The sequence below is a fragment of the Poeciliopsis prolifica genome, unplaced genomic scaffold (assembly GCF_027474105.1).
Source record: "Poeciliopsis prolifica strain line A6 unplaced genomic scaffold, Auburn_PproV2 SCAFFOLD003, whole genome shotgun sequence".
Lineage (NCBI taxonomy): Eukaryota > Metazoa > Chordata > Actinopteri > Cyprinodontiformes > Poeciliidae > Poeciliopsis > Poeciliopsis prolifica.
The window spans coordinates 7772514-7916083 of NW_026562378.1; the positions used below are offsets into that span (position 1 = coordinate 7772514).

Sequence of the window (143570 nt, forward strand, 5' to 3'; positions counted from 1 at the left end):
TCGGCGGCAGAGGTTGGGGGCAGATTAGCGCTCCGAGAGAAAAACGCACCAAGAGGAGAGAAAGTGACTCCTTGGCACGGAAAGACGCCGTGCTACCTTGTTGCTCAATGCTGAGTCACCCTCTGACATTTCGGGACGGTTATCCGCATGTATAACCACAGCAAAAAAAAAAGAAAAAAAAAAGAAGCATAATCACTGCAGGATTTATCTTTGCTATTGTGGCACTAATTAGAAACAAATGAGCTTTGTTGTTGAACTGCATACTCATACATTTTTCCTGAATATAAAGTTTGGGAGGTGGAATGGGTGGGGGGGTTGATCTGCTTAAAAACCGAGAACACAAAATCACGGCAGCTTTATAATGAGTATGAAAACCAGCTGTGATGTCTCCGGCTTGTGCGGGAAGCTGTTTGCAGGGTCACTGAGGTGAGCCGGGATCAGATGTGCCGGGTCAGGGTCAAAGCTGCATTTGGGCCTTATCGCCCCGGTTCTCCGAGGGCGCAGCGCTCTGCGATCCTGCTGTGTACCTGCTCTGTAGCCGCAGTGGGAGTTTTCACGTTTCACAACAATCCACGGGCACATTTAGTCTCACAGGTTTGGGACAAACAACACGCGCGCTTTGCACATGCTTCACCTAACCTACAAACTCTGGATTTCTTGATACAAGCGTTCTCAAAGATCACCCCCCTGATTAACGAGAGCAGAGACACAAGATTCATCCTGATATCTCCAAATGCTGCAAGTTATAACAACAACAACAACAACAACAAAAGAACCCTCACACAAACCATCTACACACGCCGCTCTTCTCATCACGAAACCTGACAAGTTAACAGCTCAATGAGTTTATTTTGCGCTTAAAGTTTGCGCTTTGACTAAATCACTCAGTGATTAACACTGAAGAATGTGTGGCAGAATGCGGTTGTGTTCTTGGGCAGAGCAGCAGCAGAACAAGCTGCATTCCTCAGCTTGAACGCTTGGGAGAGCCCGACTGCTCTCTCTCTCTCTCTCTCTCTCTCTCTCTCTCTCTCTCTCTCTCTCTCTCTCTCTCTCTCTCTCTCTCTCAATCACTCTTGCTTGTACGCTGCGGTTTCATTTGCTTGTTTTGACAAGAGTATTAGCTTACAAGATCCCACCTTTTAAGTGTGGGAGCGTTTGGAAATAAACAGAGGCGGCATCATGAGAAATGAACGCAACAGCAGCAGCAACAGCAGCAGGCAGGAAGTGATGCTGACAGATGCTCTAATCTGTTGTTCAAGTCCCCGAGGTGAAAAGCAGAATCAGTTAATCCGGCTAATGAGGCAAAAATAATGCTTGGAGCTGGAGCCAAAAAGTTCTCCATCAACCCCCTTTCTTTTCTTTTTTTTTTTCAGAAGCAAGACGGTAAAAAAAAAAAAAAAAAAAGTGAGACGAGGCCAAGAAAAAGCGTCGATCTGTCTACGGCGTAACGAGCATCTTATTGGACATCTGCGGCCGCTCCGTTTGGGTGGTCGAGCCGTCCTGCTCTCCTACTGAGGTGCGCAAACAAAGAGAAGTGTCGGAAAATCCAATCAGGGTTCGGAGATAATGTGTTTTTGTCTGCGTAAACACATGACCTTTTCTTTTTCTTCCTTCTTTTTATAGCAGACATTCACCAAACAACTTATCGGCTCTGCTGCCATCTCAAACGGCCCGAAAAAGGCCCGGGCTGCGTTCACATTGGACCCCGAGATGGATTCCCGCAGCGTCCGCTTGTGACACGTGGGGAATGGAGAACATGGACAAGCAAGACAGAAGTACTTGTTCAGAAAAGTGACAGGACAACACGTGCAGAAAGTGAAAATCTGGGCTGTGTGTGTGCGTGTGTGTGTGAAGGCGTAGCAAGATGAAAACATGCGTGTGGAAATCTGCTGTTTGGCTCTCAGCACCGTGCCAACACTGTGACAGATTGCTGAAAGACAGGGCGGTGCAAATAAAACACTAATGACACTATAATGGCTCATTAGCTTATGATGTGGGCAGCATTGTGTGCACGCATGTAAAGACGTGAGTACGCCCAGAGAGAGAGAGTGTGTGTGTGTGAGAGAGAGAAGAGAAGGAGAGGGTTGAAATGTCTGCAGTAGGAGTGTGTTCCCAGGCTAACCTGACTAGGTGAGACTCTCTGGCACCAGCCTTGCAATGCAGCCTGGGGGGAGCCGTACAGTGCTGTAACCTACAAACTTAGGTATGCAGACGCGCGCACACACACACACACACACACACACACACACACACACACACACACACACACACACACACACACACACACACACACACCTACACACACACACACACCACACACACACAGACACGCACACACACCTACACACACGCACTCACTCCTATTTATTAAAAGCCCCGGGCCGTTCAGGTTGTGCTTTTCTTCTTTTCATATCTTGTCCGACGGTTTCTTTCCAAAAGCACAACATGGCAATTACTCAGAATACTGTTTTTTACATTCTGTAAGTGCATGTTTCACAATCTGCAAATAACACGCTGGCGATGCGCTACGTGACACCTCACTCTTGGAAGTCTGTGGGAAAGCCGAGACCCTTCTGTGTCGCTCCCCCGTTACGGCGGTGTGACGCCTTTAACACTCCGGTTTAAAGGTAACCCTCCTGCTTGCTGTAGTGAGTCACGGGGTCAGGTCTCTTCATGTGTTTGACATTATTAGCAGAGCTACCATGTAATCCAGACTCAATCCTCGAGCCAATGAGACTTTATTGGGGGTAAAGGGTGATGGTTATGGAAGCTATTAGACAATAATGGAATAAACTCCATCCCTCGACATATTCGGCCCCAGGAGCATTGCCCTGCTGCACTGAAGCTCTTCATCAGCCAGTATTTAGGCAGAATTGGGTAGCTTTCACTTAAAAGTCCACGTTCAGAGCTATGATTCTATGTCTACCATCTCAAAGAGTGTTTTCCCAGGGTTAATGTGAGGGAAAGACTCGCTGAACTTGTCCCACATATTGCCATATTATGACCACAGAGTTCAATTGATTTAATCGGGGGCTTTTTATTTGATGGACCTACACAAAGCAGTGCATGTATCATAGAGTCGAACCAAAACAATGCAGAGGTTCCCCAAATCAATGCTTTGTGTGACCACCTTTCACTTCAATGATAGCGGTATGTCTTAGTCTCCACTAGCTTTACAGATTGACAGGCAGAGATTATTATTTTTTATTTATTATTATTATTGTTTTCACCAATTCTTCTTTGCAAAATAGCTAAAGCTCAGTCAGATTTAAAGGAAAATGTTTGTGCCCAGCAACGTTCACATTTTGTCATGGATTCTTTATGATATTTAATTAGGTCATTTAGAGACATTAATATTCTATGAAAAAGTCCATTTTCTAATGTGGTTGCCCTTCTTTTCTTCACCATCTTTGACTGGTTTCTGAAAAAAAAAAACATATCTGCATCCTGATGCTGCCACTGCCATGTGTCACCATGTGAACACATGTAGTGGCTGCCTGCTAAGAGTGTTTTGGATGCGATAGTTACATTTGGGACTACAAGTTAATTTTCTGTCTCACCTTGATGAGAGCACTTTCTTCCACAAGTGTCTTTCCTTCAAATATTGCTCCCCTCTTCCACAAAGACCAGATTTTAGTCTTCCTGAGGCTGTTTGTTGACTAATGTTCTCTAACATCTGAGAGGTTCAGAGAACAGCTGGATTCATTCTGACATTAAATCCCTCATTGGTGGGATTTGTTAGTCAACCCTATTTAGAGACATCAGAACCAAAACAGGTCATATAAGCATGCCACACTTGAGATTGTTCTCTATTTTCTTCCCCCTAAAAAAATATATTTCAAAGCATTTCTAATTTAAGTTCCACTTAACAAATATGCACAATTTTGTGTTGGTAAAGTCCAAATAAATTACATTCAAGTTTGTGGCTGTCGCATGACAAGACGCGGAAAACTTCAAGGGCCTCAACTGCTTCTGCAAGACACTGTGTAAAGCTAGATGAAAAAGATATAGTTGCCTTTTCCATTTTATAATTTGCACTTGGTGCATATTGAGCTTACATTTAAGTGGAAAGTTGTGTGACTTTTGTACAAAGAGAGCAAAGTGGGCATGTTTTCAGTCGACCATCACTGCAACAAATTACTCCATAAAAGAACAAAAAACAAGTTGCATTCCTGCTGACGGCAAAGTCGCATCAGAGATACTTAAAAGACCCGATTATGATGAATCATATGTCTCCCGATGTAAGAGTGTTATTATCCGTCATTACCATCAAAGATGGCGCACTGATGATTGTTTGTTAAGAGACCATAATTACAAAGGAAGCGACCCAAAAGGCTTTGAAATGTCTTAGACAATATGATTGTTTTGAAAAGCCAGCAAAGGTTGCCTGCACTCACTCGGTCTGCTTCAAATATTCCGATTTGTGTCCCGTTTCTTCCTGTCAATGTGACAAAAGGGGAAAAAAAAAAAAAAAGATCACAAAATGCCTGTTGTTGTTTCATATTATCCGCAAAGAAAAGTGACAACGATGAGAGCTAGAGAGTTCAGTCTAACCTGCGCCGGTCAGTAGGAGTCTGTGGTGGGGCGTATTTTATTTCCTGAGAATGTAGCACGGAGGCTAAGCTCCTCATTCTACTGGAACGTGTTTTCCTTTCTCCCTGTTTGGACGCACAGCAGACAAGTGGAGGTTATGACAACACCCGATGAGGAGCCAAAAGACTTATCCAACAAGTAATTAGGAGCGGGGTCAAGTTGAGAGAACTAAGCCCCCTAATTCCTGCTTCAATGCCATGGGTGAGGTAAAGCCCGACTCCAGGTCCTTTACCTCCTGGACAAAAAAACCCAAACTAAAACACAACAAGAGCAGAGAGGAAATGCGGTGAGTTTTGAAGTAGGGTAGAGGTTTTGGCATGATTTGATTCTAGGCTTCCCCTGAAAGCTAATTACCTCATTAAACTCACTGTACATGACTGCTTGTTCTTCTATTATCAAGCACTTTTTCCTCTTTTATTGTTTTTTTCCCCCATGTTCTTGTGAAGAGTAGGAAAATAGGGAGACATTTTGTTATTCCTTAGAATTTAATATAATTAAGAATAAACTTGAAAGACAAAACCCCTACATCTGTTTTTGCTTTTATTATTGTTATTAGTTTCAAACAGTCCTCAGTAACAAGTTATTTTAAAATTGATCTAGTAAAAAAGAACCCAACTTAACAAATAAAATGCATTATTTCACATAAAGTTTTTACCCATACGTGTATCAGATAGTTCCTGGAATCATAAAGTGGCTTTCACTCAAGGTAACAGGAAGCTGCCAACACTTTTACTATGAAGTTATTGTACGCACCAATGTTTGTATTTTTAGAATTTTGGTGAAAAAAATCAAAGTATAATTTATTTCTTTGGCTTCAGGTTAGTTTACTAATTTGAGCTGCTTTGCCATTTTGTTCCTTCCTACTTTCCACTTGTGTACTTGCACATAAACCATTTTGTGCAGATACACAAAATGGTAGATGAAACCTGGCGAACCGGTTTTTGTACTCAAGTATTTTCACAAATTCAAGAGATAAGTGGTCTTTAAAATCTATTATGTAGTTTAATTCAGTTGATTCGAAAACGTTTTTTATTCTGCTCCTATTGAATGTGGTTCAGTGCTCCCTTCTGGTGGCTGTCGCTTTTAAAATATGACAGATTGTGACCAAAGATCTGTAATAACTCTAATTTGTTAAAGTAAAAGACTGACTTCTCCTTGGTCCAAATTTACTTTTCATTGATTGTCCAAAATGTAAAATCTTTGAAAAATAAGCCAGTCGATGCTTTGAGTGGCTCGAAGGTGAAACATGCACACCATATATGGAGTCTATTATCCTCAACGCTGCTGTTCTCAGTTTCATTTCCTCAGCCATTTATTGCATGTCTTCTTTCTCACTCTGTCTTCTTGTCAAGCCACTAATGAATTAAGGTAACAAAAGAACAAGAAATCTAGTCTTTTGTAAATGCAATCTCCTGTATGAAATCGCGATGAGTTGAAGTAACCAGCTCTTGGTTTCCTCAATTAACTCCCCACAACTGAATAATATAATATTTACAAAAAAAACCCAAAACCAACCAAAAAAACACAATCTTGATTATAAGTAGTCTGCCTGTAATAAACTGTATATTTGTGATGTTATTATTGGTGTTTCAACTATTTTGCGTTCTCTGTTTTATGTCAGCATAAACCAAAACATAATATTTCAAAACATAAAGGATTTATCTGTGGTAAATGCATTACTTATAGATCAGTAAAGAAGCAACTTGAAACACATTTTACTTTAAGAGAACAATCCAACAATGTTTTATTTATTTATTATTATTGTATTTCTTATCTTTCTTTCTTTTTTTGAGGACCAAGCTCCAAATCCAGTGTACTTTACTGTGTGTAGTGCATCATTGTGGCATATCATGTTAAAATTTCCGATCTATGCATTTGTTTGGAATCATAAAGTGGCTTTATGATTCCAATAATTGCAAGTACCTACTATGATGTACCAGGTACGTATGATCAACTTGTTATAATCTCTTGAACTGTCTTTTTGTTTTTAAGTGTTCGTAACGATTGGCTGGTGATGTAAAAACCTCTATTTACACTTTAGGCTAAATGTTCCTTTTGATGGTGGCATTGCAGAATGTGCAGCCTCTCTGTGAGAATAAGGACTTTATGTGAGCCCTGCTGAAAAAAAGAAGAAGAAAAAAAAAACGCCCATCATGTTTTCAAAGCCACAGCAGGCCTGTGCAATTGACCTTCTCCTGGGCTTTCATGTGGCACAGTCCTAAGCCTCACCTCAAACCCACAACATGCTCCTAAATCAGCTGCTTGGGACAGACGCAGCAACATTTATTATACCTGAAGCGGCTCAAGGGTCAGCAGTGTGACTTGCAAATTTACCGTACACAGCGTTGTTGTCCTACACCTTCATTTATTTATTTATTTTTTTATGGTCGTGATTTTCTTTCTAAAATTTATTCGATCTGTTTATGTATCAGATTGAAACAATGAAAAAGCAACCGAAACACCATTCTTGTCAATAAAAATGTGTCAAAATGTTTGCAGTCTTAGTTAACAAATTCTGAGCGTGAGGGCCGGACTCGGTGTTTTTTTGGGCCGTGCCCTGTGCCTGGCCGCGGTGGCGGAGGATGTCGTGGAGAGAGCTCCGATCAGCCGTCTCGGCGATGGATTAGACCGGACTCGGAGGCCCTGCAGAAAGAAAAATGGGAAATAGTCTTCTGTCTCATAAAAAGCCATTAAAGTTTATTGATGAGACTAATGTGTCTGTTTAAAGTAAATTAGAAGGAGGGGTGGGAGACGCCATGCTTTGGGGGAGAGGGTGATGAAAGGTTTGCATTAATGAACATGGTGGATGAACTTCTGTTTTCCATTTGGACAAACCGCTTCCTCTCAGCTCATTGCACTAAAACCACAAACGCACACAAACACACATGCATTTAGTACCTGCTTACAAATACTGTATATTCTGCAAACTGACAATCTCTCTGCAAAACACTCAGACACAGACTCTCGACCCTCCCTCACAGCAACATACACATGTAAGTCATATACTAACCAGAGTAGGCCTGGCGCCTGGGGAAAGCAGCCTTAAATTGCCCCAAAGAAACCAAATCCACTTTATCAAACTGCCAGATGTCAGTACCAATCCTCCTCCTGAGGACTCTGCTTTCACCAGGCAGTACCACAGAGGGAGCACTGATTCTCCTGAAGGGAAAAGAGAAACGGGGGAGAAAGAGATAGCAAAAAAAGGAGAATCTTTAGTTTTTTTGGTACATTCGTCATCTTTCATTAGATTTTTCTTTCTTATTTCACAACCAACCTCTTTTAAAAATGGCACCTTATAACTGCAAAAATGTTGTTTTTGTGCAGCCAAGCTTTCAAAAAACAATATAAGCTCTATGTACCTTTACTCCCAAAGCCGCATTCGGTGTCTTAGATTTATTTTATCCCAGCATCTGAAAACCCAACCCCAAAGCTGAAGCCAAAATGACTTTCAACTGTGCATACTTGAGATGACGGTTTTTGTGCCGCACAGTATTTTTCAGTCAAAGTGTAGTCTGTCTTTATTTGCAGTTCAAAAGAATGGAGCTTGACAATTTTGAATACGGCGACTTTTTCATTTGTAGCTACATGAATAATAAGTGCAAGAAGCCTGCAGCACTTTTGTGCTGTTTCTACATTTTTGGGGGAACCTGCTTAAGAAGGAGCCATGACAGAGCAACAAACAACATATGAATGATTTTCAAGAAGTTGAATATAGATTAAAGGTTGACTTATTGAACTGGGCTTGATGGAGCAGGCACCAATCACCCCTTCCCCTGCACATGGGCCTTGTGGTGTTCGGTGGCTGGTCTTGCTCCTCCAAAATTTTTTAACTTGGCTTCTTTCACTCAAAACAGACCATTTGGACGATGGTCTCATACAGGCATTTACTGTATATAATCCATTCTTTAGGGTGATATAAAAATCACACGGCTGCTCGGCTTGTGCACGCTCAACATGAACTTCTTATGGTGCAACTCTTACTGAGCCGCTAACTTTGCTTAGCATTAGCATTTGGTTTTAATGGAATCTGGACTGCATTTGATCACCTGTTGCTCATTATACAAAACGATGAGTGTGATCAGCCCTGAACTGGACGTTGTTACGCTAAAAAGGGAAGAAGTACAACTCAGTTTGATTTTTTAAAAATCTTTGGCTTCCCCTTAAATGTGACTAACATTTCTTCACGACTCTCTTGTGATTGTCATGCATCGTTTTGTGTCTTAATATGACTGTATCTTAACGCCACCTACCCTCTTTTGCCATCCCGCTGCCAATGAGGGCTCCACTCTTCCCCCACTGGACTTTGCCGCCTGCTGCCCGTTTTGGGTTGTAGTCAAGGTAGCCCCAGTAGACAAGACTCGACCTGCGTCAGGTGCATGGCAGCCAGGAGGGTAACCCAGACTTCTGATTGCAGCAAGGTTTTCTTAACCATGTGCCCAGATATCCTTGAGAGCTTTAAAGCAAGAAGACTTTACTGAATTGTTTAAGGCACATAATCAGATGTTTCCTGACGACCTCCCTTCAATTTCTACTGGAAAGAGATCCCAGGGAAGACCCAAATTATGCTGGAGGTCCTTCTGGCCTGGAAAGAAAGAAAGAAAAAAACTTGGGAGAGGGATTTCTTAATTTTGTTTCCTGGACATATTTCCAAGGCCGAAAAGCAAAAGACAATGAAAGGAGGGATTGAAGGATGTTTTTTTCCCCAACTGAATGTAAATTAGAGTGACCTTCCAACCTCAAAAATATGAGATTGGAAGGTTCTTCACCGAGAACCGGATACCAAATGTTGGTTTACTTTGATTGCTGTTATAGCAATAAAGATTTTTCCTTTCATAATTGTGAGGATATTAATCATTTCTAAAATTCTAGTTTTGATAAAAAGAAGGGAAAAAAGCTGAAAATATATATATTTTTTAAATTTACGCTGCAACCTTGATGCCTGTCTCCATTCATACATAACACAAGTACATGTACAGAAATACATTTTTGTTTGAATAAAGATATTTTTATATCTGAATTGTCCACTGTAGACTTTTAGACATTTCAATTAACTGATAATTTAAAAATTAATAGTGTTTTAAACAAGTCCTACTTGGATCGCAGCCACCAGAGCTAATTTCAATACTCACACGCTCATGCATGCAGTTCTAAAATCTCATCTTTTTTCTGACCTAAGCTCACAATCAGTTTTCTTTTCTTTTTTTACTTGTAAATAGTAAACTGGACATTTCTTCTTGATAGGCAGACAAAACGTTTGGCCCGTTTAAAACTTGTTTCAATTGACTTGGACTACTTGGCAAGGTCACATGTGTTTCATGCACGACGCCGTGTTTTGTTTTTGCAATCTAAATAAGGCGTGTGCGAAAATAAATTTTCCAAAAAGGTACATTTGTGTTCATGGCAATGTGACCGTGGTTGCTTTGAGACGCCAAGCAAAGCAAAAACACTTTTCAAAGTCCAACAGCTCCCGTTAGGGCTCCAGCGCCTTGCTCGGATTGAACAGGAAGTGAGAGGTAATTTGCCGTGAGCTCTGTCCAGCTTCAGAGCGCCCAGACATCGTGTCGTCCAATTAGAAGTGGAGTCACATGCTCACAGAGACGTGGAGCCAGAGGGTCACAAAGTTGAAACAGATTCCTGCCATCCCCAGACAGATGTTGATTCAGTTCCTGGTAATCTGTTTGCTAAAAATCATTCGTTCCCCATTTTCAGGCTTTTTTTTTTTCGTTTTTATAATTATTATTATTTAGAATCCACGTGTTTTATATAAATCTGAACAATCAGCCGCAAGCGGGACTGCCAGAGAAAAAGACGAATATCGTTTTGAAAGCAAAATACTTTGTCATGGGTACTTTGAGAAATGGAAATGGGAAATGGGGACATGCAATAAGAACAATATGGTTTGAATCAAGTCGGCCTTATTTTACCATTATGTCACTAATTGCATTTCTTGCTTTTCTATTCTGAAAATAGATGTTTTCTTCAGTGGGAGAGAGACATTTTAACGCATTTTCATGCCATAATTAATTAGTTCCACTTAATAGCTTGGAAAAGGCCCCTGATTATATTAAAAACATGCTATCTTTTCCCATCACATCCAGACACAGTCAATTACTGATTGGTCTTCTCTGAGGAATCAAGGGTTTATAATGTTACATAGCTAAAATTCAGCTGAAGGTTACCATCTTTTGTTTGTTTCGGAGAAATGCTACGTTTGTTTAAATATGACACAATTTGGCAAGGCTAACCACTTTTCATACTTTGTTTTGGAAATGCTACTAATATTTCTCGTCTTTACGATGGGTGCTTTCAAAGACGTCATGCTACTTAAAGATGAAAAACAGGAAAATAAAATTTTACTTGATTCTGGTTTTTCTTCCCTTGTCCTACCTCCGATTTCTGATGTGCAACTTAGATCTGACAATTCATTACTTCTCAATACAGGGAAGCACTGAGAGTGCTCTTTTGTTAGGCTATGAAAAGAAAATATGTGTAAAAAATGCTACTAAAAATTTCTTACCCAGTTTAATCCACATTCAAATTGTAATTCAGAGACCCACTGAATGCTTAAAGACTGGGACAACTTCTATTAGCAATGCAGGCCAATAGAAATGTACAGTATTTCCCAGCATTCTTCAATCATCATAGGAACACTTACTTTAGTACTGCCGCGATTGCTGACTGGTTTAGTACGAAAAGTGGAAATAAGTCTAAATAGCAACTTCTTTAGAAGAATCTTTAACCTGGCACTTTTTCTTTTTTTCACCTAGAAGTAGTAACTTCTTCCGAATGTCGATGTGGTTAATGTCGATATTTCAGTCATCTTCTGATACAAACTGAGTTTTTAACTGATGGAGAAACAGCCGAACAAAACAAGTATTTGGAGTTGTTTAGCCGAGGCCTTAATCCACATCAGTCAGTCCTGGAGGATGGATCTGATGGCCTCGGCCGGAGAGGACTGCTGCCACCCTGAAACAGCTTCAGTTTCTGAAACAAAAGTGGTTTATGCAAATGGCCTGGGTCCATAAGCTGGTTTATAATTTTTATATTAACTGCTTACAGATATTTTGTAGCACATCCACCTGTGACGTCAGCAGTGGAGAAATTGGCAGCACAATAAAAAGAAAAGGCGTGAACGTCTTTCATTCTGAAGTGATAAATCCCTTTTGACACAAATGTTGACACTTGATTGACTCGTTTTTTGTTTTTTTGGGGGGGGAGTTTTTTTCAATGTCACCTTTCAAGAGTTTGGTACTTTTGCGTTGGCTTCAGCTTTCTGGCCTGCAGGCCCCTGGTCAAACTTATCCGCTGTGTGAGTGCCAAGCTGCCCGACTGCCGCCTGTGGCTTCCACAGAGGGGGATGTGGGAGGGGAATGACACACAATCGCACAGAGACTCTTAACTACTCTGACAACAACAGTTGATTCATGCAATTTTCCCATCGTACACAGGAAGCGGCTTCTCAGGATTCCCATATTCCCAGGATGCCACGGGTAACATGGTGTTTCCTTACCACCTCTTCATCTTCATCTTTATTCCCCTTCTCCCCCTTGTTTGTTTGTTTCCCTGATGTTTTTATTTAAGGCATCAAAAGACACCCCCCACTTGCTCCCTCCCTTGCGACATCCCCTCAAAGCCCCAGAGCAGTCAGAATGATTTGTAAACTTCAAAAGACTAAGAGCCCCAGCCTGGTCTCCTCTGCTCATTTAGGTAATTCAATAAGCCAGGGGGGACAAGCGCAGCGGCACACTGCTTCCCCTCCTGCCCTCTGTACCCTCGCTCTTCCGAATGGAGCCTCTGTGGACTATCTAGCACACATGTCAGTCTGTAATGGAGAAAGACTCTGCTATAAGAAAGGATCCTGTAAAGGAATACTTCATGCCATATTTGTTTAAAAAAAGAAAGAGAGGGAAAAAAAAAATCTAATTTAAGTGTGTTTAGATTAGCAGCCAAGTGGTCCTGAATCCTGCTTCCTTTGCCTTCGTCTCTCGTTTGATTCACGTCGAAAGCAGCATGCGTGATCGTTCGTTCCCCCCGAAGCGCTTTCGTTCTTACATCACGACAAAAGAATGTGAATTAGGCCCCGCATTAATGTCTGTGTTTGATCTGACAACCTTATGAAGCAGAAGTGGTCCGACAGAGAGACCCTGGGGAACTCCTCTGTGTTGCTGTCACATCTCTGCCTCTCTTCGGCAAACGCTTTATCAGGCAGATCAGTGAGTGTGTGTGTGTGTGTGTATGTGTGTAGGGGTGTGTGTGTGTGTGTGTGTGTGTGTGTGTGGGTGTGACGGCTCAACGAGGCACCGGTGCCATTAACGAAATCAGCCCCCCGACGACTTTCCTCTGCTTGTCGAGACATAGGTGGCGGCAGGTTTATGCAGGCAGCGCCACAATGGGACCAAGCCTGTAAATGCTGGGAGGGCATAAATCTCTATCTTTATCAAAACCACACAGAGACATTGGTGGCCACTCCCCACTGTGGGCTCCCTGTAACCGTCAAATCTGCATCTGATAAGCTTGCCCACTCCATTTGGCTGGTCCACATCATAGACGGTTCATTCTGCCGGACAAAGCTTGGGAGAGAAAATAAAAAGAAAAGAGCATGCTTAAAAACCAACACACTCTGAAACAAGCCACAGAAAATGATTTGAAATTGCATGACATGTTGCAGCTCATGTTAAAACACAAATCACAGTCTTTAGACCTCAGTGAATCAGTTTATTGTAAATAGCAATTAAAGAAATTGGTAGCGAAAGGTGGAGGCTGCCATGGTTGAAACAGTGTGCCTTTTGTCTTTAAGAGATTATTTGGGGGAAAAAAAGAGTGACACCTTGATCTGCAGAATATTGCCTCAGTTTTTAAATCGTTCCACATCTTTTACTGTGATATCATTTCATTACATCTTTTCATTACATCGTTTCAATTGTCGGATTTGTGAAGGATGTATCTAAAAGTTGTTCTGTAAACACTTGAGCTCTGCCGCTTCCCCAGAGTTGCCTTGTGTTTTAGTGCAATGCCAAGCCTCGGTAGGCCACACTCTTTCTATCTCCAGATGTCCAAAGCTTGAATAAGTTTAAACCCTGGTTTAAACTTATTCTCTCCGTTTTCCCTGATCATCTTATTTTCCCGCTTAGTCCTAACTAATGCTCTCTGACAAAAAAGGCTCTGGCCTTTACAGAACACGTATTTTTATGAGAACAAAATAAACACAGATTGACCCTGTTTATGTATTAGATTATGTCTTGCACAGGATTTGATTTATGTCAGAGTACAAGGGGCTGAATGCAACAGCAAAGATCACTTTTTATTTCCTACATTTGATCCCAATTCAAGGGATATGCATGTGTTTGGATAAAGAAAAACAGAATGACACAATGTTGTATCTCCAGGCTTTATTATTATCTAAAAGGGGTCTCCATAAATCCAATCCAGTCCGTCCGTCCGTTTCCATATCGACAACTGTACAAAATATCCTTGCATGAAATTACTATCAACTCTTGCCATTTAAGCAAAATAGGCGAATGCTCCTTCGGTGTATTGAAAAGTCAGTCATTTTCACATCAGAAATGTGCAGGAATCTAGACTTTACAATTATGCTGCACTTTATGTTGGATAGCACATAAATTTACATTAAAATTCCTTGACATTTGCAGCTGAACTGTGTTAAAAGTGTGTGAAGGTTCACATGGTATGAATGCTTTTGCGGTCTCCCTGGCTTGCTGTCTCTGCCTCTTTCTCTCTCTCTGTGCCTGAGTCCACCTTCTAAGGAGGCAGTAAATGGCCCGTTTTATCTCTTCTCTGTCAGCCATGACTGCAAGAGCACCAGATAGCAATCTAGAGGGGGGAAAAAATGGAATAAAAACAATATAATCACCCCCACAATTCTTTTTGCAGTTGTTCAAAAACCGTTCAAAGCAAAGTGTGATTGAGATGAAATTGCAGAGCTTCGTCCGGAGGAAGGAAATGTTGACTTTGCCTCTTCTTCCTCATCAACGCTCGAGCGCATACGGGCCGTGCGGCCTGCTGGAGCCGCCCACATGGCCACAGTCAAGCAGGCTGGCACTGGACAGGTTTTCTCCACAGAGAAAGTAGCTTTCGCAAAATATTTAGATTGCGCTGTTCAAATATTTGTAGTGCCCGACACAGTTGCTGCCACCCAGAGCTGGCGAGTCGAAGACTGCCTGTAATTGATTTAATTATCAGTAATTACCCAATGGTTTTGTATACTCTCTGAAGTCCCATAGCAGTGGAAGAGGGGTGGGCTGAAGGGTGTGGAGGGTGGGGTGGGGCCTGGAGGGTGGAGTGGGGCTTGGGGGGGGCGTCAAAGTTAATGATGTGTTTCCATCTTAATTAATGCTGTGGTAAAGCTCAGCCATACAAACACATGTAGACGTAATTTTGTGGCGACTGGTACAGATCGGCACTGAGGGTGGCGGTCTTTCACGGGGTGACATGAATGAAAGGACCAATGCCACATCTTTTGTAGCCGGACTAAACACCAAGTATAAAACAAAGAAACAAAAACAAAAAGAAGACACATATCTAATATGCGTGGGCCCTTTGCATTCACGCAAACTCCTGAGCTTGGGGTTGCTGGGGGTTGTGTCAGTGGGAGGGGTCGGGGGTAGCTATTAAAAGTTTCGAGTTCTAGCCTGTAAATGTCATGTTTGGTCAAAGATTTCCGTTTTTGCCTTCTAATTGGTGTCGGGGGGATTTGGGGTTTTGAAAGGAGAGAATGAAAAAAAAAGCAAGTGAGGAAAGCGCGGCGGGGAGGGCGCGGGACTGGTGGCGGCGGTAGTGCAGTGGGGGCTGAAGGCCGGGTGGGGTGCTTAAGCTCATAAAACTGCAGAGTTGCATTGAACCCAAACGGAGTTTTAATAGTTCCAGCTTCAGGAAAGCACGACTCGGGTCACTGAGACTGGAAAACGGGGTTGCGCTAGAATAATAATTCCCCACTTTGATTTGACAGCACAAGAAAAATATTGTGTCAACACATAAAAGGGGGTACTGGTGATCATAAACTACATTTACTGTTCAGGACCGTTGAGCGGGAGGTGTTGCTGACATGAGAACGTCAGTGTGGGAATGAAGAAAAGCTGGGTCAGGTTTTAGATCTGTGGAGAAGTATAAAGAAGAAGTCTTCAACTATTCAACAGACTCCTTATGTTGGAGCTTCAAAGGTGACAGTGAGCTGTTGTCATAACTCCCACTTGTGAATCTGAAGGCATTTCTCTCTCACACTGTGTGCACAAACACCCCCACGTCTCCCATGGCTCTCCTCTCTTGCCCCTCTCCACCCCCCAGCTGGGTCTCGCTCTCGACAGTGAGTGGGTTACTCCACTGTTTACAATATTTCAAATTCCCTCTCAAGTGTTTGGTTTGGCAGGTTGTTCGGCCTTTTCCCTTGCAATTACAGGCTTGCTGGGTTTCTCAAATGGGGCTTTTGAAGAAATAACACTTTTCTCCCTAAGCTTAAAGGTGGTGGTGTCGGGTTGGGGGTGAGGGGAGTTTGGCCAGCAGCTCACACAGTCAATCACACAGACTGAGCCTGAGCACTGTCTGACGCACTTGGCTACTAAAATATCCTAGAGTCTCGCATGAGTGGAGACATAGATGTACACGCGCACTTTATGCCTCTCAGTTTGGTTGGTTTTCAACTGAGTTGCAGAAATGTATAGATTTGATGTGAAAACTGTGAAATGCTTTTAATTTTGTAGCCAAAAAAAAAAAAAAAAAAAAACAACCAAAAACTAGCATTGTGCCATGCAGACTTTTATTTCCACTTGCACTTTTAGTGTGAGAATGAAAATATAAAAACATTATGTAAGCTTTACACAATGTGCATTTTCATTCCACAGCCACTGCAAATTGTCCAGCTGATATTTTCCATCATAGGAAAGCCTCCTCCTTTTTCTTTTGACATTTTTGCTACTATAAATTTGTAGAATCGTAGAAAGTTTTGAAAAGCAGCTGGTGGAAATAAGTGCCCAGAAGAGGAACGGGTGTAACAATACTTGCTGATCATAAGACATGACAAGACATCAGTTTTAATGCAACGAGATGACATGGAGTTTTTACAATGCTTCAGTAAAAGATGTCATATACTTGTATTTACTGTAAAAACATTAAAAACAGGACCTAATGCCAAAAAGACATAATAAAGGTTTTCTGCGTTTGGAGTAATAAATGTTTAATATGTTTGTTTCAAGGATTCTTTGAGAGTTTTGTTTTTAAGTTCAGATCTGAGGAGATCATTTGTTCAAAATGTGAGCAATAGGTGATGAAATGCAGTCCAGATTTTTCAAAAACAGATGCGAACTTTATCCTGGGTAGCAGCTTAACTAGTTGTACTTTTCTCATAGTGTTTACGAACCCTCACATCTTGTTTGTCGCTTTATCAACATTTCTTCATTCTCCCAGAGACCCCAAAATAATGTCATATAAAAAATTTGTTGTAAACTCTGTCGGTTTACAGGGTAATACATATTTCTTCTGTTTCTGTTTTAACTTCAACATTTCAGGTGATCAAAATGAATCCTAAAATAAAACAAAGATAACCAAAGCGAATACAGAAATAAGATTTTACTTCGTGATTTATAATTCATCAAGCAAAAAAGCTGTCCAAACCGAACTGGTCTGATATGAAAACATATTTGCCACGGTGTCATTAACCACGTCCTGCCTTTGTGCAGTTGCCTCAACCAGACTACTGCCCGATCCGTTCGATCAATAAAATCTTGAATTTACTAAAAAATAAATAAAACAATCAAGTGGACTACAAGGATCTTTAAAAGTAAAACATAATGAAGAAATTCACTGACAAATATCGGCCCAGAAATCCTCACAAAATCATTTTTAAGGTTTTGAAACTTCAGCTAAACATCATTATTAGACACAGAGTGTCATGTCCACGAGGCGGTGCTGTGAGTGTGTTGTCGTCTACCCTCTTTCCTGCAGGGCGTGTCGGACAGGAGTGGCCAGCTGGAGCTCGTCTATCCATCAGGAGGAGCAGTTAAATAGAAGCCGGATCCTGATAGCGCTGCCAGATGGTTCTACGCTTCCAGTGAGTCCTCGTTCCTGGTCTAAGAGTCCTCGGTCTGAAGTAATCCTCGTCCCTGGTCTGCAAGAGGGTCTGATTTGGCTTCTCGTCTAGCTCCACACGGCTCCTGCTCACAGCCGTTCCCCATCTCCTGCCTGGCTCCGTTTCTTGTCCTTCCGCCTTCGTTGCTGAATCACCCCGCTCTACGCGCTCGCCTGCCTGTCCACCCATCTTCCCCCTGTGGATGCTCCGGCTCTCCCTCCCGGGACCTCCCGCCGCCCCCACCGCCTCCTACAAGCAAACCCCCAACGGGTCCTTACCCGCTGCCTGCTGCTGCTCCGTCCACCTGTCTGCCCCCCCCGCTGCTGGTCACAAATAAATTCGAACTTACCTTTTGCTGGTGTGGCGTTTGTAGTTGTTTCTGCTCTAGAGTCTAGCTAACAAATGTCAGAACCATCTGGCCAGGTTGACTCTGCAGCGCAACTACGAAATGCATTAACAGAGCAAGGAGTTCTGTTAGGCCGCCATAACAACGCGCTTCAGGCTATGCAGCAGCAGCAGTCTGAGCTAACGCAGAGCCTCTCCGAACTGTCACAGCAGCTGAAGGAGATAAGCGCTAAAATCGAGCCGTCTGCTGCAAGAACCAGTACTCCTGCCGCCTCGCCAGCTCCCAGCACTACTTCCCCTTCATCCAGCTTCCGCGAGGTTGTTTCCCCTCCACCGGAGCCGTTTTCCGGGGAGCAGGGTAAGTGCAGGGGTTTCCTGCTCCAGTGCGCTCTGGTTTTTGGCCGATCGCCTCAATCCTTCCGCGATGACGCCAGTAAGATTTCATATGTCATTGGTCTTTTAAGGGGCAAGGCCCTGAAATGGGCTGAGGCTGTAATTAACGAGTCAAGCATGCATCTTTACTCGTATGATGACTTTATTGAGTCCTTCAAGCAGGTTTTGATATGGCAGCCAGTAGGAGGACGCTAGTAAGAGACTTTGGGAGTTACGACAGGGTAACCGGCCTGTTTTTGAACTCGTAGTGGAGTTCCGCATTCTGGCTGCTGAGACGGGGTGGAATAGTGCGGCTCTTAAAGGAGCTTTCCGCAACGCTCTCTCCGAGAGGATGAAAGATGAACTCTCTTACCGGGACGAATCTAAGACTCTCGAGGAGCTAATTAATCTAGCAGTCCGTATTGATAACCGAATACGGGAGAGGTCCAGACAACGATCCGGGACCTCCGCAGTCCCGTCTAGGGCCGAGGTTCCCAGAGTCACATCTCCGACCCCGAATCCTCCTCCGTCCCCATTACCACCGCCTGAACCTATGGAGATTGGTCGGGCCCGGCTCACTCCCGAGGAGCGTCAACGGAGGAGAGACGCCGGATGCTGCTTGTACTGCGGGTTCCCGCCCACTTCATCGCCAACTGCCCTGTTCGCCCAAAAGCCGGGGCCCGTCAGTAAGCGTGGGGTACTGGCGGGCAAACTCACCACCAAACCTCATGTGAGTATCCCTTCCCTTCTTTGTATCCGTCGAGAGACGCACCCCATACTAGCATTTATTGATTCAGGGGCCGAGCAAAACCTAATCAGTCCAGAGGTTGTTAAGGAGTATGACATCCCGATCCACACTCTCTCTGCCCCCATTCCAGTGTCGGCGTTGGACGGAGGCCCATTAACTACCATAACCTGCCGCACTGACCCACTCTCGTTAGTGGTTTCAGGAAATCACCATGAACAGATTTCATTTTTTGTATTTCCGACCAAGTCCGCCCCCCTGGTTCTTGGTTACCCTTGGTTACAGACTCACAACCCGCACATTAACTGGTCCACTGGTCTCATTGAGTCGTGGAGCGAACACATAGTTGCTGTTTACAATCTGCCGTCCCCAGGGGCCCCCCAGTCCTACTGCAGAACCTGAACCCCCAGACTTATCATCAGTTTCCCACCGAGTATCATGATCTTAAGAGAGTTTTCAATAAAACATTAGCTCTATCTCTCCCTGCACACCGCCCTTATGATTGTGCCATTGAATTACTCCCTGGAGCCCCCCTGCCTTCAGGCAGACTTTACAATCTGTCAAGACCGAACATGAAGCCATGGAGAGATACATTTCTGAGTCTGTTTCCGCGGGCATAATCCGTCCATCCTCTTCCCCTATGGGGGCGGGGTTTTTCTTTGTCCAAAAGAAAGACAAGTCACTCCGTCCCTGCATTGATTATCGGGGCTTAATCAAATTACCGTCAAGAACAAATACTCTCTCCCTCTCATCTCTTCATCCTTTGAGTCAGTCCAAAGGGCCACCATTTTCTCCAAATTAGATCTGCGCAATGCTTACCACTTAGTGCGAATAAGAGAGGGAGACGAATGGAAGACTGCTTTCAAGACCCACATCGGACATTATGAATACTTGGTTATGCCTTTTGGACTTTGCAACGCTCCAGCAGTTTTTCCAGGCCCTAGTAAATGATGTCCTTCGGGATTACTTGAATGTTTTTGTGTTTGTCTATTTGGATGACATTCTAATCTTCTCCAACAGTCTCACCGAACACCGGACCCACGTAAGGAAGGTTCTTCAACGTTTACTGGAGAACAACCTGTTTGTGAAAGCAGAGAATGTGAGTTTCATAAACCATCCTTGACCTTTCTGGGTTTGTGTTTGAGGGAGGACAGGTGAGGCCCAGCCCTGAGAAGATCAGGTCCAGTGGCCAGTCCCAACTTCCAGGAAGCAGCTGCAGCGCTTCCTAGGTTTCTCGAACTTCTACAGGCGGTTCATCAGAGGCTTCAGTTTGGTGGCTGCCCCCCTCACGGCTCTTACCTCTATCAAGAGACCTTTTTCCTGGACCCAAGAAGCTGACCGGGGCCTTCTCAGAGCTCAAGAAGAGTTTGTTAATGCACCCATTCTGATTCACCACCCATCTACTCAGTTTGTATTAGAGGTGGATGCATCCGACACCGGGGTAGGGGCTGTTCTGTCCCAACGTTCTCACCTCGATAATAAGCTTCACCCGTGCGCCTTTTTCTCTAAACGTTTCACTCCTCCCGAACGCAATTATAACATTGGCGACAAGGAGCTCCTAGCCATCAAATTGGCTTTGGAGGAATGGCGACACTGGCTTGAAGGCACAGAGCAGCCCATCCTGGTCTGGACAGACCATAAGAACTTAGCCTACCTGCAGTCTGCTAAGCGCCTGAACCCTAGACAGGCCCGCTGGACGCTGTTCTTTTCCCGTTTCAACCTGACTATCACATACCGCCCCGGGTCCAAAAATTCCAAACCAGACGCCCTCTCCAGACAGCATTCCCCTGACAGCTTGGACGACTCCTCCAAGAGTATCCTCCCGCCCACCTGTATGGTCGGTTCCATCACATGGGAGCTGGAGAGTTCCCTCAAAGCTGCCCAAGCAGGTGAACCGGACCCTGGAGGAGGTCCCCCAATCGAACCTTTGTCCCCACCTCTGTGCGAGGTCAAGTGATCCATTGGGGTCACGCATCAAGGTTTTCCTGTCACTCTGGGTTAGCCGCACTATTGGACTCCTCCGACGCTATTTCTGGTGGCCATCCCTTAACCAGGATGTGCAAGAATATGTCAGGGCCTGCAGCACATGTGCTAGGGGTAAATCGTCCTACCGTCCCCCTGCCGGCCTGCTTCAGCCTCTCGAAGTCCCTTCACGTCCCTGGTCTCACATTGCCTGGACTTCATCACTGGTCTTCCCCCCTCCCATAATAATCAGTGATTCTCACCATCATTGACAGGTTCTCCAAGGCATGCCACCTAGTGGCATTGGCCAAGCTCCCGTCGGCCCCAAGACAGCCAGACTCCTTTTGCAGCATGTCTTCCGCCTGCACGGCATCCCATCTGAGATTGTCTCTGATAGAGGGCCTCAGTTTGTCTCACATGTGTGGAAGGATTTTTGCTCCGCGCTAGGGGCCAAGCCCTGTCTATCTTCTGGCTTCCACCCTCAGACCAACGGGCAATGTGAGAGACTTAATCAGGAGTTGGAGAATACCCTGCGTGTGTTTGTGCATCTAATCCTGGTTCTTGGAGCACCCACCTACCTTGGGTGGAGTATGCACACAACACACATGTCTCGGCGCTACAGGCTTTTCCCCATTGAAGCCTCTATTGGCTACCAGCCACCTCTCCTACCATCCGCTTTTCCAGAATCAGCCACCCCTTCTGTTAAAAACTCACCTCAGAAGGTGTCAGAGAGTGTGGAGGCAAACTAAAGCTGCCCTGCAACGTACCTCCTTTCAGAATAAAAGGATAGCAACAGACGACGTATGCCAGCTCCCCAGTACACCCCTGGTCAAGAGGTTTGGCTCTCTTCAAAGGATTTTCCCCTTAAGTCCACCTCTAAGAAACTGTCTCCTAGGTTCCTTGCCCTTTTACCATCTTTCGGTCATTAGCCCCTCTACAGTGCGCCTCAAACTCCCTTCTCACCTCCGGGTTCACCCGGTTTTTCATGTTTCTCAGATCAAGCCTGTTTTTTCCAGTCCCTTGTGCCCTCCTCCGGACCCCCCTCCGCCCCTCCCGGCTAGGGATGGTCATCCTGCCTTTTCTGTCCAGCGCATTCTGGCGGTCCGCCCTCGTGGACGTGGCCGTCAATATCTGGTGGACTGGGAGGGGTATGGCCCAGAACATCGGTCCTGGATTCCCCGTTCCTTTATTTTGGACCCTGATCTCATCTCTTCGTTTGAGAGGTCTCTGCTTCTACCTCTAGTTTGTCCGCAAGAGGCGTCCATTAAGGGGGAGGTACTGTCATGTCCACGAGGCGGTGCTGTGAGTGTGTTGTCGTCTACCCTCTTTCCTGCAGGGCGTGTCGAGGAGTGGCCAGCTGGAGCTCGTCTATCCATCAGGAGGAGCAGTTAAATAGAAGCCGGATCCTGATAGCGCTGCCAGATGGTTCTACGCTTCCAGTGAGTCCTCGTTCCTGGTCTAAGAGTCCTCGGTCTGAAGTAATCCTCGTCCCTGGTCTGCAAGAGGGTCTGATTTGGCTTCTCGTCTAGCTCCACACGGCTCCTGCTCACAGCCGTTCCCCATCTCTGCCTGGCTCCGTTTCTGTCCTTCCGCCTTCGTGCTGAATCACCCGCTCTACGCGCTCGCCTGCCTGTCCACCCATCTTCCCCTGTGGATGCTCCGGCTCTCCCTCCCGGACCTCCCGCCGCCCCACCCCTCCTACAAGCAAACCCCAACGGGTCCTTACCCGCTGCCTGCTGCTGCTCCGTCCACCTGTCTGCCCCCCCCCGCTGCTGGTCACAAATAAATTCGAACTTACCTTTTGCTGGTGTGGCTTTGTAGTTTTTCTGCTCTAGAGTCTAGCTAACAAACATGTCACAGAGAAACATGGAGCAGTGGTGGGAGTCGGCTTACCAAAACAACTCCATCATCAATGACTCATCTGAAGCACCGCTGACCTCAACAATGAACGCACGAACACGGAGAGTTTCTTCCGCTCCCATTGACGGCCATCCTCTGTTGAGGCCGGATTAAAAATTCCTCCGCCACATTCTTCCATGTGAAATACTGAATGCCAAGCAAATGCTTGATGGCCGCCAAGAATAACGAGCTGTTTAACGGTCAGTTATAATTTAAAATAATGAAAAGAATTACTTGAAAATGGGATTCTGTATTTATACAGTAAATTTCTGTTTAATATTCAGACTTGTTTTATGATCTGAAACATTCAAATGCCAAGAAAAAGGAGCAAATCTCTTTTCATGCCCGTGTAGAAAGAACAATTTTATTTTATTTTTTTTTATTATTACCGTTGCCGTTGACACACGGTGACAAATGTAAAATATTCACCATTTTAGATCGGGGTAAGAAAAACAGCTCTGACCATCAGATCAGGAAATTTATGCCTCACATGAAAACTGGAGCTCAAACTTGTAAATAGTGTTAATTTTGCAGTTTTGAAAAACTGGCTTTAATTTTTAAGGCGACTTGTTTGGTTTCATTTTGGAAGCCGATTAAGAGGGAAACTGCACTGTTTCAAGCAGGCTTGCACCGGCTCATGCACAGACATGGATCAACCAGAGATAAACAATCCACATTCATCCCATAGCGGTCAGTATTTCTTAATGTTTAAAGCTTGCAGTGAGCCTCATGTTCTTACCTTCTGCTTAAGTTAGAACCAATGAGACAAAGAGGAGAAAGTGAGACGAGCGCTCAGAAATAGATGTTACCGTTTTATTCATTTCAAGTTGAAGACAATGAGTCCGCCGGAGAGATTCAAGCACAAACAGTAGGTCGTTGCCACATGACTTTTTAGTAATGATGTTAGATGTAATTACACAACTGCTCTGCTAAACTTTCTCTGTGAAGATTATGATGCCCAGTTCAGATGAAAGGCTCGATAACATCAACTTCTTTGGCCTTGCATTGCATTGGGTAAAGGAAGGAGGGGGGGTGAGTTCCTTACCCCAAGGCTAAGAATCTGCCCCCTCCCTCCTTCCCTCTCTACGCCCCTTCCACCCGCACAAGGGAGTTACAAATCCCATTTACTCTGACTGGAGCCAGGAGTTGGCTTGAAAAGGCCGGGGACAAAAAGCGATTTTCCACGGAACAAAACCATTACAATGGTCCCACTTTGATCTGGGCCCTCCCCGCCTCCACCTTCTCCAGTCCTACCAGTGCCAATTGAACTTTGTCACCACGCAACTGTCATCCACGAAGGGAGAACCCTTCCACTCTGAATGAAGCGATCCGCAGCAATTTACTCCAGACAGCGCTTTGAAGTGTCAGTGAGAAGTCAGGCTGTCGGACCGCGCCTCTCTCCCTGTCACCTTGGTCCTTTTTCTGTCCTTCTCCCCGCAAATTGAAATGGCCAGTGAGACAGCGCGGACACTCCAGAGGGGGCAGCCACAGAAAAGAGGGAGCATTAAATGTCCGGCGTTGCAGTTTTCTCCCTCCTTCCTTCCCTCCCATCTGAGTAACAGAGGCATGCAGTGCTGGCATGTGGATAATAAGCCATGGGGCCCTGCAACATCAAAAGCTTGGAGAGCCCCTAAGAATACAAATGTGAGGCCTAATGGTACACTTCATTAATGTCCTCACCATCAAAGCCCACTTTACTGACTTGGGAGATTGACTAATTTACACATTGTGGGAAATTGCTCCCAGCCATGCGTAAAACTGCCAGGCATTTATATGGAAAGACTCGGAGGCGGGAGGATGGAGGGGAGGAGGTAAGTGGAAGGGACAGCCTGGGTTTTCTTCTGTGCTTTCTTCATCTGTTGGAAGTGGCTGGAGGCCAAAAAGCGCCGTCACACATTCAATCTCCGTGCCTTTGTTTCTGACCTGGGATAATCATTTAAGGCATTTAAACGTGCAACCGTAGCGTTCTCCCTCCTCTCTGACTCATCCTCGTCTCCTCTTTCATCACAGGCACTGCCTTGTTTTAGTCATGTTTTCATAAAGCCTTTACAAAATGTTTATGTCTCTCTGGCGGTGTGATAATAAGGGCCTCAGGTTTGATGTCAAATGGAGCAGGAGCCGAAAAGCTTGTTAGCTTCGTCTAGCAATAAAATTTGGATCGTGAGAGAAAAAAAATCGTGTTTCAGTCAAAAAAGCTGTTCAAACTACAGATCTGATCAGGGCAGTGACCTCTTTGACAGTCTACGATTTTTAGGATGTATTTCTGCAGCTTTTCTGACCTTAGTTAAAACAAATAGCAATTTTAAAATTGGGATTTTATTTATCAAGGGGGAGAAAGAAACACCAGTGCAAATAGTAAATGCCTCCTAGATCTAAAAACTAATACGTGGTGTCTTCCTGAGCATCAAGGACTCCCATCAAACAATCACACGCTCCATTTTGGAAAATTGGTTTCAGCCGCGTCGGAGGGATTTTCAACATGACTGGACCGTTTGAAGTCATAAGAATTGCATGTAAGGCAAATTCACTCGCTACCCCCAAAACCTGCACAAAATGTGAGAATGAAGCCATTTCAAGGTGAATTTGGTACAATTCTGTATCACCAGCAGAATTCACGGTTCCATCAATAATGGCAGCACCACCTCATGTAAGACTGAGTTCAAGGAAACTCAGTGCATTTTGTAATACAAGCAAGTGACAAAAACGTTTTTTTTTTTATTTCATTTTTGTCTCGTCAGTCCACAGAATATTTGTCCAGAGATCTTTCTGGTCACCAGTGGACTTGGCCATGGCTTGATTTCTCTCAAGACAATTTTGTTTCTTATTGTTGAACACAGACGCTTAAAAACTGCATTTCTTATTTACCTTGTTTATCTTTGCCTCTTGTTAAAATTAGGTAGGTAATTTAAAACATCGAGGGTGATAAAAATGTAGTGAACCTGAAATGAACACAATTGATTCCAACAGGGTTGCATAATTTTTGAATCTGTGTGTATTAATTTCACAGCATCTGGATTTGATTCAATTCAAAGTTCTTAAAAACTTAAAAATCCAGTATTTTTAAGAGTCTTTGTTGCCATATCAGGCCAGAACTGTAAATTTCTCACAATGTTAAACGGATCCACTGACGAATCCAGGGAAATCCCTCTCTTTGAATTAATTTTAACAATCACACACTCATACCCACAAAAGCTCCTATTACTGTCATCAGCACTTATTACAAGCCGTAGCTGCATGCAGCCCGGTGTGTTTTACAGCCACGTTAACCGTGCTGCGGGGATTTAAATGACAGCTTGAGATATTTTTTGCAGCAGCTGAGCACAAGCTCTAGCACGAGCGTGCACCTTTTTGCGCGCGTGTCTCACAGGGATCTGGAGGGAGTTAACGCCTGGTTTCAGGCCCTGACACCTTTGATACAGAGCAAGTCTTTCAGCGGGAAAATTAGGCGGTTTTAATTTGTCTTTTTGAAACAGTGTAGCGGGCCGCAGACACCGATGCCAATTGCTGCTGCTCTGAAACACTGAGCAGAATGTGAAAAGTGTGTTGAGTGTCTGTATATGTAAGCACAGCTTTGACATAAGTAAATACACGAGGTTGGGTGGAACACCTGTTTATGTTGGAGACTGAAGGGGCTGACAGACATTATAAAGGAGTTTTCAGCTTTTTCCATGTAGCAAGAAAGTAGCAACATTTTGTTTTTTTTTAAATAAGCTGAACTAGCAAAAAGTGTTGTGAGCCACTGGACTGTGAGCTGTTGGCAGGAAAAGGATAGCTCAATGTGTCTCATTTGTAATCTGCACAAAGTTTTGAAGCTGGCCCGGCCTGAACCAGTGCGCATGTCGGTTGCTGACTGGTCAACAGAGACGGCTTGAATATCGTGACTAATTCGACCAATTAAACTGTCACAGGTCTTTTTTTTTCTTTTTTCCAATAGGCTGCTCATCCATAATGCTGTCCTCTGTTGCCTTGGTCTTTGACGTAGATGCGCTCCGTTCACAGTGGAGCGGAGGAGAGTGCAGCCTGCGACGGCTTGGCTGGGCTCAGTCACAGATCAGGACGACTCTTCAGATTCTGAACCATCAGGTCAGTTTGGGACGTCATGGTTCGATCATGTTGGTGATTACTCGATTTGCTGGCAATGAACAATTTTCATGAGGTCATATTTACAACAGTTCAATAACAATGTCACATAAACTAAACCAGGTTGAGCTCCTTCAGTGGCCTACCAAGCAGGAAGTGCTGTTGTTACGTAATATAAGAAGCAGTAACAGGCCTTCAACAGGAGTGGCGCTCTGCATGGTGGCCTTCTGAAAAATCCAAAATAAAACTAAAAAACAATGAAACAAAGAAACAACAAACAGATCAAATTAATATCTTCTAGTCACAGAACACAGATTTCCAAAATCTCAACCTGTGTTTTAAAGGATAACTTTTCCGAGCTGAATCATCCAGCTCAGATTGGATCGCTCTAAATAATTTAGATTTTCAAAATACAAATAATCAAAATCTCCTTTCTAAGCATATGATAATTCGAGATAAGTCTGAGAAAGTGCAATAAACCAACTTTTGATCATAAAGGGGCTTCTGGCTTCAGTAGACTTCTTACAGTGCTGCTAATAAATATAAATATATTCTTATTTGGAAACACAAGATGACTTGTTGTCTTGACACAGAAAGACATGAAAATGCTTTCATAAACACAGTTTAATGTCCCCACTGATTTAAACAAGTAGTACTTAGTCTTATGGCTTCTCCGCTCAGAGCCTTTCAAAGTCACTGAGGACCAGCATCAATAACCAAGCAATGGAGACATTTCTGGGTGGACCTGACATCAATGGAGTGAGCAGAGTCAGGTCTTGTGAAGCTCAAAGGGAGCGCTTGAATTCACCTTTTGTTTGTCCCTAAACTAGACGCTGGGGAGACCACGCCAATCTGGTCAGCAGATCTCAAAGAGAGGGAGAGCCACACTTGGATTTAAGTAATGCGCTGCTCCTTGTTGAACAAATTCACCATTGTGACTCGTTAGCCTGATACTATCCACATACCTGCTTTTGGGGAATGCCTGTGAAAGGACTGCTCTGGAGTCTCTGCCAAGAGGAGCGATGGGAGTGCTGAGGAAAGAGGAGGGGTCCAACCTAATGGGTCACAAATTCACATAGAGAGGAGCCACATCTGCATTTTATCAACGGGGCCCAGATAGTGTTACAGGGGGACGATTGTCTGCAGATTGGCCATTGGTCCTTCTAAAGTGGTAAATTGTTGAGCAAAAGCAGAGCTGCGTGCAAGATGACGTAGCATGATGCCGACTGCCTTTCACTCAAGCCACGAGGTGAGCACTGCTAAGAAAAGGCCCCGATAAACGTGGGAGATGCTTCAAATCTCTCCAAGTTGGGCACCTTCATATTTTCCTTGGAACTTCTCCATCTGTGATTATGTTTGATGCTCCAAATTTTGATAATTCACTCATGTCTCGTTCACGTGAGTTTCCCTCTTTTTTTTTTATTTACTCTTTCCGACATCAAACATATCAGCGGTAATTTGGCGGAAAGCCTTTATCTGCTCAGACATGCTCTCTTCCCATGGCTGACCCAGAACATCGTCTGACACGTCGTCCCCACAGGGAGCTGTGGACGTGGGGGCCTGGCGTGGCCTGACAGCACAACAAGCCCCACGAGGCGGCGGCGGCCCCGTCGGGACCCCCTTGTCTCTTCCCTCCGCTTCTTCTCCCCTTCTTTTCTCCCTTTCATCTGCAGTCTATCGCTGGCTCCGAGCCGCTCTCATCCGGGAATACGGCGAACGAGGGGTGGGAGGCCGCAGACGGAGCGGATATGGGAAAAAGCAGAGTAAACATTTCAAAGGCCGGGGATTTTCATGTTAGCTTTAAAGACCCTCTTTAATATTAAAACAGCCTGCAAATTAGATGAAGGCAAATGTGCGCCGTTTGCACGACAGCGACATGCATGATAAGGGTTTTCTATCATCGATGGGTCGCAGCTGAATGCGTTTTAGTAAAATAATTGAAGCACACAAGAAGAAACTTTGTCTTGAGGGATAAATTGATTGATCATTGGAGACTCTGACTGGCACTATTTATTCATTGTGACTTGGATAAAATGTTGCCTTTGATCTATCTGCTGTCGTACTTTCATAGCTTCTTGCCAGGCAGCTCACATCAAGCCCATGCAGCTCTGTGGAAGCAGCTGCCTCAAAAGTGACTAGACAAAGTTCTTGAATTGGTCTTCAAAGGGCAGGCCAATAAAGACGTTCAGACAAATCTCTCCGCTTTATCTTGATTGTCAGAGTAAATGAGAGGGAGACCCATTCCACTTTGTGATCACCCATTTTCACTGTAATTTCGTTTATGGGATGGGGATAAACAAATTAGAGCTGATGGGCGGGATAAGACGTACACGTACTGACACAGATACAACTTTTGCACTTGCTTACCACGAACTGTCGTCATTAGGGACCTCAGAGTGGTTTGAGGGTTGCACTTTTTGACGACTTGTAATTACATTTTTCTTTCGATTGTTTAAACACGAAATACTTAGTAGTTGTGGTTGTGGAGGGAATTTGACATTTTCTTTCTATCTTCTGTACAAATTCAATTCTGACCTGTGTGGTGGGAATTTGCATACGGATCTTTGAAATTTTCCTACAGATTTCTGATTGGATTTTGGTCTGGACTTTGACTAGGCCAGTTTACATGGCTGGCTAAACTGCTGAAACTCTTTTGAAGCTCAGGGTTGTTTTTGTTTGTGCTCTCTATTTAACTCCATCCATCTTCGTGCCAACTCCTTTCAGTTTTCCTCCTGCAAATGAGAATATTTGACCGCATGATGCTTCCAGCATTATGTTCTTATTGTGAAGTTATTGTGTTCAGTGTGACTTACAATGCTGGTTTTCTTTGGCTCATGACATATTGTAAAGTGGTAGCAAGACATTTTATGCAAGCAAGACTTTGCATTAAAGATGCTTTTTGTTCACTAATTTCCTCTGAGGAAATCGTGAGGCCATCAGAGAACTGACATGTTGATAAATATTATGTGTCATTTGCACCGTACTGATCTTTGGGCAGACTTATGAATTATAAATTATGAATTACCACAGATTTATAAAGGCTGATTTCTATATTCAGGTATTTTCTGCTTTAAATTTGCTTAAGCACACGCATATTAGTATTTGCTGTTTCCCTTTAGAAATTGTGCTACATCAACATTTTAAAGAATGACATATTCAACCCAGATTACTCAGAAAACATCACATTGCTGCAAAACAATAAGAATAAAAAAATGCACTAATTTTATTGTTTATTGCAGTTTTGGTTCAACATATTTAATCATATTTTTTTAATGCATTTAAATCTTATTTAATTATCCACCTGGAATTATTAATAATAATAATACATACATCTTTTGTAAAATTGTCAGAACACATTTTACAGATTTAACTTAAATGCATATAATTACAAATGAAACAAGTGAATGTCTTTTGATTCACCAATCAAAAGACATATTCCAGGCAGTTCAAAGTACTTTACTGCACAAAAGCATAATACAGTCACCGATTGGAAAACGAGCAATAGACTTTACATTTTTGTCATCGTTGGCATCATCATCATGAATTACATTTGACTGGGTGTAACTTATTGCATTCATGTTCGCAGAACAAACGGCTCTCCTCTGATTTCCTCGACCTCCTACAAGCTCCTTCCTTCACTGATTACGCAGATTCCGACCAACACCGCAAAGACCTCCGTCTGCACATCTTGCCGTTTTATTGTCCATTTTCTCTCACGTGCGGCTGCACTCTCTGCCTGGAAGCCGCCTTATCGCCAGACTCTCATGCACCCCCCAGACTCCACTAATCAAGACAAACTCCAGCCCTCATCTCCTCCCAAAACCCACCCTATCATATCCTCCTCTCATTCCTTCCCCCAATCTCTGCCTCTGACCCAGAACTCTTTCCCTCCCCTCCTGGCTGCTGGGCCGCACAGGGTCCCACTGTAATTGGTTTAGACATAATTTACTGCCCACTTGGTAATGTAGCATTTCAGCATCTGATAAAAATCATATCAAGTCGCAGCGCTGGCCGCCACGGCTTGAAAGGGTCTCATTGTAATCATTTAGATACCAGGAGAGGTTCCTGCTCTCTTTCACTCAGCTTCGCTCTGTTACTCCCCCAGTAACAGCAGTACAGCCTCTGTACTGCTGTCCCATCCATGAGGACTTAAATATAAATCAGTGTATTCACTTTTATGCATATTTCACCCACATGTAAACTCCTTGATGACATTTCCCTACTTATTTCTTCACTTTCTTTTTTTTTTTGTTTTTTTTCTTACTGCAAACAATTTTTCAGAGTCAGGACAAAATGTCGAAACGATAATTGTGGCTGCTGTGACTTCTTAGAGTAATAATGTTCTTGTTTCCCTTTTTTCTTTGGAGACAGGGCAGGACGAAGAAATTAAACTTGCCTCTTGAAGGAGAAAATACCTAAAAAAGAACAAAAATGGAGAAATTGTTAAAAGTTTTTATGAAAACTGCTGCAGTGTTTTGCAAAAATAAATAAATATATATAAATAAATAAATAAAAACACTTCAAAGTGTTCTCATTTTATGATATTGCAACCTCAAACTTCAATGTATTTTATTGGGATTTTATTAAATAAACTTACAAAAAAGTCTAAAATTGTGAAGTTTGAGGTAAAATATACATTATTTACAACATTTTTTACAAATAGAAATCTCTAAAAATGTCTACCAAACAGGCTATATAATTCAATCACTGCATGAATATCCTGGTTTGTTAGAAATCATTAAGGACCAATCAATGTAATGAAGATGAAGGAACACAGTAGACGGGTCAGGGGGAAAGTTGTGGACAAGTTTCACGTCAGTGTTTTTTGTGCTTGTTGTGTTTAAGTCGATTGTTTATCCCCTCTGTGAATGATCCCACCCACACAGAGCTGCTATGCAGTTATAATAAAAAACAAAATCCTGAGCCATTTAGAGTCGAGTTCAACTCCTTCGAATATGTATCAGTGGAGAAGTTATTCAAAACTTTGGTATAAACCTGCATGAAACTTGTCCACAACTTTCCCCCTGACCTGTCTACTGTGTTCCTTCATCTTCATTACATTGATTACATACATTGTTAGACAACACTGTTGTTTTCAACGACTAAAGCTACCAATCTGCTCAGTCCTTGTGGTAAGTTTTTGCAAAAAGGCGGAGTCGTTTTAGTGTGACCACCAGTGACTGGAAGTCTTCTGACGTCATGTTTTGAGCCTGACTTGGAACGTTTGCATCCTCAATGAAGTAGGTTCTAAAAAGTAGTCGGTCCTACATATGTGTTGAGCTACACTGTAGTTTGTTTCTTGTAATCCGACGAATCAAGAAAAGATGTAAGAGGAACAATGACTGCACACACACACACACACCTCGTGCCTCCTTCAGGACTGGAACAGACACATAAAGTATCAAAAATGAACACTAAGTTATAATATGTTGGAATTAAGAACTGTAGAAGAAACAATCCCATGCAATGTTTTGTTATTGCGTCTTAGTAAATTCTGCATTCATAGTAACCCAGACTGCTCCAGTTAAAAAGCTAACAGGATATTGAGATAATTAGCAGGATGCGTAAGGATATGAACTTTGGGTTCAATTGCATGTGAAAAGACTTTTCTTCCAGGCTTATGAGAGCGGAAAGGAAACTTATGAACCAGCTAATCCAATGATAACACTGATTGCCTCTTAGCTTGCAGATTTTCAAACTATATATTTATATATGTATACATATATTTAAGCCCATAGCATGATTTAGAAGACTGATATTTGGACACTGCACTGTGAACTGGTGATGTAGTCTTATCAGTAAATTAAAATTTATTGAACACATAGAGATTTTTCTGCTGTGTTTTACCCAATAATCCTTCTTATAAAAGCTAATTTTAAAATAACCTAATACTGTTTTCCCTTTCAGAAGGAGTGATTAGGATCAAAATTTCCACCCACCCACCGAGCTGAAAGAGGGTGGAAAAAAAATCCTCTTCGCCTGGCGGTGGTATTTGAGATGGAAATTTAGTGGAGCCGATTCCTGTTTCCAGGACCTGCAGTGGATCCCTATAAGTGCACAATTTGCCATGTGTTTTATGAGCGGCACTAAATCTGGGTTTTATCAGTGTTAGGGAAAATTCCAGGGGCTCTCCTTGGGTGTCATTAACATTCGGAGCGACAGCCAAGAAGGTCTGTCCACTTCCTTCAAAGCTCATCTGCCGCCTGCCTGAACACAGAAAGGAAGAAACGCAGAACAAAAGATAAGTATCTAAACATGTTCTTTGTGCAGAGAACATTTTAGATAAAGTAGGAAAGTGACCAGGTTGCAATCACAGCCTCACCACTACACTACTACCACTACTAGGTTCTTTATAATAAAATCAGCTGAGCTGAAGCAATTATTCATTTTGATTTAACATTTTTAAACAATAAACACTGTTTTTATGAAGTTTCATGATATGCTTTTTCTTATCCTTTTGGAAATAATCTCTGTTAGTAGCTAATTTCTCAGATAATTAACATTTGTTGTCAAATTTAACTGGAAAGCAAACAAATCTGTTAAAGATGAAAGTATAAGAAGAAATTAAAGGGTGCTGTAACCTGATTTAATTTGGTTCGGTGTCACCATTTAGTCTTTTGAGTTTCCAATAACAATCCTTGTGAATCAGATTAGCAGTTCAGCTGTCCTGATAGGGCCTTATCAAATTGTGTCATATTTGCAAAGCATCTTGTTCCACAGTGGGGTCAGTCAAGAGAAAGCTGAGGAGGGAAGGAACGAAGAAGACGTTTATCGATAATTGGAGAAAGCAAGTGGTGTTGCAAGAACTGTACATTTTCCCAAAAATTTGGAAAAGAAGAGGTGGGGGCTGGTCAGGAAAGAGCGATGCTGTCCTGCATGGACGAGTCGTGTTATAAGTACAACAACAATCTCCCCTATTTCACCATATTTCCAAGAGCAGCTAGCAGGCTTGTCAGACAGAAGCCTTTTCATTCGCAGAGAGCATCCAGAACTAGCAGAAATGTTCCACAACAGTGTGAAATAATGTAGGAACCCAGACTTGAAGTTTTTGAACACAATTTGAAAGGTTTGGCATCACCAAAAGAACAACATGACCACTGTTCAGTTTGGACAGAATTGTGCCGTAAAACTACTTTTCTCCAGATGAATTTGAGTTGTTTTTTTTTTTTTGTTTTTTTGTTTTTTGTCAAGTTAGAGCAAATGCTGTGTGCTTTCTTCTGATGACTTTATGACAGGAAAATGTTTGTTTTTGTAAAGACTTTGCAAAAATGCAGAACTAAATCTGACCGAGGACAAGAGGAGTTCTGATAATCTGATAGATTTTGAGAACAAGGCAAAGTAGAAATATTTCCAAGCCAAGATGTGGGATGATGATGTACTGATTTTGGGAATCGGGTTCGTGAGAAGTCAGGAAGACATGACCTTTTTGTGTGTCTTTTATTACAGAGGTCCAACACGGGACATGACATCGCCAAACTGTTTCACCAGCGGGTTAGAAAAGAGCCACTTCCTGTTCAACACACCACACTCAGTCAGTCCCAGCACTTCTCTATCTGCTCTGTTTACAGACATCAACCCCTTAAAAGAGTTTTAAATCATTTTTATTTTGTCCATTTTTCAACATAAACTAGCAATATAATGAGTCACTAGAGGATTTATGCAAGCTAATTATAATACAATCTGTAAAATTTGATGCGAAAATAAGACGTTTTGCTTTGTACAATAGTGAATGTTTTAGAAATTTTGATTTTTTTAGACAGGAATGTAAAATAAAACACCAGAAAACTGAAAAAAAGTCTGGTTATCTATTTTGAAAGTGTGTAAAAGTTCTTCTTTGGGAAGAACCAGTGAACAGGTTGACAATGATTGTGCTGTTTTCTTAGCGTCCTCAGGGGAGCAAGTGCAAAGAAGATGACTGGTTTTTCTTGATAAATGCAGAGCCGAGGTTTAGTTCTATCCTAATTGTCTTTCAAAATATTCCCTATTTGCTTTGGTTTTTCTTTTTTCCTTTGCAATTCTGCGCGACCTGAGGGGCACAAACAGGTGGGGAATATTAGACCATCATGTAAGACTCTAATTGAGTAGCTTTGCCTTCACTCACTGCTAAACAAAGTGCCTTACTGGAAGAATAACCACAAACCACCAACCAGTCCATGATCCAACCATTTAGGTTGTTTGGATGCATCAGTGTCCACCAGGCTGCATGAGCGCCAGCTTGAATCGGCTAAATCAGGCGTCAGCTGAGGTTAACCTTCTCGTCTGTTTGGTGTGCCTGTGAGCCGTCAAAATTCTGAAACTCTCCACCACCGCAGGGCCGCCATCCAGGGGTGAGCCATTAGTACTCATTGTGAGAAGTGAGTTTTTAAGTGCTCGCTAAATCAAAGGCAGGCTTATGTTTTCTGAGGAGGAAGGACTTGGGAGTAAATAGGTGGTTTTCCTGCTCATTCCAAAGTAAATAAGATAGAAAACTGCTTCCATCTACTTCGGAGCTCAGCCGTCTGGGTTCTATTTACACCGCCAGCTATTAGCCATCTCGCACCATCACATTTATGCCCGTGTGCACAGATGAAAGGTATTTGTACGCATGGAGAAAAACCTTGAGAGAGGCCAAGTCTTGTTTAGCTGAAATAATAGAAAAGAGATTATCGATGCATGTGGTTGTCTGCTTAAATGCCCAACCTCTGACTTGATAGTTTTAACAACTTAATAGCTTGTACAAAAGGGCAAAAGTGAGGCCCATTATTCTGGGAAAAATGCAATCTGCTCATAGGACTGGAAACAATTTCACAAGCCGAGCTGCAAGTTAAATGTTTTTTTTTTTCTTTTTTTTATGGCTTGGGCTCGTTTATAACAGCTCTTAGAAATCAGGTGTCATTGGCAAACAAAGTAATTACATTTTAATCCCAACTAATGTGTTTCAAAACTGTGTAATGAAACAATTAATACGCAGTGCCGCCTCCAACCTCCCACGCCCGCAGGCGATGGAAAGCTGCCAAACCTTCGCGATGCTCGGCACCCTAAATGAAAACACCAATGAAACTGTATATCCGTCGGCGAGGCGGCGCTGACATCATCGCTTCGCCTGTGTACCGCTGACTCTCTTCACACAAGAGCGTGCACTTGATAAGACTTGTGGCCACTTAAGAGGCTTTCTAGTGGTTTTCATCAAGTGTCAGTTCTTTGGCTTTGTTATAATAAAGTCCCCCTCCTTTAGCTGTCACTGATCCACAGAGGTCCCCTCATCTACCGAAATTCGCCCTAATGTCAAGCCATGAGGGATTAACTTCAGGGCAATAACACGCAATTAGATTTATTTCCCCTCTCTTAAGCCTATTAGGCCACAGCTGAGCAGTCGGTGGTCATGCTTTAGCTGAATTTAATTGTGTTTCTTATGCCCAATGAGCTGTGTACCGCGGGGGGTGGGAGGGATGAACAGATCCTTGTTTCGCAGGAATATACACCTTTAAAGAGTTCACAAGTGGACGAGGTGATCGAGGCTCTGAGGCAGTGCTGTGCTGCCAGCATGGGAGAGGTGGGGACTCTGTGAACTGCAAAGTGAAACTGACACCACCTCTAATCGTTTCACTTTATATGCCTTTCACGGACTCACTAATCCTGTTACGCAAAGATAAAGATGTGTCTTCCCCTCTGAGCCCCTGTGCTGCTCTGACAAAGGCCGTTTTTTTTTTTTTTTTTTGCCTTTGTAGATGCATAGCTTCGTCCTTTCTTTGCCGGTCAAAGGGTAGAATAGAAAGGAGAAAACATAGATGCAAAAGTGCTGCTTTTGGTATCAAATGTAAGAAATGTCCTTTTTTCAGCAATGACTGGTGACCCGAAAGTGGGAAGTTGTCTCTAACATGAATAATTACTGACTGTTCAGGACTAGAAACATTTTTTCCCCCAAACAGGACACAGTAAAATCAACACTCTTTGGTGTGGAAATTGTTACTGAGCAAAGAACAGGAGACCTTTCAAGATGTTTTATTTTAAAAGGAAAGTTTATTCCCTGTACTACATCTAGAGACTGATGTGGTTCTTTCAGGCTGCAGGAGCGTGAGAGAGAGCAAAACCACAGTAGAAAACAGGAAGGCTGAAGGGGAATACTGTTTTATTCTTGATCTTTCAGTCAGATATGAGAATTGAAAATTTTGGCAGCCCTCTGGATAACTTTCTCACGCATGGTACCAGGTCGACTTGGCTTCTAACATAAATAACTACTGCTAAGATATATATAAAAAATGTCTTAACTACAACTCATATATTCTTTTTTAAAGTCCATAAAAAAAAAATCCAAAAGAACTATAAATTCCGGTTAGCCAAAGCTTCACACAAAGACAAGGTTTAAAAAATCGACAATAAAAATCATACTAGATTGATAATTTGTTTACTTGTTCAATTTTGATGCAGATGAGAAACAAATTTACGACTTAAGAAATTATTCACAAAAGGATCTAAATGTGTTCAGATGCATATTTATAGTAAAAAAGAAATAACAGGAAAACTTCAAGAAAACATGGTTCGCTGTTATTGCTTTCACCAACCTTGTCCAATGCTCAACTTTAAAACGGTGCATTGAGATGGGCATGACTAATGACAGTCTCACGCAGAGCTTTGTTTGGTCAGAGTTAATAGTCTCCCAGGCTTCGGCGCAACCTTTCGCTCAGTTTCTGATTGTGCCATTGTCTCTCTCTGCCTTTGGTATGGTCCTCAATAAACTGAATGCAGCTCAGTCACACAGCAGTGCAGTGCATCGGAACAGCTTGTGAGCAGCCACACAAACTGATTTACTGGTGCCGAGATGCTAATTCGCTCACTTTCTTTATCTGGGCGTGAATATAAATCTACAGCTGTAAAAGTACAGAAGCTTTAAGTCTGTAGCTGAGGTTAGACGTGGATGCCCTTCCATTGAAGCCCGTTTTATCTCAATCTTTGAGCTTTGGTTTCCGTCTGAGCTAGACTTAGTCAAAAGTAGCTATTCAGGGGTTGAAGTCATATTCACTAGGGTTAAAAATAAATTGAATAAGGCACAAATTGCATCGTATTCCAGGTTAGAAATATCCCTTTCTGTACAATGATTGAAGAGAAAGTCAGTTGAAGTGCACACCAGAAAAATTTATGTATTTGGCCTAGTGTGGCGATGTAGACGAAAAATATGTGACAAAAATACTTTTTCCCCAAAGAAACATTTAAAAAGTACAGCATTTTTTGTAGTTACCTTTTTTTACTCTAATGCCCTCAAATGAAGCCGGCTGGTGATAGAGTCCATCTGAGTGAAGCTTACTCTCAGCTGATCTGTGAAGGGCTTACGTGTTTGTCGGAGAGCTTCAATGAACAAACAGCATCATGAAGGCCAAAGGACACAGCAGTCAGGTCAGGGAGAAAGATTTGGAGAAGTAAAAGCAAAGATAGCTTACAAAACAATATCCAAAGCTTTAAATATGTCACGCAGCTCTGGTCATGCCAGTATTCTACAAATAGAAAGAGTATGGAGGAGAGATCCCCTGCTCAGGAGGGAAGGGTCTCCACAAACCTGGACTTCAGTGAGGACAAATCCACTATTCAAAGTAAGTCATAAGAACTCCAGCTTAAAGTTTGTCATTCAGATCCTTCTAAAGGTTTTATGTGCTTGAAAAGGGTGGCAGATACACCTCTATGGGGCGAGTGGCTGACCTGCCAGTTCTGTAGACAGATGCGGGGAAAAAGGAGGATCGTCGAGCCACCCAGTTTGGAAACTTGTTTATTGAGTTTCCTTGCTTTGTCCAGAACCAAGCAAGTCTCTGTGATCCCTGTGTACAGTCCATGACACCAAGTCTGAGAAGACCCAACAAATTGCTGTCATTAAAAGTAGATCGCTCCACCCACAATGAGACCAGCGAGCACTCAGAGACCCATCAAGCCTCACGCTATCCAATCAGAACAAAAACAAACATGGTGAGCAGCGAGCCCTCGTTAGGCCATCATCTCCCCCAGACCCTCGCTTTAGTTTAAAACACTGCCTGATGACTGAACAAACAAACCCTCAACATCTTCACTGTTTGGTGTTTGGGGTTCTCGGGGCCAGATTAGTAATCATATCTCTGTCCTGTTATTCTATGTCTCAGCAGAGGGGAGGAGGTGTGAGACGGCGGGATCCAGCTAAAGGTAAGGAGAGGGGCCAGTGGGCTTTCACTGAAAACATAATTGGCATGGCCCCAGTGACACTGTCCATCAGATTGTGCTGAGCCTCTGTGTGCATTCGCGGGGCCCCTGCAAGGTTTCATTAAACAAGGAGCAGAGGCCTCCGAGGAGATGTTTGTGCAGCCTCAGCGGCTCCACCACACAGCAAGGAGCGCAGCTTCGTAAACGTAGCCTCACTCAGAAACAATTAGCCTGGGAACTGTATCTAATAAGTAGCCTAAATGTTTTCTCAAGCGCTCGAATGTGTCTCTGCTTTAAGGTCTCAATTTAAAAAAAGCTGATTTTTGAAACTGTTTGTGATTATTTCAGGGAAAATATTGTATGTCAGCCCTATCAACGTCAGCTAGCATAACTTGCAATAATATCACTTAAGAAGGATTATCACCCACATGTCTTTGCACAATTGTTTTCATTCAGCCACATAAGAAGATAACTTTTATCTTCATGACACTGCAACTCAACTCAACCGGGGTGAAGTCCAGACTTTGACTAGGTCACTGGTAAACCCTAATTTTTGAAAGCTGGACTTTCAAAAGTCCATCAAATTAAATTGATTATTTTTTTTCTGCTAGTGAGGAGAATGCATAGTTTCATTAGTTATAAAAACATTGACCATGTCCTTAAAAAGTGCACAAACTTCACAGTCTTTCTTTTACTGTCTGTCTCAAATGTGATTTAATATAACATTTTGTAAGGTTATATTCAGTCAACATAATGTTTTTGGTCAGTGAAGAAGACACTGACCGAACATGTCTTTTTTTGCACTTGAGTTAGCTGGTAAAAAGAATTAAATACATTTCAATTTTACAACCTTAAGTTTTCATCGCCAATAGAGTAACCCTTTCCCTAACCCCTGACATTATCCGTAACATGTCTGGAAGGCAAAACGTGTTACTAACAGTATTTTTGCTCTGATAAACTACTTTCTCATGATAAGAAGGAACACTTATCAAATCAACTGAACACCATGGTGACTTGCTGCATGAACTTTTGGATAGATAACGGGTTTCCTAATGATACCGACTGAGCTAGTTTGTCACGAGTCACAACTTCAAAAGCCAATCCTTTTGTGAAACATCTGTACCTTTTGTAACCAAATAAGCATGTCTCCGAACATGTTTGTAATAGTTCGCAGCAATAGCCAACAAATCACTGGCGTCCAAACCAAATGCACAACGGTTACGCTATGACACAAAAAACATGAACCGAGATCCTGCTCTGCATAAAAGAGCCAAACCTGAAGTCATGGGCCTCAGCAAAGATAATCATCAGAGATATTGAACAGGAGGATAGAAGAATAATATGAACTCTAAAACCCAGAGGAATCTGTGCAGCCTTATAAGGTCTTCGGTGATGGAGAGAGGGCAGAGAGGGCAAGAGAGCCAACAAAACACCGGACAGTACCAGCTCGTCCATGCATGGGAAAAACCTCACTCTCTTGAATGTGGAACTAATGAGTTTAATAAATAAAATCACATCCAAAAGAGATTCCATCATAAGTACCTCACTTGGGTCCCAAAGCCTGGGTTGAATAAGTCAAGGTACAGCCAACGTTTCATCCTCAGAAGAAAGGGGGAAAAAAGACGTTAATATTTTCTCTTAAGTTACCCTTAATTCCAGCTTTCAAGTGGCTCTTAATATTTTCCACTAAGCCATCCAATCCTGTCCCCCAACACTGCAGTTAACAGCCGCATTCATCTCTAAATAGCACACTTGTAGCTCTCAGTATGCTCATCTGTCCATCAGATGAAATTTAATAATCATATTTGTGTAACTTGCCCTTATAATTCCCATGCAGACACATTCAACAGAAGCTAAATATACACCACTTCAGCTGGCTCCACAAGTCTACTTGTGTCTGCTAGCAATTAGTAAAGCAGGTTTGTGCGACTCCATTGTTTGGACTGCCGGCCTCTCGCGGAGATAATGAGCCTTAATCGTTGAGTGACACCATAATTGCCAAGGTGTATGGTGACACGACAACAGACGCAATTACCCTACTTTTGACATCAATGCTCTCATTAAATGATGTCATTGAAATGTGATGCTTTGGATACACACCCAGCCACCCTGCCTACTATGCGCGCGCACACACACCTATTACGCTGACTGTGTATGGGGTTTATTGGTATAAAAGTACTTGCCTGCCTGGGAATCCAAAAGTAATTTTTCATTATGTGTTTTTTTTTTTTTTGTGCTTGTTTATTTTTGTTCAACAGCCAGTGTTTTAGATAGATCAGTTTTGCTAAAGTCACCATTAGCACGTTTAGTTTTAAAAGTGTATAAAAATGACAGGGAAAACAGATTTTATTGTGATCATGCGCCACACTGAAAGCTTTGACGTTTTTTTGGAGTCACATAATCTCTCACTGAAAATTTTAGAAAGAGAAAATGCTTGTTTTGAACTGATCAGAAAGAAATTATACATAACAACCACACACATCTTTTCTAAAAGAAATGTGCAAATGCATAATCCAATGCACGATACACTTTTGAAAATAAACAACAACAACAAAAAAAACAAAAGAAACATTCGATTAAACTAATGCCGACGTGGGGTCCGTCATTAAGTTTGTTGGTGGAGGACCAGAATGCAGGCGGGATGCTAGCAGAATAAAATGAGAATTTTATTTGGTAAATAAACTGAATTTGTACTGACCAGTCAAATGCACACACATTCATGCACTGAAATGGAGACTGGTGGGCAAGATTGGGTAAAGAGCTTTGCCAAGGGGCACACTGACAGGAGCAGTCTGGAATCATGCCCACAACTTGGAAATTTCAAGCCACTGAGCCACTTTAAAAGTATTTAAAGATGTAAATTCCAAAACTTAGAACATTGAGGACACAGTCCAAGAAGCCAAGGCAGAAACATGGGCTTGCAAGAGACCGACGGGAAACAAAACAGGAAACAACAGGAGAATCTTACAGGGCGGGGGGATGAAAACAGGGACTTTATATACTGAAAGAAGTGATTACTGGAGTTGGAACAAGAGAAGCTGATTAACTGAATGAGAAGCAGCTGCAGGGCAGCATTAAACTAATAGAGCTAAATGCAGAAATAAAAATAATATGAGCAAACACAACAATAGCGAAAGTAAACAAGCACTAAAGTAATAACAAATGCCAGATTAAAAGTGACAAAGCAGCTTAGAAATGCATACTACAGAGAAAACCAAAGGAAATGGTGAACCCAGTGTGCATAAATTTAAAAAAAATTACTAATATAGAAGAGAATCTCCACTGACTCAAAAGCACAAAAAACCCTAAAGTACAAAACATAAGATGAACATAGAATCCTTCAACTTCAACTTGAGACATGCTGGTCTTTGTTGCTTTAGACTTAAAACTATCTGCAGTCAGACCAATAATTCTAACATTTAAAACATCTGAGGTGAATGCAGTTGGAAAGCACTAAGCAGTTTTTTTATATATATATATTCTGGAGCAATACGACGTAAAAAAGTTAAAATGTGAAGTTTCTGAAGCCGGGTTGAAGCTTAGATAGTGGGAAAGATTCATTGTTTTGGCTCCTTTGGTTGGAGAGCTGCGGAAACCAAAGAGGCATCTTGGGGTTAACAAAAGCATCTACATGCCAGCTGGACTGTAAATAGTTTTGATTTTTCCTATTATTAAAAAAAACATAAATGTGTGAAGCTTCCGAAACTCCACTGGAACGCTTTCCCCCCCAGAAACACACAATTTGGCTGAGATTATGTTCTCCTAAAGAACAGCTTCTCCAATCGGAGTTCAAAAAGCAAAAACAAAACTTCCACTCTATGAAAGAATACGGAGGTGAATCTGTGATGCTGCGGGCTTGTTTCTCTTTTGAAGGCCCTGGGCAGTTTGAACTCTTTGAAATATTTTAGAAAAATAAATCTGGTGGACTCTGCCAGAACCCTTAAAGCGAGTTGTCTTGGGGTCTCTCAGCAGGATTAAGATCCAAAACACATGTCCAAAACAGCAGAGAAAGGATTCACCTGGCAGAACACCGACCTTTTCCAGGACTATCTCATTCCCCCTCAGACCTGAATTCCACAGCAGGAGAGGCTGCACATTATGCAATTGCAAAAAGAAAAAAACAATACATATACATATATATATTTGAAGAGCCTTTGTGGTATCTTTACTAGTGGTTCCTATAAACTTTATAAAACAGACTTGTTGGCAGAGTCAGATTTTTGGCACCTAGAACAAAGGCACACCCTCGTTTCTATCATTCACCTCTGCAGACCTTAACGCAAGCAGTGCGACTGCAATATTCATTTCTGTTTTCACTTAAATAGGGCTTAGAAGGCCATTTACAAGGTGCTTTTGCAAAGCGTGCAAAAGTGTTTTTTTTTTATGACGTGTTAGGAGCTGCAGTTATGTTAGCTACCACTTAAATATATGCAGTAAAAATGTGTCAAGCAAATCTCTCATTTTGCGTTTATTGTCACACCTCACACCTCCGCTCCGCCGTACGAGAGGCAAAAACAGTAAACTCAAACGCATTCAGTAATTTTTACCACTACAACTAATATTGTTTCACAGCTTAGCTCTCTTTTTCTCTTTTACTTGAATTAACGCGCACACAGCGACACAGAGGCAGACAAACAGAAAACACGAGCAGAAGTCCGAGCCTATAAATAAACAAAGAATAAATTGTAAGGTTGACTTTTGCAATTACATATGAGAGGGAGAATTTACCTCCATGTAAGGTTTTAATGAGCTTCAGCTAAGTAGAAGCGCTTTCAAGAAAATAGTAATAATAATTAAAAGAAAGTTCATCAGTCAAAATCCGCTCTTGATAAAACTCTATAGCGTGTGAAATATTTGTCCCCGGCTCCTGTGAAAGCTTTGCAAAGATCCTCTGGTGCCATAAAAACCTGAAGGCAATTAAAAGTGCTCATTTTTCACCACGTTTCTAAATTCTGTCGCAATTAATCTGCCCAATTTGATTATGAACTGCACAAATTAAACAATAAAGACCTGTCTAATGAGGGATTAATTATGGATAGCGGGAGGGGAGAGGGGCTGGAGCCGCAGCCATGTGTCAGTGTCTCCTGCAGACAGCGCAGGGCCATAAGGAAGACAAAGAGGCTCGGCGTCCATGTGGTCCGGCACTGATAGGGCCCCCTCATCACAGATCAGTAGATCCGCAGCCAAGAGAGCCCATAAAAGGCCCGGCCGTAATTGAAAGTGCCAAAATCAATAGCGCTGACAGGCCTTAATTAAATTAAATATGTCTCCCAAAGGAGAGGACTGGGGCCCAGGGGAAGAAGAAGGGAGAGCGAGAGCTGCTGCCTGAGTGAGCTCACTGTGAGAGGACTGCTGAGACATCCAGACTGCGTGTCCATTACGGAGCCGTGACTTTACATCACTGATAGAAGATTGTACCCAGGAGAGGTGTGTTTTATAATGCCAAATGTTTAGAGATGGTGAAACGCAAAGAGAGTAATCATTAACGTAATCGTGTTGTTTTGTTTACCAAACTTGATGGTGAATTTTACATGTAAACTGTGACATATTTCCAAGTGTTTGTTACCTTGAGGATGTCTATCTCTGGTCCAGGGAACGTGTTTAGAGGGAAGAGTTGGATTTTAGCTTTTTTTTTTTTTTTTGCATAATGATGAACTCCTAATCTGTAAGAATAAACCAAAATATGACTAAAATTGAGAAAACGTCAATGTAAAAACGTGTGTTGAATTAGTCTCACTGCTTGCTTGCTAATCGGCAACATTGAGTCAACAGGTTTACTTTTTACAACTCTAATTGCTATCCCAGAAGACAAAACACTGTGCAAGGCTGACCCGTGGGAGCTCTCTGTACTTAGTCACGTTACAGTTGCAAAATTTCAAACATCTTATTGCAGTTTAACGCAATTTGAAAGTGCACACCGTAAAACAATACACTCTAGTTTTAGTGCAAAGTAATGCACTTTACTTTGCTCCATTAATATTCCCATTGACTCTGACCAGATTCCATCTCCTCGTTGAAGAAAAACACCACCACAGCATAATGCTGCCTCCCCAGTTCTGGGTAATGCATTGTACAACACTTTCAGAGATCATTTTACTTCTTCAAAGCACTGCAGCTATTTCAAATGTCGACTTAAGAATATGTTTTCACTGCATCCATGTTTTTAGACATGAAGTGTGCTGTAATTTCTAAAGGTTGGGTGTCTTGGGCTTTCAGGATTACCACACTCCCGGTCACAGAAGGGCATCACCTGCATGAAGAAACAGAAACTCCTCATCATTTCAGGCTTTGCCCACATTTAAAAGATTAGGCAGCAGGAGTCAGTGAAAGGTCACTGGCAGTGTGTTGCTCTGCGAAGAGGTGAACGAAAGACAGGAGGTTGGTAAGGAAGGGTGGTGACTGGGGGAGGGGGGCCGGGGTGGGGCAATACAGGAACCTCAACTCCTCTGGATAAACTTGAGTTGCAGACGGTGGAGACTCTTGTGAGATTAGAATGGAGCCAGGTCTGCTGCAGAGGGACGTGGTCGGAGGGACGTGGGCACGGCGCAGCTCAGCCCCGAAAGTTTTCAGACAAACCTCCTCTCCTTCCCACCCTCCCCTTCCTCGATTTCACATCATCCTGTTCTGCTCTCTTTTGGTTTTATTTGACCAAATACACAAGGTAAAAGCAAAGAGAGCATGATGGTCTTTAAAGAATAGTTTATTGTGTCAAAACAAAGGGAAGGCAAGATAGCAAGATTTTTAAAACAGCTTGGGAATTATATATATGTATATAAAATCTATTATATTGATTTTTATTGTAATAATAGGACAACATTTATTTAATGAGTAAGCTTTGTAAATATATTTTAAAAGAATCTTAATTTTAAATGCTGTTTTCCAAAAACATTCCTAAACATTAAAAATAATTAAGAAGTGACTCTTAAATAAAACAATATTATTTTCTTCTGTTTATGATCATAACTTTTCACTGCATTGGTTGGTAATAAGTTCTAATAATAATAATAATAATAATAATAATAATAATAATAATAATAATAATAATAATAATAATGATGATGATAATAATAATAATAATAATAATAATAATAATAATAATAATGATGATGATGATGATTTTGAACTAGCATAAAACTGTACATGTTTTTATTAGTTCCAAATGCGTGTGGTGGCGTTTCAGCGCCCCACTTCATTTAGCCAATCACCGAGCATCTTTTTAATGACCAATCACCGGGATGATTTGTTTCCTGCAGCTATTGCTTGTTTCGCGCTTATTAAGCATTTAGCGCTAATTTGATTTCTAATCAACAAGCGCACTCCGCGTCTGGCCCCCCCCCCCCACCCAAATGATGGAGTTATCAAACGCTTCGCCATTAGTTAATCAATCCATTTTTTTCTTTTAGATATCATGTTAGCCAGACCAGTGATTTGCAAACGATTCCACGGTGCAAGGATGTTTAATGACGTGAGAGAAATAAAGGGGGAAGGCGATAATTTCATTTCACGCCAAAAAGCTGCACCGCGGTTAATTGAGATTTCTTTGGCTGAGCGATGAAATGCTGTAAATCTTAACAAAAAAAAAAGAAAGAAAAAAAAGAGAAAGAAAGAAAAAAAGAAAGCAGTTTTTATCTTAATTTTACAGCGCGTTGGTCGACGGGCTGATACTGCTGCTGGCACGGTGAAATGATTTGGATTTGGAAGTCAAGCAGGGGTCACGGCGTGAGGGATGCTGATCCGACCGGGCAGGGCGAGAGCGTGTGAGTGATGCTGGAATAATGAAGAGACGTGGAGACTCCCAGCGATACGCAGCGCCGGACCATGATGTGACCGTGATGTGACCATGATGTGACCGTGATGTGACCATGATGTGACCGTGATGTGACCATGATGTGACACCCAAAGTGAACCCAAACTGATCGCACTCACGGCGTTTCATTTAAACTGAACGGATTGGGTTGTTATGAACTGAACTGAACTGATGTAAAAGGAATTTGGACCGGATTGCGCTCTTTTCGACCACATATTGATCGTCTTGAGATGACGTCACCCGTAATTGGTGCTATATAAATAAACTGAACCGAATACAAAATTCCCGATATTATTTTATTTATTATTATTATTATTATTATTATTATTATTATTATTATTATTATTATTATTATTATTAAAAGTAATTGGAAATCTGTCATATTTTAGTGTATCCATTGCTGATAATTGGATAATAAAAAGCATTTCAATAGAAGACTTATCTGAACAATAATGTCCAAATATTTTATTATAAAATCAGTATTAGGCTTGTTAAGCTGAAATATTAACCAACATTCAAACAGTTGAAATCCCTAAAAAAAAAAAAAAAAAAGAAATGAAAACTGAAGGAGACATTTTAATTTGTTAGATCAAACACATAATTGGTTGCACAATGACATTTCTAAATGCATTTGTTTACTCTCAGAAAGGGTTTGTAAGAGTTTATTTGGGTCCTTACACAACCAACCCCCCCCCCTCCCCCTCACTCACCCCCAACAAACGCTGATCAGTGTAGAAGCAGCTTTCATTTCCTTTAGGGTGGACATCCTGGAACCGTCACTGCTGTTAAAATTACAGTCACATTCCAGCTCACGAGGTCAAAACAAAGTGTTGCTGCAACGACCGATAATTGATTGTTGTCGCCGTTGCTTTTAGTTGGATTGTTACCCCAAACATGAACCTTCTTGCAGACCGCGTACCAGCGATGTCCATGAATAATCAGCAGTGAAAATTGTTGATCAGTTAAAGTTCAAACGCCTCTGACTGCGCCGATTGCAACGGAACTGTGTATTTTTTCCCTCTCTCTCTGAAAACCTTCAACCTAAAAATAAAAAAATAAAAATCTAAAGTTTTTTGGACAACATCTCCACCTGCGTCTCACGTCGGACCTTCTTAAATCACCTTAGCCTTGAGTCTGCAGGCACATTTTTCTGTGCAGAGCCTCTCCTCAGACAATATACCCCCCGCTAGTCTGGCGACAGCCGAGCTGAGAGAGCGTTGTTTTTTTTACCCTCTTCTTCTTCCCTTTCCTCTGAAGCGCAGAGAGGTTTTTTTTTTTTTTTTATCATCCCCATCTCCGCAGGGACGCATTCATCCAGTCTGTCAGCTCGGGAAAAGGTGAGGGAAGATGAATGGGGAATAAAATGTATTTTATTCTTCGTCAATTTAATAGACTTATAAAGTTAATAATTTGAGCAAGTTAAAAAATAAAAAATAAAAATAAAAAGTTATATATACTTCTAGGAGGAGTTTATTTGTGGAAGTTTTAAAATAGTTTGCCTCGAAATCGGGACTTGATATTTTTTTCTCTGCTTCTTCCTGTTTGCTGTGCTGCGAGATATATTCTCTGTAACATTAAAAACCTGGACATGAAGTGTGAAGTGAATGACTCGTGTCTCTTGTTTCCGTGGTGACTTGATGGAGACATTTCAGTCACGCTGACGAGAACTGGCAGAATAAATGAGGCGGGGTTTTTTATATATACATAGCCTATATTCCATGCTGACTTTTTTTTGCGAGCCCTTTTTTGATCGTAAGAACAACTCCAAGTCTGTAAAAAAAAAAAAAGTTCCCTATGAACCCAAACAGTAAAACAGTATGGCGGACAGGGGCTGGGTTATGACATTAAGCTGAAAGTGATGTTGTTTCCACATATTTGAACTGGCAGCCGGTCCTTATTACACCGGTCATTTTGTGAAACAAACACACAACTGTGAGTATCAATTTCTTAAGTTATTATTTATTTATTCATTTATTTGTCTTCATATGTATTAAGTTATTTATTTTTTGAAAAGTCACTATAGGACTAGTCTTAAACGTCTTATACACATAATGGCTCACACTAATTATAAAAAAATTAAGCTAATTACTTTTTCCATTTTTATAGTGTAAAAACTATGTGATATGCTTTTTTAAGAGAGAGAGAGTGTCATTAATTGTATCATTTTTATTATTTGTTTTATAATTATTTTTTTTTCGTAACAGTTATTCGCATCATAAAACGGATCCTTTATGCTGCCACCCGAAGCGACGAGCAATTAATCCAGGAATTTGGAAATATGTACCAGCTACCCCCCGGACTACTTTTTTTTCTTTCTTTCCTTTCCACGGTTCACACAGGTAACAGCTACACCTGCCTGCCACGCTGATTGGCTGGCGCGCATCCCCGAAGCTTCAATGACCGAGAGGCATTGTTGCTTAGTGGCAGCAAAGTGGCCCGCTCCGCCTGATTGCGCTAATTGCTCTGAAACAGGATCCATTATGTATAATTATGGAGACCTTGGGCCCGACCAGAGGCTCGCTGCTTTCATCTTCTCCGCAGGGAAAAAAAAAAAAAAAAAAAAAAAAAGCTCGCCGAGAGAAAACCCACTCACACGGTCACGGAAGGCGGCGGAGTCACTTTCCTTCGGACGCCACTCGAGTCTCATTAATAGGGAAATAAATTAGCTATAGCGTCACCCGCCCGCGCTCGAGCGTTAACTGTCCGCGGATGGGAGAGTCGCTTTACAAGGACCGAGAGCAAATATTTAACCTAAAACAACAACAACAACAACAACAGCAGCAGCAGCAGCAGCAGCAACTCCTTTTCTTTTACATCCACTCCTCTTTGAAATTGACAGAGCTCGCATGAAAAGGGTTAAGACAACTTTCGGAGGCGGCAACAATGAGGCCTTTGTCTGCAGCCCCCTGAGGAGGAATCAGAGGCAGTTTATGAAGTTAAAGAAAGGCCCGACGGGCCTTAAACCTTTTCTCTGTAACTTAAGGCGGCTCTCATTTGTTGCCCCGGGATTTAAATAAAACGGGATGGTAATCGTCTTCTCCTCCGTGGCACACCAGTCTCTCTCTCTCTCTCTCTCTCTCTCTCTCTCTCTCTCTCTCTCTCTCTCTCTCTCTGTCTTTTATTATTATTATTATTATTATTATTTATTATTATTATTATTATTATTATTATTATTATTATTATTAAAGGATCAGTTTGGGATGTCGAATGGCACCAAAGTTTCACTGCTGCCACATGAAGCTAAAATACACTGAAGTCTGCAGTGAAAATATAACATTAATATATTTTCAATGTATATATAAAGGATCGAGTTTGTATGTTATATATATATATATATATATATATATATATATATATATATATATATATATATATATAATATATATATATATATATATATATATATATATATATATATATATATATGTAACATTTGTGTTTACAATCAAGAGATGAAAATCGTCTGGACTTGTTTCTAATGTTACAAAACAAACATCCACGCAATTTCGTCTCTGATTTTTTTTCTACATAAATATGAGCCGTCTAAACTGAGGCTGCTTTGTGCCAGACATCGCTCTGCTCAATTCGCCCCTTAATTATTTTACTCATTAGTCATGTCTCGATTTCTTTTGATACCGTTGAACAAGTAATTGTGCATCTCTCTTTTTTTATTATTATAGTTGTTTAGTATGTCCTGGACTCCACTTGTGATTTTGAATGAAATTTGTGCTGTTAGTCTTGTAAATATTAGCAGGAGATATTTACAACATACGACAATGACATTGTCACATCTTAAGAAATGTGACAGTTGTGCACATTTCCTAAGACTAATTTGGCCCTGAAGGGGATCGATAATCAGAGTGAACATAGTGCAATAGGGTATTCTGAAAATAAAGTGCATTTCTATTAGATAATAGCAATCTCTTAACATTTTTATTCAAACATGTTTTCCACAATTCTTGCAACGACCAAGAATTATACATTTGTAGGCAACAGCTTATTCACATTAATAGGAAACGTGTTTGTTCACATGTACGAAATGGAAGTATGAAGGAAAGAAGTGGCAATGCAAACTGGCGGGGGGCCAAATGATCCAGAGCTTCAGAAGTCATCAGCTGATGCCTCCTGTGTATTTAGTGTAAAGGCGCACTCCTGCACTAAGGACCAGGTAAGTGTTTGAGCCCCCAGGCAGAGAGGCTTTCAGTCGGCTGACGAAGCCCTGCAGCTTCGGGTCTCCTTTTAAAAGTGTTCCGTGTTGCATTTTTTTTTTTTTTTTTTTTTTTTTTTGCGGGTTTTTTTGTTGTTGTTGTTTGTTTTTTAAGTGTTTCCAAACGCACAGCTGCACAAAGCACATGCATCACCTGCAAATGCAAACTAAGACAATAATCGCCTGCAGCTGTCAATTAAAGTCCAAACACAAACGGGTACGTACCTTGATTTTCATGGCTTTAGCAGTCAAGTTCTCATTAAAAACTAACATCGGTTTTCATGGCCCCCTCAACCGGTCACGACAAGCCTCTCTGTCTCTCTCACACACAAATAGCAGATTATTTACCTTATCTGGCTATCTTTATTGCTTTGCAGGAAAGGTCGGCCGGGCGCCTCGGTCGCAAATCATTGTGTCACCTTGAATGTTAATTGCACTTTATGAAAAGCGGGTCTTTTTTTAAAGAAAAAAAAATGTTTTAACCATTTCAAAACGCCGCAACAAGCCCAGACTTAATGAGGCGGCGTACCGCCAAAAAGGGAGGGAGAGCGGCCGGGCGTTAGGGGTTTGAGGGGGTCGGGGGGGGGGCATGGGGGGGGGGGGCACCAGCAGCTCTCCGTCCATCCACAGCCACGGGTCAGCGGCTGCGTGGAGATGTTATTACGTGCGTTCCTTGAATCCTTCACCACGTCGTCGCTGCCTGCGCCGCTCGCGGAAAACCTGAGGGCGCCGATTTCCCTTCATCTATTCTATAGGCTATATATACACAAAGACTGACATTACACGACTCTGGCGCTCATTGGAATAGACAGCAGCGGTATGTGATCAGCTGAGAATGGGCTAATTTCTCAGGCTGAACGGTTCAGTGTCCCTGGGCTAAAGGGCGGACTGAGGAAGAGGAGGAGAAGGAGGAAAGGAAAGAGGAAGGAGGTGCCGCGCTCTCCCGGGTGCGAGCGAAAACGTTTTTTTTTTGTTTTTTTCCCCCTTTTTCCCAATAGTCTCCCTAAAAGTGCAGCCCTTTGAACCGGGCCGCTGCTGGCGCCTAAAAACAACATAAGTTGTCTGCGCATTAGAGAGACTGACAAATCGTGACAGATTGTTTATGCGTGGTAATTAGCGGCGCTGACGCTGTGGCCTGAGAACTGATGCAATAAAAAAAAAATAAAAAAAGACTGCCTGCCTTCACTGCAAGGGAGAATAGATAGATAGATAGATAGATAGATAGATAGATAGATAGATAGATAGATAGATAGATAGATAGATAGATAGATAGATAGATAGATAGATAGATAGATAGATAGATAGATAGATAGATAGATAGATAGATAGATAGATAGATAGATAGATAGATAGACAGACAGACAGACAGACAGACAGACAGACAGACTCACAGACAGACAGACAGACAGAAAACAGACAGACAGACAGATGTAAAAATCCTATTTTTCTTTATCCCTTCTTTCAAGTTGAAAAAGACATGAGAACATGCCATTCCAGGACAACTGACATCAGTATTTCTTCTTCCATAAAACTCTAAAACTGTCCATACCCGGCGGTCATTAGAAAAAGTTATTTAAAAAGTCCTAAACAACTGGATCAGTGAAAACAGAAGGCTGGACATAGAATTATTCTGAGAATTGAATCAGAAAAATGTTCACCGTGGTTTATTGTGCGCTGTAGTGTCCTTTAATGGGAACTGGATATTGCATGCATTTGTTTGGCAATAACAGGAAGAGAAATAGTTTTCTGCCCTACCACCACAAATGTAAACATGTAGACTTTAATGATGCTTTGTTAGACAGCAAAACTCCAGACGGGACTGTCTGGCGCAGAACAAAAATAGTTATGTGGGAAAGAAAGCACGGTTTAGCACAGTGGAGGATCTGTGATGCTGTGGGGGCGGCCTCTCTTCCAGTAACCTTGCCAGAATGCAGAAGGAAATATTGGAATGAACTCTTTCATTCCAATAATTAAAAAAATAAATAAATAAAAATCTGATGATTTCTGACAAAAACCTGTAGGTGGCTCATGCCTCTCCCCAGAGAAATGATTTATCAGAGCCAATGTCAACCTTCTCCCATCTCTGGGTGAGCTGAAGGGAAGGGAGATAACCTATGCTCTCTGCACAATTTGGAGAAGTGTGCTTCAAACTTGTTAATTAGCCAAAGGGCTGCCCTGTTGGCAAAATGGAATTGCAAACCAAACCAAAACCTGACAACCGGCGACTTTTGCTGGTGTTAAATTTTGCTCATGTGATCTTTTGTTTTTCTCACCAAATTCTGTCAACATTTTTGTGTGCATGTGTGTGTTCAGTGATGCGATTGCAATAAGATGTGAGTTTATTATTCATCTTAACAAAGAAGTGCCAAGAAATGTGTCCACATTTCAGTACTAAAAAGCTGATCTTCTTAATTTGATGAGCTCCAATAACTGACACTTCTCACTGCTGTTTACAGAAAAAATAGCAACTTAGAATAGATTTGAAAAGTTTTATGACTTTTTCACTAACATGTTATGATCGTAGTAGCTTGGCCTCACTCACTAATTTTGACATAAAAGGACAAACCGGTTGCCAAAAAAAAAACGACAACTATGTAGAATTTAGCTGAGCAAGCATATTTTAAAGTTGTCTTTACCTTATAGATACAGCACACTCATCGATTGGAGACAGTCCAAACACACTGGTTAAAATGCAACAGTGTGTTTTAGCAGCATAAGAAAAAAAAATCTCATTCTCTCTGTTCTTGGATATAATTAGGACTAAAGCGCGTTTGGAAGCGCTTACTCTTGATTAAACCACGGATCATAAAGAGTTTGTTTTGTTTACGTGTATTTGAAGTCGGTTATATTGCTAAATTTCCTCTGATTTTTTTTTCTTTTTTAAACCACACATCTTCCTCGGTCCGGCCCCCAGTCCGCGCTGATTGGCCGCCTCTCTCTCCACGCCTGCTTTATTATACAGCTCTTCGCTCCAATCTGGGCGCACAAACATGAGGATGCCGTCACTTTAGCAGAACTCTTCTCACGGCTCGCAGTCACAGTCGAGACTTGGGGTTAAAAAAAAAGTCGTTTTTCTTTTATATAGGTTATATATTATATTTTTTTTTAACTTGCGCACAGTCGGGACCTGTATGGCCCCATCGATCGCCATGTCAGCGCTGACCGCCGGTGTGAAAAGCGAAGACCTCTCCCCCCGATCGGTGCTCGTCAACAGAGGCGAAATGCAGACCAGCCTGAGCCCCGCAGAGGAGACCGGGAAGCCCAAAGTCGCGATCCTGCCTTTCAGCGTGGAGGCGCTGATGGCCGACAGGAAGCCCAGCAGAGAGGTGCCGTCTCCGGACGGCGCCGCCGGGACGTCCCAGTCGCTGGGGAAAGGGACGCGGATGGGCGCCTTCGCCGGTCTGGACTCTTCTGTTCCCGCTTTGCCGATGAACTCCGCGTTTTCCGTCGGCGACATTATGAACATGTCCGACGACGTGCTGATTAAACCCGAGAGCCCGGATAGTCAAGAAAGGACTTCGTGGATCCAAAGTCCACGCTTCTCCCCGACGCCCCCACGTAAGTCCCACTTCAAAATGCTTGTTGTGAGAATTACGCGTGGGTAGAGTTTGTATTGCACATAATGTAAAACTAACGCGTACATTTAAGAGACAAAAATGTGCCAACCCGATTGTCTTTTTTCGCAAAGTATTCCGTTTCGACGAGGTATTTCTTGATTTTTTAAATTTATTTTGGTAACCGGGTCGCTTTGTTGTCGTTGCAGGACGCTTGAGTCCTCCCGCCTGCCCGCTGCGCAAACACAAGACAAACAGAAAGCCCCGGACCCCGTTCACCACGTCCCAGCTGCTGGCCCTGGAGAGGAAGTTCCGCCAGAAGCAGTACCTCTCCATCGCGGAGCGCGCGGAGTTCTCCAGCTCCCTCAACCTCACGGAGACCCAGGTGAAAATCTGGTTCCAGAACAGAAGGGCCAAGGCCAAGCGCCTCCAGGAGGCAGAGCTGGAGAAACTGAAAATGGCAACGAAGCCCATGTTGCCCCCGGCCTTCGGGATCTCCTTCCCCCTCGGCGCACACGTTCCGGCGTCCTACGCGGGCTCGCACCCGTTCCAGAGGCACTCGCTGCCGGTGTCTCCAGTGGGACTGTACGCCGCGCATGTGGGATACAGTATGTACCACCTGGCTTGACAGGGGTGAAGGGTGAGACGGGGAACACACACAAAAGAAAGAGGGCACCAGCAGGACTACGTTTGAAAGAGAGATCGGGCCCCTTTTGGACCAATGATGCGAGAAAATGAGAAAAGCATCCAGGTGGGGAGGTCAGTGTCGCGTCTGGTCAGGGAGGGTGGGAGCAAGGCCTCGTAACGGACCCACTCTGACGACGCTGGGTTCTCTTGCGTTTCGACCTGGCCAGTAAATCCCCACAGTGTGTGTGTCGTTTTAATCTGAAGTCTGAGATGTGTCAGACAAGAATCTCTGAAGATGGATTTTTTGGGGGGCAAATATGGAAGACGACTTGCAACCTTCAAACGTATTTTTGACCTCAAAGTCAAGGGTGGACATTAAACAGGGCGTCCATGACAGTTAGGTGAAAGGTGACAGGCCTTTCCCCTCAGAGATCAAGGCGCAGCTTGACATTTTATTTTATTTTTTATTTTTTTTTGTACCTACGAACTTTGACTAGGCTTAAAAAAGACAAGCTGGTGTCAAACTACACTAACAACGCCACAGCTTTGGAATCGGTGTTTTTCTATTTTGTTTTCATGTTTTACTTTCATATAAATGCGCAACAGCAGCGTGTCATTTAGTCCGTAAAATCTGGAGAACCACAGCGTTTTTTAAATTTTTTTTATTTTTAATAACAGCACTGTCTGTTGTTTCATTGGTTCCCTTATTTTGGAAGGGGAAAGTGTACTGTAAAGTAATGTATATTTGAAAAAAAATATCCTCATTTATATTCTGAATATATTTGTGACATAACTTAATAAATTGTTTATTCTTTTTTTCCCATGTTTTTGGTTTTAAATTACGCTTTTTCCTTTTAACCGCAGAAGGTATATTTTACACCTACTTTAAATATATTTTGGAGCAATTTAACCGAAAACAAATTATATTTAGGGCTACAGATTTTAAAGAAGAGATTTGGGTTAAAAAGCTGAGATCTTCCAAGAGGGTGACTTTCAATGTCTGCGTTCACGGGTTATGAAGCGAAAAAGGGCAAATTAAAATGTTTTGTTTTTCTTATTTTATTTTATTTTTTATTTTTATAAAGAATTGTCTACACAAAAGACTTGTGTCAATCTGACAAGTTGGAGGATGAGACTCTTTCACTGGTCAAACTTAAACATCTTCAGGAAAATACAAAATCAGATGAAAACAAGGTGCATTCAGAAAAAAGATATAGCCTATGTAATAAACGAGTCACTTTAACATCAAAGAAAACTTCTGATCTCATTCGGTCCCTGTCATGGTCTCATCTCAGTGTCAATTTGAAGTGGGTTTAATCAAGTTCCATGTTTTTCTGCGATAAAGTTATAACGATAATTCTTCTGTACCGATTCCAGTTTTTCGGTTTCTTCCAGTTTTGACCGATCACTTTGAAAACTATTGACTATTTTGGTATCAGAGAAAGCCTTTCTCATTTTCAGGACTAAAAATGTAATCAGTTTTTACGCGTTTAATGAATGATGGTGGTGGCAGGGTTCGATTCATTGAACGTTTGATCTGCTGATCGATCGGGGTCGATTGGGAAATCGGTCAGTTCGATTCTAAGCCGATTGTTCGGCGCATCTCGATACTTTCGTGGCTGAGCGTGTTTCTCTTGTCGCCTTTGAATCGCGACAAGAGATTCAAAGGCGCCAGATGGAGGCAGGAGGAAGAGTGGGTGGCGGACAATCGCGTTTGCTGACTTCAAACCGCAGAGATGCATTCTGAAAATTGCCTCTCTCGGGGTGGAAATTGCTTGTAAACAATCCGCCGTGTGACTGTCATTACGTGCGTTTAAGGGTGTAAAGTGAGCCGGGTGGCGATTCGTTTACAGCATGAGGTGAACTGAGCCATGGGCGAGGAGTCTGGAGAAGAGTTTCTGACGCCCTGGAGTGAAACGCGGGCGGAAAAGTATCCGAACAGAAACTTAGAGTCGTTTTCTGGCATCAGGGAGGAGGGAGGGGGATGAGAGGAGAGGAGAGGGATCAGATAGGAGGGTTAGGGGGGGAAATTACAGACCGCTTTTAAAGGCTTTCTCCGGACTTTCCTGCCATTCAGGCAGGGGTTAAACTGGAGTAAAATAATTGCTGTAATGAGCAAAGGCAATCTGCCGCAGACAGAGGCCGGCTCCAGCGAGGCTGTAGCTCCAGGCAAGGCGGAACTTTTTATCATTCCTAAAATGTCAACGGGGGACTGGGACGGGCAACGCGCTCAGCTCGGAGCGCAGCGGCGAAGCAATCAACCAGGGCAAGAGCCTCTTCGGTCGCTCAGGTACAAGCCTTTTATTCGTTGTCGTTATTTATCGTTTGGACTCGTTTCAAAAATGTGTGTGTGTGTGTTTTTTTTCATTTCTCTTCGACGCGGCTCCTCGGATCACCTCCGCTCCGTCTCGTCCGGCATGCAGGCATGAATTAATGCGTAATCCCCCCGACAATAAGTTCAAATCACACGGATGGACGCTCCTCCTGAAAAGGGCAGAAACTTGACACAAAGGAGCCAAAGGGGACCGGTCCTCTCTTCTGAAGCCTTTCATTCCTTTGTCCCCCGCCGCTCTCCGTCCCGCCAGGGGCCAAACGCAAAACAAAAGTCGCTTGTTTATGTCGTGGAAAAGATCACAGGAGGTTCCTCTTAACTCCGTGGTAAAACCTCCTGATCCCCAAAGGAGGCAAATAGGTTATTATCTTGACTAAATGATTGTAAAAAGAAGATGGCTTTAACCATTGCATGGACAGAGTATCATGGGCCATTTTGGCTTACAAATGTAACCAGAGTGTCTTTAAGCTTGTTTTCCCCGCTAAGCCCGTGTTTTTTTTATTTTTTTTAGTTATGTGTGGAAAAAAATCGAAAGAGACTGACAAATAAAGCAAGCTGTCATATTTCTTTCAGAAACTCATCAAATGAGCTGTTGATTTACAATATTTTTTGAAGAACATCTTATGATCCCGAAGCAAATGTTTCACTTTTAGGCTTAATACTGTACACAATTACATGTATGACTCACTGTGACTCAAATAACCCCCAAAGACTTTGAAATTCGGTCATAATAAGATGCGCTTAGTCTCATATTAGGCCTACTACACGAAAAAACAAACAAACAAAAAAACAATAAAAATCGCCTTTAAAAGTGAGATTGATATTTGAGTATATTTTTTGGGGGGTGGAGGGATTTCAATTAATCAATTCATCACAAATAAAGCAATTTAAAGTCAGTAGTTTAAGTGTCGTTTTACGAGTACGAAATGGAGTCAGGGAGGTACGAAACGGCCTCAGTTTTGAAAAGACCATATTGGCACATTTTTACTACACTGTGAAATCGTATTTAGTTATTTTACTTATCCATAAAAATATCAAACCCCTCCCCACCTCCCACAAAAAACTAAAAAAAAAAAAAAAAAAATCACAACCAGTATTTCTTCTTCAGCATTACTTTAAAGAACTGGCCTTTCACTGGTTCACAACTGGCGTCCTCCACGACAGATCCCACACCACCACCTTCTGTCCACAGGCAGATTAACACAAGATACACCTCAGAAGAAAACCACGACTCCACTAAAGGCCCATTTCACTTCCATAACACATTAAGGTTACGCACATAACATACGCAACTATCAGCCCTTCTTTGATCTCATACGATTTCCTAAAAGCAAAATAAAACCATGTAATTACTATAATCACTGGAAAAGCAGAAATAAAAATCATTTGAATTGAAAAAAAAGAAAGAAAGGAAGGAAGAAAGTGAGGCAATTTCACCTGTTTATGTCCATGCATGTAACTACACGCCTGTCCAGCGCCGCGCGCAGCCCACAGTGACTCCATGTGAACGTGATAAATCACGGCTCAGAGATAGCCATCATCGGCAATTTCTTGCAGGATGTCTCTCCACTAAAAGCGAGGAGGCTAATAAAACCTGGCCTCCTGCAGAAAACCAGATGTTCGCGTTTTGACGGGAATGTGCGGCAATATCACAGCGCATATTTTCAGAAATGAAAGAGAAACCGCAGCAGTTTTTTTTTTACCATGTAGTCAGCTCTGAGAGAGAAAAGGAGATAAGGAAAGATGTAAATTGACCTACATTTTATTTATTTTCTTTTTTGCGTGATTGTGATTCGGCGGCTGAAACCTCATTTAAGCGGATGGATATATCATTGATAAACATTATCACCATAGTTGCTGTATCATTTCAAGTGTACACGCTATTTGAGTTATTCTACATAGGCCTATGTGGGCTGACAAAAATTTAACGTTAGTGCAATGATGAGAAAATCAGTTAAGACATACCACTAGAGGGCAGCACCGTCTTGACCTCCAGGCCATGAAAGGTTGACATGTCTTGCCCTTTGCTCAGCCATTTTTCTGCTGAGCAGAGACAAGAATAAAGTTTTCAACGCTGTATTTGGTCACTCTTTTCACACTACATTAAAATAAAATGTACTATTCATTATTATGTCAGCCAAAACAAAATAAGATGTCTTTAGAGGGGCAAGAAAATGAACGTGATATATCCTTTGCTGTTGAGACAATGTTACTGTAAATGACGACGAAAGCGCTAAATGCTATGAAACCCGCCTAAAAGGCTCTGAAACAAAAACACATGGCTGCCAGTTCACTGTATGACTGCATTGTGTCAGAAGCATTGGAGAAAAGCGAGAAAAAGTCAAAGCCCAAATGATGAGCTGCCAAAATTCAAAATGTGGCAAGAGGAAAGCAACAGTTTAAAGAAATTCATAAGTCTGACTTCCAGTTTGTCACAACAAACACATGGAACAAGGTGCTGTGGTCAGATGACACAAAAAAGGTAACATTTCATCTAATAAACTGTGGAAAACTAGCGTTCTACCCCTGAGCACACAATTTCCATAGTGAAACATGGTGGTGGCAGCATCATTCTGTGGTGGTAACAGGATTTTTTATTCAGGTGTGCTGGTGCAGAAATGCTTCTAAAAGTAGCAGGAAAGTGGGATTTTTTTTATTTTTATTTTTTGGAAAATGAAATACAAACAAAACCAACCAATCAAAAAATGAAAACTGAAATAACTAATCACCCACATTAATAAGGACGGTTTGATCACCCTGAAAGTTATTTGGACATACTACCAGAGTAAAGTGGGATGAATGCACAACAAATTCCACTCTTTTTGCCTAATTATTATTATTTTTTTAATAAGAATGTCCAAAACCATATATTCTTTTTACTTAAAATCATAGATGGAACTTTGTCTATAGTGTCAGAAAAAGAGGAAACGTTAGAGGGGGAGACTTTAGCAAGGCTCTGCAGTGAGAGAAAGTGAACACTTAATCTTGTCACTTGTGCCTTGGATTTTCTGAAAACATACTCTTAGCCTTTATCAGTAAATAAAACAACAGCCTAATAAGGTGTATTTAGTGTACGCAGGAGGACAACATTGTTTACCACAACACAGCCTCTCAATCGCCTGGTATACTGACGAGCACAATTATTATAAACAGAGTAGAGAATGTGCCGGTCATCTATTGGGGGAAACATTTCCTTATGCGCACTAATGAGGCAACACTTCCCTAAAAAAAATGCAATAAAAGCGCTAAATGTGATGGAAAATTGCCTGAAAGCCCTATAAAAGAATCGGAATCTCAAACTGCACGGCCGCTACTTTAATGCGAATAAGTTTGTGATGTGTTCTTTATAAGGGAATTTTATTTTAACAAAGCAGAGAATGATTACTGATTGCACAGCGTTTGGGGTTTTTTTTGGGTGCAGTACCTGAACATTACATTGCCACGGCCGCCTGCGGTTTTAATGTTCTGTTCTAGTTTTGCTTTTAAGAGTAGGTGCATTGTGCTGCCCTATAATTATGATTAATAAGAACAGCAATTAGGCTTTATGAGCGTACTGTGGGCAGATTTTCTCAATAAGCCACATGGTGCTGACTAACAGTTTGGTCCTTTCAGGGTCAGTTTATTATAGCTGCGAGGAGTTCAGACATCATGGTTGAGAAGCAGGGTCTACTTGGAACAAAATAAAAATTGGTTCAATGGATTCTAGGGATTCTTCACGGAGCAGAAGAGACTCGATTTCTGTTTCCATCCAACGGTTTCCAACATGGCAAACTGCCTGGACGATAATATCGAATAAACTGATCAACATTTTGAAAAGACTAAATATCGGAGTACTAAAATTTGACAATGATTTTAGTCAAATATGTAGTGCTTGTAAAACATGTTGAGAATTTGTCTGATCTTACATGGCTGTCTCACCTTCATGTGGTAACCTGACCATCCCTAGAAAGCCCATAATAAACCCCACAGCCTGTTACTGCCACCACCGTGTTTCACGGAGTGTTTATGCTGAGAAGGAATCATAGATGGGTGGATTTCTTTTTTTACTCATTACATTTGAAGGTAATTGGGTTTATTGGATTTTATTTAGGGGCACCAGGGTGAACAGGACATGCATCTTTCTCAATCTGCTTGACAGCAATGCAGCACTTAGTCTTGTTCTAATAAATAAAATTTAAGCAAAACACCTTGAAGGTTATGGTTGATTGATGAAATGTGGAGAACATAAGAGGATGTGAATACTTTTTTAAGGAACTGTTCATAGTCAGAGAGGATTAACAACCAATAAAGTCTTGTCTTAAGATAAATGTGATCAATTCTTCTTCCAGTGTGGTACCTGGTTGACTAGCACCATCTGTTGATCAATCCGAGTACCTTAAACCTGCTGCCTAAAGAAGACCATGACTGCAACTCTACTTGTTCCTGAAACTCTTAAAAAGTGGATCAACTGTGATTACTACAGCAACCATAAGCCCAAGCTGGCTAAAGGGACAGACTGCTGTGGTGAAACATAACCACGGAAACTCGGGTCAGAATGAAGATTTGTACGTGAATTATTGAGGAATGAAGTCAGTCAGACAAAGCAGCAGAAGCAATGATGTAAGTATTGAATCAGAGAAGTACTAGTTCTGGTTAGTATAGTATATTTAGTATACTAGTATATAGTTAGCATAGTTAGTATATTTCCTTAAACGACATCAGTGAACTGATGATTCAGTCGTTATTATAAAACAAACACTGTGACGCTTCAGTAGTTTCTATTATTAAAGACCTGACTCAGCCGAAACTAGCCTTGAAGCACTCGCTTGAACCTGGGAGACACAGAGCGAATAACTCAGATGTGGGCAGGAAGTTCAATTGACCAGCTAGAGAATATAAAATCTCAAGAGATAGAAAACACACCGAGGGGCCCGACTCCACATCACAGGCAGAGTGGTCACCCAGCTCCTCCTTTCATCCAGAGATCTCGATGATGAGAGGCCTGGAAGGTGCCTTCTTCTTGTTAAGAACATCGCCGAAGCTAACATGGCTTCAGTAAGATGTGTTTAAAACCAATCAGGGAAAATACTTGCTGTATTTGTGAGCAAACTGAGCTCAAACACAAAGGACGGATTACATTTCATTATATCAATAAACAAATCTAAATATTTTAGATCTATGCCTAAGATTCGTGAATATATAGGATGCCCCTAGTGGCCTGGAGGCCCTTAACAGCAGCTTCATTTGATTATGTCACATATAGACCAAAATCATGACAAGCAGATAAAAGTCCTATGTGTTAGTTTTGCCCAGAGCAGACTCATACTTTTCCGTTATTCGAAATGCAATAACGCAGTTCCGCCAGCAGAGGCCAGCAAAGGATAGGACTGAAATCAACAATCACACTATAATGGTTTTAGGAGAACTTGGGGAAGACACAGTTTATAATGTCCATAAAGGGGGATGTTAACAGACTCCTTAAAAAAAAAAAAGAAAAAGAGCTGAACACCTAAATCAAATCTAAAGGCATTTAAACAAATTAGTTAAAAGGTTGATAAGATTTTGTCTCCTACAAGATTTATAATTTTTTTTCATGCAGGACAAATGTCAAACTACACCAAGCACTAAAGTTTGTCTATTTTGAATCACTGGGTACTTTTTTTTTTATAAGCAGTTGCCTTTAAAGCAAAAAAAAAAAAAAAAAAAAAGATCTGTTACACTTCCAGAGGTTCTGATGAGATTTTAATGGCCCTTGTCCACAAAATTGCAGATGCAACCAAGCTTGTGTTTAAAGCAACCCAGTTCTGGACTCATATCATGATTTTTTTTCCCCATAAAACCTATCATTTACATCGTTTAGTGTCAATTTATTGGCTTTTCCTCTGTTTATTTAAAGACAGCAAGGAGAACTTTTATCTGACTGATTTTAACACAGCTCTCATATTCTTGTCAGAGCAACATGTTCCCCAAAAGTAGACAACAGAAAATCTCCTTATTATATTTTCATGGAGGAATCTACGGTAGTTTAGAGAATGATGTGCAGTGCAGAATGATGGAAAGAAAACACAGACATGGAAACTGATAGGAAAATAACTTTTTTATTACTTGAAAAGAATAACAGCCTCTACTGATTGTGAGTGAATACATATTTATGTGAACAGTCGTTGTACTTGTTGTTCATAATAACAAAGTAGCAGAAACATCACAGCTTCTTAGATGCAAAAGCTATTGAAGAACATTCAGAGAGATACAAACGGTACAAGAAAGAGGAAGAAAACTTCCATTTCTTCTCCATCGACCTCCACCCAGTAACACAGCCACCCTGTGTTACTGGGTGGCTCCCAGTAACACAACCTATTTCTGCTAATTGCACGCAAACCTTTGATCAGTCCTGGTAAATAAGCAGAGGTCAACGCTGCACACACAAGCACCTTGTACTGGTTTATTATTTGAAGGTTTTCATCGGCATGGCTGGTATTCAGCTAATTTCCTGTGGGAGGTTCTCCGTTTGCTGCTGGAATGTGACCACACGTGTCCCCCGACATGCAGCCTGTCGTCCAGCCCTCAGCCAGTGAACATGCAGGACGTTAAACAGCCTCGTCTTCGGTGTCATATGCTTGCTATTACTGCTCTACATTTGGATACAATAGATTTCTACGAAGGTATATGTCTGTGTGAATGAGTGTGAGCTGTCTCATCTGTCCTCGACCAGCAGCTGCAGTCTGTCTTCGGCCAGGTTTGGGCTGCTGCGTCCGGTGTCGATGGCCTCACAGTCGTCTGTGAAAAACACCAAGTCCTACCGGGACAGAAACGACGAAAACAGCAGAAAAAACGCGAGTTTACGATTGGCCGAGCTGCTCCGACTTAAAAGTAGGAAAAACACGGCAGAGAGGCTCTCACCCGGTAACAGATTCTGGTGATGATGGAGTACAGGTTCTGGGTTTTCCGCTTCAACACGACCATTCTGGGCTTCTCTTTGCAGCTCTGGTCGGGATGGTTCAGCACCACGTAGAGAAGGTCACGCAGCTTGTTGGAGATGCATGCGTTCTAGAGAGATGATGGTATGTTTTTGAACTAACATCTTCATTTAATCTGGAGTTTTAACCTTGATGCAAACAACCAGACAGTTTGATTGAATGTAGCTCTTTTCTGACAATCAATAACATTCACCTGAAACAACTTTTAATATTAGAATACATACAAAGACAAAAAAAACAAACAAAGGTTTTCTCTATTGATGTTTTTCCAACTTACATGCACATCAATGTGGATGACAGGTAGAACTTCAGCACACGCTTTCTACAAACCAATCAACACAGCAAGAATTAGACAAAGCAAAAACCACGGGTCTAACAGGATCACTGCTGCAGTGAAGCGTTCTTACGGTGCGATGGGAATTGTGGATCTTGTCCAGCAGGGTCATGATTTCTCTGCTCAGGCCAAGCGCTCTGGAGTAGCAGGTCGGAGGAGTGCAGTCGCACCGAAGCACGACGCTGGAGAAGCAGAGGAGAGCAGTCAGTCCCAGCCTCATGTCTGTCAGCTCCAGTGAGGTCCGGCTGCCTGCAAGGGAGTTCAACGAATAGGCTGCAGAGAGAACGACTGGCTCCACTTTTAAGGATGGAGAGGGAGTGAAAAAAAAGAAAAAAGAAAAATGAGGATGACGTGGAAGAACTGGAAGGCTCAGCAGGGAGAGAGAAAACAGATTGACTGTTGGAAAAGAAATTCAGAGGCTGTAGAAATGAGTTAATCTTAATGCAGATCCAGCATTTTTTTAGTTTCTGACTGTTCTGGTTTGTTAATGCAGACTATGGAGTACTGTGCATGCAGAAAATGAGACATATTTCAGCTAAAGAGATAAGAGGTAAATAATATGTTTTAAGAAACAAAAGGCAAACCTGGAGATTGTAATGTTTCCAGCAAGGCTATTCAGTTCCATTAGGGCGTTTATACCAAATCCACATTTACATGCGTCACTGTTTGAACTGAATTACTGAACTAAATTAACATTTTCTGAAATGTTCCAGTGTCTAATGCAAATAAATAACATAAGGCGTAAGAAGCCAGCTGCCTTTAATTGAAACAAAGCCAGACAATGCATGCATGATAAAAAGTAAAAAAATATGCTCTTTCAGTAAAACTATTAAGTTATTTTTTTAATATATATATTTACAACACAAACATTAAAAAATGCACTATGTTAGCCTCAGGTTGCAGGAGCAACTGAGCCTTTCTTGAAATTGAGAAAATTCCTCTTCTTTTTCTTTCCTGGGACAACAGAGTTATTGGATACAGGTGGATCCCGAAACACAAACAAGCGCTCTCCGGTGGCGAGGCTGCCCACTGCACCGCAGGCGGAGTCTGAGGTCACGCTTTCCCCTGCAGGGCCACGCGCCGTTTCCTCCGCCGTGTCACTCTGTGGCTGCAGAACAAGTGTGGCTGGCGTCAAAACATCCTGAGCTGCTCTGTCGTCAGCTAGCAACGGTCCGGCATCTCTGGGACGCAGGAGACGGGATCTAGGGAGCAGCTTTTCCAACGTGCTCCGCCTCTTTTCCTCCAGCCTGACAGAGCTGGAAGACAAAGGGGCCGCTGTTAGCTGGATTGGAGTATTTCGGTGCTTACCTCATTCGTTGCAGCCACTGGCGCCAAGCCACAAACATTCCTCTGATCAAAGCCATGTTTCACTTTCATTTGGGATTTGTCAATGATGTTGGCGAACCACTGATCCGTAAGTTATTCTCGGTGGTAGCTGAACAGCAGGCTTTCATTTAAAAGCAAAGTTGATAATCACAGAAACGTGCTGGGCCCACCTCTCTCTTTCCACAGCGCCGTTTGGTGAATTAATGATGATTTTCCGCACCGCAATTTCTCTCAGCCTGACAGGAACGTCTCTGTTCTGCTCCCCAGGACATCTGCAGAAAGAGGCATCATCTTCATCATCGTGGTCTTAGAGCGACTGAATGGCTTTACACGAAAAAACAAACAAACTGTAAAGTCACGTCTCTACCGTCAGGCGCCTTTTCCCCACAAAGCAGTGATCTCATTCAGAGATGACTTCAGGGAGACCTCTTAAAGTAAAACCATTCAGTTCACCTCACACAGCTGGAGTGAGGCGTGAACTGCATGATGCAAAACTCAAACTCGGAGAGAATAAAAGCAGCCATGAGTGGAGCTTTTCTTGTCCACAGCCCAGATGGAATAAAAGTTCCCATTACGGCAAACTTCTAAACGGATGTTTGCAACCGCGAGGCATGTTCAAATCCCCAAAACTTGTTCTCCTTTTGACACGGTATTTTATTGGAATCTCATGCAACAAATTGTCTTCAGGAAGAATGTTTTGGGGGATTTTAAAGCAGGTTATTGAACAATATAACTTCTCTTCTCACAGAGCTCTGCTCAGTTTATCATCTGGAAATCTAAAGACCCAGGAAGAACACACATTAGAGACTATCAATCATAAACCTTTTACGCCGTTCATTTCTTAGCGAGAAGCTAAATTATGAGCAGAACTTTGTGAAACCAGAAGCTGATTTTAAGTTATATTTGAATTCACCTTGCTCAAATTCAGTCTGCATGACTCAACATGAGTAAAGGGCACTTAAAAACTAAAGCTGAATCAGCAAAATTTGAAATCCATGTACTGGTTTGGAAATAATTGTCACTACAACACAACTGGATTTAATATTTTGAAACTTAATTTGATTTGAAACATTTCATTTTTTGCATCAAAAATCAATGTGAAATATGAAATAAAAAAGAAATAATTGAGTGCAGACTGATAGAACTATAAACTTCAAGGAACGTAGAGCATTTTGAGCTGGAATGGGACACAAGTGAAGTTATCAGATAAAATGTGTTATGTCAAAAGACCTGCAACCAAACTTGTAAGTTGACGACAAACAAATTAGATGCATAAGAGGAAGAGCGATGTAAACAAATGCTAAATTAGCACAGTTTGTCCTGGGTTAGTCACTTTTTAAAAGCATTTGTTTTTCAATTTCAGCCATTCAATTTTGATCTGAGCAAAACAAATTCAAATACAACTTAATTTCAGTTTCTGAGTGAGCAGGGGGATCAACACTTGTCATACTGTGACACTATCTGAATCTCTACTCTAATTCTTGTACATCTTTTGCACTGGGCACTAAACCCAATGATCACATCATCTCGCTTTAGCAGGAGTATAAAATGGCTACAAAAGGCAATTTTCCTGAACACTTTTGAAAAGAAGAAAGACCTTGAAAGGGAAAACAGCATACTGTGTGGTTTTCCAGACAATATTTTCTGTTGGATTACTAAGCAACCTCCTGCTGGAGGCATTCCTCATCAGCAAGGCAAGCCAAACTCAGCAGGAGACAGAAAACAGCGTTCCAGGCTATTAGGATAAGAGAGGGAAGCAAAATGAGGAGTAAAGTCGTTTATCTTTTCATCTTAGCTGAGGGGAAGCAGACTGCAGTGAAGTTATATAAATTAAAGCTCTCACCTGTAGATGGTTGTGTTTCAACAAGGCCTCAAGATAAGTCTCAGTTTTTGAATGATAACCATTTGGTTTTGTTTTAGAATATGTTAAAATGACTTTTTAAGCAATTAAAGAAATACTCCAAAGGCTACTGAAGCAAAAATTATTACTTTGGGGGTTAAACAGAAGGTCTTTGACTGTGCTAGATTGCTTTTGTTAATTTAAAGTAATACTGGTACAACCTGTGTTTGCAGCAAGAAAGTTCTGAGTTGCTGAATAACAACCTCAAGAGCTTCATTATCACTTCTCTTTTTTGAAATTAATTTTTGGATTCAAATTTTTCCGTCTTCCAACTGAAAAGTTTTTGATTTCGATCCATTCTTAGCAAATACTTCTCAGCAAAGGATCAACAAGATACCGGTGTAGAGTCATGAATAGGTGATCTTCACACTTTTTCGCTGTAGAGAAAGTACAAGAAAACACTTCTACCCACTTTCCATCAAAGAATAAAAATAAGTTGCTGATTTTAGATTCATTCCATGATGTCAGTTTGTTGCCAAAGTGTACCCTGACCTGGTTTAACACACTCTTGCCAATCCTGGAAAAGTTTATTTGGAAAATAAAACACCTCAAAAAGAGAAAATCAGAGAGATTTAACTGGTTAGAGGCCAATCTGAGACAGGTTCTGATAAGTAAGACTACTTTCAAAGGCTGATGTGAAGGGAAGTTAAAATGGAGTTTCTGTTTAAATTGACAGAATCGTTTTTGCTTTTGATACACAACAGACTTGGACATGGATTTGGTGAGCAAAGGCTGAGAAGAGATAGGGGAAAACTAAACAATTCCATTGGAGCCGTCTAATCGTGTCAGATTGCCAGAAAAACTCTAAAAAGGTTTTTCTAACATCTGCACCAGAGTGAGCCTCACTACAAATCAAACTTGTATTGGATTATGCCATCCAATACAGTCTGAGTAAATCCTAAAAGAACGTGACCCAAACAAGGCTTTGGTCGTTTGCCAGACAATGAACCGCAGACTCTCTTCTCACCCCGAGCACTCTTGCTCTGCAAAAGCAGAAATGGGATGTTGTTTGCGGCAGAGCGCGTCGCTGAGCGAGAGAAGTTCACTCTCGGGCAGGCTTGGGAGGAGGAGACGCAGGACCTCCAGGAGAACATCGTCAGAGACACGACTCTGCTTCACCAGCTGGGAGGTAAACTCCAGATCCTGTAAAGTATAGACTCTCTTTACGCTCTGTTGACCATCAGCAGGATTTCCATTGTGCATTTAATGTAGAAAACAACAGAAAATAAAATCCGACCTGGTCACAGTTTGAGTAAAGCCTTTTGAGCTCAATTTGTTCTTTTAATTCTTCCTTGACTTGATTGCTGGTGGAAATCTCTTGAAACCTGAAGAGAAGAACATTTTCAACACTGGGAATATCTAAAGCCTCAGTTGATCTCTTGAACCGTTTTATCCAACAATGTTTCTATAAAAACATCCAAACATAAGCTAACCTGCAAGTCCTTTTTTTTAACTTTTTTACATAAAAATAGAGGAAAAATGTAAAGAAAACACCATAAATACAAATCTTTAAACTATTAAGATACACTGAAATACACAGACTGTTGACAGCTAATTTAAAACAAATGAATTAAAACCAAAACTTCATGAGTAAGCTACTCTAAAAGATGAATGCTTTCCGTCTTGATAGAAAAGACCAGACAGATTTTCATAGTTACTCGGGAAACGCTATTAACTTACCAAACCAAGTCCACTGTAAAGTTTAGAGAAGAAGAGCTTATGTTGTTTTGTCATGTGTTCTCAGAAGCTCTCAATTATTCAAATTTCCTAAGATACTAATTGATTAATTTACTCAGCAGATTATCAAGCTTGATCACAACCTTGCTGGCCCCGTGGTTTCTAACTGAACTGACTCTCTAACCTTGTGTTCGTAGGGTAAAAACAATAGCTTCTGTCCTCTTTGTGTTACGATGGAGAAAATTCGAAACCATCCTCCAACTGACACTTGTAGTCTGGTCAGACGTCATCAGCATATGCATGGTAAGACATACTGTAATCTGAGCAGGCAGGTATACAAATACTGAATACAAGCAGTCTTAGGATGGAGCCTTGAGGAACTCCACATGTGATTTTGCCATTGCCAATGGGATCCAGTAAAATCAAGGCTATTTTGATGCATCACTGTTCAAGAATATAACATTTAATACTGAGAGCCATCTCAGTGAATGAAAGATATTTAAAAGTTAACTCAACGGCTCACCTTTCAAACGTCAAAGCAATGACCTGCTCACACTTGTGAAGGGCATCCTGGAGAATAGACGTCATGCTGCAATCGGGCTGGAGCTCGAACACGCCATCTTCCTCTCTGTCCTCCTCTCCCTCAAAGACAGTCTGGATCTTGTGTGACAGTACTCCTAGTCTGTCCAGCTCTGTCCTCTCCAACTGAAGCTGTTTTTCTGCTTCTTCTAGGCTCTTTTGAAAGATTTGCAAACATTAAAATCCCCTTCAGTTTACAAAGAGACAAGGGATGATTCTCAAGACAAGATCTACCTACCAAGCAGTGGCTGTGTATACTCTGAGCCAAATCTTGTAGTTCTGAGATATTTCTCTCCCTGAGCTGTTGGATGAGCTGGCTTTGCAGGGTGACCATGGCCTTGGACGTCTCCAACACTTTGGTCCACCGCTCAGCCTTCTGGAAGACGATTGTAGCCATCTGAATTGCCAGGTTGTCTGCCTGACAGAGCAGATAGTCTTCCCTCTCCCTCTGCATCTCCTCCATCACCTGCCAAAATCACAAACAATGGTTTGATATAGAGAATTTACTGTAATTGTTACTCTAGTTGAATCAAAAAGAAGACAGCACTACCTTGTTCATAACACTGCTCTCCGTCTCCCTTTCTTTCTCAAACAGATCAATCCTGTCCTGGAGCCGTTTTTGGAAACGGACCACCTCAGATGTATCTGCTTTCTTTCTGGCCTCTGTGCTTTTCCCCTTGGATTGCATATTTTCCTAAAAAAAAAAACAGAAACCGCAAGTATTGTTGAGAAATAACTCCAGGTAGGGGGTTATGTTATGATTAGAAATGAAACCACCCTATAAGTCATGTCTAATTTCTTAACAACACGGAGTCATCCAGAAGCCACATACTAATAGGCTACAGCTGCCTTGTACACTGCTCATCATTTCTCATCTATTTAAAGCAGCATAAGCCAGAATCGTCTTTTCATGTAGTCTAAGTGATGTGGTTTAATGGAAAATATCAAGGAAAAAATTTATATATGCTGTATTTTTCGGACTGTAAGCCGCTACTTTTTCCTCGCGCTTTGAACCAAGCAGTTTATAGCCCAGTGCGGCTTTTCTGTGGATTTTTCTTCAACCACCAGGGAGCTCTTCAGCAGGAAGTGAATCATCAGAAATGAAAATGTATCCCCACTACATTAATAGAATAGACAGTTAAGTATGATATAAAATGTTCTACATAATGGGCCTATGTTTTGTAATGCTTTGAGCTATTATGGTGTTGAAAGAAAAATCGGGGAATTTCAAACCATCTGCAGAGAACATGTTCATCAGACACTGACCGGAAAACGATCGACTCATGTCTCAATGAAGGTGTAAAAACCATATTTATTTCAATTCATCTGCGAAATAAAACCCACCATTTTTAGGGCTTACATGGTTAAGAAGCATAACAATGTTAGGAATATCTTTAAACGTTTCTTCTTCGGTCACATTTCAGTCCGTTTTCTCATCAATATGCGAGAGTTTAGAGCGATGACTAACTCGTGCTATTTATTGTCATATTCTATAAAGTATTTAGGTCCTCTGGGTCTAAAACAGAGATTATGTTCAACACTTCTTTGAGGATATAGTTTGAGAAAACAGAGGTCACTAGAATCGACGATTTTTAACTGGGTCTGTAGAAGCAAATAAACTGATGACTGTAATATGCATTTGTCTATTCACCATCTCCTCTTCGCTCTTTGCTCTCCATTGAGCCAGAGCGGCATGGAGTTTAGTTCTGGAGACGGCGTGGGGAAGCACCAGACAGCGGTCTATTACCGACAGACTCTTCTGAAACTCCAGCTTCATCCTCAGCTGGTCGTCCTCAGACAGCGTCAGCTGAGACGAACACAGACACCTAAGTGGGAAATTTGGAAATTAACAGAGAACTTTATACATATGAGGTAAGAGCTTTCTTGACAACTGAGCTGAATAATGGTAAATAACTCGACTTCACATGTAAGTATCAACCGATCACCAATCTCCCAAAATTAAGGGAACTGGCACTGACAAATCAGTGCACTCCTACAAAATAACGCTCTTCTTTACTTCCTTTAATGCAACTTTTCCTATATTTGGATTTCATGATTAATGTTATCACATTGCTGACCGAAAGAAATCTCTCCAGTGAGCCCTAAGCTCCTTCTGTTCCCGCAGCTCTTGCTCCATGCCTTCCTGCAGAGACTCCCTGGTGCAGCTGAGGGTGCGCAGCGCTGCCTTGCCTTCCTGATGAAGCCTCTCCTGGCCCTGCAGCAGAGCACCTGCCCCTTGCCCCACAGACTTGCCAGACCCCGCCTCGGGTTCCTCCTGCAGCATGGGGTGTTTGGCACCCGACGGCAGCAGCGTCATCATGGCCTGAGCCGCAGAAGGCTGGATGGCTTTCACATCAGCCATCACTCCCTGGATCCCTCTCATCGTCACCTAAAGAGAAAGAAGATGTTCATATTTCAGCATCCAGCTCAATTATATTACAGCGTCTGTTGTCACAGTGGCACCTTGCGGATGTCAGCAGCAGCCTCCTCATCCAGAGTGTTGATGAGCTCTGCGAGCTCCAGGCTGTGAGCGGTCAGTAAGTTCTGCCAACACTGCAGATGGTGCGCTTTGTCCATTTTCTCTTCCAGACTTTTGGTTATGCTGGATAAATCTCTCTGTCTCTGTTTGTGGACCCTCAACTGGAAAGGAGGAAACAAGGAGATTACTATCAATGGAAATTTAGTTTAGAAATGGTTTTTAACAACCGGTCTCTCTGCCTGTGCCCAAATGAACTGACTGAATGAAGTAACTTCATTTGATCTCCTCACCATGTTTGATATGAGCTCTCTCCTTTTATTGATCAGTCCACAGCGCATCGCTCTCTTCTCCTGGTTCAGGGTCTCATCTAGTCTTTGCCTCACCATAATGAGGTCTTTCTGGGCCTTTTCTTGCAGCTGATCTAGCTGCTCTGGAGGTACAGCGCTCCCCCTGGTGGTGAATGCAAGCAACAACTTCAAATAATGTCTGTGATCCAGTGATTTTAATGAACGGTAGATAGTAAGGATTCTGCGATACATGTTAGAGATGATGGGTGAATAGAGCCAGCTGTTTGGTGGGACACAAGTAAATGTAAAATACGACAGAAAAGGATTTCCAGAAGTTTCATTGGCTCTCTAATGAAACAAGTTGTGGGCGTCTGTGCAACTCCAAGTATGAAAATGATGACATTCACCCAAATGTCATATTGGTTGATTTGTTGAGTGAACATGCTGGTGTTAGTGGGATGGGGGGCAAATGGGCTGCGGTGCCGACCTCTTGATGTGGGAGAACCAGCTGTCCAGGTTGCTGGAGGCGCTGGAGAACGTTTCAGAGATCAGGTCCTCCAGGCTGTGCAGGCTGTGCACCAGGAACTTCCTCTGAGCGCTGCGTTCGGCCAGGACGTACCGCTGATTGGCAACAACCACATCCAGCACTTCCTCCAGCTGATCCTGGTCAGAAAGTTACATAATACTGTGAGGAATTAATTAAAAAAATCTTTAAAACTAGAAAGTTTTAATTTAAAACTTCTTTAACAAAGAAGTTTTTTGTTAACTTCCTATTTTAACTTTTTTTATTCAGATTTTCCAGTGCAGGTCACATCACATGCATCATACATATCATATATTTTACAAATTGCATGTACATCATCACATATTGTGCTCCAGAAGAGGTTTTGTTTGTCCATAGTCTTAAGAAAAAAGAAAAAAAGGAGAAAGAGGAAAAAAGTTACAAGGAAGAATCTCCTATTTATTAATCGTAATCTCCATCAGCTGTGTTTTGAAAGAAGATGTTTGAATTGGGGACCATTTTTCTATGAAGATGTCACTTGTAAGTGATGTGGTTTAATGGAAAATATCAAGGTTGACTAATCGTCAGAATAATCAATAGAATAATCAATTCCTAAAATGATGTTCACCTGACAAGCGAAGTACTCATGCTGTAGTCTCTTTGCTGTGCTCTTCTCTAACTCGCCCATCCTCGTGGCCTCCTCCAGCTCTTCTGAGAAGATCTTGTGCAGCTCCACCCGCCGCCACTTGATGATCTCTCTCTGGACTTTCACTGAAGCGTCTTCATGTTGGACCAAGAGGACGCGCCGAAGGTGACTCTGCCTCTGCTTGTGCAGCTTGTCCAGGAGGCGGCTGCACTGGAGAAACTCCTGAAAACGTCACAGACAGAAGGTCAGAGAACGGAGTCATTCGAAGGGTATTTCTTCCAATCAAAAGACGTTCTCGCTACCCGCTGGTCCGCATGCTGACGAAGCCTCTCGGCCTCTGCCTTTTCAGCCGCTTGTTCCTGATGCTCCGCCTCCATCTCTTCATGCGTTTCCAGGTTGCACTGTCCAGCCAGGGCAGCCATGCGGGCGCCCCGTTCTTCCTTCAGGCGGCCTTCCATTCCGAGCAGCTGACCATGAACCACACTGAGCAGCCTCTGCTGGGCCTGGGCGCCGATCTGGCCCCGTGACAGCACCCCCCCAAGCAAGCAGGACATCAGGTCTTTGTACATCTGAATGCGGGTGGCCTCCAGGTTACTGGAGGCTTGTAGCAGGGAAGACGTTTCAAGGCTTCAGGAAGAAAACAGAAAAAAAGTAAAGCAGTTTGATTATCCTCAGAGTTAAATTGAGGGTTTTCATAGAAGATTAGTTTACTGACTTATCCAGAGCTTGGTACATGTTCTGTGGATCCTCCAGCACCATGACGTCCACCATCTTGTCCTCAAATGCAGCCTCATCTTTGATTGTGTCGCTCATGCTGGACTCTGCATACTCAGGGTCCAAATGACATCTGATTCTCTGCAGAACAAAATGCAGCAAGTGCATGAATAATAAATCACACATTCACAGAAAATAAATACAAGCGTGTATTTTAAAAGCACATAAAAAAAATATTTGCAGCTTACGTCTTTTGGAATATTTGCAAAAGACACTTTTACTCTTGCCTTCTGATGATAAAGCACATTTTTATCAAAATGATTTGTATTTGCTCAGTGGCAGAATAATGAATTTATATGTTTGCATGTAAAACAGTTTTAAACTTTGGGAATGATGATGATGATGCCACGGCTTTTTAAGCTTCTGCTTTTTAAGAATGTTTTGATTAGAGGGTAACCAGTGGATTATTTCAAGGTAAAAACTCAAACACTTATTTTGGTCTGATCAAAGTGAAATGCAACTGCTTGGTCACAATGAAAATAGTTTCATGTGGGGGACAAAGAGAGAAGGTTACAAGCCAAAACACTTGGCACAAGTCATACTATTTAAAAGCCAATAACTTTTAATGTTAGAGAGTCGAGAAAAAATATAGTTTTTTTCTGATTTTACCTGTGAATCTATTTATATTTTTACAAATGAATGAATAACTTATTAGTAACTTTGAATTTTGATACCTTTTGCTGAAAAAGGCAAAATCTTTCTCTGGAACTTGTGAATTTAATGGCGAGAACCCCCAGCAACAGCAGCACCAGTGTGACAAAGAAACCAGCAATAAATCCAGCAAAATGGACTCCATGGTTGGGATAAATCTGGAAAGAGTTTCAACAGGACAAGGTTTCTTATTCTCATGAAAGAGAAAAATGAAAGAAAGAGTAAATGCTTAATTACTCTAAGAAAAAGGGAACTCTGTAACTTACCCTATCAGTTGAATTTACTGTCAGTGTCAGATTGGCTCTCAGTGGCCCAAACATACTGACGTCATTCTGCGGAGTAAAACGGTCAAAACACAGAAAACATACTTTGTAAGATTGCAGTGAGTAATCCTATTATCTTATTCTGAACAAATGTTGAGATTTTGAAAGAGTTGGTTTGGGAAAGGCCCTAGAAAGAGTAAATGAAATATGATTAAATAGAAGGAGAAAAAAAATGTACCTGTGATGCATTAGAGAAGGTCAGGAAAGCAGGAAGATCAAGGAGCTCATTCTTGTGACTCCTTACGTGAGCAGTGTAATTAACCACAACATGAGATCCGGCTAAATGAACAAAACCCACATCAGTTTCTGGATCCCAGAAAATACACGTTGTAAAAATTAATAACACTATCGAACATTCTGATATAGTTGCACACCTAGCAGCGAATCGATAGCAAATGTCTGGTAGCCTCTTTCGACGACCCTGCCTTCAGTTTTGACGGGTTTGATCCCAGATATGGAATCTCGTATGGCCACCTGAGACAGGTTGGTCCCACCGAGGGGGCTCAGGTTATGGATCAGCAGGAAGAACGTCAACTGGGGGGGATCGGTGTCGAGCTTCACCTAAGTCGAGTTGATTGACAAGGAAAGGTATGTCTTTTTCTACCAATAAAGTTCATGGACAAGAAAAAGAACAAAACGTTTGCCAAATTTATAATGCACACGGCTGATGTACCTGGGCACACTTATAAAATCTAACCTCGAAGAAAGATGGAGGTACAACATTCTGAACCTGTGGAACCAATAAAAAAAACCCATTAATTTCTGACTATTTCTAAAAATATATCAAAATTATTCCAATAAGCTTAACATTCAGATCAGAAACAGATGACCTGAGGAGGAGGCTGGTGTGGGGTGTGTCTGATGAGTGTGCTTCTGGTCTTTCTGAGGTGCAACATGTTTGAAAAGTAGCTAAAGGAGGAGTAAATAGAGTGTCCCCATGGCCCTCCGGGGGCCGACGACGAAGATGAGCCCCATCCATACACAGACAGGAGCCCGTTGTCCATTTTACCTAAAGACCAGAAGAGAGGTTTTGGAGAAAACCTGAAATAAACAGTTAAAATGTCTGAAGTGACAGTCAATTATAACACTATTACTCATTGAAATGCATTTTTTCTTAGTTTTTACTAGTGAAATTTTTTTGTTGTTGAAAAGTCTTCATGTCTTACATTAAACATGCAAACATGTGTTTACAAAAGTGTAAAGAGTCAGCAATGGTCTGCTATTGCGAACACAAACCATTAATCCTGAGCATCGTCAGGTCGGCTGACGTTCCTCCCTGGTCTTGATGCATTGCATGAAGCGTGCAAAGGTTCTGCCAATGGGAAAAATACTATTATACATTAATTGAGAACATTTGTAGCTAAAAGAAACAGAAATATATCATAAGACAATGCAAATAAAATCATTAAAGAAATCATTTCCAAACATTGCCATCAGCCTACAGTAACAATTCGGGCAATTTCATGCTTCAGACAACGTGGAAACAGTTTGCTGGTGGCCTTTTCACTTTCAACATGACTCTCCATTTGGATAAGGAGGAACTTGACTTGAGTACACAGTGACATCAACCTGACAAAACATGTTTGGTATGATTTAGAGCAAAGCACTGCAAGTCAGTTCTTCTCGTCCAACATCAGTGCTTGACCTCACGAAATGTTCTGCTGGGAGAATACTAAAATATCCCCGTGAAAGGCAGGTTGTTTGATAATGGGAAGAAATGACTCTATGTGTTAATACTTTCTGCCAATTCTGACTGGTGTAGATATCGTCAAAAACAGCACTGCTGAAGTATGATTAAGTAATAAACTAATTACATCCCGCGCTTCTCTGTCGCTTTAGCAACACGGCGAGGGAAAAAAAAAGTGTAAACACAAACAAATGTCAACAACAAGCTAAGTTACTTACGCCACATTTCCCTGAGGTAAAGAGTGTTGTGTCCCGTTTTGTGCCCACAGAGGTTCCGTTGCAGACATTACGTCCATCACTGTCCTCCGTGACAGCGGCGCACAGTTTGACGTTCAGCGAGAGCGCAAACAAACACAAAACTCCGACACGCACGAAAAACGAGCAAAATGTGCGCCTCTGTGCTGCGAAGTGTACCCGAAACATCCGTAATTTGGTGAGCTACCAGCGGCTAGCTAACTGTCCGTCCTGTTTCTGCATCGTTAAAACCCCCTAAATATTTACTCAACTTTGCTTCACTCGCAGTGAACGTATGAAGGCGCGTCGCCCACAAGAACATCGTTAATCTAATGACGCAGCATGGCAATAGACGCGCCGCTTACGACACACTTCTTCCGCGTAGACAAGATTATAGCTGGAAAACAATGTCGAGAAAAGTTGGAAAAGATGGAAAAAAACGGACTACTCCTTAAAAAAAAAAAGATCAAAACAACGAAGTACACCACAAATCTTCCTGTCATACCTTTCAAAATAAAACACACGTTGAAATTTAGTGTTCAGGTATCTGGCTCTTGCATAGATGGCCCCTAGGGACTTTTCTAATGTCCAAAAAAAAAAATACTTTGAATATGCTTTTCTTGTGTCTTTTTACATGTAAAATAAAACGTTTTTAAATCTTAAATGGGGTTCCAAGACTCTGTCAAAATTTTCAGTTGAGTTTTGGTATTTACAATTACCTGAGATGCTCCAGTGCAGCTCACACTAATTAAAAAGACATAAATAGCCTTTTAATTATTCTGGGATTAAAAGCCCTAATCAGATTCCAATTTCAGAGTCATCTTTTGAAGTGTACAGCTAACGCCTAAAGGGCTTGTACTGTACATACAAAAGGTGGATAATTTCTATCAATGAACAGAACACACAAAGAGAAGATAGGAAACCTATCACGAAGTGCCAGAGTTCATAAAATATGATATTATTAATGACTTACTTTTTCTGAAAAATGTAAAACAAATGTCGGAAGATATGAATATATAATATATCATGATTGACTTTGTTGTTATTGTTGCATTGTGTGCCCCGCCAGGCTATGCTGCCCTGAGCAGAAAGCCATATCCAGCCATCCATCCATCCATGTCCACACCATTTGTTTGTGCCTTTATTTTGAAAAAAAAAATAAAAACAGACTTAAGATTTCAGACCTAACTCTCTGGGTTTTGTGAGTTGACGCAGGAGCGACCTCTTTGTGAGTCTGGTCCGTTCATCCACTACAGCTGGGAACTTTGTAAAGTCGAAACAAAAACGTTTCGAAGTGACTTAAAGGATTCAAACAACATGAACTTTTCTGCGAAAGATTCGAGTCCGAGGAGTCCAGCTTCTGCGACGGAGCTGCGGATCTTTTGAGGCGCTGCAGCGCGAGCCAGGACAAGGTCCGTGCATTTGTCTACGCAGGCTCAATCTGTCTGAAATGCGGGCGGCGGAAGTGTCTCCGGAATGCGGCACGGATGTTCTGGTGAGTGTCGCCGAGTCGCTGCATGTGTATCCAGGACTGCTGGCGGCGGCTGCAGTGTGCGGAGGACTGTCCGGCATCCTGGCTGCGGCTCTCCTCTACGTCTTCTGCATGAAGCCTCTGTTGTTGACCAGACAAGTGAGCACAAATCGAATAGCGTCATTCTCCTTAATGATTTCCTTTGGCCATTAAAAAGGCTGCCCGTCTTCCTGCAGGTTTACAACGCGAGGAGGCTGCTGGAACCCGATGCTGGGAATATTGACAATAATCAAAGTGACTGTGTCAGCAACAGAGAGAAGGAGGCCCCGAGTGGCCCCCACAATGACAAGGTGCTTCTCTGGCTTCCTCTCACTCAAAGCGACTTACAAGGGTTTAGGTTCTGGAAAAATCAGGAATTAAAACTGTTTTCTGAGCACTGTCAGGCGAAATGACTGTCACGTTTATTCACATATTGTGCACAATGCAGAGAGTTTGTTGGACAACCAATAATTAAACAGTTCTGGGTGAAAGCTCAGGCAGGCAGGGACAACACATAGGCTTTATACCAAGGTAAGGAATGCAAAACACGGGAGAGACAGTCTGGCTCTCTTGCAGCTGCAGCAAAACAACTTCCAACCTTGTGTGTGTGGCATCAACAGGTTCTTTTGGTGAGAGTTCACAAGCATTTAAGTTAACATGATCAGCAGGTGTGAACTGATAGTAATTTTCCACCACAATCTAACCACTCCTATCCGTTCATCCATCCATTCAAGGAACGCTGCAAATGTTTCCTTAGCACTCTTAATTAAAAAGTCGTGTTCAGTTTGATCTAATATCACACCCACTGTCAATTTAAAAGTAGTTCAACCGAAGGTCGGGTGACATCAATTGACATTCATATAAAGGACATCAATAATCCTCTCATAATTATTTTAAGCATTTTAGATTAGAAAGAGTTGAAAAAAATAAAAGAATAGAAAATACATTTTACTGGAAGTCTTAAAAGAGAAAAATACTGCATTTAGAAAAAAAGCATCAGTGTGTTAATATTTGTTGCTGCCTGTGTTGTCACTTCTATTATTACCGATTATGCATTTATAATCAGCTGACAGTCAGAGTATCAAGTGTCTTGCATTGTTAATTTGGCAGTCAGAAGCTGAAAACTTTGTGAACTCCTGACGAAATCACTTCTATAACACCAAGTTGTTGATATGTTGTAATCCATGATGATCTAGTATATTGCTTATCTTTAGTTCATACCTTGCATCAATATCTACCTCTTCAGAAATGTTACTTTCCCATTATTTGTGTATGATGTGCAGGAAAAGAAGCGTCCTGTGAATAGTGATGTGGCTGCATTTGCTTCCAGAGCCAAGGTGGTTTACCCAATCAACCAGAAATACAGGGTAAGTCTTTCTTCTGTTTTCTCACACATGACTGAAAACCCCAATGTTTTTTTTTTTTTTTTTTTTTTTACCAAAATACTCTTTTAGCCCCTCTAAGCAACATGTGTTTTAAGCAATAGCATAGTTTTGTTTGTAGAAAATATTAAAATTGAAACAAAAAACTCAAAATACTGTTTACTGAAAGATATTTGAGTGGCAAAATGATTTAACTTCATGTTATTTTGTAGGTAGTAAAGGATGTGAAAGCCGAGCAGTAAGTTATTCTTTATGATGATGATTTATAATGGTATCAGTATCTTTAAGGGGTCCTCAATAGAAACAGATGCCACATCTTTCAGGATGTTTATTTGTGAAAGAAAGTTGCCAAATCCATGCAAACTTTTCCTTCCACTTAACAATTATGCTTTACTTTCTTTGGTCTGTCACACAAAGACCAATGAATGGTTGTCCAAGGTGTAGCATGCATTTTAATGGCAATACAGTTACAAAATGATAATTTCTTATCCTTTTTCTCCATGTACTCTTCAGCCTTTAGCAGACGGCGCGTCAAACCCATCCCTTCACGAGCAATCAAAGTTGCCGCCGATGCCTAATGAGGACTCGACCTCGTCCTCCAATGGAGAGTCTCTCAGCCAGGAGCAGGACAACAATGACAGCAGTCAGTTCATCTCCAACATGGAGCTCCCTAAGAGCCTGCAGAACCAGAGTTTCACCAGAGTCTTCCACTACCCCCACACACTGACACACACCGGGTGGGAGCCACACACCTTCTGGAGGTTACGGTTCACCAAGACACTACGGCATCCTGGTAACTGTGTTGTCTTTACAGCTTTGAAGGCAGGATCAGCCTCTACTGTTTGGCTTTGCAGGAAGTACAACAGCGCAGCTTTCAGTTTCAGGAAGAGAAGTATCTGGTGAGCTTGTGATGGTAGATTAATTTGTCAATATGCATCACAAACGTGCACAAATTATGCTAATTACCATGTTGTTGTACTGCGCACTTCAGATTTTTCTGCAGATGCTTAAAGTTATATTCAGCTCTCGGTTTCCAAAAGACAAAAACGACGCAGACTTCGCCAAGGAAACACTTCTGATGCAAGAAAAGGTACAAACAGATGTTTAAAATATGTGGCACTTTGGAAGAATGCACATGCCTTCATTCCGTTGCATTGAAATGAATTTATCATTTTAAGAAACTGAATGAATTGAGAAAATCGCTGACGACGGGCCAGCCCACCAAAGAGATGATCCAGGATGCTTCCTGTTCCCTGGAGGAGATTGAGAGAGCTCAAAAAGATCTTCTTGAACGCAACCTTCAAACGGTGACTGGAGCCCTAGTCCCTCCTACCACCCCTAAATCTGCTAGATAGCTTAAAGAAGAAGTGTGACTCGTATTATTGTGTCTTCATAGTCTAAAAGTTTCAGCTCACAACTGGAGGATTTGTGTCAGCTTCTGCTGAGGAGGAGAAGTGGCTTCTCTCCTGAGGAAGCCCATGATGACATCCTGTCCATCGTTCAGACTCTCTCATTGGTGGAGGAGCATCTGACGATGCTACAGGAAGCTGATCTGAAGGTAACGCAGAATATTTTTGGTCAGTGTGTCATTCATTTTCTTGTCTCATACGTTTTTGAATCAGATTACTAGTCCGTTGAGGAATTATTTAGTCTGATTTCGTAAAATTTTGAGTGAATTTTATACTTCATGAATTCCAAGAAAAAAAAAGTGAACTTTTCAGAGAGAGACCAACACTAGCTGGTGCATAGCTGTGAGGAGGAAGAAAAAAATTATTAGTAGTTCTCAAAGCTTCATGCAAATCCAAATCTGAAAAGTGTGGCATGCATTTGTATTCAGCCAACTTAGTTAGTACTTCACAGAGCCTATGTAATATCAACTTTTGATGTTGATATTACATCAAAAGGTTTTTTTGGGATATATCTCTAATATTCTTCCACCTGAGCCGTGAATCTCTGCAGCTCCTCCTGAGTTAAGCATTGCTGTCTTGGCCGATCTCCTTGTCCATCCAACCAGCGTTAGTGGATTGCCGTGTTTTAGCAGGCTAGCAGTTGCTCTCTGATATTATCCAACTTCTGAAGACAGTTGGTTGCACTGGAATTTACTTTTCATTTGTAAAACACTTTTACAAGTCCTTGTAAATGTTTTGTTTCAGAGAACATTAGAGAGGTTGCTGTGGTGGGAGGAGTTGTCAGGGCTTGTTCAGTCCCAGCCTGCCTTGCTGAGGTGGGAAGTGACTCTGAGAATGGGTTTGATCGCCACAAGACTGGGGCAGCTGGCAAATGGTGAAAGCTTGTCGCTTAACCCAGCGGAAACGATTCTCTCTGAGATTCAGGCCGCTCTGACCGAAGGACTTCATCGAAGCACTGAGGGTAAGATGCAGAACCTAAACATATCATGGAGGAATGGCTCCAAATATAAAGGGGTAACTGCATCGGTGTAATTATGTGTGTGTCTTTCAGCTCCTGTCTGGCTGCATCTTGCAGTGCTCAACACTCAGCCTACTTTTCTAACTTTAAGGACCTACTCTTTTAAAATAGAGCATTTTCTGGGATTCCTCTTTAGCTCCTCCAATAAGGCCAGGTTATTTTTGGAGGGCACACAATGTCATTCATAATAATGTCTCCCAGATTCTTACGCAGCCTCTTGTGAAACTGTCCTGCAGGCACTACGGGTATTCAATGAAGTGATAACAGTGTTTAAACATAATCTGGATTTGAAGCACATAGCCAACCAGCTTATTTATTTTGTTTCTCACATTTAGTGATTTTATTAGTCAGTTTATTACTAACCTGGATAATCTCAGAAGTCTGTGGAGTGGTGAAGCTGTTACTTATTGCTCAATTTAAACTCCTAAGTTGGCTACCTGTTTTGAAGCCTGTTTATGTTGTATTTATGCGAATAGTTTCAGGCATGATCATGAAAATGGCTTTGTTTGTGGGTTTGCTTTTTTTATTTTACAGAATGTGCAAAGAAGACAAGGGAGCTGGTGACTGAAAAGTGCCGCAAAAAGGAGTGCAAGAAAAAAAAGCTTCAGAAGAGTCAGATGAATGAGAGGAGTAAAGCTCTGGATATGGGACTGACTTGCTGTGACCTGCAGGAGCAAACCTCTGTTAGAATACTTTGCATGTTTCCTGGGTTATAATTATCTATTGGCCTTTTTTTAAGCTATATTTATTGAAACGTGTAACTGATTCTGAGCAAACTCTGACCTCAGATCTACCAGGAGCTACTGATGAGACACAGGAAGCAGATCTCTGATTTGGAGTTGCACCAGGATAACAAAATTGCAGAGGCCCTCTGCAGCCTTTGGAAGGTAAAGCAATTCAATTATGAGTTAATTGTTTGCTGGTGATAAAGAGATAACCCAGAAATCTCTTTATATAAACTAAAGCTTCGATTGGTGATTAGTAGATTTATGAAACAATATAAAAAAGGTTCTCATGGTTGGTCATTGCATATTATTGCAAGTCAGTGTTGAATATTTCTCTTTTTAACATGTTATAAATGTGCATTTGTGTCACTCAGTCTATCTTTCTACTGTGTGTAATTGTACATATATATGTGCTGTGCTGATGAGAAATCTTGCGCCTCCAGAAACTTCGGGCCCTTTGGTCAAACAGGCTGAGTGAGATAGCCAGGGACATCTTTCTGGCCTCTGTTCCCACTCAGCTGAACCTCACTGCTGAGCACTGTGAGAGTATATGGCTGGAAGTGGAGCAGAAACTTGCTGATCAGCTGCAGCAGGCAGAGAGCACTGCCAGGCAGCAACTGGACGACATCAGGACCGAGCTGGAAAAGGATCAGCAGGTAGACACCAGGCTGTGAATCAAATGTCTCTTTGGCAGCCGAATTCCTACGAGAAAGATTACGTATTTATCTAGTTTTCATCTTAATTTGCTTCTTGACAGAGTTTGAAACTTAGTCTGTCTTTTTGTAGGTGTGGATTGAAGGGATGGCTCTGGGGCAGTCTTGTCTCAAACATCTGGGTGAACAGCAGATGAAAATCATTCAAGCTATGGTGGCCAGACAGAGCCACACTCTTAGCAGGTGAATCTTGGGGGTGGGAGGGAGTGTCAGCATTGCAACCACAACGAAAGACCTACATAAACACACATTTAAATTAACGGTAGAATCTTTTCCGGTGCAGATATGTTCCCTTATTAATGCTGCATGATTTTTCTCTTAGTGATATAGGGAAGCTGATTGAGAAGAAACACAAGCACCTCTCGCTGCTGATGGAGCGGTCCTTTACTGTCCGGCACTTCAGTCTGCAGATGCTGAAAGAGATGAGGCTCTCCAAACTAAAGGTGCTCTCTCAGACTGACTTCAGAGCTCTGCTAGTGGAAGAGCCCAGTAAAACCCAACCCTGTGTTGATTCAGCTCTCAAGGTAGGAAAAGTGATGCACAATCTGGTTGCACTTAGAAATAATGTGTTCACCAGAAAAAACAGAAATAGGATTTTTAGTCTGTAGCCTGCGGCCGGTCGTCGATTTCTTGATGCATCTCTGTCTGAAACAATTGAACCACCTACTTTTGCACAAGTTTCCTCTGGGATGACACACCGTCTTAATTCCCCCAACTGTCTCCATACAGAACAGCAGGGCCAGCCTTGCAGAGAGGCACCTGGGTCCAGAAAGCAAGCTACTGGAGAACAACCTCCAACAGGAGTTCCTGTCTGAGCTGGAAGCCGCCACAGAGCTTCTTCAGAGCCATGCCCAGCTGGCGCTAGGCAACGCCCTCAGCCATGCCATCCATCACAAGATGGAGGCTGTGCCCAGACAGTCACATAGTTCCTCTAAACATGACCCGAGCCTGAAAGTAGGGGCTTGTTTGAAAATCTTAATTTGAGAGTAATTGGTTTCAACCAAAATATAGAACATAACAGGTTTTTATTTCAATTTTTTTTCCTTCACCTTAGCACCACTTGGCTGAGGCTGCAGCAGAGAGCGTCTACTTGACCAAAGATTCTCTCAGGGCGTTGGTTCACATCTATTACTCTGACCTCCGAGACATTTCTAGTAATCTGCAGCTGGATCAGTCAAACATAAACCACGGTAGGATTATCTTACCAGCACAATGTTTAGCTTCTTGATCTAAATGTTCTGATCTCTGTTGTATATTGACTGATTTTCTGCCTTTTTGCATATGTTCCATATGTATAAAACGCATTGCTAAACCGAAAAAATAAAAAAGTCGCTTGACTTTTGCAAACTTTTTCAGAGATGAATAAGAGGAAAGATGGCAGGAGCCAGCTGAGCAGAGCTTTGCTGAGAGAACTTGTGAACTGGGGCAAGAGACCTGCTTCTGCAGAGTTTCAACAAAGGTAGAGTTCATCAGAGGAATTGTTCTGTTAATTAAGACCATCAGAGTGGATTTTAAGAGGGTGTTCTGTGATAGAGCAAAATTGTAGCATAGAATCACACTAAAGTATATGAAAGTTTGCATTTGTTATTAGATATAAATAGAAACGAAAGTATTTTGAGAGGCAGGGTAGAAAAACGCTAACAGTAGTCACAATTTTAGATGGACTGTGTTAAGTAAAGAAGAATAATTAACTCTTTGAGCTTGTTTTCATGCATGTTAGGGTGGAACTGAATAAAAAAACGCTCCTTGAGCAAAGTCATCTGGATCAGGAAAGGATTTACGAGGAGCTGAGGAAGAAAAAAGTTGAGCTGGACCAAAGCATGGAGCGGATTAAAGCCCAGTTAATGGTTGGTGTATCACTGTAATTTTCTATTCCTTGGCAGGTGAGTAAATTTGTTTATCTTTCAGCGATCCTGACTGACAACGCTGTGTCTTCATCCAACAGGAGGCAGAAGAAAGCTTCATTACTGAGCTGGGAGCTACTGCCCGCGTTTCTGTTCACAGTGCACACCAGATGTCCAGCAGCGAGGAGGACAACTCTGGTAAGCAATATTCCCCAGTGGTAAGAAAGGTTAAGGTCATTCTGACACTGAGAGAATTTATGTTCTTTCTGCCATACACAGAAACACACTTATGCAATCCTGATTATTTCTGGATATTGGTCTAAAGGTTTTCGGTTGCTATATTCATGTCCAATGTAAAGGTTCAGAAATGAACAATGTTTTTTAGTATTGAAACTAAGTAGAATACAAAAATATTATTTTCTTCCTTTTGTCTCCATATTACGTTTTTGTCTTTAGCAGTAGAGTGTATCTAAATAGGACTTAAATCGAGTGATGATTGCTTCCAGTGTAAATGTCCTTTCATTGCTATTTGTGCCACAAGCCACATGCATTCAAACTTTGTCTGATATTTTTATTTATATTGTCTAAACCAGGGCACAGACAATATCAAGAAAGTATTTCATTGTGATATCAATATACAGTAAGGTGCAATGATAAAATCAATTATCCATAGTTTTTGGATAATTTCCTTTTTTTACCAGCACACAATTTCTCTACTTCCTTCCATTAGCTGTAGCATCTCAACCACTAGATGTAAACATTACGTTTTAGCAGTTAGACTTCAGCCAGCTGGTCAAATATATTGATGATTTGCTGGGTTTGTGTGCCTGACACTGCAGCTACGATATCCTGTCAAGTATACCCTCTGAGCAATCTTGCAATTGTAATAGTGCACACATGGATATTGTGAAGCCAATTGAAATTCAGTATAATTTGGAGCTCTTGCCTGAAACTTTGCAGTGAGAATCCTTTAATCTTGGATCATTGGACGAATCAGTATACCCTTAAAGATGTCAGATTTTAACCCACGCTAAACGGGCAGCTTGAACATAAAGTTAGACAAGTTGGAAGTAGTATGGCAGGAAATGTCAACACAACTGAACTAAGTGTCAAACATTGTGAACCTACCAGTATCTCCTATCCTTCATCACATGTTGTTTTTCAGCAGATGAACAGAGTACCAAGATACTTGATCTTCTGGCCCTGAACCCAGCATTAGATCCAGCCTTGAATCCTTCTTTGACTCCACTGTTTGCAACTCCTGTGGTGAAATCAAAGCCAAAGAAGAAAGAAGAGAGAGAGTCTCATCTCTCCTAAAATTCCTAGAGGATAATTGGTGTACTTTTACAGTATTAATATTTTTATGCCAACTGGACTCAAACTTGTTTATGCGATTTAGGTTAATGTGTTATCTTTTGTTTGGATGTATTTTTTTTTCTACCAGGAAATAATAAAAGTCAAAAATAATGAAGTGGACTGATCTTGTCAAGCACTGTTTCTTCTTCTCATCTTGCGATTAAAACTGCAATACAGCGGACTTGACACTAATGCATTACTGGCCATACTGACACCCCTACTGTGGCTCATTCACTGCATTGATTCTTGAGTGCATGCAGATGATAGATGCCCTGCCCTCCCTTTCAGCAAGTTGTTAGATGAATTAGAGATGTCCTTCCTGATTGTAGCAGAGTGCTGCTACTCAATGATGAAAGCCTCGCCCTTTTTCTTGCTCTAATGGAGTTTTAAGTACAAGCCCTTATGGATGATAATGCAGAGCAATAGTGAAAAGTCTGGGAGTCTGGCAGACATCTCTGTGTGCAGGAATCTAGTGGGAAATTTTAGCCCAGACCTTTGTGTTTCCTGTCAGCGCAGATGTTTTATGTATGTCAATTAACCATAAATTTTTCATCTGCCCCTTTAATTGTATTGCTAAGCTTGCACCCATAACCAGCTTTTGTTATGGTACCCTGAGAAAATACAGACCAGATCCACACACACGTCCGTGTTGACCTGCCAAGATTATCTGTGCGTATTCAGTTAGATGTGTTTGCAAGTGTCGTGGCTGCTGATCTGTGATGAGGGGAAACCGTTTGGATGTATTCTGAAGTCCCTCTGGGGCCTGCAGGGACTTGTGGGAAGATGACCTGATTTCTAATTTTCTCCTCTCCTGCCTGGGCTCTGGGCTTCTCGCTTTCACAATCGGAGAAAGCCTGAGAAGGGACCATGAGGGGACGATGAGCCGACCCAGCCAGAGCTTCTTGGAATATGCAAACACACTGATGTGGATTTTGTTGACGGATCCAAGAGTGGCTTTAAATCTTTGCCAGTAGATTCAGGTGAGTAAAAATAGACACAAGTAAATGGAGCTGGAGTTACTGTATGTTTACAACTTCTATTGGATTTTCAGTGATATCCTAGAACAAAAAATGTGTTCATTTAATGTTGGATGTAATGGCTTCTCCTAATTAGACTTATGCTGTCTTCAAATATAGTATCAAATAATCATTATATTGTACACTTGCAAAGTGGCACTTATGGCCTGAAGCTGTTAATAGAGATAAGTGGAATAAAGATGTCCAGAGAGTTAAAGATGTGCGCAGTGTGACGGCGTCATTAAATCAGATGACCAGTTATTTTAGGACCACAAAATAAGGTCGCTCCTTCACTCCATCTGAAAAAGGCATTTTTCCTGCAGATATGCTTAGAAGCTTGCAGTATCAATTCAGTTGATGCATTATAGTTGAAATAAACTTGCAGAGGAGGGAAATGAAATATTCTATTGATTATTATGTTTAGTTAAACCTGCTATTGTAAATATTGTTAATTAAGCAATAGAGAAGTTTGTGTCATTTCGATTATTGGTGGCTGCTTCTTTTTGGCTGTCATTTACAACAAAACGACTTGTTATGATTAGTTACACTAAGCACAGTTTGAAGGGCAAGACTTTCAAGATTAAGCTACAACCTATTAATTGTTTATTCTTACTATTTGCTCACCCAAACAGGTGAGCTGCAATGGCTGACTTGCAACAGGAATATCCTGTGGTCCTCCTGGGCATCCTGGAGGAGCTGGCCAACATGCGGCAGTGGCTGACATTCCAGGACCTTTGTCGCATGGTCAGCACTCGCTTCGACCTCGAGCACCTCGTCGAGCTCAGGGCTTTGCTGTTTGCTGCCGCCAGCAGGGACCCCTGTTTCCCCGCCACTCTGTTCCGAGATCGGGTTTCCACCAGAGGCCACGGACTTTCACCCATAGGGGTCGCTGCAGACATTGTGACTATCTTCAATCTCATTCAGATGACAGGTGGGGTCTCTGAAAGCAACCATCCAATGAGAGCCCAGACAGTAATCCCTGTCGACCAGTCGCCTGGTCCCAATCTGCCTGGTTTACACCCCTTGAACATTCCTAGTCGAGAACGAGCAAGCACTCACATTGACGCCAGTGGGAGGCCCATCGACCAGCACTTGCTTTTTCCAAAATCAAATTACTCTGCTCGCAAGCGAGGAAGTCTTCCCCCGGATCCCATTTCATTTGTGTCCTCCCCTCCCACCCGGACGAGGGCTGTATCTTTTGACTTGCCTCACACTACATACTCATACTCCAGCAGTCCAAATCTTAATGAGGTAATGAAGAATATCTACCTGCCTCTGGAAACGGACAGTGAGTCAAGTGGAGAATCTGCAGCAATGGAGGTGTTCGAGGATGAACCGGGATCATCAGTTGACCAGAAGAGAAGTGCCTTCAGGAAAGACTTCCACAACCAGCCTCCTCTGATACCACAGGTGACAGTCAGCAGTGAGTCTCCTAGTCCTAAATCAGGACATGCAGGCTTTGACAACCACAGCTTTGAAATGATCCCAAATCCTTATCCATCGCCTACAGCAGTTCATATGTCACCTGAACAGCGTGTTAAAGCTAAACATGAGAGCTTTGATGATCTGCAGGATTCAACCTATTTTGGACCAGGTTCAATGCCAGAGCCATCTCCCCGACACCTTCGACCACCCAAGACACAGAGAGCTATCTGGAGTAATAAGAGTCACAGTCTGGAGGACCGAATAGGCATTGGCAGCATCGATTTGGGGATGGAATCACAGACAGCACAACTTCCAAGGCGATCTACTCCTGTTATAAGTGGGTCTTCGGGAGGTGAGAGTGTAGACAGTGGATTGCCAAATGGAGGTGATAAACAAAAGGCTCAAGGAACACAGACTGACCCACCGGATCCCCGGAGACTCCGGAGCCTGGTTCACGCTGATCGCCTCTCTTTCATGACTTCATTAGATGACCCTGAGTTTGGTGAAGATGACATCAGTGCAATTTTTCGCTTCTTAGATGACATAAGCATGTGTGGATCCACAGGAGTGCTGCACCCCAACGATGGTACTGCTAACCAGGACACGCCCGAGGCTCGACGTGGTCGCTTGGGTCAACTCCAAAGACTTTTCCATTCCCTGGAGAGTAGTGATGATGGACTAAAGACCAGCGTCTGCAAGCTGTTGCTTCGTATGAGTCAAATAGAAAGACAACTGGAGTCACTGAATGATGTGAAGGCTGAGATTTCTCAGGTACTCTCTGCTTTACAGCGATTGGATGAAAAGATTCAGCAGCCTGTCCTTGGTGGTGGTCAAAGCACAGGTGGTAGATGGCTTGAGCCTCTCAGTGGTGTGTCCTCTTTTATGAGCCACCCTATAACTCCCTCTGACTCATCAGAGCCTCAGCCACTGTCTGCAACCGGACATCTGTTTCCAGGGACCAGCACAAGTAGCCTGGACTGGAGCCGATGGAACACCACTGGGGATCAATCGGAAAACAGCAAAGGTCAAACAGACTCCAAAGGGCAGAAAGAAGGGAAGAAGGACGCATCGTCTCTCCATGCCTCCAAAACCCCGCTTGATGAAAAAAGTCCCTCTGATAGCAAACAACTGAACATCCCTAACTCTGCAAGAGACTGGTCAGTGTCATTTTCAAAAAATAAAGATGGTAAAGCCTCGCAAAGAAAAATTGGGCAGGTAAAGAGCTTCTGCTTATCTAAGTCAACTTATTTACCATATTTTATAGACTGTAAGCAACACTTTTTTAAAATAATTTTGCTGATCCTGCAATTCATATAGGTTTTGTTTTTATCTCCCTGACACATATTATGTTCTGACATAACATAAATTCATACTGACTGACATAAGCTCAGGATTTAATATTTCCATCTGCCATTGTGCAGAAAATTAAACACAGGCTGGCAAGATGCCAGCTGGAGAAATGTGTCCACATTTGGGTGTTTAAAGAATCTGCTGCCAATCTGCTGCACATCCTGGTAGTTGCCAAGGAGAATAATAAAAATAACTTTGCAAGCAGGCCTTCTTGGTGTTGCTGCTTTGCCAATGCAATTGCCTCTCTGAATTATGCCGATAAACTCACTGCATGCATCTCCACTCAGACTACCCTCATTTATAACATAGATATTGGTGCATCAGAAATTGCCAGCAGACTTCTAAGCCAAGGCTAACAGTTTCTGCAAGTCTGTTGTAAAAGCAGATAACTACAAAGAGTAACTGCGTGATACCATCAACACTGACAAGGTCCCCATCACATATGACAATTTCTAAATAAATGCGACATATAGTCCATGATGCATTTTTTGACTGGTGTGTCTTTTGCGCTGGAGTAACTTATAGCCTGCAAAGTGCAGTATATATTGTAAATGAGTTTCAACAATCCATGATGCAATCTATGTATATTTTAAGTTTCTCAATAGTTATAGAACAGTTTTGCATAATCTGCAAATTTCTACATTGTATCAATCCATGTCCATTCTTTCTGTACCTTATAGACGTTCATTATACAGATGTTGGAAAGATTAAATAAAAAAAAATGTTGCTTTTACTTATGATTTATTTAAAATCTATGTTTGATCTGTTTTTATTCCAGGGAGATCAGTCAGATAGCACTACAAACCTGCTTTCCCAAAAGCCTACCAGTATGGTGGAACAAGTGTTTAACTCGTCCCTGTTCCGCCACAAAGATAGCAGCCTAACAGGGGGGCTTGGATCTGGGAAAGTCATTGACCCCAGACTGGCTGAGGGAAGAGGAAGAGCCATATGGACAGTAGATGACAGAGAGGCACGAATCTCCCCTTTGGACCTGCAGGTAGGAAATATTGACTCTATAAGTGCTACAAGCATTTATTGATATTCTCTTTGTTATATAGTACCTATATCACATCAGTGACTTAGTCTGTCAATAAAGAAAAAACAAATAGTATTTTATTTTTCAGGGTCAGGAGTCTCTGAATCCCAACAACATGGAGTTCTGGATGGACGACATCTACACTCCAGGCTACGATGGTCTGCTCAGGCGTAAAGAAGTTAACCTCCGCCGACTCAAGATATGCAAGCTGGTTGCCCTCATTGCCACCGTTGTGGCTATTATCATCATCATTGTCATTCTCATTTGCACCATGGGTACATGAACACCCTCACAGAGAACATAAGCTATTGCTTATTCTATTTTCTTTTGTTCCTTCTTCATTTTCAGCAGCCATGTCATGTACTCGGAACTTGCACGGCATCCTAATGAAGATTAATAAACGAGAGACCCTAAACTCCTGGACTCTAAAACTAGACTGGTGATTTATAATAGTTCTTCTATTTCTTAGCATGATACACCATGGCTAATTACATCAGAAAAAACATCCTGAAAATTATTTCAATATGTTCAACCATTTGTTCACCACCAATGGGTAACCATTTTTTACCCATTACTGGGATTTATTTGAAGATATATGCTATCAACATAGCAGATGGTCGCCAACAGAACTCATTATATATGAGAACAGTTCTGGTTGAACATATTGAAGCTAACAACTCTGAGCCAACTGACAATGGTTTTTATCTATTTTATTGTTTTTGGTACATTTGCATTGTATTTCAGCACTGAGCACTGCCTGCTGTTCTTTTGAGAACAATCCAGGGCTAATTTCACACTTGTGTCAGATTAGAGTTTTACCAGTAGGTGAGAGTTTGGGGGATTTGTAGTATTGGGTAGCATAGACGAGGGTTATTGTTTTCTTTCAGTTTGAATGTACTTGAACTTCCTTTAAGCTACATTACACACTGCTCACACAAGCTGGACTCAATAAAAATATTATTTTTATAGAGTTCTCTCCCATATCTTTCAAACAGGAAATGTAATCTATTTAATCTGCTTATCTAGGGTGCAGGGTGTTTACCAGGGGTCAGGTTTCAACAGTCAAAGATGGTTGTTGTCGATGATGCTTTGGATGTGGAACAGTGAAGGAGAGCGGATGCCTCTTCCTGTAAACACTCTGAATTCCACTTGCAACTCAATTGATGGGAAGACTGAAGTGCACCAATGTGTACATTATCTTTTGACAGGACTCACTTGGCCAGAGCTTCTTTACATACCTGTAGACTCACTCAGGAGCATCAGAGCCTTCTGGTTTTCATTCACCTGTCGGGCCATATTCCATTAATTGCTAACAGTCACAAGGTTAACTTAGGAAAGCAGGTATATTTGACAAGATGTCTGAGATAAAGCTATGGAAGTAACTCAAAGCATTTGAGGCTTTCAAAGCTCACTTGGGTCAATCAAAGAATGTCAAACCTTCAGTAGACGATTTACTGAAGAGAAGGCTACAGGTGTCGCTCCCATCATTTTAGAACAAAAAACTGAGGCTTGTGAGACAGGCTCACTAAAACTGGGCAATAAAAACTTTGAAAATGTGGTTTGGTTTGATAAATCTTTATTTCAGCTGCGGCATTCAGATAATAGGGTCTAAATATGGAGTAAGCATGAAATCATGGACCATGTTAAGGATTCAGGGTGGTGGTTGGGGTGGTATAATGGCATGGGGGTATTTTCTAGACACACTCAGGACCACTTAGCACTAATTACACATTGTTAAAAACCCCAGCCTACCTGATTATTGGTACTTATGTCCACTCCTTTATGACCAAAGTATAGCATTCTTCAATGGCCGTTCTCAGAATGATAATGCACCAAGCTCAAATGGTCATAAATTGGTCTCTTCAACATGATAATGAGTTCACTATACATCAAAAGCCTCCGTAGTCATCAGATCTCAAACCAAAACAGCACGATGTTGGGAGATTTGTGCATGGATATGTTTGCACAAAATGATTTCATATGTATCAGAATCTCAGATGGAACACCACCCTAAAGGAGAATTATCATTGTTCTGAATGAAGACACAAAAATCCAGACAAGTACTATGAAGGTACACCTAAATAAGGTGCAATTGAATGAATAGTGGATTGCATTCCACCTTCTCTAAAGTCAAACTATGGTTCAAGAACAACTAGTGGTGCCTAAACTCAGAGGAATTATTTGTGATTTTGTACGGCAAATACAAAGCAACACTGATGTTGAGCTAATAAGAGGAAACTTCAAGGGCCCTGATGAGTGCTTTCACTTCAAAGACATGTGCATTTGGGGAAATATGAGCTTCTAACATTCGGAAGTGGTTAGTAGTGAACCCATAACAAATGATCCAGTTACCTCTAAAATAAAAAACTGGCTCTCGGAACAACTTTTAGCCCAACTCTTGCCAAGTTTTATATCAAAAACAATGGAATTTTCTGACATTTTCAGGCAGCCAGTATAACTGCTGTCAGCAATTCAAGTTAAGGGCAATGCATCTCTCTGCAGTTTTTGTTGCTGTTGTGATTGTTTTAATGAGACTTAATGTGGAAAAGTTTCAGTCCTGTTGCAAAGCTATTAAAATCTATATAAATGTTGTGATATAAGTGGAAATGCTTATTATTTTAGATCCAATTTTAGAATGACCCACATTTCTGGGAAACTATAGCATACAGAACCAGTAAGGACAGGCAGAAATTCATTGATTGTTTGTCATATCCTAAAGATTTTTTCTTTGCTTTGAGTACACCCACAAGTATGTTAGGTGGGTGTGTTCTGCTCCAATGTACAGTCCTTAGTAGCGCAACTGCATATTTGCCAAGTGTTACCCACGAGGCTGTTTATGGATCCATTACCCCTCCAATGGATCCACTGAGGAGGGCAGACCCACGAGTCAGCATAATCTGCAGGTGCTTCCATTCCAACTTCCATGCATTAGTGGATCCTGCTACATTTAACACCCACTGGAAAATTGAAAGTTATTTGAAACTAGGAAGTTTTCATTGTATTTTATGCATACTTTTTATACATGTAAGAGTAACACAAATAGTAAATATTACTGGTTTGCAATGCTTTATAATTTTGTATATTAATGTATTATGTCTTTCTGCCTAAAAGTGACAAAACAGTTGCAACTATTTTGCGGACTTACTCCAAAAAGTGCTCCACAAATGTTCATTGGAAAAACCTTTATGTCACACTCAAACCACAACTTTTGATGTTTTTTTATTGGGTTTTTACATGATATGTGAGGGATTAACTTAAAATGGTGCATGATTGTAAAGTTATGCCGCATGATTGTAAAGCTGAAGGAAATCGATACATGGATTTTATGTGAGCGAGATTGAGCTAAATACTGTTTTCAAACCCTTGTATCTACTGTAGCTTCCCCCTGCTTCTAGTGAAGTCTGACCAGGTTCCTTGTTCCCGATGAAGAAAAGCGTTCCCACCACAGTATTTTGTCATGGGGACTGTGTGCAGAACAGCATGCATTGTTGACTTACCACCAGACATAGTGCCTTGCATTTTGACCAAATTGCTCCGTTTTGGCCTTATTTTTCCAAAGCACCTTCCACTTGTTTGCTGTGTCTCCTATTTAAAGGGGATGGTGCAAACTTGGACATTTGCTGGCTCTTTTTCAACATGACTCTCACATGAAAGCTATATTCATGGTGCATGACTAATATAGTTTCCTTATCAGCAGCCTCTCCCACTTGACTTGTAGATCTCTGCAGCTTCTTCAAAGTTTGCAGATGAGTTATACTTTTTTCATATCTTGATGTTCGATCGAGGATCTGGGAGATGCCCAAAGCTTAAATGTGCTTCAAACTACTTTTTTCTGATTTGTCTGTTGTAGTCTTGATCTTTATGATGTTTGTTCACTAATATTCCAAACAACTGCATTAGATTACATATACGTATTTGGACTGGTCTCTATGTAAATTAGGTTACTTCTGAAGGCAATTGATCGCACAGGGTTTTCTTTGACAGAATCAGCATAGAGGGTATTGAATACATTTGCAAGGAACTGCATACTAACAGTTCCCTCTCAGATTTGAAGAGTCAGACAGCAACGAGTGTAAAACAGAGTGTTAGGAGTTAAATGATCCTTGACTGCAGGAAATGTACCTGTAGACATGAATTATTGATAAAAACAGAAAGGCTGTATTGACTGACAGATTCTATTATCTCAAATCAACAATAATGGACCTGCACTGCTACTTGAGGGGAAACAAAAAACAGCATGATGCTCAATCAGATGACTAGTGTACTGCAAGGAAAAAATCAAGCAAATGCATACAAAATAGCTGCAGTCTATTAACATATTGTTCAAATTGTTTCCTGGATACATATATGTATATATGAACAATTAATACTCTGCATGTGGGTGAGAGTGTTATTCTTATTAAATGCTGCATGGCAGAGTGGTTGCTTCACCCAGATATGCCAGCAGTGGCTGATAAATGAAGCTGCTCTGTGCATCCCAAGAGCCGGGATGCACAGAGACAATGACACACAAATAGGCTTAAATGCATAATTTCTTCCTGCAATTCACCTTACATTGAAACATGTAAACATGGTGGAGTAATCTTGGTCAAGAGTACCTTTTTTTATTAGTAGAGTTATACAGCTGTCTTTATATTTGATGTAAATTTGTCAGGGATGTAAGTTGCAGACAAAATGGAACATTATTACAGATGTTTTTAATTTTTAAGTAAACTTTACAAGGCTACAAAGCCAATTGATGATCCAAGCAGTCAAATAAAGAAACTAATAAAGTCAAATAAAGTCTCTTGAAATTACATATTTTTAAAATTCTCTGTCACACTGAAATGTTTTGGATCACCAAACAAATACTTACATGGGACAAAAGGTATTCTGAGTATCTTCTGATATTCCTATGGCAATCATCAAATGGATTTCATACATTAAAAGAAAAAAGCTAGTCAAACCAACCTGCATGTATGTGATTAAACACATATTTCCTAGTGTTTGAGCCACAAGGAGGTCTCATTACGGCCTGACTTGAATAATGAAGAGACCACTCGTCTAACATGAAGAAGAATAAAAGACTTCAAATCACCTATAAAATGCTCTGAAAAATAAACCCTCGAAGAGAAGCAAAACAAAATCAATCAACTTTGTCAGTCTGGAAATGCTTACAAATCCACTTCTAAGGCTTTGGGATTCCAGTAAACCAAAATGAAGGACCCATTATCTACAGTATAAGTGGAGAAAGCGTGGAACAGTGGTAAACCTTTCCAGATGTGGAAAACTCATAAAAAACCCCTCAAAATTAAAAATCCACCTAATACAGATAGATCAGATATTTATTATTGTAATACCGTAGTCCTTTAAGAGAACTACATCTAAAAAAACCTTAACTATTCACTTGACAGAAATTAATTGCCGTCCTCTGTGCAGTTACATGTCTGGATGTGTGGGGGCGGCAGAGTTCCCTGACGCCAGGTTTCAGCTGACGAAGAAGAAAACCGGCGCTGATTTTGAACAGAAGGAATGTGGAAGTTCTGCCAGGCGTGGCAGCGTTGGTGTTGTGCTAACACACGACCAGACCTCCGCTGAGGACACAAATATTATACACGCCCGCCTAACAATCCCACGGACTGTACATAGGACAGGTAACTGATTTGTGTTTTTTTGACGTGATTAATTACTGTCGAGAAAAACTGTTTGCTGGGCGTTAACGCACACCAGCAACTTTTGTTGTTTTTATGCTCATTATAAAAAGTTTGTGTCTGTCTTAAATATGTCTATAATGTCGTTTTACGATGTATTTTTGCGCTCTCACTATGTAAACGGGAGTGTTTGAATTTTCCAGCAGGTGCTCGCTCTGGTTACTGGGAAAACAGTGTAGCTGAAAAGACAACAAAAGATAAATGCATAAACTCAATAACCTTTTGCTAGCAGTCGCAGTGATACAACATGGAGATGCCCGTCGTGAACCTGTTCAACCAGTTTCAGACCCTCAGAGCTCACCTGGACGCTCTGAACGAGAACATTGAGCCACGTAAGTCACCAGCAGACCTCAGTGCTGTATTTGCTGACTCTAGTTTACTTAGCTTACTCAGTGCTACAGCAGTAAATCTTGCTACACTGTGTGTATAAGTGCGGCAAGAAAAGAAACGGTACGACAAAATACTTTATCTTTCGTTTTCTCGCCACATTTCATAATGTGTATTTCTTTTTTTATAAAAGCTTCTATTTTTTTATTTGTGCTTTTTGTGAATCTGAGAATTCGGTTGCTATTTTGTTGACACATTCTAGAAAGCAAGATCATGCTGCTCTTGTCTTGAATTCGGTTGCAATATTTGTCATTTTGCTGCATCAACCCTCAAATCTTTATTTTCTGTCATTGCGGTGGTTCGAGATTCTTTGTAAGCCACAGCATTTTTGTTCACTAAATTCAGTTTCACTGCAGTTGAAAGTGGCCAAATACAAGACTGGGTTGCAGAGCATAAGTGAAGATAAAATCTTAAAAAAAAAAAAAATCAACAAAAAAAATTATTCAATCCAACCTTTGCCATTTTGATGTATTACACAGTGCTGTTGTGATAATAAATTCGACTTAATATTTTGTTTGGCTAATTGAAATGCATGTTTTTGGTAAGTCGGTTGCACCTTTCTCCTGTACTGCAGAGTTCCTTCAGATGGCAGCGAACTTTGAAGACTGTCGTAAAAAGTGGCTATTGGCGGGTGAAGAGCTGGTTTCTTGCAAAGAAGTATTGACCAAAGTGGAAACAGAGAGGGGGGCACTGGAGGTCAAACTGAAACACGCGCGAAACCAGGTGGATGTGGAGATCCGTCGACGACAGAAGGCAGAGGCCGTCTACGAGAAACTAGTTGGTGTCTCGCTGATTTCTTATGTTTGTAGAGTTCTGTATAGTTTCATGTATTTAAAAAAAAACCCAAACAAAAACAACAGAAAAGTCATTTATGCTGTCAATTTTAATAAAAAAACCCCAAAACAATTCTTCTGCATTAACTTGTCCCTGTCATCCTGCTGCTTTGTGATGATAAAAGGAAAGGCAGGTGCAGCTGATCCGGGAGCTGCTGATCGCAGAGAATAATGGCAGCAGTGTTCACCTTAGTGAGGAGCAGCGGTCAGCCCTGGCCTTTCTCAGCACCCATTCGCAGGCAGCACAAGGCACCAAAACCAACCTCAACTCCAGCCGAAGGTCAGCCTCACGCAACATGCTCTGAAAGGTTTCTGCATATTTCCTTGTGTTTTCCCTCCACATAAATGGTATTTAATGTAGTCATTAAATACCATTTGGAATTGCAGTCAAATTCCTTCGATAATAAGGAAAGGAGTTTGTGTAGCGCTCAAGGTAGTGCCAATTGGGAAGTTTGATAAAATAAATAAATTCCAAATAGCAAAAGTATTCACACCTTTTGAGCTTTTCGACATTTTGTCACATTACACCACAAACTTTGTTTTTATTTTAGTCTTTTCCAAACCTTTCAGAAATAAAATTTTAAGGGCCACCTCGTCATCCCTCACTCAATATTTTGTTCTGCATCATGACATGTAAATCAGCTGTAATGTGTGAACATTTTCTAACTGGCTCTTATCACACATGATTAGTTCACCAATGCTTATTTTATATTACAGACTAACTAGGGTTGAGGAATCAACATCTTTGCTGTCAGATATCAGCTATGACCAAACGGATGACTCTCTGGTAAGATTTCTGTGTCAAATAGTTACAGTAGCTGTAACTTAAGGGCTTCATCAATGAAGTGGCTCAATATTTCTACCCTGCTCCACCTTTCTCCTTTAGGACTGGGATTCTTCTGTGATGAAGAATGTGAGACTCCGCAAACGGCCAAAGCGAGTGAGTCACGTCATCACTCATCGTTTTCAACTGTTTTTTCTCCCACTGATGACCTAATAGTTCATCTGTTTTTTTGTTTGAGGTCTAATTACTGATTCAGTTCACTGACTAATTTCTCATTTTCTTGATTTGCACAATTTACTTTTGAAACTTCAGCGTTCCTCTAGAAAACTTGCAGACGGTCCTTCACAAGCAGTGAAGAAGCCCCGCTCCACAGGCCGTCCATCAGAAAGAGTAATGCTGCTCCCTGGAGCCTGCTGGGCTCCATGACATTTTAAACTCAACCTGATTTTGTTCTTTAAGAGTTCAGCTTGCTCTAGATGAAGATTACATAAAATGTCTCCTTTAATATGCTTCAGAACAATGAATCTATCGTGGCCAAAACGACGATCACTCTTCCTGCGAGCGGAGGCGTTGAGGCAGTCTCCACCATTGAGACGGTGCCTTACTGGACCCGCAGCAGCAGGAGGAGAAGTGGTGAGGACTTTTCATTTTACTTCTTCCTTGCAATGTGATTTATTATCAGTGAAAGCAAAATGTGTGGTTAAATTTAATTTGGGTGATCTTTGCCATTTGACAAACGATTATCTCCAGATACAACCACCACAGACCACTCTGAGACTGCCAGTGAAGCCCCCAGCATGCCGGTCTCTGAAACCCCAGTTCAGTTCCAGACTCCTCCAATTAAAGGAGGGAAGAAGCACCACTTCATCCCCAAAACGGTTGGACTAAGTTCTTCACTTTATTTATTGGTGTTTTTTATTTCAAAACCAACCTTTTAATAAACTATGTATCTATATATCAGGTGATCAAGTCTGAACTCTGTGCACCTTGTGGAAGAAGAACAAAGTTTGGCAAGATTTGTCTTCGCTGCCAGGACTGCAGGATTGTGACCCATCCGGAGTGCCGGGAGAACTGCCCCCTGCCCTGTAATCCCTCGGCTCTTGAAATGCCCATCAGGGGAGCAGAGGTTTGTTTCTGATCGCTTCATTTATGGTTCCTTTACATGACAGGTGCACTCAACTACAGCTTCTCAGTCAGGTTGAGGCCTATGTTCTGGTAAAGCACAGAGAAGACTGGATTCCTGTGCTGCTCCCTTCTGTCTTTTCTGTCTTTGTTTTTTAACATTCTGTGATTGTGCTCAGGCTGTAACTAGTGATTTGATTAATCAGATGAAAAAGATTGCCATATTCTGCAGATTTTTTATTTAAAATGCAATAACACTGAATTCCTTTGGTGAATTTGAACTGGGCGAAGCTTTAACTTTGCCACTTGATGAGTTTTAGGTGAAAAATATTTGCAGACAAATGTGTTTTTAATATTAATTGCAAAGTGTATAAAAATTTTGCACTGTTTTGGCGTAAAAAAATTTGCTGAATATGTTTTTTTTTTTTACAGCAAATGTCCTTTTTTGTCTAGGTAATTATTTATTGATTGCTAAATTATTTCAATAACAGATTTATCACAATTAATCCAATTAATTGTTTGAGCCCTAGATCAGGAACAAGATTGTAAAATGTTTTCCTAATTTTGCTGCACACAATACTCATGATGTTCAACACAATGGAGACGTTTACCTTTTGCTTTGAGATTTTTGAAAGGCTGCCGACATTTCTAAATCCACTGTCAGAATAAAGGAACAAAATGGAGCAACTTTGCTGATATGTATTTGCTGAGGTTACTACAAAATATGTGGGGCCAAATGATCATCCTGACCAGGGAGGCGCCTCCTTTCATAAACAAGAACAAAATAACAAAAACTGTGCAAAAATGATAACATAGGTCTTTAAATTATTAGTTTATACCTCACTCTTAAAGCTAGTTTCATAAAGTTGGTTTGAAACTGTATTTAAATGCACACTGATTTGACAAATGGACTCTTAACAAGTATTTTCAGGTCATGTTCTCATTAAGATGTCCTTTCTGTGCAGAGTACACTGGCTGACTTTGCTCCAACAACCTCTCCGAGGATCCCAGCCTTGGTCATCTACTGCATTAAAGAGATTGAACGGAGAGGCCTTCATGAGGTCAGACAATACAAAATACAGTTTTTTGAACCTGTGCAAGTGAATCATTTCCAGCATTTTGATTTTTCCACCTTTTGTTATGCTATGAAATAAATTAATCTAATTGTTCCTACACTCCCGATACACAAACCAATCATGATTAAGAAAAAAGGTATGGTAGTTTCCTCCTTTTAAAAAAATAAATTAATAAAAATGGGACAGGATTGATTTTTTTGCTCAATATATTTTGGAGCACATTTGCAGCAAGGACTACCTCAAATCTTCTTGGGTATTGCAAGCCAGACACACCTTGTTTTTATTATCACTATTTTGTATCGTTATCTGCTGCAAATTCTCCCAGCTGTAGTGAGACGGTTATTTTTAAGTCTTTCCAGAGATGTTTAAGTGTATGGAGCTAATTTGTTGATTTAATTAGTTCCAGAATAGGCTTTCGCTGTATTTGGCTGCTGTATTTGGGGATGTCTTTCCAGAAAAACAGCCGTGCAACATAATTTACAGAAAAGATGTTGTTACCCTGACGATAAGCAGCCTTTTCTTCCCTGGTCATGATGCTTGGGTTTGAAGTTGTATTTTATGTTCATAAAACCAGAGAATTTCTATTCTTACGTTAGACGGGCGAACAACATACAATCTTGTGTTTGAGTTTTCAGACCATACACTTTTTTTATGTTACCCACAAGAAAAATAAGGACTTTGGAAAAATGTTTGCCATTTTTGTGTAATATAGGCAATATGAAAACATCTGTACATGATCAATGGAAACAGGACACACCTGGAAGAATGTCAGCAAAGGCTGGAAATGTATGGGGACAATTTTCAGTTTATTATTAAGGGGTTAACATATATAATTTTTTATATAATTTTTATCCATTTTGTAATAACGTAACATAACAAAATGTGGAACAACTTTAGTACTAAATAGCTTCTGCATCCACCTTGATTTTCTCCCCCGTAGTGATACTTTAGATGATTCCTCTCCTGTTAGTCCTGAGTGTTGCTATGGCATCACAAGTTGAACACAATACCGATTGAGGTAATTAGTGTTTCCTTTCCTGCAGGTTGGCCTTTACAGAATCTCAGGCCATGAGCGCCAGGTGAAGGAGCTAAAGGAGAAGCTGATCCGAGGCAAAACTTTGCCTTCTCTTAATAAAGTCGAGGACATCAATGTCATCACCGGTGTCCTCAAAGACTTCCTAAGAAATCTGCCCGAGCCACTTCTGACCTTCCGCCTCAACAAAGTCTTCATGGAAGCAGCCGGTGAGTCTCAGCAATAACTGGCTGTTTTGTTTATTGTCCAGCAGTTCATGGAAACTATGTTTCTGTGTAGAGATACAAGATGATGGCAACAGCCTCGCCCTGTTGTATCAGACCATCAGTGAGCTTCCCCCACCTAACCGGGACACACTGGCCTGTCTGATGATTCACCTGCACAAGTAATTTTCAACTCTTAGGTTTTAGCAGCGTGCAAAAGCTTCATACTATCAGGCTTGTGGAAACTTAAATTTTACGTAAAACTCTGCATTTGATCTCTAGAGTGTCTCAGAGTGTGGACACTAAGATGGATGTAAGCAACCTGGCCAGAGTCTTTGGTCCCACGCTGGTGGGTCATGCTGTTCCTGACCCAGACCCCATGACCATCCTGCATGATACCAGCAGACAACCAAGGGTAAAGAGATCTGCACTTTGTGTTCTTGACATTGGCAGGAATTTTAAATTTTGTTTATTTCTGCTTTGTCCCGTTCTTTTCTTTTGGTATTTTTTTGTTTTGTTTTGTTTTGTATTTGTTTTTTTGCAGCATTGTGTGTGTTTTCCTTTTTTTTTTGAGTAGTTTATGGAAAGGTTAAAAGTTAAATAGATAAAAAAATAAAAAATAAAAGTGAATTGGGAACAAAAAATACTCTCAACCTTATTTATTAGTTTGAAAGTGTTTAATGTTGACAGCTGAGGTAATTCATATTTTTCACTTTCGGTTTGATTGTTGTGTTGTGGCTCTCTGGAGGTTGTGGGACAGAGAAAGCAGATTATTTTTTATTTCCGTAGATTGTAGAGCGCCTGCTGAGTATTCCTGGGAGCTACTGGAGCCGGTTTGCCCATCCCGATAACGTAGACATCGAGCTACCTCAGAACACCGACACTCCAAGCCAGAAAGGTGGATCACCGCACACTGATAAGATAACAGACAATAAATAGTAAATCGCTTGAGTTTTGAGATACTTCAGCTAAGTAGATTTGGGTGAATGGAATGGATTTTCCCTGTTGTATTCCTCCTGACTTTCCATTGTGCGCTTCAGGGCTCCTGTCTGCTTTACTGTCAACCTGTTAACTACATATTACAAAATGGTTTCAGGGGGTTTTCATCAGTGTTTCTATGGGATTATTTGTTTTACAGTTTAATACAGTTTTGTGCTTAAATCGAGCAGGAAACCTGTGAAAGTTTTTCTGGAGTTGAGTGTCTGTCTCTTCACTGTTTTTCCTTTTATATGCACACAATTTAACTTGTACTGTATCAAATGTTCATTGCTTTTCTGAGTTTTGGCAAACAGAAATTTCTTTAAGTTGCTATTATTTAACTAATAAGACAAATAAGAGGAAGAATTTAAGAAACTAAAGCGTTCAGAAAATAGAACACATATTAAATTGTGCATGTAAACTCTCAGCAGGCCAAAAAAAAGATATTTCTCTTTAAGCAGTCACATTAAAAATACTTTTTGTTTTGAGAGCCAAAGCCAAAAGAAGCCCAACCTCTAAGTTTCCTTCTGGTTTTTGGGACAACTCCAGGAAGCTTTTCATATTCGTGTTTCAGTTCCTTCCACCACCATCAATATGCAAACCAACCCACAAAACCTCAGTCAATCCTCAAGGCTCTAATACCAATTTCAGTTTTCTGTATACCAAGCAAAGAGGGGGTCGTTATGTTAATGACACCAGTTCTTCCTCTTTGTTGAATTTCCAGTGAGCATACTGGGACCAGTGACAACCCCAGAACACCAGATGATTTCCAAAACGCCGTCCTCCGGCTCACTGTCTCAGCGGGTCATGCAGAGCCTCACCAGTACCACCATGTAAGCACTTATGCAATTTCACACTCTATTACTTTGTTTTTCCTATTGATAAAATATAACTGCAGTGCCTTGTAGAAGTGTTCACACTCTAACTTGTTCACGTTTCAATTGTCTGTGCACATATTTGGTACGTTGTAAAGTAAAGGGATTTGTGGTTTTCAATAGTTTTTGAAAGTAAAAATCTGGGAACTGTGGGATACATTGGTATCTAGCAGCCCTGAGTTAATAATGAAAGTACATTTCAGACTTCTGGTGAATGTTTTGACCGTATTTAGTCATCTAGAAACTAAACATTTTACCCATTCCTCTTTGCAAAGAAGCCCAAGCTATGTCAGACTGGCTGAAGAGTCTGCAAGCAATTCTTTTTTTCTTTAGTCTTGCCACACATCATCAAATGGTTTTAGGTCACATGCTCTCTTGAACTGGTTTTAAGGTCTGTCACAAAAAGTACATTAAAGTTTGTGGGTTGTAACCTGGAAAAAAATTGGAACGGTTGAGGACTTCACTGTTTTTTCTAATTTAATCAGAATATTTAAATTGACAAGTCTATGCAATATTATTATTGCAGTTTCTGAATTTTCCTACCGCTTCACTGTGTGCATTAAAGCAAGAACAGTTGAAATTTATCCACAGTATTCATTTATATGTGTTGTATAGTGTATAACTACATTATTTTTAATGCTAAACTTGTCCATTTTTTAACTCCTTGATTTCAAACTCTTAGATTTGGGAGCAAGAGCAAAGCCACTTCAGCCTCCAAACGTCAGGGAAGCTTCTTCGCTTCCCCACAGCTGAAGTAAAGACACGAAAGCCAAAATGTTTTGAGCCATATGCATGTTACTGAGTGCAAAAACAAGATATACTTCTGTCTAATTATTGTAGGGAAATGACTGTGCAATCATGTGACAATTTTTTTAATGTTTTTCTTTTGTTTGTTTTGTTTTATTTAGAACTTTCTGTTTTTTTTCCCTTTCAAAAATATAATGACCATCTTTGATCACTAATAATTTGTTGCTGAAAATTTATATTTCTTTTCTGTAATCATATAAATGTTGAAGCCTTTAGTAACCAAGCAACCATTTTAAACAAATTATGCTTTTTGTGAGATGTTGCGATTGTAACCACATGTCAAGCCATCGCACATCAAATATTCAACTAAAACAATGAATGGGGAACTATTTTGTTAGTGGCCAGTGTATTTTTTTTCTTATATGTGAGACTTTTTTGTCTGTGTTGATGTTTTGCTATATAAAAAATAATGTCTTTAATTTCTAGGAACACTTTACTAATGCTATAATACTCTAATAATGACGAGGCGTTTTCTTCGTGGTAACTTTGACCACTAGAGGGTGCTGTTGCACCATTAAATACATGCAATCCTTCAGCAGTGAATAGGATTTACTGTATGTATTTTGCACATAATCACTCAGACATACTTGCATGGATATTTTTCTACAAACCAAAGCCTCACACTCATGTGAGCTTTAAGTGAAACCTCCATCTGCTCTCTTTGACATCAAATTTATTGCATATATATTTTAACTTGTTGCGCTCTAGTACATATGATGAAAAAAAAATGCTAACATAACATCCTCCCGTGCTGCTTTTCTTGTCTCCTTAAAGTGTTTTGTAGGGATGCTTAGCATATGTGATGGATAAAAGTAACTCAGAAAAAACTAAATCAACTTAAGTTTGATGTGAAGCCCTGATTGTATGGTCATGTTTGGCAAATATTGTATTCCATTTATTCTTTTTTTTGTGGCATTGTTTACCTGAATAACTTTTACCAAAGATTTCACAACTGAACATTCATTTGCCTCTGCATCCATTGCCAAGCTAAAAATAAAACATTGTAATCCTGCTTCTTTGTCTTCATGCATGAAGTAGGTCTGTGGGGGGATGAAGCCTTCTGATTTAAGGCTGTCTCGGTATACACAATAGGAGATGTTAGTTTTTATTTAATATAATTCAGCCCGAACATAAGGCTTTTGCACCTTTTGACACGGATAATTACCACATTAAAGTGTGTTATTAATGTTCCACGAAGCTTGGGTGTAATTCTTCATTTCTCTTCTTGTAATTGAATGCAAGGCCGTTGGTATTTCAGATCTTCAATGAAAGGGCAAAAGCACAGTGCCAGCTATTCCAAAGCTGACACGTCCCTGAATGATAATGCCTTTCAGCTCATTGTTCCAATAGTCATTAGAGCTATTTCCATAATCTATTGGGCTGAATGGGCAGGCTATGAGGTCCAACATTATTATGAATTAAAGCAAGGATCATTTATACATCTTATAGTTATTCCATTAGCACTTATTGTGGAGAGTGCTAAGCCAGGCAGAACCCACTGACATACATTTATGTGGCCTCATTTAATACAGCGCCTTAGCAACCCATTTGGTCCTCTGAGAATCAAGTCCAGCTGTTTTGTGGTGGTGGGGGAAGCGTGCAAGCATGTGTGTGCGTGGGGAAGTGCTGATGGTGAAAATATGGTGCTCAGTTTCACCCAAATGCGTCTGTTCTCGCTTGCTTTCTTCCTGCTTCAAACATCCATTCAGCCAGGAATAACTGCAGAGAAGAGCCTGCAGAAAGATGAAGAAGGAAAAAAGAAAAAAAGAAACTGAATTTCAAATCAACATTAATAGTTGATTAGCCTGAAATAAGATCTCCTGTGTGTCGATCTGTCCTCTCACCGGGGGATTTTTGTGTTTGTTTATGCTGTGTGGTGCTGCATACGCTGGCATGCTGCAGACATCAAACAGCTGGCTGTGTACAGTGCGTCTCTGTGGCTCCATATTCCAGCATGCCCCAGCGTGCAGCGATCGAGCTCCGTTCTGCTGTGGGACCGGCGAGGGCCAATTGAGTAACTAGTCCAATTAAGAGCTCTTAAATAAATTACAATGTAAGCTGGTAAACGCGTAACAACAAGAGCTTCGCTTAATTCCTCTATTTATACAGCGAACTGCGGGCGGATGTGCCAAAGAGGAGATCGGAGCGAGCACCTTCTTTGGGATCATGAATGCAATCAATAATTACCCGAGTCATAAAGTTAATTATTGCGGTTATCGACTTCATTGGAATTGCACTGTATGCATGTCAGGCTGTTGCTGTGTGGGGCATGTAGCAGGCCTCTGCTTGAGTTCAGGATAAATATTGGCAGCATCGCAGAGACATCGGCTCAATAAGTGCAATTTGGAGACCTCCCAGCTGATCATTTAATTGATCAACTAAATTCTGACCGGAATAAGTTTTTTGCTTTTTGTTTTCATGGAAATAAATACATGAAAACACATTGTCACCTGCTGGCGAATCAGAATCAATAGATGCAGCACAATTGGTGAGATGAGCAGAAGAAAAACAGCTTTTGGGTTCTGTTTGAGAGAACCTTATGGATTAAGAGGAACAGCACCAATAACACATATTTTTATGTTTGCTGTTCAGTTTCTATCAGTCTTTATGACCAATGTTCACACCTTCCCTCCATTTCTCTGCTACTTCAGTCACCATTCCTTTTCCTGAGTGGGAGAGTTTAAAAGTTTGGTGGAAAAAGGAAAGAAAGAAAAAGATTTCCAGGTTGTTAGTGGAGCTAAATGGGAATTGGACAGCTCTTTAGAGATCACAGAGTGTTTTCTGACAGCACCGAAATGGCAAGGGGGTTGAATACACCTGCCGCTGTTAAGTGTGGTAGTCAGTCGGCCTGAGTGACCGGGTGTTGAAGTCACGGCTTGTCAGCAGTCAGCTTGTATCAGGGTTAGCCAGGTTCATTTTACAAAAGATTAAAACTGTCTGATTGGGAGATAAATGGTTTTACTTGGTGATTTGACTGATGGAGGACGAATACAAAGGTCTTTGGATCTATTTGCAGCTTCATGAGCCAACTGTTTTGTGGAAGAGGATATGCAATGAACTGGTTTCAGATAAATATGAAAGATAGAAATAAATCTGCAAAACGGGTCTTTATTGCACCACCGTGCTCTTACCTCTGAGGGTAAACATTGCAAATCTTTTGACTTAACATTGTTCTAAGCCTTTCTGTGTTTATGAAAGAACACTGTTCAAGTTTATTCAGTAAAAATCACAATATTTCAGATGAAGAGTCTTGAAAAAGGTTGACATCAATCATGATTAAAAAAAAGAGTCATGCACTAAACCTACATTGAGCTTCCATGAACAATATAATCTGCGCTTGATAAATCAAATAACTCCCACTCAGTTCACTTAAAAGCAATTTATCTGACATATTTTAGATCTTGTGTATGTTACTGCTAAAACTCTGGTAAAAGACAGAAAACCTGCCCTGATCTATGCACACACCTCAAACCTGTGAGTATTTCTAAAACTGCAGATAATTGTGTGCCTTGTTAGCTTTCAGCGCTCCAGCTCTCTTTTCTCAGCTTCATCCCTCGTTCCACTCTTTCTCCACCTCCTCCCCGCTCCTCCTTTGAATCGAACCGCCGTCTTAGCTGGCTGGCGTGGATAGTCGATACCTTGTTACCACAGAGAAATCAATTATCTCGACCAAGCAGCAGGGGAAAGGGGCAATAATGAAAGAATGCTCCTCCTTCCCAGACGATGGCCGCAGTCATTAAATATGAATTCATCATTGGCTGAGGAGATTTATGGAGTGAGATGTGGGCCCGGAGTTCATACTGTCTTTTACACCAAAAGTTTTGGTTACACTTGTAAAATAAATGGTTTTCAGACTAATTACAATTCCGTGCTGCAGCATTTACACCACTCGATTTTCATACATTTTGTCACATCTGAATCATAAGGAAGACTATGCACAGTGCTGTGCTTTACCACGAGGATACCCCTAAAGAAATCTAATGCAAACGATGGCCTTCAAAGTAGAAAGCAATATCTGTCACATAGTAATTGATTCACAGTTTAAATGCTGTTATTTAATGGAGTCCCAGAGTTTTGGCGAAGAAAATTGGTAAACAAGCAGCATCATGAAAATCAAAGAAGTCCAAGATGACCTGTGGAGATATTAGAAACAGAGTTAGTCAATACGGCCTTAACGACACACCTGAACTGACCAGCAAAACGATGAAAACACTGATTAAAAAGTAACCAGGAGGCCTGTGGCAGAAACTTTCATTGAAAAGCCAACGCTGCCGCCCCTACCTCACTTTTAGTTTAACTTAATGCATTTGGCTTAATGTTAAGTGTTATGAAACAAAGTGACGCAAATCGTTCTCTTATAACAGAATAAATTTGTTCAATCATATCCAAACAATTTTGAAAATATTTGTAACTTTCCTTTAATTCAGAAAATGTGAATTTTTTTTTTAGTTCTTAGATCTATAATGAATATCACCCCTTTTCAACAAAACAACAACGCAATCTTTTACAACTTTTATTTGCATCTCCTTGACCCTTGAGTACTGTTGACTTGTTGGCCCACATGACAAAAAGTTTGAACACATCATATTCATGTGTTATCTAAACCAAAGTTCACACCTAAACCCAGTTAAGAGAACCAATTAAAAACTGAGCAACTTTGCAAGAAAGAACCAGGATGAAATATTCCCCAACCAACCTGCAGCAGTGCTTCTACATATCTGACTCAAGCAGGCTAAATACACAAGCATGCCAGACTTTTCAGACTCTTAGGAAATCATTCATTATTGTCCCTGAGCTTCACAACTACGGAGAATGGATGAATGGATGGGCTAAGCTTAAGCTGCATGAGATTCCACCACAGACTCGATTCAAATCTCTGCCTGAGTGGCATTTGGGTGACAGCAGAGTTGGTACTGATGGGTGACTTCATGAGGGCATGACAGCCTGCATTGCTCTGTAATGAGCAGCCCTCACGGTTGCAGCTCGAACTACGTTGGGAGGTGGAGGGGGTGCTAAAAGCTACAAGACGTCACCACAGATGGAGAAAAAGAATCGGTGCAAATGAGGAATGGAGCAGAGAGGTGAAAATGTGTAATTTGGACTTACTCTTAAGGCAGCAATAAATTCCATTTTAATGGGGCGCCACAAGCAGAAGCAAGCACTCAGCAGTCTGTTGTGTTTGATGCCAAATTGTGCAGAATAAACAGATTTGCTGTGCAGCTGGTCTAAAGACACAGTTCCCTCCCGACCGTCTCTCTGACTTGCTCTGCTCCCATCTCTCCTCGATATTTCCCACCAACTCATCCTCAATTCCCCCCTCCCATCCCGTCCCTCCATCTCTTCTGTTCCTCCATGGACAAGAATTAGACAAATCATTACAAAAAGATGGAAAGTGCTTTGATTTATTTTCCTCCACTTAGCCGAGTACTCGTCTCCAGCTGTCACACATGCGTTCAAAGCTGAGTTATGTTTTTTTTTTTTTTTTAACAAAGGGGGGCGGAGGGAAAAAGTGAGCTGCATGCCACTAATGAGAAACAACATGTCACATCTGCCTCATTTCCTTCTGCAAAGATGGATCTCCGGTCATCCTGCACAAGTTAATCGGAGACAAAAAACACCCCTCTTTGTTCACTATGATCTCTCCTGCAACGACCACGCCGCAACAGAGGGAAGCTGAACATCCTTTTTTGAAAAAACAAAAAACAAAAAAACAAAAACAAAACTATTGCCAAACCTTTACATATTACATTCGGTAACATCTTGCAATGTTGGGATGATGTTCCTTCTAGTCATATTGAGCCAAAGCTTGTTGAACAGCAGTTTTTATGCACGCAGAGAATATTTGTTAACTTCATTAACATTTTATTTTTAGAAACTCCACCACCACATTTTGAAGCACACAATACGGTATCTGTTTGCAAATGGATCCCTGCGTGTGTCTTTGTGCATGAGTTTGTCTGAATTCACAAAACTGAATGCGAATGTTTGTGCATGGATGCATGACGTGGAATTGTGATACAGGATGAATGGTGTTTTTTTTTCTGGTAAATATGTGCAGTGACCATGTGTGGAGGTATTTCATGTCTGTGGTTCTGCTTTTGGAATTGTTTTGCTGCATGGATGGACTAAAGCAATAAATACTGCACAACACAAGAGATATGCTCTTATCTTTCCAAACCACATTTGCCAAAAACTTGTCCTGTTATTTGTTGTGTTGTTATTCTCATGGGAAGGGGAAAAACAGGCTGTTGCCATGTGGGTTTTGGGGGTTAAGCCTAAATTGAATCTTAACAGACATTACATAATCTGCTGCAAATTAAAATGGCTCCTATCTCGTAACAGCTGCCTTTCCTCAAGGAGGCAAAAACAAACTCGTTTCTTTAACCAACTAAATCATCTAATTTCTAAGTCATTCAGAGTGACTTGGTAAAGTATTATTATTTTTTTTAAAAGGCAAATTCAGACTGAGTGGAGAGAATCTGTGGAAATTAATCTATTAAATCTTATCAATTTGGTTTAGGTTTGGACTTTGACTGGACCATTCTAACACATGAATATGCTTCAAATGAAACTTCTTATTTTGGCTGTGGCTTTATGTTGTCCTGCTGGAAGGCTAATAGGTTTTCTTTAAGGATCGCTCTGTATTTAGCTCCATCCATCATCCCATCAGCTTTCACCACCTTCACTGTTTCTGCTGAGGCATGATGCATCCACCCCCGTGTTTCAGCACATGGGGGGGGAGGTGTTCAGACTTCTAGCAACCTGGAAACGGGAATTTCCATGAGCCTCTGGGGTAGTTTTAATTCTCATCTTGATCGACTCATTAGTTTAAGTGGACAGCCATGACTGAACAGGTTAGAATCAAACTGTGGCTGCCATTCACTTTCATTCTACAGATGATGGATGGAACAGAGCTCTGTGAGATGTTCAGAGGTTGAAATGCAGCTTAATAACCTCACTCTGCTTAATGCATCTCCACAAGCTAATCCCTCACCGTTCTGCTGTGCTTCTTGGCCTTCGTGATATCGTGTGTTCTTTAACAAACCTCTGAGGTCTTCACGGGGATTGCGATTTCCCTCTCTGTCCTCTAGAATGCACTGTTGCCTCCTGTAGTTCACCTCTGCACTGTGAAGCACATCTGCTATCTCACCTACCTCCACATCTCTATCATGTATCACTTCCCTGTGCTTGTTAGGATGGAGGAGTGGTGCAGCATTGTCACCACTCTGTATCATTTGCACTGCCGTGGCTTTAATTTGAAATGATAAAGTGTTTGCTTTGACTTTGGCAGCGCGTGCTCAGGTGACATATTAATACTTTCCTCCAGTGGATTTCATCTCTGGGGGGAAAAATGTATTAAATTGGGCAGATCAGAGATCATACATAAATGTAAGATGAACAGACAGTGGTGCAGGAGGAGCCTTAGGACATGTGAAATTCACATGTTCGTTGTTTCATATTAATATCGAAGCTGAGAGATGTTTGAACTCCCTGCAGAAGCTTGGAGGCAGTCGTAGCTACGTATTTGATTGAATATTACATCATATAATAAATCTGCAACTGAAAATAGTACTCTGAATGTGCAATTTTTGTTTGTAGTCTGTTATAGAGAAACATTTAAACATGTTATATCATAACTGGATATTAGAACTTTAATGAATAAAAAAGGTGATTCAAATCTGAATTCAGCTCATTCAGATTTTAATCCGAATCTGAATTCAGATCATTCAGATGTGAATGATCTGTCCTCAGGGTACCATCATCCAGTTGAGATATACTGTGGAAGACTAAAAATAAGGTGGTGTGATCCATTGCGGACCACAAGCCTCAGAAACATTCATTTTTTCTAAGCCACGCAATAAACTGCAAATCAGATGGCAACTGGAGTGTCATTTCTTTTGAAAACAACTTGCCTATTTTAATCGACTGGACATGTAAATTAACAACTGAAGACTTCTCGAGGCTATAAATGGCATCTTTTTTAGCACCAGTATGCCTCCACCAAGCCTTGCCACCCTGAGCAGAAAGCCATTACTGAAAAAAGTGTTGAATTATTTGAATGAACAAAAACTATTACAGCAAAATAAATAAAACATGTGCTACTTGATGTGAAAGTGTATTATTCCATCTTTACTGGAGTTTCTGGAGTTCGCTGGTTTGATGCATGCAGGTCCGTTTAAACATTATGCCGGTGCCAAAAAACATCAACAAAGACTTATCCCCAGAAATGGAAAGTGTTTCCAGGTCACTTAATTTCAAGTCCATTATTCCACAGTGTGAATGATTGTCCAATAAGTGTAAAATTTAAGGTCCAATGCATAAAGAAACTGCAAAAATAAAAACAGGACACTAAATATTTAAATTTAGCATAATTCCGCACAAAAATGACACACAAAAAAAACTTGTTTTAGTATATGACTATTGCAGCATGACTTATGACTTGGCAATATACATAAATGCATAATTTTGGTAATCCTAACTGGCGTAAAACAGAAAATGTTTAGTACGTTTTAAGGTCGGGCATTGAGGAAAAAAGGTTATGTGTCTTTTTATCCACTGCATGTGAACCTCTGACTTCAGCTCAGTTCAATACAAACCAAATATAAAGACGTATACAGATTCAACTACAGGCATTCGAGTTCAATTCCAGTTTGAGTATAGAACAGTCCAATTCCGTTTTTAATCCCAGTTGGTAAAAAGCTACTGACACAAGCCCAGCTGACTGTGTCCAACAGGAGATGTATCTGAGTAAAAATCTACTTTCTCCAAAATCTAAAGACTGTGGACTGGGCAGAGTTTTCTCCACAGAGATGAGACGCCACTAGGAAAGATTATGTGTGTGTGTGTCACTAACCACACAAAGACGCTGAGTCTTTAAACTTCTGTTCTCTAATCCCTTAACAGTTTGATGCTCAAGCGGTTAAGTGATTGGTTAACCGTTTTCTAAATATGTTGCGGTGTGATTGGGGAGTTCTAGAAAATGACTTGCTTCCTCATTCTGAAAATGACCAACATCCTTCCTTTCAGCAATGTCATGTAAAGGAAGTCAAAGAGCTGTTAGAATCTCGCAGAGCACAATCAAAATTAAGCGTGTGACTTTCTCAGTTTGGGTAAATCATCATGGCTGAGGAACTGGAGCTCTCTGACTACCTCAACACACATGAGCTTCGGGGGATGATGGCAACCAGCACATCAGCTCCATCAGCTCCTGTTGATGGAGCTGAAAAATCAGGTGAGAGCACAAGCGAATGTAAAATGAAAAGGAAAAAGCAGTTTAGATATTTGTGTTTCACTGTGGCTACAAACATGCTCTTAGTTATCCTTTTTACTTCTTATTGTTTTAGTTTGCTTTCACCTAAAACATCTATGTGTTATTTCAGATTTGCTGAAACAAGAAATGATCTAAAACAACTAAAACAGCTAACCAGGAACTTAGTGCTAAATTCATTTTAGAGGTTTAATACAACTTGGAATAAGGTTGTAAGATAAAATATGGAAAGAGTGAAGTGAGGTGAATGCAATTTATTTTTATTTTGTTACCCATTTCTGGTCTTATGAAATAATTACATTTTCTGAAAAACAGAAGATTTAAAAAAAAAAAAAAAGTGAACTATAATCTTAAGTAAAGCGAGATAAACTCTTGAAATGTCCCTCTGTGCGTAAATAATCAGTATATTTGACCAGCTTCACTTTTGGAATTGAATTACCAGAGTAAATTACAAATAAAAAAATGTCAGTCTATGTGTGTTTTGTGTTTGCAGAGAGAAGACTTTTCAGATTGGGAGTTTTAACTTTAGCATTGCTGTGCATCATACAAGCAACTCTCAATCTCTCCCTGCGACTTGCATGTAAGTTCTGCCACAAAAAACCAAACTTGGTACAAATTCAAGACATCATAACTGCACGACGTGATGTTTCGAAAAAAAAAAATAAATAAATAAATTTTGCAACAATCTTCCATCCAATTTTCCGTTTTTGTTTCAGTGCACTCAAAAGCCAATGTCGACCCGTTTGCTTTCAACGGCTCGGTTGTGGGCTTTTGCCAGAAGGAGCAGCTGCAGCAGAATTCACCCAAGCTCTCTTTATGCTGCAACAACCTGCTCAGGCTGCAGAGAGAGAATGGGGAACTGAAAAGAGAACGAAACCGCTTATTGGAAAAGATCAAACAGCTTGAGGTGTATGTGCTGATAAATGAAGACTATTCTGGATCTGGGTTCATGTACTCATGAAATCTAAACAACCAAGAGCCAAATCAAAAATTTATCAAGGTATTTGTAATATAAGAAACTAGCCTCTATGATTACTTATGCCACAATAATGCTACGTTTACTTATTGTTATCTGAAAGCTGTTTTTAGGATCAGTCAAGTGAAAAAAAAACTACATTTTATGGTCTTTTGTTCAAACTTGTAACTTAAAGTTTTTAGTGTCACTGAGGATATTACCCAAGCATTTAAAAATAAAGTGGCCAGCTTGTCACAAACTAAATAAGTATAGTTCATGCTAGTCCACTGACTTGTCTGTCTCTCAGAGCAAAACCGTGCACACCTGACATCAGTCAATGCATTTTATAAAACAAATACCATTTTATTGTCCTTCAGTAATCCCCACTGATACCAAAAAATAGAAATAAGAATGTCATTCTTGGACACTGTGGGTAAATTTACAGCATACTGTGGAATTATTAAAAAACAGCAGCCCTCCATTGAAGAAAATTTGCAACTGAGTAGGATTATTTACAAAAATGTGGATATTTGTACATATTCACATTTACATATGTATTTATGTACAAACAACAGCAGATTATTTACAAGAAGTGGAAAAACAACAGGGATGTAAACAGGGGTATTGATGGTCATTTAGCTGTTGGAAGGAAGGACCTATCAAAACACTATTTTGTGCATCTGGGATCAGGTTCATGCTTTGGGTGGCAGCAACTGTCCAATAGTGACATTATTTTATCAGGACTCCTATCTCCCAGCACTAGATTATGTTACAGTTAATTAATTATCTGCTAAACATAATGATGCGCAATAAACTGAAACTATTTCTTCCCATTGTCTTCTAGAGCTGAAGTGTTACCTTTCAATTCATTTATAGTACATTGCAAAGAATTAATACCTGTTGAATGTGTCAACTTTTTGTAACGGTGAGGAAAAAGGACAAGGTTTTCTAAAATGTTCGCAACCAAAAATCCGAAAAATGTGGAGTCTAACCGTACTGAGCCTCATCGGCAAACTTGGATTTTCTGGAGGTTTGTCCGCCGGCAACATCTGGAGAGTGGAATTCATGACCGTGCGTGAAAATAGCTCAATCACTGTGTGAAAAAGCACTTTTAAAGCCTTGTCACACATTTCCTGGTGGCTTCAGGTGTGAACTTTAAATTCAACGCTTTGGATGTTGTTTTATAATCCAGCCTCGCTTTAAACTTCTCCACAACTTTCTCCCTAATCTGGCTGCCGTTTTTCTTTGGTCTTCGTGATTCTCCTTGTTTTCGAATGTTCTCTAACAAACCTGAGCCCCTTACAGAACAAGTGGATTCAAACTGAGATTAAAGTACACACAGGCAGACTCTGCCAGGAGACGTCGGAGTCATTTGACTGCGCTGGATTTTGTTTGGGGGTAAAATAAAAAAATGTGACTGCACAACTCTCATATTTATATTTTAGAAAAGATAAAAAACAGAGGTAATTGTTCTTTGTTGCATATTTTTAATACTTTGTGGTGCTCTGTCACACATAATTTTGATAACATTGAAGAAAATGGAGCATGAATACTTTTGTAAGGCACTGTGATTAAGAACCCCACCCCAACAACAACGACAATTAAAATCAGAGTTTCATGATATTTTGTACAGCTGCATTTTCCAAAAAAAGAGAAAACTTAATCACAAATTGGATCACTTTTTTTGTTTTTTAAATACTGTACGACTCATGATTTTTCTTTCCAGACTCCTTGCCTCATCATGTTTTACCACAGAGAAGTGAAAGATATAAAACCCTGGCAAAGGCATTTTTCTGTTATTTCAGCTGCACTCACATCCTCTTAGCCAGCACTTAATGCCAGCTCTCTGACCAGGATGACGCTGTTTGTCACACAAACTATTGTACATTGGAAGATGCAGTTGTATCGTCAGACAAAAAGGACTGGTCAAGTATGCTGACCAAATGGGAGTATACGCAACATTTTTTTCCCCAACAAAAATCCTGTGAGGCACACAAGAAAACTCACTAAGATTCATGTATGCACATGTACAATTAGATCTTTATACTTGCAGATTGGGCCATCTGCAAACTAAGTTTCCAGTTTTATCTATCACTTATTCAGTAGAACAACTTTGTGAGGCAATTAATTTTCTCTTTCGCCGTTTTTTTGGGCTCACCAACTCTTTCGTTAGCGATAATTGGGTTAAAGGTAAACTGACAGAAATGAGAGCGCGCTGCATCATGTTCACTAATCTTTTCTCATTAACACTGCTGGCTTCCTTTTAATTAAGCACAGAGGCTGGCTCTAGTGTTTTTGTGGCGGTATATATTCGAGGCTCCCGTTATCCACCATCCCAGATGATAGCAGTTGTCAATCACTCCAAACTTCTGTTTCCTACACGGAGCCATGATATGTTTTGATGTGTGCACTGCATTGTGGCCCTTGGTGCCTGCAGCAGATTCTCCTGCTGAATTCTTGTAGACAGCTATGTGAGCTCAGGTTTGTTTTATTGAGGTGCAAAATAGCTTTAAAAAAGCAAAGGGCAGAGCTCAGTCCGTCAACAGAGTGTGGAATCATTGCAGGTTTGAAGTTGCAACAGAAACTGCAACAGATTTCAGACTGAGTTCTTGTGCAAACACAGCAGGCTGGCTGTTAGGCAGAGCTGTGCTGTCTGAGGTCCTTTGAGGGCACAGAGAACGCCTGCAGATGGTCAAGTATTTTCTGACGGAGTGGTACAGTCCTCATTTACATACCAACAGCAAGTCCAGTCACACACACAAACACACGGGTGCTGCACAAAACGACTCCATACCTGACACGTGAAATGTCACATCAAACTCACTTACTAAAGCAAGTCATAAAAATCAGATATAATACAGAGTATGAGTAAAGATACACTTCACTGAGTTTTTTATGTAATAAAAAGTGAAGGCTAATGAACAGAGCACACAGGTTAGAGTTAACCCTCTCAGGCTCAAATTACTTGCAAAGACTAGCTAAGTCGCATTGAGCTGTTGCAAATCTGCAACATCTGCCTGGAGAGGGTCAAAGACATGGAGAAAATTACATTTGTAACTCGAGATTTGGGATGATTTAGAAGGAGTTGGATTATGAAACAATATTTTATGTGAAGTGACATCGTCACTTGACATGCCATTATTTAGAGGGACACGGAGGAGCTGGACAGATCAGATGTGACAATCTGACAACAGGACTATTTGATCTTCCCTCCTCCAAACTGGCCATTATGGAAGAGAGGCAAGATTGTTGAAGTGAGGCTGGAAGGAATATTAAGTAAAAATTACTTTCTTGAACTTTATATCATGTTACAATGTCATCCCCTCATTAAAAACATACCTTGAACGTTGCATTGATTCCTTAAAGCATTTTTTTAAAGGTTTTATAGGCTCTACTGGCCTTTATTTGATAGTGAATTGGCAGGAAAGTGGATAATTGGCCTGGCCAAGGTCGCCAGGCTGGGAATCGAACGTGCGACAGCCGTGTTGAGGAGTAAAGTTTCCATATGTGGCCTGTGCTTAAATTGCAGCTGTTCAGGGCTGCGTGACGCTTGCCCTCACCAAGTGCCGCCTACTTCCACAAAGCTCTTTCTTGGAGCTCCAAGCTCCAGCCGAGCTTCTGCCTCACAGAGCACCTCCCCTTCCTCCCCCACTCAGCACCGTCAGACTAGCAGCAGTAGCAATTCGGAAACTTGTGGTGGAGCTGTAAATCATCTGAGCTCATTATGCGAACTATTAGTCAGTGTAATGCTCCTAAGAACGATTGTATATGATTTAATAGAGGAGCATTGTTGGGATAACATACTGAAGGGAGAGTGTCGGAAAGAGTAGGAGCTTTTAACGAAACAGAGGCCAAGATTGCAAAGTCAAATATCTTTTAATTTTGATATATACATAATTTTTACAACTGAATATTGTTGCTGAAGTATAACCAAGAAGTTACTAGGCTGTATTACAGAGGGGTGGTATGTGCCTGGAAAATATATAATACCGCCCTTTCAAATTCTTGAAAGACATAAATGCTTAGTTTGGATTCCTTAAAATAAGATTCAGAGAAATTATTCTGAGTAGTAGTTTTTTTTTTCTTCTTATACTTATTTGATCAGGGAAAGATGGGATGGGAGAGGGATAAAAAGTGCTCTATATTAAAATATTTGAATGTTTAATTTTCTGTAATGTGCTAACTAAAAACTAGAAAACATATTGAAAACAGTTTTTGAACCTGAAGTAGAGAAAGATGTCATATCACCATGAACTTGTTGGAGATGAAGGAACATCCTTGGTGTTGTGGAAGCTAAATACAGAAGAAGATGAATGCTGTGTGGGTCTGGCAGATCAGCTGATCATGAATTTGTAAGGATAATTGTGTTTCACTCTTATTAAACACAGCTTATACAGGTTTGTGATTCTTGTCTTCAGTATAAATATTACGCTTGAACATGCCACATCGTGGAAAAAGCATCTCAAAAACCTGAACTGTGTGTTCAAGTTGTATAAAAACTGAATCCAACCCAGTAAACTGGCAGATTCCCAGACTGTATTTTTAAAATAAGCTCCAAACACTGCAACTTGAAGATAATGGAGTTTGCCTCTGGTAAGGAACGGAGAGACACACAGCCTTGGGTTTGCTGGTTTAATTTAACTGACACTTTTCTGCACAATAAATTAAATCAAATCCAAAATGCAGCTGTTCGCAGCAAGCAAGAGCAGGAAATGGGAACAGCTGAACTCTGAGCTTCACATACGAGTAGCGAGGAGCTTGTTAATGCTTTTGTAGGACAGGATTTGCTAAATCCATTAGAATCTCTTCATACACTGGAAAATACAGAATCTCTATATGGTGTAAGAACTTTAAACTCCACTATATGTCAGTTAAATAAATTTAATTGGGAGATGAAACACCAAGGCAAAAGATTTACTAAAGAGCCTTTTGCAGAAGGTTTATGTAATTTTTTTTTTTTTTAATGTTACGTGTCAGATTGTTAAAATGAAATTTTAATTGGACCGTTTGTGGCCTTGACCTGCCTCTGATGCTTGAGTAATTGTGAGCTGACGATGGCACAAAATACACCAGACTGTCCGTAATGAACAAAATGAGATGTCCCTGTTGAATAAGACTACAGCAGCGAGGGTCAGAGTTCAGCACCGGCCTTTCAGCTTCTAATTGGCTGAGCCTGTGATCTCTCCCAGAAGGCCTTGTCTTCGGAGCCTTCGACTTCTTCATGTCTTTGGGCTTCTCATTGTGACAGCTCAGAGCTGAAAGCTCATCCAGAGCTACAACGATGTAAAACTGGTCGTGAGTTCACACAGAGCACGTTTTCCTCTTATTAAAGCCTTGCGCCAGGAAACAGTGTCACCATATAAAATCCCAACAACACATTTGTTGGCCCCTCCAGTAAAATCAGTAACTCATTGTTTGATGCATTGGCATAATCTCCTACTGACAACAAAGAAAAAGTTCAACCTTTCATTTGAGAACATTTATTTAGTTTGGAAAAAAAAAACTGGGTTTTTAACTAAATCCCTGGCGGCTGTATTTGTTTTTCTCTTTACTCGCTTTCAGTTTTCTGCTAGAAATTTTTACCTGATTTTTATTGAGTTGTGTGGTATTTCAAAGAGTTCATGATGTCATTCACCCTGGCAACGTCCCCACAGTCACCAGTTGAGAAACAAGCCCACAGCATCACAGATCCTCCACCATACTTTACTATGAGTATAAGGGGTTTTCCACATCCTTCACTTCAGATGTGCCTGATCTAGAGTTGCTTTTGAACCACAGTAAATAGAACATTGATCAACCTGTATCGATGATTTTGATGTTGGCACTCGACAAAATGCATAGTCTATTACTGTATGTTTCATTATTTTTTATCTTGTGTCCATATGATGCAAGGGACGTTGAACTACACTGATGCTCACCTGTGCCACACAAATAAACACAATTGATGGATTGGTTGATTGATTGATTGATTTAAAATGTACAAACTTAGTTTCCTCTGAACAAAGCACACACACACAGTTTTTGTTAACATCTAGAAGAGGAAGATAGTTAATTTTTCAAATATATAGGTTCATAGAATAAGCACAAATAAGGACACATTTTTTTAGTTCTGTGCAATAAACACAAAGAAACTGAAAAAAAAAGCTTTTTTTTATTTCTGACTGCTGTTGGCTGCAGTGATTGTGACGGTGCAGTCTGTACTGCAGACGCAGTAAAACTTTCTGGTTTGACTGGACTCACACTAAATCTGTCTGCATGGTGATCCGTCAGGTGTGGCAGACGATGCTACGGTTCTGCAGGTCATTGGTGGCGCATGCAGTTAGTAGACTTCCTCATAGGAGCCCCACCAAAGTGTTATGGAAGTTTCAATTTCATTTGGAGATACACAATATAAATGACAATTTTAGAAAATAAGTAACACATTAAAGTAAAAAACTGATTTGTTTGTCACCGAGTGAAATAAGTATTTCATCCCTCATCATCACATGTATTAGAAACCCTCACTGCCAAGCACGGCTCTGAAACCTTTTCTGTAGCTGGTCTCTGGGTCTAAAGTTCACACACTGCCATTAGAAAAACAGACAGTGACATTTTTGTTTTATTGAGCATAAACTTTGCACTCACAGTCTATGGATTTTAAACTAAGTACATTTACTTTAAAGGGGCTGGTTGTCACACTCCACTACTCTTTATGTTTGGGTTATCAACATGGGTCCGTAAAGTTTTTGTGTGTGCTGTAGGTGAACATTAATGCACTTGCCCTCTATGCACAAAGTACATGAACAGAATAATTTTCCTCAGCTGTGTCTTCACAATAAACAAGGATCTTTCCCATCTCTTCATCACATAATAACGGAACTCTTAGCACCTGCATGCTTTTTGAAACCGGGTAAATGAATAGCTTGTTTAAATGACACATGAACTTAATATCACAAATTTAACTGACATTAGCAGGCTGTCCTCTGCTTGCACAAACACCAACCTGAAAGGCTAATGCTCTGATGGCGTTACTAATAACAAGGGTCTTTTTTTGAAGGGCCAATCAAATCATCTACCTATATCTGTTCAAATACATCCAGATAAAAGAGAACAACACAGATGATCTGGATAGATGACAGCCTTCGATCCTTGTCAAGAGCTTGTTGGAAGCCAATACGTTTATTTTTTAAAATGTACTCTTTATTTACACATCATAACTTTTCAGCCTCTAGCAATCACATACTGTGAAAAAGGATCGTATAAGAGTCGAACATCTTCTTTATAACAGATAAGAAAAAACAGACTCCAGAAACAGAGACTTTTACATCTTTCACAGACGTCCGACTTCACGTAGCGCATGATTTTACATGCACAGGTTTATTTCAGTCTTTATCTTTTTTGTATTAGTCAGATTCTTTCTGTGTTTTGTCAGGCCTCACTATGTTTGTTTCTGAGTTGATTTTCCCTCAGCTCCTCTGTTCAGATTCCCACCCAGCCCTAGTGCATCACACAGATTAGTCTCACCTGGCTCTCATGTCACCTGTCGGGCATTTTAAAACCTATCAGTTCCTTATTTCCTTGTTAGATCCTTCCATTGTCCTCCAAGCTGATTGCCTCAGTGTTGTAAGTTTTCATCAAATAAATACATTTGGGTCCATATTAGCCACATTTTATGGCATTGGTAGTACAAAAAGAAATTGAACCATATAAGTGTTTTTTTTTAAATTGAATGCATTTTAAAGCTTTTACCCGTCTTTCATTACTGGTGCCAATGAATATGTCCAGCATTATAGAAACTACCAGAAAACATGTGTTTGATAAATATGACAATGCAAGGCATATCCTGCATTGTCACAAATAACTTTTAATGGCGTTCAAACTGTGACAAGTGTGCATATTAAAAAAAAAACAAAAAACGATTAATTGCCCTTTTTTTTTCTACATTCACGTCATGAAAACAAAAATGTTATTAACTGAACAGTTTTTGTGATTATAACCACAGCCCCAAATGTCCTCTGAAACGACAACAAGTACACCTTGTACCTTTCTCAGCTTGTTGGACTCGTTTCTGTCCGTACTGAAGGAAAAAATCAGGAGCTGACAGGAGTTAAGGGGCTAATCTTCCCACAGTCGGGTTGCACGGACAAGCTGGAGATAAGAAACAGCTAATGATAAGGTTTGAGAACCCTGCAGCCCAAACACAAGCTGCAAGGGCCAAGATCACTGAGCCTGATATAAAATAAAAGGCAAGACTACAAGGCCCAAGGCCTCCAGAAATTTAATAACATATTTGTGCCACCACCACTGGCACGTGTTGCCCTTTTTTGCCAAGCGGCTGGGCTGGAGACCACAGGCAAGGTCGAGTAGATCATACATAAGATCTTATGCGACATAACTGCATGAAAAAGAATACACCACCATCGTCACCAATATCTTCCGATCACAAGTCAAAATGTGCTACATGATCAGGAATGAGCCGCCTCTCTGCAACTCTTTCCAATAAGGCTGTGGATTGCAGTGAGTGCAGGAAAATGACGAGACATGCCGGGAGCAAAGCGCTATTTATATACAGTGTGATGAAATCACATTAGACAAGTGTTATAATCAAACGGGTCCACATCCAAACACAATATTGTATCATAAGTCTATAACCACAACTATTAGCCACACTCACAAACACTCACACATTTAAAAGTGGTCGCTATTTCACTTTTTAGATGGTTTGCATGTAGCTCACAGAGATCCCTCAGGAGCTTATTAGAGAGAACGTGGACACACGCGCACACATACTATTGCTAGAAAAGATGTTTAAGGTTCATGTTGCCCCACGCCTCATATATATGCTCACTGCAGAAGCTGTGCAGCAGCAAGCAGAAGGGTCAGTAGCAAGCTTTAAATTTTGCTTTCAACCTTCCATATAGTGCACAATTACAGCTGTAGTTGCCACACACTGATTGTCAAATGCCGTCTAAGGAGAAGGCCAACCTGTCTCCAAAGCCTGAAGGCAAAATCCATCTGCATTTTTTTATGGCTGATGCAAAATTATTTGACAAAGGACTTGTTAAGTTAAGGTGAACATGTGCAATGTCGACCTAACAATTGTCCTAAATGGGATGGTAAAATAATTTTTAAAAATCTAATAAAAGATTCTAAAGGCTGAAAGGGAAATGACTATCAAAGTGGCATGTTACCAGATGTCAGAATAAACAGTGGCAGAAAATAAGGACAAAAGAAAAAACATCAATTAACAACGGTGATATTAATCTATTTTTAGTTTATTGGGTAATTCATTTACATATAAATTATCACAAAAACTATTTTTACTCATATCAATGGGCAAAAAGACATAAAAACAACCATAAAGGGCAGAATTATAAACAATAAAACTGCAACAATTTTTTTTGTAGGGAAGTCAAATGTAGTCAGGAGGCAGGAAGAATCCTGACATGAACATATTCAAAGCTGCTGTACATAACCTTTATGAAGAATATGTTATTTTTACATATTTGTTGAAGCTGTCACCATGTTGTGACAGAATGTTGTGATAAACAGTGAAAAGCTCGATCTCCTCCACCTCCTCCCTGAGCTCCTGTTGCTGTCTGAAGAAATCCACCGCTCCCGGCCAAAAACAACCAATCAGAGGAGGGATTTTGCACGATAATTCAACTTTTATTTGTTGCTAAATGTGCTCATGGTGGACAAATGACTTATTGTTACAGGAAAAAGTTTATCTGCTGTAATCAGTGGCGATGCTGACAAGACTGAGCAATCACAATAGGCTGTGCTAGCTGCGTTTTTGCCGCAGAGCAAGGGGTGAGAAGAACCACACGACTGTGATTGACGGCGGTAAGACCCGCCTCCTGGCTCTGATTGGTTGTTTCTAGTTAGTACTGGGAGCACTGGGAGAGATTATCTGTCTCTCAGCACACTGTCACAACATAGTGAGAATTTCAACATATATGTAAAAAAAGATATTTTTATAAAAGCAACACGCTGCACTTTGAATGAAACATCAAACAACAAGGCAAGAGGCAGAGAGGGAACGTGATAATTTGGTGAAGAGCATTTAAGGTGAGATTTAAACTGTGTGTGATTACCTCAGGAGGTACAGGGGAGACAGAAAAATGTAGATGGCAATCAGCATTGACTCAGTAAGCCAAATGAACAAGAGACAAAATACCGGAACATAAGAAGAGCACGAGGATCAGCTAAAAAAAACAGCCAAGCTGAACCAAACACCTTATGAATATAAACATACGGCTTTATAGTCCAGGAAAGTTAACACTTTTCATCTGACTGGTGCCAATCCCGGTCTAACTGGGTGCGTCGCTGTGGCAACAACATCCGTATAAACAGATCATATCACAATGCAGCAGATGCATCTGTGAGTTGAAGGCTTGGATAATATGTGAGGGAGGATGGCAGATCTTATCACACCTACCGAATGGACACAAAGAATTTCTCTATATAGGAATGAATCTTTTATATCATCTGAGTTCAAAGCCTTTTTTTCCTAAAATGATATTTTTGTCAGTTTTTTGAAATTCAGATTTTCAACTTATTTCCTTACTTATTTCTTATGTATTTATTTTCAGTGGCTCATTTCTTCTACTGCATTAGCCAAAGCCTAAATTACAGGCAATCTCAGTCTATGGTCAGGCTCTTAATTAAAACTAACATAAAATAAGACCAAATAGAAAATATTAATGGATGCTTCTGTCCTCTAGTTTTTCTTTGTATTTTATGGTCTAACCAATTATGTTCAGGGCCTTTTATATCAAAATACCAATCAGGATATAATATTTCTGTCCCTTAGTCGGGTTTTCTTACATTTGCTTATGCAGGCTACAGAAACTGTTCAACGTTTTTTTGGAAACCAAAATTATCTCATTTTACAACCAGTCAGAAAAAAACAGTACAACAAAACAACATGGCATTACATGTAAAGCATGGCCTGGCGAAGACAGTCATCAATAATTGAACAAAAATGTGGATCAACAGTGACATTACTAAAATTGGACACTTCCCCATAAATAATGCAAAGACAAGAAACTGGCTGGGGATCCTGAGAGTGATACTAAAGAAGCTGGAAGAGTCTCTGTCCAGGACGGGTTCTGTTCCACGTTAAAACAATGCATTTTATTATTTTTAATCTGTTTCTGGACAAAGAAGTATATACATATATATATATGAAGAGGGCAACCGAGGTCCTCACAGTCTGATAGACCTGCAAACTTCTGCAAAGAAAAGCGATCAAATATAATCCAGTCAAGATGTAGGATATCCAATAAATATGAACAAAAGCTTTAATCTGTTATCTTTCTTTTTTTTAACATCACACACCTGTGGTGAAAGTCTATGTGCATTAGCTGTCAACATAAAGGAGATTCAGTTAAACCCCACTGTGTTCATCAGTACGTTTTATCCAATCTATAAATGCCTGTTTTATCCTGTCTCCATTATTTTCTTTCTGATCCTTTCTCAAACAGCTTGCAATCCCTAAAAATGCAGATCATGGGCATTTTGACAGGAAACTGAGGTAGCTGTGAGTGTTTCTCTTGTCGAGATAATAAGGTTTAAATGGGAAATTCAGTTGTGTGCATTCCAGCTAATTGGACATCAAACACAGAACGTACGTGAGAGATTAGACTTCTGAGGATGTCAGAATAGAGAAGCCTAGGTATTTGCTCTCTATCTGATACTTTGTTCTAAATCTGAATTATTGGACAAGAAAAGCTCCTAATTCAATTTTTGCTTTAATTTACAAGGGGGAGGGATTAAAAGGAGCTCCTGAGAGATGCTGCAGGATTAAGTTATGGCACTTTCCTGCTGGTGAGTTTTTTTCTTTTTTTACTGTTGAGTATAAGCTTAGCTGATAAAACTTAAGAGCTAGAGGAAGGTTTTGCAGATATTGAAGGAGGTTTGTTTGCAAATCCAAACTTAAGAAGTGTCTAAAGAAAAGACAGTTTAATGCATTTTATGCTAAATGCCATGTTCCAGGAATGCCAAAGTCCTTATACAAGTTCAGCTATTTTTCACACAGACTATGCAAAAGACAAGTGCTGGATCTGAATTTATTTCTAATTTTTCAATAATTGTGCTGAAAACAATTCAACTTTACCACAAATTAGGTTAGCAAAATACACAAACCAGTAATTTTATTTTTGCAAAAAACACATCAAACAAGAATCATTTAAACAGTTCAGCACAACTAATATTTCAGTACCAAAGGTTCATTTTACTGAGTCAAAATACCTCTCACAATACATCTTAAATACCTGAGATATTTATGCTCATGCGTGACTGTTTTTTTTAAAATTGCTTCAAAACTGTCCATTAAAATGTGTGTTCTTCTTTTTATGTTTTCGAAATTTTTACTTTTAGATTTGTTTTGCTCTAATTGTAAAGCACTTTTTATTCTCATTTCGTACTTGCAGTTATTCAAAGGTCAATTGGTGCCATTTTTTCAGATTCCTGAAGGAGAATGTTGGTTTTCCTGGTAGTAGAGATCATCATGCCTCCTGGATGAAGTTTTGAGTATCAAAGGAAGAATAGGAATCCCAGAGCATCACCGAGCCACCTCAGTGCTTTACTACCAATGTTAACCAAACATCCCAAGGCTGTAATAATTTGACTTTTCTGGAAAAGAAAATAACCCAATAAACGCCTGGGTTAAGACTTAAGTCCACATGGCTAAGGTGAAGTCTCATGCCCCTTTTTTTTTTAACACTCTAAGCAGTTATTTCTTTAATGGAACCACAGACAGATGTGAAGGATGATCAGTAGATTTGAGTTTTACAGTACCAACTAAAATAATAATAATAATAATAATAATAATAATAATAATAATAATAATAATAATAATAATAATAATAATAATAATAAGATTGAAGTTTTTACATGATAGCAACACTTATCATTCTTTTCTTCCAGGCATAACACTAAACCACAGGCCTGAAAACTTCTAGGTTTGCTTCATTATTTGCTACAAAGAACAGAATCCCAAAACGTCTGGCTGATTTAAATAGTTGTACACAAACAGTTTCTGAGCTCTTTTTGCAGATCCCAGGTAGTGCAGCCACGGTTATTTTAACTTTAGACTGGTGAACTATTCTTCCAGATGAATTTCAAGAAAAATGTATTACTTTTCTAATATTTTGTGTCATTTTCCATCTTTGTACAAGCAAACGCTTTGTTATCTCATCTGTTTCAGAACTTAGTTATATACATATTGACATAGAAACACCATCAATATACTGAATTGAATGAAAAAAATGTAACATTAGTTTTTTTTTAACTATTTAATTTTTTTTGTTTGTTTATTGCCAACACCTGAACATTTGTTGATATTTACACATAAACCTAATTATCACTTGGGGGTTTGAAACTATTTAGAAGCAACTTCAAATTGGTTTCCCTGCTGAAGTCCCAAATCTTGTCAGTTTGATGTCCAAACTTTATATTTTTAAAATTTGTTGCAGATATTCTGGTGTGCATGGGTGGGATGGTGAGAGTCTGTCTCTGGAGAAAATATGCTGTTTTTCACCGCCTCCCATCAAGTAAAGCCACTAGATCTCCATAAACCCAAGCATGATGAAGGCAATATAAATCATGGATGACAGTATTTCTGGTCCAAAGGTAACATCATATTGACATTTTGTATAAACAGTGTATCACTTTAGGAATGTAATGTGCATTTTTTGCAATTTTTTCATTTTACACCTTACGGCTTCTTGAGATGCCACCAAAGATGTTAGGGTGGTGCCAAGAATTTAATGCAGGGTGTCATCCTTCAGAAAATTACATCCAAAATATAATGCAAGGTTACTTGGTAGCTGTTGCACTCTGAATACCAGGCCAGGACATGTTTGCAAAACAAAACACAACAGAAAAAAAATCATTAAATGCAGTCTTTTCTCCTGTAGTGGAAAATGCAGCTTCAGGATATGTTAAAGTATCTTGGTAAGTGACACAGAGGATGTTCCCTTTCAAGGCAATGGCGGAGACAGGAGAAATATACTGCCACAAATATATTAGTGTGGTTACAAGTTTTCAACTATCAGAATCCTTTCCTGAATGTTTTATTAGAACCGCTCTCATGTGACAGCAAAGTTTCAGTTCCTCATGCATTCATGAATAAAAACAAAACCAATAATAGCTGAACCAGCATGTCTTACAGAAAGGGAAAATATTTGGTTCTTATTGAAAAGAGGCAGTGCATATCATGACAGCAGGGCTCTAAAAAGCCACCAGAGCTTGTATTTCACCAGAATCATGCTACTTTGGGCAAAACATTAATTCAACGGAGGAAGTTCATGATGAGAAAAAAGTATGGCTCTTTTACCTTCTAGGGATTTGTATATTTTGTAAATGTGCCATACTGCCAAAAGTAACAAGTCTATTGTCTTTAAATTTATGTGTTTGCAGTGTGTCTTATATTTGATCCAAAATCAAATTTCTTTTTACTCATGTTTATGACAAAATAGAGATAACACACTTACTTCATAATAATGTTCTATGAAATTTCACTATGTACATAGTACATAATACATAATAATAACTGAGTTATGTACCTTAAAAGACATCTTTTAAGGTAAATACATCTATGCACTCCATCACCACTCATTTCTATTACTTATTTTTCAAACACAATTAGACAGTCTCCCTACAACCCTTCCATTAAAATTGTTAAATTTTGCTTTTCTCATTTCAACAGGGCCCTGTATCTCTTACTGTGGAAATAGAAGAGAAATAAACGGCAGCATGCTGCCTCTGTCAGCCTGTCGGATTTGAAGTTTATTAAGAACATCAAACCAGGGCTGTCCCCCTAAGGGAACATTTTGCTATCCAAAGCTCTGCCTGCTTTTGCCTCCACCAGCATCAAACTGTCACAAACATTGCATTTAATTTGCAAAGTAGTGCAGAGAGAGGGAGTGGGGGAGAAGAAAACAGAAAACAAGTGTCATTTTCTAGCATGTCTGACTGCAGCATTTGCATTTAAATCAAAGACATAGGATGAAAGGTCTTAGTTTTGGGTTTTGCAGAGAGATTAACATGGACTTTTTAAATAGAAAAAAAGTTTGACGGTGTATTGTGCTCCACAGAGTTACTGTAACATAATTCCCACTTTCCCAAAATGAACAATTTATGTCTCAAAGAAGATTGAATTGTGCTTTTTAGTTCACACTTTATTCTCCGTGTTGCAACCATAGCCTCAAATCTCAACCATAAAGTTATAAGTTACTCTTAAACACACTTGTCTAAATAAAGCCTGGAATCGTCATAGATTGTTGGTTAATCTGGAAAATTTGGATTTAGGAAAAAGCAAACTCTACATGTCTTCTAAGCCCAGCTCTGGCTTGAAAGGGTAAACAGGCTGGAACACAGTTGAACAATAAACACTGAAGTAATAATAATATCAATATATAGAAAAAATGTTCTTTGATTTATTCTAAACCATAAAGGTATAAACCCTCATGACTACAAGACCTCTCATCATCTTGTTGCTGTGTTTCAGTGCTGTGCTCATTGCTTCGATGCAGACGATACAGGAGAAAACAAATGGAGGTATTTTATTGCAGCTGCCTCTTAAGATTTGCTTGAAGTATAAAACCCCTCGTGTTCTCTATTTTTTTTTCTCTTTAGCACCTATTGCAGCCCAAAAGCCCAGTTGAAGGAGTACATATGTATGTTGGTTTTGTACTGTTATGTCTTGATTGAAGAAGATGGCTCAGTATGAGCTTTTCCAGGAATATAAACTGATGGTTTCCCCCAGAAAACTTGCTAAGGCTGGTGGTTGGGGTGCTTGGCAGTCATTCATCCAGCAGCCCATCGTGTTTTTGAGTTAAAAAATGTTTAAAGTTGACAGAAAATTTGAAAATTTTACTTGATAATCATGTGTTCTTATCAAAAGCTAATAACACACTTGATTATTAGCACTTGATAATAACATCAAGTGATTATTAGATTTCATATCTGAAGATCCAAAATCTTCAGATATGAAATTTATAGTCATAGATCACCAACTTTTAAGTCTAAAAGAAGGCAATTATTTTAAAAATAACTTAAATAAATAAGCAATGCTAAGCCTGGCGGTGGGACAAGTAAAGCCTGCTGGTTCGCCAGGCTTAAAATGGACTGAAACTGAATGTTGTTTTCAGGATTAATGAGACATGATGAACTATTTAAAATTTCCAGTGTCATAACCACAAACAAGGATAGTAAACATTTTTTGCTTAAGATTGGTTAGAAAACAATTCAGTAAAATATAAACTCTATTTTAATTCTTATTCAAAATTACTGATAAATATAATCTGTAACAGTTTCAAGTAAAAACAAAAATGAAAATGTTAAGGAAAGCACAGAAGCAAACCATGCAAATCCTTGCCATCAGAACAAAGGTGGGTAATAAAATGACCAGTTTCTATTACTCTGCTTTTCATTAGTTATTTTTTGTGGGAATCGGTTACAGTCCTGCTTTGGTACTAACGTCTGTAGATTCTTTGAAGAACACCATCAACCAGGAATAAATCTGTTGCCAGTGACCGAGTGAATCTTGAAGTGATACTTCCATGGCCACCGCAATACCATCATCGCCATCATAGGCTTTCCCCAGCTGAGTCACCCTTGGGTCGAAATATTGAAAGACAGTCTCAGTTCCTCCCACGTAGACAAGATATGCAATTTATCTGCTGGAAAACATGCAAGCGAGCTAAAGATGGAAGACCCCTCCTATCTGGTTTCATGACACGAACCACTGCTCAGTGTGCTTATTTCATCCTCCAGCAGACAGCAGAGTCTGTGCAGGACCCCTGGTAGAAGACCTGAGGTACTCTCGCACAGAGTCCTTCAACCTCTGCCCCTCTCGCTGCTTTGGGGCGGGCATCAGACTGACAGGGCCAACAGGACAGGGAGTTATGATGCATCTGGCTTGTTTCTATAAGAGCACGATTACCTCTCTAAAATTAAAAAAGCAGGATTTATCCAAAGCGTTGGGCATCACAAGTGCATCGCTGAACACGCAGGCCCAGTGTCACAGAGGATGTGCTGCAGCGAGATATTAAAGCGTAGCAGGAAAAAGGATTACTCCTGCTCCAGAATTAAACAATTCATTACCACCATTCTTTTTATAACTACAGACTAATTACATTAGCCACGATGGCTGTGTCATAAGTCTGTCGACTGCTTTCATAGTCCAGTAAATGAACTCAGCAGGAAGAATTTGAGCCATTTTTAAATTGGTTCTGGGAACCTATAAGGTAAATGTAGAAGCATAAGTTATTCTATGGCTGGAGGTCAAGGATCTGGCTGGTTCCACAATGAAACATTTGTTATCCTGGTTATTGTCTGACAGGCTCATTTCTGCCTTGTTTTATGAAATGATAATTTAGCCATTTTCTCTTTTATTTTTTGGCAGATGCTTAGCCACCCTGTTATAATCTTGACCTCGGACTTACAGAGCCTTGGGAAAGTTTTTACACTCCTCACATTCCTCCCACTTCTCATTACAAACTTCAAACTTCTGTCTACTTTACTGTGATTTCATATGACAGACCAACACAAAGTAAGGCATTGTGGAGAAGTGGGAGGAAAAATTATAACAGTATGTATTCACCAACCTTTGTGCAGATACCCCTAAATAAAATCCAGTGCAAATAATTGCCTTCAAAGGGGATGCATTTAAAATGATCTGTTTAACAGTAAATCACTTAGTATGTGTTCACTGAAACCTAAAGGTTTTTCAAGCATATTAAGCAACACTGAAAACCTTTTAGGTATGCTTCTGCAGACTGAGTAGCACTCAAATTATTATTTAAAATCAATGTGCATCATTCCATTTCTTTATTCTCCTTTCTCATTCAGTTTGGTCTGGGGAGCAAATGGTCATGACAAAACGATTCCTCGATATTGACAATTGTAAATACACCCGTGTTATTTTGTAGGGAGTGGTTTATATGAAGTAGGCTAGATAGAGATCAAACACAGATCAGGGAGTGTAAGACTTTGCTCCTGTGGATGAGTTGTCCTTTCATTGCGTGTTCCTCTCACCTGTAAAACTGAACAATTTTATGCAAAGCTCAAAGTAGCACTCAGGAGACAGACATGGAAAATGTAAAAAATAAATAAAAAATCACTAAGACATGCCGGGCTTTGATCTCTCAATACAAATGCCTTCTCTCTGTGTCTACAAGTCTATGACCCTTAACCGGATTCAGACAAACTCTCACAAATGATTTGCTTGCAGAACGTGTTCAGAGTCTCATTGGAGCTGAGTGCATAATGAAGAAAGTGCGCCTGCCTGAAGCCACAGCCTACACTGAACTGGAAAGAGCAAAGAAACCTTCCATTATCCGTTTAATTTTTGTGTTTTTTATGATAAAATATTGAAGCAAACGGAGCAACATGGAGAGCTTGCTAATTTCTCAAAGGAAGACGATGGAAATGAAAATAGTAAATGCATTGGAGTTTAAACATGTCTCAGTCATATGAGAATGAACATCAGTGTATCACATCGGCCTTATTCTCCTAAACTTTGAATATTCCTGGATGCACATAAAGAATGACGCAGATTCTCAAAATCATGGTCAGCCTTTTTAAATTGACAGAGTATGTTTACTGTTGATCGAGAATAGTTATTTGCGAAAGCTGTGCGTAGCATCTAAACACAGGCAGATGCAAGCTGCGCATAACGCATTTCTTCTCTTTGGCTGCCAAAGACAAAGTAGCCCCAGTAGGATTAGGCAAGCATTTGAAGACCAAAGCCTCCGAATAAAATGGATGCGTTTCTTTAAAATTTTAACACCTCCGACTCGAACAACAGGCTGAATGCCGCGACATGTGCTGAAGTGTTGATTGTGGCTCTCCATGGTTGGAGGATAAATTCCACGCTGCTGGAGGTGGCAGAGGTTAATTAAGCTACATGAGCAGCATTATTTTTTATCTGTTTATTTTTACATTTCCCTCTGAAGTTAAAATTAGACGAGTTACTCATAATTATTGGTGTGTTACAAATTTCATCAATGGCTGCAAAGAAAAGCTTATAAAGGCTAAAGTGAGAATTTACTGGAACATACAGCATGATGACATGCTAAGCTGTAATTCCCTATTCATGACAAAATTGTCTTGTAAATGTGTTTCACTAACTTATCTTGTAAATGTGTTTCACTAACTTATTTTTAGAATGCTCAAACCTCATAACCTGCCCATGTGCTCTTCAGTCTGCTCATTTAATTTCTTACAATTTTGGCATAAATTATGTTGCAGTGCTTGAATTGATTAAATCTAAAGAAAGCATATTATTTTTCTATCTTGCCTGGTTACCGAGCTCGACTTACACCAACATCCAATATGGTGAAAGAATTGAAAATATTCTCCACAATGTGTAGTTGCAGATTCTTACATCAAATCTGAGAACCAACACCACTTTTGTCTGAAACTCTTTCCAGTTTGGACTTGTTAATGGCACAGAACGCTAAATAATTTGTGTTTAGTCGGGTTTTGACTGATTTTATAGAGACCATAAATCAATCAATCAATCATATGAGAAAAAAAAGAAAATGTTATTTTTCTTCTCAACATTTTCACTTTATTCTTTAAATCAAATTGCAATTTAATTCTTGATATTACTAATTATTAAATGCATACCTTCTCCAACAATATTTTGTTGCCTCTTAGTAATCAAACTTACTTATAAATTATATGAACATTAATCTTCTTACCTAAAAAATGTAAGCTGCAAATCTGTAATTGCACTGAGGGAAACCAGGCCTTGCGATCGATGATTGCTATCCATTGCATAACCTTCTTTAAAAGTTATGCGATAAAATGACAAGTTTGGTTTGCATCCTTGAATGCAACCGACTGTGCAACACTCAATCATTTTTAGAGGTGAAATTAACTAAATAAAAGCAATATCAAGCCACCAGCTATCTGGTTTTTGTTTTAGCAAGCTTCATAGGAGTGCAAAGATTGTTTTGAAGTTAATCGAAATTTAAAATTTGAAATGTTTTGCCCAAAATTACTTATTTTTATGAACTTGTTCTGGTGTCAAACTCGTGACACTGCTGGGAAATCCCTGACCGCTTCTTTGCTGCGACCAGCCTCGCCATTTTTGACATGATTCATATCCTCCCTCCACGCAGCCCGGATCAGAAAGTCGAGCCAGCAGCCTGAAACAGACTTTGCCCTGGCAACATCAACACCAGTATTAATACACAACCATCACTCTCCCTCCTGCATCTAAATGTTTCATTACAGCCAAAGCGCAGACACAATTTCGTGGCCTATATGGGGCCACTTACAAGCAAGCGCGCTCTCTTAAGGGAAAAGCAAAGCATGACAAATTGAAATAAATGAGAGAGGGAGAGATGGGAAGAAATGTGTAGGAGGAGGATGACAACCACAAGGTCTCCATATGCTCTCACAGGGAAGAGAAGTCATGTATTCTCTTAATATATTTTGTTTTTCTCCCATGGCTGTCAAAACTCTCGTTCTTTTTCACTGTCACACTTTAGCATTGGCCAGACAACCGACTAATAGCACAGAAGCAACTGTAAAAGACTAATTAACCTTAAATACGTCAACAATGATTTGACTGTTGCGTGTCATATCAGAAATAAGTCTTACATCATTTCTTTTAATGGATGATTGTATGTTTGATAAGTGGACAATGAATGCTGTTTTACCAGGCGATTAAAAGAAATTTACTCAGATGCAAACCAGACCGATACATCATATCCTTATAAGATGGATTTACAAGTAGGATAAGTTAGCATAAAATCTGGAATAGGTCTGGGCTTTTTGTATTCAACTACAAGAGTCTGGCAATTTAAACATCAAACATATGACAACTCAATTTAGATAACCTAATCAATTACTCCGCAGACATGAGATTGTAAGAAGAAAATATGTTCTGCCCTCGAGCCTTTATTTGGAGATGATCTCATAAAGTGAAACTCTGAGCATTTCTCTATGTCATATTGTGAAATTTATGATACTGGTAGGTTTAAAACAAACAAACAAACAAACTGAAAAAACTCTCAACAATCAAGAATAAATAAAGTTGGATCACATGTGAGAATAAAATGATACAGCGCCTTGCAAAAGTATTTAGAAATTCACCAGTATTTAATTTATTAGATAGACCAACAAGAACAGGAGACAGCTGCAAAGAAGGGGATAAATGCTGCGCAGCGTCTGAATTTTGGTTTTAGGTTATGAAGATTTATATTTTCATTAATTTCACTCATTTTCAGGAATAAAGACTGACTTTTTGCTACAGGCTCCATTATTTGCAAATAATAATAATAATAATAATAAGAATAATAATAATAATACAATTTTAAAAATAAAGAAAGCTAAATCTGAGCTAATTCTTTTATAACTTAACCCTAGAATGATTTTTCCAAAACTTTATCTCTGATCTGTCTGCTGTGATCCTTGGTCCCCATGATGCTGTGATCTCAGGTCTTTACAGAACAGTTGCATTTATATTGAGATGACACAACAGTGGCATACTGTAGCCACCTTACATGCAGGTGACTGCATTCAATTTTATTTTGGTTAACTAGAGTAAAAGAGGGCAAATACAAATGCATGGCATCGTAGATTTTTTTCGTAGATTAGGCCAAGAAGAGACTCCATCCCACCAAGTGGGCCGTCATGGCAACCAGGGCCCTTTAATCTACCAATTTCTCATGCATATACTGTTTGTTACATAAACCCCCCTCCTAACACACATACACACGCCTCAATCTCGAAGCCCCAAACTCACCTAACAGCTCCTCCACCAGCAGCCAGTCAGTCAATCACACTTCAGTCTCATCTCTCTCCTCTGATTGGATTGTTCCTTGTCTTGACCTTCACGCACAGCTGACTGCTCGAATGACAATGAGCAGGCAATCACCTGTTCTGCTGTCAGTCCACAGAAAAAAGAGCAACACTGACGAGAACACCTGTTACATTAAATCGCTTAGACTGGAGTGAATCTCAAAAATAATTCCTAAATTGAGAGTTGGGGTCTGAAAAATAGAACAGACAAGGGAATTTTTCTTTTAGTCACACCTCTTGATCCATGCCAAATCCCTCCATGCACACGGCCTGGTGATATTTGGTTTCTTCCAATGAAAAGGAAACTAGCTATTTATGGCTGATAAATTAAAAGCCACTTAATATGTATTTTCCAGTCATATGATGCCATTTTATAGCACAATCAAGTCATTACATTACCTTCAGTTGTGATAAAAATACTGGATATATCAAATATGTCTTGAAAGAAATTTAACATTGTAATTTGGCACCTTGAAATTGGGCCTTTTTAATAAAGGCCCAATTTTTTTTAAGAAAGCCTGAGTCCTCCCAAGCGTTTTGCAAAATTCAAGGATTTCTCAAACATGCGTGAAAGCAGAACTAGGCACGTTTTTGATGAACATAACATGATGTAAAGCTCAAAAAAAGTTAATTTTACATAATAGAACCCCTTTAAGGACCAATAACTTTAAAATACCTTCCAGGAAATAAAGACATTATTTTTATGGAGATTATCTGTTCTTTTTTTTGGTGCTTCTTCAGGCATTTATGGCATGACAGACGTATTCACTTATGAGTTGCAGCACTGTGCGTAGAGAAATTCATAACAGGAAGTTCTCATTATCTGGTCAGTTAGCTCCTCTTATCTTTCCCCTCATCTCATCACTGACTGCTACCTCGGTGCATAGAACTGACACTATAAAAATGATTTTTTTTTTTAATGAATGAGCTGTGATTAAACCAAAATATAATCTGGTTGTGAAAATGACTTACTGTGAAGACAACATGAGGTTTCAGAGGTAAAAATACAGCTAAAGCAAAATTGTCAGTTTGGTATCTTTTTGTTGTGAGAAAGTTTTGTGGGAAGTTGGTGCACAAACTTCATTTTATATATTTTATGACATAGTGTTTCAATAAAGCCAGGCTGAGTTAATACCTTGAAGAGCCATGCCATGTTGTCTTTTAGGACCTGTTTCCATCAGGTTTACACATCAAGAGACTGAACTATTTTTGCACACTCTGCTTGCCCAACTCTGACTGGTTTCCTGTTCCTGACGAAGGAAAGCATCCCCATCATGATAGCACCACCGTCTTGTTGAGACGTTGCGCTCACGTACAATTGTAGTTTTCAGTCATCAAATATGTTTTGCAAGTATGCCAGCAATTTCAGTTCTTGCTCCTGTTTAACCAGAGCATATCCTTGTGCTGCAGAGCATGCAATGTCTTTCACCCTAAGATATAATTCAGGAAGGTACAAATAGTCTTGTTGACAGATTCTCCCACCCTGGAGCTGCTTCAGATCAGCTGGATTTATGCTGAAATTAAATTGTTCACAATTTTTTTGGGAGACTCCTGAAGGCAACTGGATGAACCGGAATTTGCGTTAGGGTGATAAGCCAAAGGAGGCTAATTTCAATTTCATGTCAGACTTTCGAGATTCCTATCAGACTTATAATTTTAGTGTTAAAAATACATTTCTGTGAACAGAATTAAATCCTTGTTATTGTATTATGTACAACTGATTCATGTATGATGTCTGAAAACACATTTCTTTCTAGGTGTGTTTTCTTCTTGTCTCGCCAGATTTGTCAAGAATTCAATTAGATATCTGGAGATCTGCCTTGCCTTTGATATGAACTCTAGTAGATGTTTTATTTACATTTCGTGTCGACACTGTTTCACTTCTGAAACAGTGAATTTTCTCACATCTGTCTACAGAAGCATTGACAACAGAGCTGTTATCTCCATCTCCATTCCCTTCATCGTCGCCCAGCCCATTAGCAAACGAAAGAGGAACCCTGTGCACTCCTCTGTCTTCCCGGCCTCCTTTCGTCTCATCCGACTACAGATGTGTCAGGGCTGGACGGCTGAGAGGGGGAATAAAAAAAAGGATTTGTTGCCGTATTGGCTCTGGCATTTTGAAACAACAAGAGACAAAGATGGCAGAGATTAGAAGGGGAGCTTTGTTCTGTCCGTCTTTGTTCTGAATAATCTGATCACATGTGCAAAACAGAGACGCTGGTTCAAGATAACAACCGAAATATGAGCCAGAGCAGGCTTTTTGGAGTTAAGTCAAAAGGTGCAGCTGATATCATGAATATTTGAGTTGAAGCTGTGCATCTAGACTATCGGTGCTAAACTGTGTTTGATAAAACAATAATAATTAAAAAGATTTTCAAAGTGCTCAATCACACACTTTTGGCTTTTATTACACTTTAAGATGAGCTTACGTTTAGTCCTTTGTCATTCTGTCTGTCTACATAATTGTTTGTTGATGCACGGACCAGTATGCTTCAGTGTTAGTATTTCATACTACATTGCTCTAAGCAATGCACACTAGCATGTCTGCTACATTTATTGCAAGAAAAACAAAAAGCATTTCTGTTTCATTTGTTGCAAGCATTCAGTTTTCAGGTTCAAAACCGTCTGAGAATAAGAAGCCGCTTTACTCAACTCCAATTTAGGACCCTATCGAATGAGGCATTTCTTTAAACTTTGCCATCCTATTCCAGATCCTAATATTCACACCTATTCCCCAAGTATTTATTGTTTGATGCGCCATGTAAATCCAAGTATCTGGAGGCACAGTGAAATTGGTAGTCATTTCATTCGATTTGCTGGGAGTGTTGAGGAATTATTATTTTCCTCCGGCCTGGATTTAGTTTGCAGAGCTAAATAGCAGCTAAATGCAGGAGGGAGGAAGCAAAATGCCTTCCAGTCTGCATCCAGTGTTTCCATAGTTATAAAAGTTATGAGAACAAAATGCAAACTTACTTCATTTTCTGTGCATTGTGACAAATAAAGGATAAAAACACACCACTTTTGGAAAGTGGAAGAATAAATTGCATGTGCTTCTGCAGTTTCAGATAGGTTTGTTTAAAACACTGTGAGCTATTTCTTTCTTTCTTTATTGTGTCTTTTATCGTTTTCTGTTGCTTGTTTGTGTCAGTTTAGAATTACTTAGCACGGCCTTGCCCCAAAAGTGCACACAAAAGTCGCAAGAAAAAAATAGGCGTCTGTCATGTCATACTGGAACACACTCAGAGGACTCATTACTTCCTGTTGTTTTATAATAACTTCACCTTTTAATACTCCTAACCTAATACTTTGAAATAGTTGCGACTTCAGAGCCAAAATTGTTACCTATTATTTGTGCATGCATGACACAAGACCACAAAAGATAAACACTATTTGTCACACACCAAAAATAAGTAGGTGTCATAGTCGTGAAACTTTACGATATTCATCGTTAAGCTTACATCAACTTTCATGTTGAACATTTTCGGATTACATCTAGCTTTATGTTGATTATGTCAAGACAAATATTTTTGTTGTGAGACGTGAGAAGACATCATAGGTGTTTTGAATTAAACTTAATCTCCTTTGGTTAAGGTCAGAAAAAGTTCTCATTGCCCTTTTCTTCCATCTTATTTCCTGCAATGATTATGATATCTATAAAAAGCTTCAACGATGCAAAGAACAACATGTGAATGTGTGAAAACATTTGCCATAGCTTGATGTCATGGTAACTTGGTTGTAAATTAATGTGTCTTTGTAGTTCGGCTGCTGAATAGAAGGAGGAACGCGACACTGAAAGGCTGCTCATTGCAGCTGGATGAATACTAATAATCTGTCATCTTTTTTCTCTGTTCTTTATTCGGTATGCTTGAAAGCCCCACACGGCTGGTCCTCATTCGTTCACGCAGCTTTGTAAAAAAAAAAAAAAAAAGGGGTCAAAGAGCAGCCTCATCAAAGGGTCATTTGTAAGTCCCAATGGGGAAGTGGGTCTGCTTTTTTCCCTTAATGAGCTTGGCTCAATGCAACTGTTTTTACGCAACAATGGGAATGGTTATGCCTCTAAATGAAGCTTTATGAAAGCAAACTGTGAAATCAGGCAACTTTGTTTGCTTAAGAGAATAAATAATGTAGATCTGCAGAACAGTTTGCTGGAAAGCTATTTTTATGGAAACAAATTTATGTAAAACCGTGAAGCTTTGCCTCCCAACCATTCTCTCCCCTGCACATATTTGCCTCAAATGAAAATAAATGCACATGCTTACCTACATTATAATAATAATTACAGTAGGCCACTTTTAACTGAAATTTGCAGTTATATTAGACCTTATTTTTTAACTAAGCTGGTTTTAGTGTGCTAGATGTAAATGCATAATCATAGTCACTAAACAGATAAAAAAAAAATCCTGCCCTCATAGCATAACTTTGAAGTAATCTACTAATTTATAAAAACATACACATGAACATTCACACATGGGAGCTGCTCCTCGGGCAACAATAATCAATTAGAATATTCTGGCAAAGGCTGGCTGCACCATGTAAATGATTTGATACAAATGAGCCTTTCCTAATTAAACGGTCTAATTTGCTAAAAGGTGTGTGAACATGTGTGTGTGACAGAGAAAGGAAGGCTTGTGCTTGGGCCAGCTGAAACATGTAGCAACAACTGAAAAGCCCAGGGTGCTGCAGTAGATGATAAATGGCTTTTTTTCTGAAGGTGTTATGATAAACACCGAATATGCTTTTGTTTTTGAGATCCATAGCGGTGCTTGTTTAACACAGGAATGATTTTGTTTAGTTTCAGTTCAGTCGAGATGAGCAGAAGTCATGTGCCTTAAGGAAATATTATGTGAGTTAAATATGTTCGGATGTTCCCTGCAG

General features: G+C 40.6%; 6 protein-coding genes across 9 annotated transcripts; 4 read left to right on the forward strand and 2 right to left on the reverse strand.

The window, feature by feature from the left end:
* Nucleotides 1-54233: 54233 nt before the first annotated feature.
* msx1a (muscle segment homeobox 1a) lies at nucleotides 54234-56232 on the forward strand. The gene is made up of 2 exons (XM_055027652.1): nucleotides 54234-54784; nucleotides 54990-56232. The coding sequence occupies exons 1-2, from the start codon at nucleotides 54358-54360 to the stop codon at nucleotides 55406-55408; spliced, it is 846 nt and encodes a 281-aa protein (XP_054883627.1). The 5' UTR covers nucleotides 54234-54357; the 3' UTR covers nucleotides 55409-56232.
* Nucleotides 56233-63797: 7565 nt separating this feature from the next.
* Nucleotides 63798-65258, reverse strand: LOC129358232 (cytokine-like protein 1). The gene is made up of 4 exons (XM_055027126.1): nucleotides 65103-65258; nucleotides 64973-65017; nucleotides 64619-64765; nucleotides 63798-64514 (listed from the first exon to the last, which is right to left on the reverse strand). Exons 1-4 carry the CDS (start codon nucleotides 65247-65249, stop codon nucleotides 64413-64415), a joined length of 441 nt encoding a protein of 146 aa, XP_054883101.1. The 5' UTR covers nucleotides 65250-65258; the 3' UTR covers nucleotides 63798-64412.
* A 647-nt stretch (nucleotides 65259-65905) lies between these two features.
* Nucleotides 65906-78529, reverse strand: LOC129358231 (limbin-like). The gene is made up of 23 exons (XM_055027125.1): nucleotides 78079-78529; nucleotides 77410-77485; nucleotides 77004-77182; nucleotides 76847-76903; nucleotides 76548-76734; nucleotides 76352-76452; nucleotides 76117-76182; nucleotides 75874-76008; nucleotides 75141-75280; nucleotides 74728-75052; nucleotides 74408-74647; nucleotides 73765-73940; nucleotides 73281-73440; nucleotides 72975-73151; nucleotides 72590-72900; nucleotides 72163-72337; nucleotides 71062-71205; nucleotides 70750-70977; nucleotides 70456-70667; nucleotides 69493-69580; nucleotides 69223-69398; nucleotides 66526-66627; nucleotides 65906-66285 (listed from the first exon to the last, which is right to left on the reverse strand). The coding sequence occupies exons 1-23, from the start codon at nucleotides 78280-78282 to the stop codon at nucleotides 65922-65924; spliced, it is 4023 nt and encodes a 1340-aa protein (XP_054883100.1). The 5' UTR covers nucleotides 78283-78529; the 3' UTR covers nucleotides 65906-65921.
* Nucleotides 78530-79304: 775 nt separating this feature from the next.
* Nucleotides 79305-88170, forward strand: LOC129358345 (evC complex member EVC-like). Of its 3 annotated transcripts, none has more exons than XM_055027326.1 (20): nucleotides 79305-79723; nucleotides 79801-79914; nucleotides 80887-80970; nucleotides 81499-81722; nucleotides 81800-81884; nucleotides 81977-82075; nucleotides 82164-82292; nucleotides 82382-82543; nucleotides 83139-83355; nucleotides 83947-84095; nucleotides 84201-84299; nucleotides 84581-84793; nucleotides 84924-85033; nucleotides 85173-85374; nucleotides 85580-85804; nucleotides 85905-86040; nucleotides 86207-86309; nucleotides 86571-86697; nucleotides 86796-86892; nucleotides 87860-88170. In XM_055027326.1, the coding sequence occupies exons 1-20, from the start codon at nucleotides 79544-79546 to the stop codon at nucleotides 88009-88011; spliced, it is 2907 nt and encodes a 968-aa protein (XP_054883301.1). In that variant the 5' UTR covers nucleotides 79305-79543; the 3' UTR covers nucleotides 88012-88170. The 3 variants fall into 3 exon arrangements, with proteins under 3 accessions (XP_054883301.1, XP_054883302.1, XP_054883303.1); XM_055027327.1 differs by having other exon boundaries at nucleotides 87863-88170; XM_055027328.1 differs by having other exon boundaries at nucleotides 79305-79588.
* A 56-nt stretch (nucleotides 88171-88226) lies between these two features.
* LOC129358346 (major intrinsically disordered Notch2-binding receptor 1-like) lies at nucleotides 88227-94906 on the forward strand. The gene is made up of 4 exons (XM_055027330.1): nucleotides 88227-89030; nucleotides 89699-91706; nucleotides 92620-92838; nucleotides 92966-94906. Exons 2-4 carry the CDS (start codon nucleotides 89709-89711, stop codon nucleotides 93158-93160), a joined length of 2412 nt encoding a protein of 803 aa, XP_054883305.1. The 5' UTR covers nucleotides 88227-89030; nucleotides 89699-89708; the 3' UTR covers nucleotides 93161-94906.
* Nucleotides 94907-98343: 3437 nt separating this feature from the next.
* On the forward strand, nucleotides 98344-107677 carry LOC129358500 (rac GTPase-activating protein 1-like). 2 transcript variants are annotated; one of them, XM_055027593.1, is made up of 17 exons: nucleotides 98344-98510; nucleotides 98797-98899; nucleotides 99529-99731; nucleotides 99913-100067; nucleotides 100505-100574; nucleotides 100674-100727; nucleotides 100884-100961; nucleotides 101087-101204; nucleotides 101322-101449; nucleotides 101533-101697; nucleotides 102659-102754; nucleotides 103813-104011; nucleotides 104082-104187; nucleotides 104288-104420; nucleotides 104795-104903; nucleotides 105708-105816; nucleotides 106541-107677. In XM_055027593.1, exons 2-17 carry the CDS (start codon nucleotides 98815-98817, stop codon nucleotides 106614-106616), a joined length of 1884 nt encoding a protein of 627 aa, XP_054883568.1. In that variant the 5' UTR covers nucleotides 98344-98510; nucleotides 98797-98814; the 3' UTR covers nucleotides 106617-107677. The 2 variants fall into 2 exon arrangements, with proteins under 2 accessions (XP_054883568.1, XP_054883569.1); XM_055027594.1 differs by having other exon boundaries at nucleotides 98800-98899.
* Nucleotides 107678-143570: the final 35893 nt, after the last annotated feature.

What these genes read in the sequence shown, in the direction of transcription:
- msx1a (XM_055027652.1), top strand. Translation starts at nt 54,358, where the DNA reads ATGGCCCCATCGATCGCCATGTCAGCGCTGACCGCCGGTGTGAAAAGC. An exon ending in CTTCTCCCCGACGCCCCCAC is followed by an intron (nt 54,785 to 54,989) that starts GTAAGTCCCACT and finishes TTGTCGTTGCAG; the next exon opens with GACGCTTGAGTCCTCCCGCC.
- LOC129358500 (XM_055027593.1), top strand. Translation starts at nt 98,815, where the DNA reads ATGGAGATGCCCGTCGTGAACCTGTTCAACCAGTTTCAGACCCTCAGA. An exon ending in CAGCAGCAGGAGGAGAAGTG is followed by an intron (nt 101,205 to 101,321) that starts GTGAGGACTTTT and finishes GATTATCTCCAG; the next exon opens with ATACAACCACCACAGACCAC. An exon ending in CTGATGATTCACCTGCACAA is followed by an intron (nt 104,188 to 104,287) that starts GTAATTTTCAAC and finishes TTTGATCTCTAG; the next exon opens with AGTGTCTCAGAGTGTGGACA.
- LOC129358231 (XM_055027125.1), bottom strand. Translation starts at nt 78,282, where the DNA reads ATGTTTCGGGTACACTTCGCAGCACAGAGGCGCACATTTTGCTCGTTT. An exon ending in CTGCTGCTGACATCCGCAAG is followed by an intron (nt 72,901 to 72,974) that starts GTGCCACTGTGA and finishes CTTTCTCTTTAG; the next exon opens with GTGACGATGAGAGGGATCCA. An exon ending in CAAAGAGCGAAGAGGAGATG is followed by an intron (nt 71,206 to 72,162) that starts GTGAATAGACAA and finishes TTTTTTTTTTAG; the next exon opens with GAAAATATGCAATCCAAGGG.
- LOC129358232 (XM_055027126.1), bottom strand. Translation starts at nt 65,249, where the DNA reads ATGAGGCTGGGACTGACTGCTCTCCTCTGCTTCTCCAGCGTCGTGCTT. An exon ending in TCCACAATTCCCATCGCACC is followed by an intron (nt 65,018 to 65,102) that starts GTAAGAACGCTT and finishes ATTGGTTTGTAG; the next exon opens with AAAGCGTGTGCTGAAGTTCT. An exon ending in TCATCCACATTGATGTGCAT is followed by an intron (nt 64,766 to 64,972) that starts GTAAGTTGGAAA and finishes TCATCTCTCTAG; the next exon opens with AACGCATGCATCTCCAACAA.
- LOC129358345 (XM_055027326.1), top strand. Translation starts at nt 79,544, where the DNA reads ATGCGGGCGGCGGAAGTGTCTCCGGAATGCGGCACGGATGTTCTGGTG. An exon ending in ACCTGCAGGAGCAAACCTCT is followed by an intron (nt 84,096 to 84,200) that starts GTTAGAATACTT and finishes CTCTGACCTCAG; the next exon opens with ATCTACCAGGAGCTACTGAT. An exon ending in TCAGTCAAACATAAACCACG is followed by an intron (nt 86,041 to 86,206) that starts GTAGGATTATCT and finishes AAACTTTTTCAG; the next exon opens with AGATGAATAAGAGGAAAGAT.
- LOC129358346 (XM_055027330.1), top strand. Translation starts at nt 89,709, where the DNA reads ATGGCTGACTTGCAACAGGAATATCCTGTGGTCCTCCTGGGCATCCTG. An exon ending in CGCAAAGAAAAATTGGGCAG is followed by an intron (nt 91,707 to 92,619) that starts GTAAAGAGCTTC and finishes TTTTTATTCCAG; the next exon opens with GGAGATCAGTCAGATAGCAC. An exon ending in TCTCCCCTTTGGACCTGCAG is followed by an intron (nt 92,839 to 92,965) that starts GTAGGAAATATT and finishes TTTATTTTTCAG; the next exon opens with GGTCAGGAGTCTCTGAATCC.